The sequence below is a fragment of the Mugil cephalus genome, chromosome 8 (assembly GCF_022458985.1).
Source record: "Mugil cephalus isolate CIBA_MC_2020 chromosome 8, CIBA_Mcephalus_1.1, whole genome shotgun sequence".
Classification (NCBI taxonomy): domain Eukaryota; kingdom Metazoa; phylum Chordata; class Actinopteri; order Mugiliformes; family Mugilidae; genus Mugil; species Mugil cephalus.
Window position 1 is genome coordinate 3,665,005 of NC_061777.1, and position 121,896 is coordinate 3,786,900.

Sequence of the window (121,896 nt, forward strand, 5' to 3'; positions counted from 1 at the left end):
ATGCAAACAAAGCTGAAATCAAAGAGAGGAGCAACTTTGAAAACATTGCCGCACCTTGATCGTCTTCTTCTGTTGAATGAATTCAGTGAATGTCAATAAAGCCGGACGGGAGAATCGATGCTTCACTTTGCACGTGTCAAAAAATAAAAAAACAAGTTATCTGCCAGTCCTGTAAAATCCAACATTTCTTTGCATGTTGGATTACAAAGACATGATGGATTTTACTCACACGGTCCCACAGAACCGCATCGCTGAACAGTTGTCACGGCAACCAACAATTATCATGATGTAATATCCTGTTTCAATAGCGTTGATTAATTATTGGCTTAGTTTGGCTCAAGTCCCTCCCACTAACATGGAGGGGGTGGAGCTTATGGCGTATACTGCAGCCAGTCACCAGGGGGAGCTCTACTTGCTTTGGCTTCGTTTTAAAGGAGCTGTCATAGCTTCCATTTTTTTTATACAGTCTGTGTGTAAACATTCAAGTTGCAATATGGTAAAGTGAATTATTTGAGAGATAAAAGCTAAATTAAATCAGTGAATTCATGAAATGTTGTTTTCCTTTGTCGTATTAAAATAATTCGACAAAAGAATTGAATGCATTCATGCAGATGCTGTACATTGTTTATTCTCTGCATGACATCTTCAAAGACAACGGTATTTATCTTCTATCTATCTTCTCAGGCAAACATGGGAAAACACTGCACACCTACAGCAACTGAGGCAATTTGGAAAAGCATGACATGTTATTTGTATATGATTGCACTCGCATAATGCTGACGGATTCCTGAGGCGTCTTTCATCACTGACCCGCGGGGAAAATGTTCCGCAGCATATCAGAGGATGACACTCCAAGTAGTTGTTTTTTCAAAACTGATAAAAGAGGGAAATTGATCAAAATCAAATATGAGGAGACGGGTAAGAGCTGAGGGACATTGCTTTGAGAGTGGCTGCTTCATTAGTTTGTTTACTCTGTTATTTATTAAGCAGAAAATAAGCTTCCAAGCAGGCGCCAAAGATGAATACTACGTCTAAAATACCAGCGCTTGATAAATTCATCGTCTGTCCCTGCAGGACTGCATGAGTCATCACAAGTTATCTGCACCAGACACTTAATTCTTAATGCTTCGGGGGGGGGTGGAGAAAAAAAATAAAAAATAAAAAATCTTGCTGAAATGTGTCTTGATCCAGTCACGCCTTAGTGGCAGAATCAACTTGTTTATATTTCCGTCTGTGTCTCAGTAAAATCAGCAGACAAATCAAGACCGGAAGGTCATAATTTGGATTACACGGCGTACTATATGCAAAGCGGCGGCCGACTGAATCACCGGGACATCGGCGTAGAACAGTGGCAGGATTAATCACTCGTCCTCCGTTAGCCGTGTTTATTTGTGCGCTCTGTCTCCTCGCTGCTGATGATGATCTTGAGGGGCATTCAAGTCTGAGAAAATTAAGGCCATCAACGCATGTGTCATGCAGGGTGGCTGATTGCAGAATTCCCACATCAGGGAGCAAAGTCCATTATCATTAGTTATCCGCAGATATGTGTCGCTGAGAGTCGAGGATGATAGAATGAGGGGAAGAAAAGGGAACGGGGTGGGGGTGGAGGGGGGGAGACAAGCGAGGCAAGATGTAACAGGAGGGGAAAGCTCAATACAGGAGGAGAGACTGACAAGTAAAAGCACAGGCGTACACAGGGCGGCGGGAAAGACAAGGGTGAAAGGATGGTGAGAGGAGAAAGTGAGAACAAGAAAGAGCTATTGATTGTCGCCTCTGCACCTGCCGTAGTCAGAGAAAAGAGCGCCAGACAAAACGAAATGTCATCATTTGGGGAGAGACTTCCCTGACTCATCTGGCGCGAGGGCCACTCTGGCTGTCACCCACCATTCCCTCAAACATTCATCAACATTCATCACCACGTGCGCAGAGAGAGATTCATCTGAGGCAAACACATGCAAAAGGAATAATAGCGCGGCTGGCATCAATCACCAGAGACGCGATGGAAGACGCCTGTTCGGTTATCTAAGCGATAAACAAAGAGGCTGACGGAAACGTTCTGAGCGAGAATCTGAATTACAAGGCGTGTGAGAGGCGTTTTTCTGAATTCCTGTTTGTCGGTGACACGCGCCGTTTAGACTCCTCTGATGCGCCGCGATGGCCGTTTACTCAACCAGAAGGACCTCCGCGGCGGAGGCGAGCCGTATTGATGTGCAAAGGAGGCGGTTATTTTCAATATCAGAACACCTAAAGGTGAATTATTGCGATGTTTTTAAATCAGCCGTCGGTTTTTCAAACTTTTCTGGAGTCAGTCAATTTCCCCGGGAGGGGGGATAAAAAAAAAGGTAACAGGGCATGGGCACAGGAGCACTGCTGCTATGGTTACCGTCCATTCAATTTTCCTTTATGATGATGATGATGATTAATATGATATAAAACATTTCTGCTGTTTTATGTCTTCATATCACCCCCCATCAAATGATCAACTTCACCTGATGAATATGGAAATATGACATTAGCTGTGTCTAATTAATGCAATGTACATTGCATCAACTGATTCCGTCTTAAACTTTGTGAGCCAACTTCTGTTACTAATTACAATATACAGGACACTTGTTTGCACAATTCATAAAATGATGTGATACATAGGTTGGATTTAATCTGTAGGTCAACAGACCCCTTTATGGCCTACGTCACTGTGACGTCACAACGTTAGCTGGAGGCAAAACAGAGGGAAGCTGGTGGCTTAAACTGTCACTTTCAACCATGCAAATGTCGTCTTGCTGTATTTTTAGAGTCAAAACCGAAAAATCAGCAACACTAACTTGGAGTTTTATCACATATGCACAACACACTGCCAGTCGTAGACACCTTTGGTTGAACACAATTAAAAGTAACGATTGGAGGGACACAATCATCAGTGACACTTCATATCAGATAAGATTAATATGTATCATCAGTTTCGGTCTGGATAATGTTGTGGGTTAGAGTAAATGGTGACTGAAATTACGTTAAGTTAATCATTAGTTCAGGGATTCTTGTTACATGCTAATGCTAATGCTAACCGATAGCTAACGCAAGATTAGTTATGTGTCCAAGCAGAAGTTGCATTTACTACATTACCCTTCACAGTGGTTCCACTTACTTCTTGTAATATCTTTGTTGGAGAGGCTTCACTTGATAAAGACAGACCAGACTTCGTCCCCTCTGTGTCCTCCTGTGGTCAAATCGTCCATCCAGTGAGTGAGAGTGTAGGAGTCGATGAATATAGTCCCATTAGTCAGAGTCAACTTTTTAAAATAACACTCATGGTCTCGAGGAGTGAGTGTATTAGTCTCTAAAATATGCATTTTTCTTGTCCACCCTTGCCGAAACAGTCTTGAAATATGCTAACAGGTGTTTACAGGCTACAGTGTTAGAGATATTTTGCCTCCAGCTAAGCCCCGCCCCCTCAAAAACATCACATGTGTACAAACTGTGAAGGCCTATAGGGAGGTTAAATACTGGATTCATATCTGATCGGCTGAACCCAATCCCTGTGTCACTAGGTCTGTGTAACACCAACACTTTGTGCACTAAATATTTATCCATTCATTCACTTCTAAAGCCCTTTCATTTCTCTCTGCATGAAAAGCTCTTTAGCTTGATGGCAAACTTTTCCACCACCACTTTCAAGGACCTCTGCACAAAGACGCCGCAAAGAAAATGGCCTCTCTTCATTGTGAGGACCACTGTAAATGCCTCCTTCTAATCTGCGCAGGAATGAAACTGCCTTCGCGCTGATTCTTGACCCCTTTCAGCCATCACATATTTAAGCGAGGTGAGTTTTTTTTTTTTTTTTTTTGTCTCCACCAGCCGGAGCTTTTCTCTGACAATGCCACGCTGGGATAGGAAGATAAGGAGAGGGAAGGCAGAGTGCATAAAACGAATAAAACATCCACCCTTGTCTGCTTCACTTGATTTCAATTTGGTATCCACTGGAAACAGGCGTTTGTTCAATGGGCTCCGATAACGCCGCGTGCGCTTTACTGATATCTTTAGCGGAGGTAGGTGCTGTGCTCTTCATCAGCGCCGACTCGTTTTTCTCTGATTTTATTCGAGAGAAACGAGGAATTCCAGGTATTTATCGACACAGCTACGAAAAGCCATGACTGAAACTTTTTAAATGAGCATTAACCCTTTATAGGACACTTGTTGAAATATTTGGGAATTTTAAATTTCAACTCTAGTGTTTTTTTAAATTGTTAAAAGTTCATGGTGAAAATCAAGAGTAATGATTTTACCATATCTGATTCCGTGCCCTTAAGTAGTAAACAAATGAAAACACGTATTTAAAGAATTAGAACCTAAGGGCTAATTCAGGTACTTGTCAACATCACATTAGACCACTTCTTCTTCTTCTTCATGGTACCTAATAAATCAGTTGTGCTCAGCGTTCAGGGAGAGATGGACCTTGAAGGCCACATTTTACCTGAGAATGTTTCCTTGATCTTTTCTGATTGGTTGGATGAAAACCACATGCTTCTGAACCTCACTGAGAGGAACAGGGACGCAATTTAAAATGTGCTGAAGTTACCATATATGGTTCATTGCCCCATGAAGGGTTATTGGTATTTGCAGCATGAATTATTGGCGTGTGAATATTTTTTGTATTGTTTACAGGTGGGATTATTTGGAGGTTTCCTAGGTTTTATGGGTCAAAAGTGACCCAGCTGATTTTTTTTCTCTAATATCTTTGCAGTAAAAGTATTAACTATCAACCTATTTTTAATAATGCTTTATTTAATTCTTTTGTTGTAATTTTCCTAACATCTTGACATCCAGTCAAAGTGGCACGCTGTGGCAATGAAACTGTTCAGGACCAGGAAAAGAAAACAAATAAAAACATACATTGTCGGGGTGGAGCAAACATCTGCACCAGAAACTAGAGAGAAAGCATCTGATCCATAACTTACATGGTTATTAGAAGTTAATATATTAATGTCTATCAGTTTAACAAAGGGTGGCATCACTGGTGTTATCAGGCCAGTACGTCCTTATCCAATCCGTTCCACTCATTCATATTAATTTAATTCAAGTAATTAAGTAAGATTTGTGCAACTTCAAAATATTTGAGAGCAAAAAAAAAAAAAACAGACTGAAGTAATGTCAATGAATTCATTCTAAGTCACATCCTGTGCCTCTCCCGGGGGCTAAGCCTCCCCTGTCTATAAAACCTAGTGACGCCCCTGACTGACGTGATCCCTCTGAATCTGATTCCTTCTGTTCAGGACGCTCTGTTCTGAATAAAGTTGTGACATGAGGCCTTTTTTTTCTGCCTGGGCTCAAGGCAAACACTTAATGGTATTAAGCCTCAGTGACTATTTGACAGAAGTAGGCAAATTAAATGTTTTTATATTTTAAATTAAAAATGACCTTTTATAATCCAGTACCACAGCTGAGGCTTTTCTTGCTGCATCTCCGTGGTTTTTCTATTTTCTTAAATTGCAGGTTGTCTGGCATCAACCTTTTCTCCACATCAAGGCAGTTGTTTTCTGGCTTGCTGCAATGCAGTGGAATAATTTTACAGTGGTACAAGCTGTTAACAAATGTCTTCGGTGGGTATGCGACGTCACATATGGAGACAGAAAAACACAGAGGCCCTTTTTAGTTTCGGTTTTAAATCCGTTTAAATTTGCACTGACCTTACTTTTGAGCGATGGGCGCAGCTGGAGGCGACGGCCGTTGGCAGGAACAGAGAGTAATTCTCTCATTAAAGCCCTCTTGACATCAAGTTGACACGGCGCTCGAACATACGGCTGGTCAACATCCAGTTGATCTTTCAGCAACCCGTGTTCCCAACAAGGGTGTCACGTAAAGGTTATTTCACACAGCCAGGAGACAAGCGGGGAGCAGGAGGCCGACTTCACCCATCTTGTTATGTAACGTCCTTCCAGAGAACGCAGCACAAACTCGGAGACCTTGGCTTCATTGTTTAGCCTTGGTTAAAGTCACGCTGCTTTTCAGAACGATTTTACATCAGTCATCACGGAGCATGGAATATGCTTCAAGTGTTATCATAGCATGTGATTTATGAGCTGCACGTTAACGAGAGAGAAATACATTAAAATTTATACACCTGTCAAGTTTGACTCAAAAAAACAAATTTCTTTTATATCATATTCATCATTTTAGTGTAGATGGTTCACTTTTCCAGCCAATCTGGTGTTTATTACCCATTCAACATTTATGGGATTTATTTTCTTTTGAACTATCTCAAGTAGGTTTTCTTCTAGAGTAGTTCTTGTCATATACTTGTATATATTTCTTTACATATTTATTGGACTCTGGACTCACCATGTGCAATTATGTCCCACTGTACAAAACCCCCATATTCAATTGTCACACATATATTTTCTATATTTTTTTACATTGATATGTGTATTCTTATTTTAATTGCCTACTTATTCTACATGTTGTTATTGCCTTTTCTGCAACACCTGCAGCCATAAATTGTCCTCCGCTATTAACCTGAAAGTAAACTGTTGTTTTTTTTAATGTTTTATGTGGAGAGAACAGCATTAAATATAGATTGCATTCAGAGTAAGATGTTGCTATAAGAAATATTTGTAAACCTTTGTAAAGATGGGGTACTTATATTGCAGATTTAAGTTTTCTCTTAAAGAACTACAGGATCAATGAGGGACACGTAGCTAACGGACTTTGAAGTAATAATAGAGATGAGAGTTGATGTCGGTATATATACATATATACAGTACACACTATATATATATATATATATATACTTTGTATACAGGGCTGTTCTAAGACACTCTGGGGACCCCAGACAAAAGGTACTTTGGGGGTACCAAGGTTTTCTACTATATTTTTGTTTTTTAACGTTTCCTGAAATGTAATTTAGCTTCATGTTGTGACGTTGTAGGTGGGTCCCCATCAGGTCTGCAGTGTCAAAGGAGGTTTCAAGTTGTGTCGCTGAGGCAATTGCCTAGTTTGCGACGGCTCTGTTTGTATATTATGATTCATTTGGTTTGCATATTTCTTTTATACACTTTTGTATATTTTACATACACTTTGCATATTGTTTATATATACTGTACCTTTTATTCATTGCACCTCACTTTAATTTGTTTTTGGACCTTTTTGCTGACTGTACTTCCTCCTGTCTCCGTCTAATGATGCTACAGGACAACGAATTTCCTGCAGAATAGTTAAAGTCTATCAATCTACTGTATATCAGAGGTCTTCATCTATATCATCTGATGCCCTTTGAACTGAACTGGATTTAGTTGCACAAAAAGTCCACATTAAGACACATGTATGTATGTGTGGTGTTATTTTATGCTTTTGAAAAACTCAGTTTATGCCCTGTTTCCTAACGTAGCACGGAAAAAAATACTAAAAGATGGTGATGGGGAGGGGTAATGCAACATTCACCTAAGTATGCACTTTATGCATTTACTTTACAAAAACGCAGCGTTTCTTTTTACCCAAAAGCATATAATGTTCAGAGTAAGAGAAAACAAGAAAAAAGCAAAATAGTAAGACACTTTGCTCACAAAAGTAATGTTTTGTCGTTAGCTTTGAGCTTTTCTGACCACAGATACAGAAGATTTTCACTCCACACGCAGGTAATTTAAACATGAGCTTGTGTGTCTTTGTGCCACTTTCAAACAGCAGAGGATAATGAAAGGAGGGGACAACAATTTTAGACAACAATGTCTTCTCTCACACTGACCGTGTTTGTGTGTGTTTTTTGTATAAAAGTCTATAAATGTGCAGTCATCCGCTGCCCTCGCTCCCGCCGGCCATGGGGGGGACGGGGGGTGTGGCGCTGGTGGTCAGCCATTGATAAGAAAGCCCTGGGACAAGAACCGCATGTCACTTGTAGATAAAATAAAAAGGACAAAGGAAGACGGACACAAAAAAAAAAAGAAGCTAAAAAGCAGTGATTTCATAAGCTCATAACTGTCGCAGCCGAATCAAGGTTTCAGCGCACGAGAGCAGACACACTCGCAGACACGTAACAGGATTAGTTTCACCACGGACTCTAATGCAGCTTCATGTGTGTTACAGTGTGTGTGTGTGTGTGTGTGTGTGTGTGTGTGTATTTGCCTTTGAGGACACAATCATCCCCACATTCTCCTACAAATACACACTTGATGCCGCTCGACTACTCCCTGCACTTCCTCCCTCTACTTTATATTCAGTTTTTATTTTATTGTTAATGTTCTTGTGCTTTTGAGCTGATTTAATGACGTGTGATTCGGAGAAAAAAAAAAAAAAAGAAGAACAATGTGATAAATAAGGGTAAATGCCACATTACCATTTGGTGCCACCATGCTTTGCTCCTGGAGCCCTGCAGGAAAAGACTGTGACCGGTGGTGAGAAGAAGCGAAATATGTCGGCAGCGTCGGTGCAATCTGGAAATTAATCACAGCGTTAACATACAAAGTCACTGGTTTTACACCTGCACTTGTTATGTGTGTTTTCTCATATAGTACAGTTATATAGGTGAAGACATTTAGGCATGTTTTTTTAGAATATGGAACGTATTCACTTAGTACACTAAGCGAAACATATGTTTGGATATGCATACACTAATCAGCCACAACATTATGACCACTGACAAATAAGTAACATCGAAATATTCTGTTGAGAAACTTTTGGACCTGATATTCATTCATGTGGATGTTATTTAGACATGTAGCACCCACCTAGACCAGACCAGACACCCCCCACTCATAAATCACTACAGCAATGACACTCCTTGACAGCAGCAGGATGCAGCCTGACACAGACACACACACACAAAAATAGTTTAGGACCAACTGCTGTGTATTGAGGAAAACAACGAGTCTTCTCTCGCATTTAAAAAAAGGCTTCATAACAAGAAAGAATGGTGTAAAAAAAAAAAACTTGCCAAATCTGAGAGAAACTCTGGTGCCAATTGTAGAATCCCCTCCCATCCAGCTCCAACACTCTCCTTATATATGTTTTCTCATCTCCAGGAACTCCACAGTTATAAACAAATGAAATTAAAAGAGAGACCTTGACCCCTTACATCAGGTGTTTTACAGCCAATCACTGGTATGGACTATATAAAATTAAATAAATGTGAAGGAAGCAAACATTACTTGGTAGTAGAGGCTATGCATTCACATCACTGCAGGGAGCCATGGCAGTGGAGGATATCTGATTATACAGAGCTAATATTGTCAGTGGTAAAGTTGTTATAGTCAGCTAGTAAGTAACCTTTTAACCTTTAACCAATGAACAGATTTAATAAACCCAGAAACAGAGGAGGAAGCATGAAGAGAACCTGGCCTCCAAGTATCTGTGGGATGATCCACAGAGGCCCCTCCCCTCAACCCACAGAACCCAAAGGCCCCCCCACTAACAACACTCTGTTTCCAGACACCACAGGACGCCCTCAGAAGGTCCATGTTCAGTCTCTGAATGTCTCTATAATGTTATGCCTGATCAGTGTATGCTCTGCAGAAATACCACGCTGTTCACGATTCTTCCAGCAAGGTCATTAGCAAATCTCTCTTTAGCCTCCCGTCACAGCCGGGTGCCACTTTTGGAACATCTGTGTTCCTTTTCAGCTGCGTCGCGTCCGTCTCACAGAAGAATTCACTCTACGCTTCCGTGCTGACGCGCTCGCGAAGCAAAGCTGACCGATGGGAATGTCACGCCTGTCTTCGGCCTCTGTCGACAGCACCGCTTTGGACCATTGATCAAGAGTTTTACGATATTTGGCGTTTTAAACATCACCGATGAAGCACAGAGGGACATCAGGGAAAATATATTGAGGCTGCCCAACTGAGGAAACTTCAAACCTCATTGTAATTCAGCAGATTGAAGCAACAGTTCTTTTATTCAGCGAGGAGACAACAGAGGAGGGACTCGACTCGCTGAAATGTATTTTAAAGGTAATACGGAGTGATAGACATCAAATGGAAAACCTTTAAAGTGTGTAGGGAGCCGGGCCAGGCAGTTATTTTCTCTCTCTCCCCAGGTATTTCCAGGCAGGAAGCAGGGCTGATTGAGATTTGACACCGGTGATATGGAGGTCCTGTCGAGACGAACGCAGCAGAAAGCGCAGGAGGCCTTATCTGCCCCAGAAGAACTCTGGGAGATACGACTAACCTGCTCCCACACAAGGGCATTGAGTAGCTTGAAGAGTAAACGTTGATTTTGGAGAGCTTCGTTTTCCTCTGAAAAGTTGCCACTGATATTGTAAGAAAACCTTTTTTTTTTTTCCTCATTGCGTGCAATATTTACTCTAGTATAGTTCACGCTGCTCAGCCCTTGGTGGTTGGTTTCACTTATTTCATGACTTCAGATTGTTTAAAGTTGGCTGTTATGTGATGATGAATGATGATCTGAGGAATAAAAACACAGTAGAAAGTAATAAAGTCTATATTCTTGACCTGAATACATATGCTGAGAACAGACAGCTCATGTGCTACATACTGTGAGCTGCAGATATGTATAGCCTGTATAAAAACAGGCTGCACCTCAGCACCATCAGTAGCATTAAATAGTGTTAGACGGGAAATAGCAGGTATTCCTGAATCCTTCTCCATTTACTGAAGCTAAAAGTCTAATAACTTTATAAAATAGTTGATGTGCAGCCGCCGTAAATAGAATCATCTTCTGACAATTCACTGTTCTGCTGGGAAAGTTTTGGACCTGGTATTCATTTGTGTGGATGGTACTTAGACATGTAGCACCCACCTAGACCAGACCAGGCACCCCCCACCCCATAGCAATGACACTTGATGGCAGCAGGATACAGCCTGACACAGACACACACACAAATATGCTTTAGGAACAACTAAAACAGCACAAGGTGTTGACCTGGCTTCCAAGTTCACTAGATCACAAACTGATCAAATATCTGTCCTATAGGAACCAAAGGCCCCCCACTAACAACACTGTGTTACCAGACACCACAGGACACCCATGTCCATTCTCTGATGAAGCCTGATCAATGCAAAAAAAAAAAGAAAATATGAAAAAGTAATTAAATCTAAAATGTTTATTTCCTGATAAATACAAACATTCTTTAATGTAATATTTTTGAACACACTACTGATGATTTCTGAGCCTTTTCACCATCTGACACAATGTGGTCGGTACAACTGAATACACCAAATACATATATAAAATAAAAATAATTAATAAATATATTTGTAAAATAAGGATTAAATAATCCTACTCACTTCGTAATTGCACTAATCCTGTTTGCAGGAAAGACAGAGTAAAAAGGACGCAAACTCAACTTGAGACATCCGATCTATAACTCCTGTGTGAGCTACGGTGTCTCTCGGGGAGGGAGGGGGCACCGGATCAATAGGTTTCTGCCCCGTGATTGATTTTAATGTTGACCAGCCCTGTCAACTTTGCCCTTCAGAAGAACAAATTGAGCGTGAAGGGAGTCAACACTCGTGTTGCCCTCATGATTCAGCAGAGTGATTAACTTTCAGAGCTTCTGTCACCTGGGCTGAAAAAAATACTGATAGTGACCAACACGCTGGGATTAATGGGAGAGAGAACACAGTCACGACTCGGTCCACAAGCAGGACAGATGGAGGCTGGTCCAGTAAAAAAAAAAAACTAAACAAGCAAAAAAAACACATTTCTTTTACATGAGGTAAGATTTGAGATGTTTAGTGAAATGTCTCAACAGATATTGAGTGGATTGCTAAGGAATGAAAACATATTTCTGTATCTATATCTGTGTTGCCTGGAGGGAGAAACACAAGATGCAATTCAGTCGCAACACGTCATAAACAGATTTTATGGGATTTTACGTGTTATGAGTTCACCTCAGAAAATTAGATACATGTAAGTTTATTTAATTAATATAGCACCTTGAAAGCAAAGAGTATTTGCACCAAAGTGCTTCACATTGAACATGTCATATAAAACATGTAAAATACAAATCAACATCAATGCATCAACAAATGGAAAGCTATTAACAGTGGGCAGCAGCTTTTTGGACTAGTAGAGGGAGTTGCAGTAGTCCAGCCTGGATGATATGTGTCAAGGTTCCATGTCTGTCCATGTCATGTTGTGTTTCCTGTTGTATTTTGTTAAGTTCTGGTGTTTGTGTCTGTGTTCCTTGTTTGTCTCTTGATTGGTTATTGGTCTCACCTGCGTTGATTGCCCTCATGTGTCTCACCTGTGTCTTGTCATCGCTCAGTCCTCATGTGTATATATATAGCCCTGCCTTTCGCTTTGTTCCTTGTCGCGTCGTTAATGTTACTCTAACGGCTCCATGCCATGTTCCATGTTTTGTTACCTTGCCATGCTTGATGATTCTTTTGTATTTTTTGGTTTTCCTGCCGTGCGCAGCGCCTTTTGTTAATTATTAAATACCTTTTTGTTTTGGAGATCCTGCCTCATCAATAGTCCTGCATCTGGGTTCTCACCCCAACACCCCTCCCTTCCTGACAATATGAACGCATGAATAACTGTTTCTAGGTCAGAGGGGTTAAGAAGTGCCTGATTAGCATTGTGCAGGGTGCTACAATAAAGACTTGAGTGTATATAGTGTCTCATCACCAGAGATTTGCCTAGAATGTCTTTTACAGGGTGTAGGGAGGGGCTTATTTCATATATGAGTTAATGTGTTTAAATATTATATATATTTAAATTTTATATAATATTATAATTGTCATTATCATGTCGCATATCACAAATATAAATGAAGTCTATAAAAAATTAATAAAAACAAATTCAATGCAATTTCAGTGTAAGAATAATGCCCAAGCCCAAAGTGTCATATTTGGCACCTCTGCCAGAAACCCCAAAAGTGGTTCGTCCTGGGACATTCTTGGCCTCCCACATTACAGCAGAGGTATGACTTAGAGAAGGACTTATGTCTTGTCCTCATTTAGCTGAAGGAAGTTCTGAGCCAACCAGTCTTTGTTGTCTTCAAAACAGTTTTTTATTTGCGTGATGTCCGATGTAAATGTGCATGTCATCAGCGTAGCAACAGCAGGAGATGTTGTGTCTTTGGATCATTTTTCTCAGCGGGAGCACGTATAGACTGAAGAGAAGTGGTCCTAAACCCCCAACCATGAGGAACCCCACATGTAATATTTGCAGGTGTGGAGGAGGAGGAGGAGGATGTAAGAACGAAACAAATCAATCGAGGGCAGGACCGGAGATGCCAACCCAGTGTGACTGGTGATGGAGGAGAACTCTGTGGTGCGCTGAGGTCTAAAAGAGCTTCTGTCACCTCGGCATCTAGAAATTATTAAGCTTTATTGTTGCTTTTTCCTCGTGCTTGAAATCTCGTCATTCCAGGAGAGTATGAGTTTACACCACTGAGCTGTTTCCTACACGGTGAAGTAGATTTTAATGGTCTGATTTGGCATAATCTGCATAACAATTCCCCTCTCTGTATCAGATAACGCCATCTTATTCATGTGAATGCTCCTCCATCCATACTGTTGCACCCTGTTTGTCCTTCCTGTGAACAGTGTATAGTGTATTTTTACTGAATTATAATGAAATAAATAAAATAGTAAGAGGAAAAATGTACAAGATTTGCATATGTACAAATGCACAAGAAACTGAGACAGAATTAAATATACATAAGAAGTATAAATATGGTCCAATGATATGGACGATTTTATTTTTACTAGTGGTTCTCAAGTTTATCTTTATTTATGTGCAACTGGCCAGGCAACTTTCCTTGTGGATCAATAGTCTAAATCTAAATAACAGAATTATGGTAAAACAAGTAGAATTTATTCCTGTTCGGCCGAAATTTGCTAATTTTCTGCAATTTCAAGCAGGTGCAATTTGTCTACAGGGAGCCAGAAATTTAAACACAGCCCCTTTTATGAGTCCTCTTGACGGTTCGCACCCTCAAGAAACAGGACATGACTTATTTCCCACCCCAGTGCCACAGAACAGAATATAAACAGCAGTAAATGCTTTCCACTGTGTGCATATCAAATTCCAAGCTTGAGGAAAAAACGCATAGACTCAGAAATAGACGAATGGAAAGCAGGAATGGAAAGAGTTTCACTGACGTTTCGTGTTCTGCAGCAGATCGAGTTTATTTTAAAATGTCATAATCAGCGTTTGACTTTCTTCAGTCGTAAGATTGAATTTGAACAACCGCAGCTTCTTCTGTCGCGCATTGAGGTCAAAGCTATTAACTTACAGAGTTAGCACAGTGGCGAGCAAATTCATGAGGGTTAAAACTCACTGGTATTTGAAATTCACCATCCTGTTATTTTAATTAAGGGCAGAGAGAGACACCCTATCTCTGTTTTAATTAACAGGAAAGAACACAGTTTCCGCACCGCGTGAATGAATTGGTGCATGTGTGTGTGAGTGGGATTAAATAATAAAATATTCACCCATTCAGTCTTTTTATTTTCTACATTGACACTGTTTGCCCTTCTATTGCATATTAAAGATCCAAATATGTTATAATAATTATAACTTTTAGAGTAACATACACTAACCCTTATTTTAATTTAACTTATGTTTGGATTTGGATTAATTTTGGATGACGTTTTGCACTGGGCGGTTCAAAATTATGGCATCATGTATTTGCTTTCCATGTGTGTGGGTTTGTTACTTTAATGCATGAATTTACTAGAATGTATGTGTACAGCATGTTTACAAGTCACAACAGAGGAATGACCTTTCCTAGCTGAGTCTATTATCACGTTATCATTTGTAGTTTAGCACGAAACGAAGAGTTGTTATCAAGATTCATGGAGGAGGAAAAGAAATTGTAGATACTATATGTCTTTATTAGACTGATGCATCTCGGCTCGTGACCTTCATCAGGGTCATCGAGAAACATACTGCAAAGATGATTTAAATAAATCATTTAAAAAAAAAAAAAAAAGAAACAACCAATCATGTACATGCATTTACTTATAAAGGGCCAGATTTACTGAAGGTTTGCATGTACAAAGACGTGTGCCAACTCATTATAAAAAAACTGATTTACTAACAGCATGCACTAAGGATTGCGGGGACTTGGCATCCAGTTTCATTTCATATCAGGTCAACACGCAACCGTATGGGTGTTGGCCTTCCTTCATAGAACCACGGTTACCTTCTGTAACCATCCGTTTTAAATGTGGCCTCTCTGTCACCGTCGTGTGGTCCTCTTATTTTTGTCAGTCCATCGCTGAACTGTGTTGCTCTAACTCCATAATGTCTTTATTTTTCTGACTCCTTCGATGTAACGTCACCAAATGTCATTCTGCGCGTTCTGCACTCTCAACATTGAACGCCGTTAGCACACGAAAACCCTCATTTACACATGACTGTTTGCACCCACTGGCAAATTATTAGATCATCTGCAAAACGCACCTCCAGCCCACATGTAAAATTCTAGATTGCACGTGCAAATTAGTACAAATTAAATCCGCCCATAAGCCAATAGGGAACCTGCAAGGTGACCTTAGTCATGTGGCATCAGGCCAAACAACTCACCATTTAATATTTACCCCACATGGGGCAAACGTACTCAGTAAAGGAAACTGTTCAGTCCATCCATAAAGATGATCAATTGATTTGTTTACATGATTGTCAGGAGTTGGTTTGATCTGATTAAGCATTTTTATTCTGATGGATCATATTTTGGAGCAGTAACCAGGCAACATTCCCATGTCCCATGGTTCTGGTGATTTTATGATTATTTTATTTCATTTTATATACGGATGCTTCTTTGTTCATTTTGCATCAAGTGCACAGTTCAAATTAATATTAATTTCATATCACTCTGTGTTGCTGTGTCTGTTGTTTCTTCTGTTGAGAAGATAACTGAGCTTCATGGAAGCTTCACAAGTCATAGATAGTCCTCATTTTAGATGAAACAACCAGTTAATGTTGTGTAACCACCTCAACTAACCACCAAGAATATGTTTGTAAACCCTTAATGAACACACTCAGTAACTGTTAGAACAAGTGTAAATCCTGAGATTTATAAATGTACATTTAAACAGTTTATTCGTCATTCACTTTTTTTTTAATTATCTCATGAACCATTAATAACTCTTTAATAAGTAGTTTTACAGAATAATGTCTATTAGTGTAGGAATGATGCTTATATGAAATAATGCATAAATATATATACACATACAAGTACATTTTAACCTTGTAATAAACCAATGTTATAAAATATATGCTTCTCTGGTTCTCACTGTCCCTACCAGTCGCTCATATTATACCATAAAATTAAGTTTCAGTAATATTTCCCACAGTCCAGTATTAATTTCCACTTCAGTGACGACCATGCAACCTTTCGGGGAGGAAAATAAATCTCCAGCCACATACTGTAACAAGAAATGCAGCCTTCACTCGTCCTCTAACGCTCACAGTAACAGGTGCATGCGGTAAATACTGCACCCACAACACGCACAGCGGATTTCTTGTAGCTCCTCGTATCGGCCAATCTCCTCATTCATTCCACAGAAATTTCTCTTTACGACTGCCAGGAAATTACAGGGGCGGCCCCGGTGTTAATTGCATTTTGAGATTCAGAATTACACAGCAGTTGGAGTCTAAATTAAGTTGTTTCCAAGCAGCTACTGTGAGGATTTCTGGTGAATAGTAAAATGTGAGCTATACATATGTAGGACACGGATGGGATGCACACCAGTTGGTGGAGAAGAGGATTTTTTTTTAAATTTCTATTGTAATTGTATAAACTGCCTGGATGCAGCACAGACATGGTATGCTTTTAATACCAAACGTAAAAGCTTGCTGATCAGAAAATTAGAGGAAAAAAAGTTGGAATGCAAATCTGTAGAGGGGTTTCCTGAACCCGAAAACATTTGCTGCTGGTGGGTAAACAGAAGTTGGACCAGCAACTTTATAAATTGTTCACACCAGAGTCACTTATAGTGCGACCAAGGGGAGGATTGTCAAGATAAATGGGAAACGTCTACTTTGCATGATCTGGGATTTATTCTGTGACGATGCACTTCTGCCAAATAAACGAGCACCGAGCCAAGGGAACGTCGCAATAAGTTCAAGTTACGGCCAAAACAGAGGATTTACAAACAGAAGTTATGAGGAGAGGCTGCACGGTGAAAACCAGTGACATTAATATGATTAACATGACAGAAATATTTAGAGCCAATGCTCAGTGTCATTGTCTTACTGTGATGGTTCCTATTGTTTTATTTAGTGGGTTCAGTGTTCATTGTATCTTATGATTGTTTTTAAACCTTCTCCATCGATTCCTGCTTCTTTCACTCATTTCTTTTCTATCTCTGTGTTTCTGTATCTCTTGGAAACTCACTATGAGACGGAATGAGAGAGTCAGGTACAGAAAGAATAGATGAATTACAAAGAGAGAACATTACATGGTCAGGACAAATATTCTTCTATTATATGATAATATTTCTATTATCAAAGGTTACACACACACACATACACACACATACACATATATATAATATTGAACAAGCTGTAGAAATATTTCGCTCATAACTTTTTTATTTATTTTTTAATTATTTATTCATGAACTCTTTACATTTTTATGAAGGTATTGATTGGACTTTTAATTCCCTTTACTTGTGTTTTAAACTTCTACAAATAAAGAAACCTGAATTGAACCTAATATAGGTACTGTTATTAGTGGATTCAAAGATTAATGATTCAAAGACTTTAGAGTTTAGTTTAGAAACATGTTTCCCTGTACTATGAAAGTCTTCTTTTGCCTAACAATATAAAAACCTTAGAGACAGACTATACAAAGATACATACAATAGAAAGTAGAAAATAACTAGTGCAAATATCCCTGTGTAATGGTTTATACTATGAGCATTTTAGGTGTGGAAATGAAAATCCTTTAACAGGATGAAACTAGTTTTCGTAGCATATCATAGGGCTGGTGGTATGACCAAAAATTAATATCACGTTTTCTTTTTTTATATATACATAATCACATGTTCACTTCATTTTCTACTGATTGGGAGAGGAATTAAAGCAGTAGATTGACTAAGGATGGACTATTTTACTGTGATGATGAGTAAATATTGTAGAATAATCCCACACCAGTAGTAAAACAGGTTAACATGTTAGTACTGACTAATGATGAGGAGATCTGGGGACGTTTACAGCTCAGAGATAAACAAACAACCAAAAAAATAATTAATTAAAATAATCATGAAATTTCATCAAGATGAAATGAAGAAACAGGTACAAATTAGGCTTTCATTTATTTTGACACATTTATTTTGACACATACATTCATATTAAATATATTTAAACTGCTATGTCTGTAATGTGAATACCGTAATAATTGTAGTCTGCGCGCCACATTTTTTTCTCATTCAAACGCTAAAATTAGGAACATTTTCGGGGACATCTTTAACAGGGCACTGTTCCAAGAAATTGGGGACATCTGGGCTTCATTTCATCGGACATTTCCATCTTCACCACACCTCACAGTGACAGGTTGCCAGTCTACATATGTCAACGCTAAGTCACAGAGACAGAATTTGGAATCACTGACTAACCCAACGCACATGTGGTTGGACTGGTGAAGGAAGCCTGATAAGAAGAAAACTGCAGACGTCACTTTGACTCTTAAAACATCAATCAGCTGTGATGTAGCGCAAACTTTTAAATGAACTGTACAGTTGTCAATGTACTGGGGGTGATATTTTGGTCAGGACTAATGTGGTGAGCTAGCCCGTATGAGCACTGTAGTGTTCTTGCAGAGTTTAGTTTTATTTCAGCAAGTCACTGGGATGGAAAATACCAGAAATGGAAAAATGTGGATGCACATCAGAACATCAAGTTCCTAAAAGACCACATACGGTGCTGCTGCTGCCCTTAAAGACAAGACCACCAGGATCCGGGTAAACTGTTCCAGGACCCTGGAGAAGACGGCATATCAATGACCGTCAGGGGACAGAATGTTTTTGTCTTACACATTACTTTTCTCCTCGGTTGTGAGTCACAGAACAATTACCGGGAACAGAACACTTCAAAGGCATTTCGTTTCATCACAGCTGGGGGTTCGCTACGGGGAGGAGGGCCATACACCGCGACCTGTACTCTATAAAATACAGAGACCATTAAGGTTTCCACTAAAGAAGCTTCCCATTCTTTCACATCGTTGGCGCAGCGTAAGGCCAGGTAGGAAAACAAACAACAGCACATCACCGGGAAGCTGCTCTCGTAGCCACCGTCTGTCTCTGGTTTCGTTTCAGTGCAGAAGCCCTGGTCCGCCCTCACACCGACAGGAAATAATCGACCGTTTATTCCAGTCTGTGACTGGCTGCGAGCAAACACTGGAGTCTTTCCATCTTCTTCTGAACCTGCTATTGACTATCAGTTCAGACTTATATAACAATAAACAAAAACAAGAGGTATTGAGTGAATTCATATATTATGCTGAAGCTGACTGACTCTTTATATTAGTGATAATCATCCTGAGTAACAGACGACTGGAGACTGGTTTTCCCTTTCCTTATTTTGATTGCTGAGCAGAACTCTCTCGCTCATAATCATGATGCCAGCCTGTGATCTGGTGTCCAGTGCTGTCAGGGTCTAATCCGCCAGGTCTTCTGTCGTGGCTGGTTTTTTGCCTAATTGGCTGAGGACCGTTGGTGGTGTGAAGTGTCTGGTCTCCGTCCAGACGAGCAGCCGAGCCAGCAGAGACGGGACGGCTTCAAGATAGAGTTGTTCTAGGAAACCGTGCAGCAAATACCTGGCAGTGAGCATTGTTGCACCGATCAGCCAAAACATTAAAACCACTGACAGGAGAAGTAAATAACATTGTGACAATTCAGTGTTCTGCTGGGAAACTTTTGGACCTGGAATTCATTCATGTGGATGTTACTTAGACATGTAGCCCCCACCTAGACCAGACCAGACACCCCCATCCAATAGAAATGACACTTCTTCTTGACTTGACCTGGCCTCTAAATTCACGAGATCCAAAACTGATTAAGTATCTGTGGGATAATCCACAGAGATAATTAACTCATAGAACCTAAATCCACACTCCTGTACTGTTCCACCTACTTCTTCAATGTACTGTTTGTTAAAACCAAGGCTAAATTCACACACATAACACCACAGTTTCCACAATAATCAGTCTTCCCCACACCTAATCTAACAGGGGCGTTACATGCACCGCAACCGCAATGTAAAAGCACATCACACACCCACTAAACACCCACTTTATCCCACTCTCAGGGGGAAGAAATACAGCATAGGTCTTCAACAGGGAGTCTATGGAGATACAACTACAATTTTTAGTTGATTAGACAACTTTTTTTTAAATATTTTTTTCCACACAATTTTCTGGCATGGCCGCCCTACTGTTGCACATGTTTGAAATAAAAATAAATTAATATTTGGACATGTGTATTTTTTTTTAATACATTAATATTGAAAGCAAATTTGGAAAAAAATTGGTACTTGCTTTTCTTAACGAAGGGCCTTGCTACATTGGTCAGAATATGGATTCGGCTAAATGTTTAAAACTGTTGTGTATGTTTTCAGATATGTGTCCCTCATGTGTTTTACCGTGTATCTTGTGCTCAGATGCCTTGTATGACTGTTCACTGTCATTCTTTGATTGGCCCACTTCCTAAAAAACTGACTCCAGACCAGACCTGTGGAAGCACAGGCTGGTTTCCAGGCTAGGAGAAGATACTGGTCTCTATGATTTGGTGGTGAGAAGCGTTTTCGATTGACCAAAGAATTAACCAGCAGTTTCTACCCGAGTGCAGATTCTTCATTTGTTCTGCAGAGTAGCACAATTTAAAACAACAAACATCACAGCCCTTTGTTGCGTGTGCTTTTTTGCTCTCCTCTCTGAATCATGCCATCGGTGCCTGAGACAAGAATATTTATATGCACACTGTTATTATCTATGAGAATAATAGGCACCCTGCGTAGCCTCCTCTATCTGTATTTGGACGTCAAGTTGTGTAATTATCCATGTAGATTACAACAAGCAGAAGATCATTTTTATTTATATATTTATTTTTAAAATAGCAAGGCGCAGAGGGAGATGGAAGTTATTTCTGCACACTGGAATTATTTGACACATATCAGATATTTGCTGGATGAGTTTCTACCCTCGGTTGACAGTAGCGGCCAATCAGTGTCAAGGGCCCAGTTCCAGTAACTACCACCTTCAGGCTCTAATCGATGTGACCTGCGTGCATCGTGTCCATAGCATGTAGACCTCTGTAACCAGTGCAGGGCTTAGTAAATATTCTTGTTTTTGATATTCCAGCACTCTCAGGTCTATGTTGTGTCTCATAAATACAAAATCCAGCTGCTGTTTAATATTAGTACCACCTTTAAATGGATCATTGCTCCTCGATGCAGTCAAATAAACGAATTAACTGGTTTAGTGATCAACATTAACGCATTAAAAACAAAATGAGTTGATTGGTGGGTCATCGAGACTTTTTCAATGGTACTGTAAACTCATTTATTTTGCACGTTGGATGAGAAAACTGAATAATCGGGAAATGAATCAATGATGGAAATGCTAATGTTGTTGTTGTATGCTCTTCACTCTAGACTACATTCTGGGAGAAGAGGTTTTTTTTTTTACTCCCAGAGAACACTTTGATGAAATCACACTGTGATCACACAACAAATAAAGAGACACAAATAGATAATACCCAGTTGCTCGGATTCAAAAGTTACGCAGAGAACACGCTGATCTGTCCTTTAAGTCTTGCACACTCCTTAACATCTAATCTAACGTTAAGTGCAAGTGCTGCAGGTTCCAGACAAATGAGAAGAATCCTGAATATAGGTTTTGATGCGTGCAGTTCTACCTTGTATTTATGTTTTAACAGCATCACAAGCTCAGCTACTGTGCGGAGTAGCGTGTGAGGAGCTCGTAGACTCTGCTTGTTAATATGTATTTTTATTAGTCATTTTGAAAGAAAGTCGCCTCCGCATCAGTCTCCTTTCTGACACACTTGCGACATTAAACCTGGCGTTTATTGCTTGTTTGTCGCGAGACCTTGGCATGCGCCGTATTTAAAGAATTTATATTGTTGCTCTGAATTCAAGCCGCACGGAAAGCAGTTAGCGACGAAGCCATCCATCAGTGGAGAAAGACTCCAGCTCGCTCATGCCCTCAGAGAACAGAGAGGCAATCTAAAGCTAATTATAATGAACAGCGTGCAACAATGGCATTAGAGAGTTTTTTTTTTTCTTTCTGTTTCCCGGGGAGCTACAGCATATCATTAATCCCATGGCAACCGATGCAGTATCAATTCGAGGCTCAGCAGGTCCCCACTAACGTCTCTGAACCAGTCACCACAAAGCAACAGTGCAACCAGGAGAAGTTATCGTGTTCACACACACCGTACAGTATCTTTAATATTAGGATGATTCACACTATAGGTGGAACATGCAAATTCATCCTAGACATGAGGAACCCTTTTGGTTTATGAGGAAATTCTTTTGTATAATTCATATCTGAATCATACACTGATCAGGCATAACATTATGACCACCTTCTATATTGTGTAGGAACATGGACCTTCAGACTGTGTCCTGTGGTGTCTGGAAACAGGATGTTGTTAGTGGGGGACCTTTGAGGGGAGGGGCTTCTGTGGATTATCCCACAATTAAGACTCCAAAGATGCATCAGGCAGGTAAAAGGGATATAAGGGACACGGCGTTATTTTATTTGTTGTTGCCTCCACATACACAGATAGTGAATTGATAAATGTCAGCTGTTGTTACCTGAGCATTACTAAAAAAAACATAAAATAAAAACAAATACAGTTGATCAATGCAATGTGACAATGCAATGTTAGAGCTCCAAACTCAAGGACAGGAGTTGAGGTGCATGACTCAAGTGTTAACGCACAAAAACAGGAGGTTAATATGAATAAAGAGAGTTTTAAAAAGAAACAAAGAGATTTACTTTAGTAAGAAGTAGAAAGCAAGTACATAACAAATAGAAAAGACTTAACTGGCAAGTATATTTGTACACACAATAAATTTGTCTGTTGAATAAAAAATACAAAATCAGATGAAAATAAAACAAATCCTAAACATATACACACTCGTCTATATGACAGATGGGCTGCTGTTTCAATAAACCTCTTTTTATCGAACTCAAAGACACTAAACTACACTGAACGGCAATAAAATACATTTACCATTATCAGCAGTGCTAAAATCAAATGCTGTTGAGCAGGAAAAACAACGTAACAACGACCGCAGCGCTTGCACTTTCCGTCAGTCAGTCGGTCTGCAATAGTGCTTTCTAGTGGGAGAAAGCCATTTGCGTGTAAAGGGACATAACACCTCATTGCCCATGATGCATTTCAGTGAGAAACTACACATAAAAGCAATTTGCCTTCAAATGATTTTCCTTACGGGGCCATCTTCTGTGAGTGTCCTCTCCCATTGAGTTATTCTGGAATAAGAGCTCCATTACAGTGATTTAGCCTGCACAGAATGAGGGCGCACTTCAGTGAGTGTGCACGCAAACACACGCACACGCGCGCACACACGTACATCCGAGGACGTGCACACAAATGCCTCAAGCCAAGGGACCCATCAATTAGAGTGGGTTCAGTCAAGTCATCATCTCTTTTCTTCTCTTTCTTCCTCAGTGCACAGAACTGGCACAGTATGGACTCTGAAGCCCTCAGAGCGCCTCAAATCTGGAGCACTTGCATAAGAGGCCGTTTTATTAGAAAACAAATCCCAGATCCGGTCGGAGTACCGGGACCGGGCCTTGTTTGTGTCGTGCGGGGGAGGAAGGTGTGAAAGTCAGAAGGGTATTTTAGGGAGCGGAGACTGGCAGGTTGGAGGCGAGGCCATCAGATCGCGTTTGTCTGCTGGTTTCAGTTTCGCTTTGCACCTCTGCTGTTTGCTGTCCCGGAGACGAAGGCTGCCGCGCTCGTCAAGGGAGACGCGTTTACCTTGTGCTGTCAGATGTCATCTCAGGAAAGACGCCGGGCGCGGCACACACGGCACACTCCTCTCTCCTGTCGTTGTGTTTTCCCGTTCAATGTTGACGCCACTGTCGTGCACATCTACAGGTTATTATCTTTTTTTTTTCCCTTTAGTTTAATTTGCCAGGTAATATTCGTCGATATTGCAGTCAGATGTGAAGCTGTCAGTTGAACGCTGCAGACTTTTACATTCACTGAAATATGTACTTGGATTTCTGAGTATCTCATTGCCATGCACCCTTTTCATTTTAATGACAGCTCAGGCTCTCGCCGGCATTGGCTACACTGGTTTGTGCAAGAACTAATAACTTGTGTTATCCCTGCGTTATCTGACAATGTCCCAAAGAGCTTCTGGTGATGTCATATATATATATATATACTATAGATGAGAAACAAAGGGATGAATTGCCAAACACAGTAAGGCAGGGATGAACAATAAAGTCAATTTAATGAAATAAACTTGCAAGGCGAACTGCAGGCTTTGCAGAGAATGAGTCAAGAGAGAACCACAGAGTCCGACAGATAATCCAAAGGAACCAGGGAACACTAGCAATCATGTGGGCTAACAGTGACAATGGAATAACAGAACAGACATGTTGACAGGAGACAAGGGGAAAGACGGGGCTATATATGGACACAAGGGATAAGATGGGATGGGATAAGACAAAGACAAAGGACAGGGTAAGGCAGGTGAGACAGAGACATATTTTAAAACCTTTAGTCTGACCTTTGCTCGCCTCGAAATTATGCAGAAAGTTCTTTTGTTTTTAAAGGTAACTAAATCCTAAAATGTCCTGAATATGTCCAGGTTTACATGAAATTAAGGTTGATTGTTATACAGACATTTGGAGATGAGACCTAACGACGTTTGTGATCCTGACCTTTGTCGAACCATTTGCGCGGTGACATTTTTGAGCCAGAGTAAATCTAATTTAAATATCTGTATCTGCACAACAAAATTTGGTGCATATAAAATTATACTTCATAGCCTGGACAAACCTCCACTTCCACAGTGTTTCTGGGTCATCCGAGCACTGTGGAGTTGAATCAGTTCACAGTGAAATGGTTCTGATTAGCTCTACAACTAGCAGCGTGCAGACTTCCTCCAGTTTCCACCGCTTTAAAAACGTCCAAGGTACCTCGCTTGAACTTTGTAACTAACTAACTTTTAGTACTAATTAGCACAAAACCACAGAGAGTATAAAGATAGATGGTAGAACGGCTCCTCAAAAGTGAAGCCAAAGCAGGTAGAACTCCCCCTGGTGGCTGGAGGTTGCAGTATAGGCCATAAGCTCCACCCACTCCATGTTAGTGGATGGGCCAAACTAAAACACCAAAATTCATATCAATTTATTTATTTATTTATTTATAGAATGGTTTCTGTAATTTTAGGTAGTTAGTATAATGCTAATATATGTTCAAGTGTCAGTTGTTTGGATAAGTTTAGACTCTATAGAAACAGGATGTGACATAACAGCAAACAGAGCGTAGTACTAATTAAATGAAAATGTGAATCCGTCAGAAATGTGACTCCAAACTCACAAGATGGCGCCGTCTGTATCCCCGGGAAAAAAGTGTCAATTTGGCCAGTGCAAGAAATTGAGCATGTGCTGTACATATTTATGTACAGTCTATGCGTGACACTCTATATAATAAAGCAGAGTGACATCACCACCATCTAGATACACTTGTCTTCACCCCTAAGTAATCTCAGGTACATACAGTGTAATGAAAGGAACATATTTAAATGCAAACCTCACTTGATTATTCCCATTTTACTTGATATAAAGACTGGTCCAACATTTATTAAAACACATTTCTTTCTGGTTTATTCCAGACTTAAACAAAAAGTCAAAATTTTTGACTTTAGGTGATTTTCTGGGTATATTTCTTCAGAAACTGGATTGATATTCACGTCTCAAAAAAAAAAAGTGAATAACTGTATTCTGCAAAATAATGAACCCGGCTGCATTCACTTTCAGACTGTCTTCATGCAACATTCATGGCTGGCAGTAGAACTGTAGTACTACCATCAGGTTAGAACATCGACTAAATTGCTTCTTGCAGAGCTCTAAACCAAAATGCATCCTCTCTGAAAACTTTTCTCTGTCCTACGCTGAGCGCTGCCCTTTCTGAACATCCTGTTTTGTAAGTGAATCTACTGATGGGCTCCTCTAGCTCCAGGGTCAGAGCAGCAGCCATATTGATTTTACTGTTTATAAAGACAGTGGCAAACAGGGCAGACACTGAATGCCAACACGAGTGAAAAAAAAGGCACAGCCTGGAGGTATTTCTCTTTTTTTGCCGTCTTTGTGTGCCACTATGTTTACCTTGAATATATCCTTGAATATATTTCACTCTCTGTGCCCTTCTCTCAGAGTTTCCTCCATGCCTGTCACTTTTCTGTTTGTGTCTCCCTCTGCCTTTTTTTGTTTTATCTCTCGCGCACATATTTGGTTCTACGTGGATGAGTAATTTTAAAGAGGATAAACAACAATTATGAGGATATGACAGCTGTTAGAAAATTGAGTTCCATCCGAGACGGTGTTTGTTGTGGGGAAACTCTCTGCCGTCCAGCTATGGATTTCTCTGACAAGTTGATAAGTAATGCAATTAAATGGACTGCACGCTGCAGAACAGGGATTATTTATTCAAAGCTCATTAAAATTTTGTTACAAAAGCTCCTTCTGAGTCTTTTTATGGCACGTGCGTTTCATTTTATCTCATTTAGGTGAATTCCTGAGGGTTACAGGAAGTGTATTAATTATTGTACGGTGTCTGAAAGGAACTTATCACAAAGACAGGCTCATGCACATGTGTGTATATATATATAGATCTCCACAAAAAGACAGAATTTTGTAGATAAGGATGTCTAGATACTAGTACTGGGTATGCTGTGCTCATGTGCTTGTATCCGATACCACCTGACAGAAATGTAATCTGCCAAATTGTTAAGGAGAGGAGGCGACTTTTTGCACAAGTCCTCTGTAAAACATCTAAGACCAGCTGGGAGATAATTAATGACAGCATCAAGAAACGGTGACAACCAACTTTGCAGCAAATGCTGGACAAGCGAGAGAAGAAACAAACCACGGCCAGTAACAACCACAGGAGGACACTTTGCTCTTGATGTCCAGCTGTTATCAAAAGCTGATAATGCAGGAGTCTAATGCGTAAGCTCCATGACTCGTGGAAGCGTTTCTTCCTGCACCTTCACCGCTGGTGTTTGACTTCACGCTTTAAAATTCATTCATTCATGACTAGCCTCTGATCACATGACAGCAACAACATGGACGCCTCCTAGAAGGCAGAGAGGAGTCCATTGGGTTAGTTACGTCATCAAAGACTCAAAACATTCGAACTCATCCAACCCCTAGTTTGATCTAGCGCTGTCACCAAATATCTCTCATCAGTTTTCAGTAGACTGAGTAACAGGCTCTTCATAAACTGTATTATACAAAGCAATTACAGGTTTGAAGGTTCTGTTCATGTTGTTCTCTGAGAGACAGCTCTCAACCTCCACATGGCTATTAATGGTCTTTATATGTTCCTCCTTAGACACACTGATCTCATCATCGTTCATGTAGTTTGGACCAACCATGAGAAGGATTTAAATACTTTTGCATTTTATGAAAAATGCCTGGGAAAAAAAAGATATAAAAAAAAAAAGGTTACCCATCGTCTGATTTCAGTCTTTTCTCTCGATGTATCCGAGCCTTCCTCTTACTTCGCTACGGTACATAATAGAAATAGTCAGCCTGCGTCATGGCCTGTCATCTGAAACTGAAAGCCTCGCTCTGCAAATGAACATCAGACATGTGGCATCACCTACCTCCTTCTCTTAATTGCCAACTGTATTTATAGATAAAGGAGTGAGCCATGAGGTGCTGGAGGGCAGCGCTGCAAATCGAGCGGAGCAACAGTTGCATCAGCCAGATCTTTGCCATCTGTCAGCCTGGTTTCAGAGCACTTTTTTTTTTCTTTTTTTTTTTTGCCTAAAATGTGTTTCTCTTTCTTCTTGTTCTTCCTTGTCTTTTGAGATAGATTATTATCCGCTGGCTGCAGCAATCGTGTAACAATAATATGACACGCATTCAGCCAACAACACACAGATAAATCAGAAGTCAGTAAAGGTGATACATTAGGGATTTAACAACTGAAAAAATGTGCTTTTAGAAGTCAACAAGTGAGATTTATAGCCCACATTCAGAGCAATAGCGTTCCAACTTTGTGCCAGACATCTGGGGCAAGCCTCGCCACATGACCGCGGTCCCTCTCAGATGACGGCTTACGAGATGACCCTTTAGCTCATCTTCAGGGGCCCCGTGTAACCTTTCCGTGGCGCGCGCCGACGATCACAGCGGATGAGCATTATTCTGTATCCTCTGGGCGCGGGAAAAGCAGATCTGCTACATCACCCTCCATCCCTGCGGTTTGTTTACCCTGATGGAGGCTCGTGATTTAATTTGGAAAGATGGTGTCCTCTTACCCTTGCCCTGTGCAGCTGAGTCTCTCCTTCACAACGCCCCTCCTTGACCACATTTTCACCTGCCCCATTCACTTGCGCCGGTAACAAAATGAAATAGTCTGCATTTAAAATAGTTCATTTTAATGCAAAAGCAGATGAAATCCGAACGTCCTCAAACGTGTACATTGAGTGAACTTGTTAAATTTGCATGTCATATCAAACTAGAAAGGTTAATAAGCATAAATAAACAAGTGTGCTGACCCTTCGCTACCAGTGCATGGCAGAACAAAAGCATCTCTTTATGAGGACAACAGGTCTCACCTAAAGCCTAATGTCCCTGTATGAGGTCGTCAGGTCTCAGGAGGTTAAGCAAAGTCAGAAAAACAGTCCAGAAAATGGTGCATTTTTCTGGTAAGAATCGAGTCAGGAGATTATCTCTATTTCATCTGCTTCACCTAGAGGGAGGAAGACGAGCTATGATCTGTGGCATGATGGGTAATTACACTGGGAGACCGACTGCTATGCAGATTACGTTTCTCAAAAACTGAGACTTTCCTGCGTCTGTTCTTCTCTCTCTCTGCGACACTGCTGACAGGGTGATGGGAACTCATTTATATTCAGCATGATATGCTAATAGAAAGATTGAGTAAAGTAACACATCTCTGTATGCTTCCAGTCAGCTTGCGCTGATTTCCTCTAAATATCTTGATGCCGGATATTTGTATGTTTGGATGCTGCAGTGCACTGTTCATCTCAACAAATACGCCAACAGCATGAGCTCGCCGAGCTGCTGCGTTCATTGTGCAGCAGTGTCGGAGTCTGATACTCTCCTCTTTGTCATTCCACTTTTATCGGACAGCCTCCTCACAACTAAGTCGCCCGAGTGCCGCGTCAACACAGAGGAGTCAGACCAGGTCTATTTACTCTCAGGTACTTGGGGAGAGGATCAAAATGTCATTTTTTTTTTTTTTTTTTGTGTGAAAGTCATTTGAAATTTGCAATAGCCTGGAAATGAAATATCTTATCAGGGTTGAGCAGCCTGAGCCAAAGACCAAGAATTTGGGGGTTTACATGTTAATGAGTGGATTCTAAACGTAAACCTATCCAGGAGCCTGTGTCTTTGTTGGCAGCCATCCTACAGCACAGTCATTTGCATGCGCTTTCCTTTTTTTTTTTTTTTTTTTTCTTTTTCTGTTGGTCCAACTTTGAAAAGCAATTGCTGGTTTATAAGTGCATAGTAATACCCAAAGTTTTAGCAGAGGACCTGTTAAACATTTTAAAATCCTCCAAGTGTCCATTATGTAAACCAGGGGTCTACCACCATTTATCAAGCCAAGGACTGATAGAGAGATTAAGTGAGGACCGCCTACCTACTATAAGTGTTTTATATTAAACTCAGCCTACTGCTACTTATAAATATACATTATTATCATTTTTGCATTAAATTTTAAGCTATTCAAATAATGCACAGGCTCAAATTTTAAAACATAAACATAACATCCTCTGTCTCCATTTATCCCTTTACTAAAATATATATATATATAAATGTCGAATCAACCAAAGATTTTGCGACCCCCCCTGCAGTACCTCCACAGACCACCTAGGGGGCGCGGACCCCCTGTTGATGTAAACCATGTGCTTAGAGACTTTCAACATCAGCCAGCCATTTCAGCAAGAAGAGATAATTTGGAAGTAAGAAACAAGATTTACTGAAAAGCTTGTGAGCTCAAATATTCTGTACATATATCTCATAGAATTTTATACTGTATATTTTCACAATATTTTCTTGTAACTTACTACCTCATTCTTACACTATTTTTAAGATTTTTATTTTTTATTTTTGTCTTATTCTATTTTTTTCTCCTTGACTCATACTCTTATGTCTATGTCTGGTCACATCCATGTTCTCTGTTATCTCGTTCATATAATTCATATTCCCTGGACAACAAAGACGAGGACAAAGCAGTTTTGTCCAGATTTTTTCTTGAGGGCCTTGAAGCAGCACTGAGAAGCTGATTGGACTGAAGACTCAGATGTGGAGTGGAGTCCTGGTTGACTGGAGTACAGGAAAACAAAAAAAAAAAAAAGAAAGGTTACCGAAAGAACAGAGAACATAAGAAATCAATACATGTTGTATTAGAGCCGGCCATATATGTAGGTGACTGATCGATCAAATGAAAAATGAAATGAAGAGGTGTGGTGTGTATATATATAAATATATATCCTGCAGGTAGATGAACCAGGAGCAGAGCAAACAAGGACGAACAAGAAACATTATGAAGACGTAACGACAGCAGATTCAGATAAATGTTCCGATAAATTCTGATTTATTAGCTTTACATTAGTTTAGGCTTTTTAATATCTACACCGATCAGGCGTAACATTATGACCACCTGTGTAATGTTTTGTAGAATAACAGAATAGTAGAATATTACACAGGATGTTGTTAGTAGGGGCTTTGATATAGTGAATTCAGAGGCCAGGTCAGGTCAAGGAGTGTCATTGTTATGGGGTGGGGGTGTCTGCTCTGGTCTAGGTGGGTGCTACATGTCTAAGTAACATCCACATGAATGAATGAAGTGGTTTTAATGTTGTGGCTCATCGGTGTAAACTTCTACTATATGGTACAAAACAATGTCCCATATTTACACGTATCAGTACTGAAATAGTGTAACACAGGTGTGTTCACGATGTCTTGAAGACGACAGACAGAGAAAAATGGGTCACAGATAAAAACTTTATTGACGTTCACCCCTTTATGAACAACAGCTCTGTCTTTCATGAGCATAAGAATTGGACAAGTGATTGATTGTTGAACATTTTGCAGAGATATTTGAAAAGGGCTCTTTTTAAAAAAAAAAAAAATACAGGAACAAAACTAAATTGCTTTTTCAGATGTTGGAATCAATTGTAATTTTCTTTTTCCTCATAATGCTGCATTCCAAAACTCAGTCAAAACATTTTCAGTATCCACACTAAACTTAACATTTTCATTTGCTATACCTAAGAAATCTTTACGTTGCTCCCCACCTGCTCCACACCAGGATTTTTTAAGGCATAATTCACATATGTTCTAATAAAACAATGCTTTTTCCTTTTTCTCACTACAGCTTTGTTTAACGTCTTCTAATATTCCCCCAGTTTGAAATGTTGCATGTCCTCTCTCCTCAGAAACTAATGAGACAGTGAGTAAAGGTAAAGGTGCATCTTGAGTTTCGGAAGTGAAAAGGCCACAGAGGCGTTCCATTAATCTAGTTATGACAGCTGTGTGGTCAAATGAGGAGAGTTTCTTTCCGGGGCTGAACTACGCCGGCTAAACTTACAATTAAACAATACAGGAGAGAAAAAGTGGAGGCAAAGAAATGTTGCCGTGGTGACAGCCTATCCCCAGATAATGCCAGCGGCTGATTTGTCTTGAAGTCGTGAGGAGGTGTGCGAGAAAAAAAGAAAATCCTACTTGAGTTCTGAAAGCTTTTCCTCTGTGTTATTTATTTTATTATTTTTTTTTAATTCGTCAGTCTCACTTTGGGCAGAAGAAGAAACTCAGTAACTTGAACTCTCATCGGTGAAGAGAAAACAATTTTGCCTTTGCGACTTAAAAATATCCGCAGAGATGAATCCATCTGCTCTAATGGCTGCAATTACTGTCAGCTCCAGATCTGACAGTTCAGCCCCATCGCTGCAATTTTTATGTATTTTCTCTGCTTCTTTCAAAATAAATTAAATAAACACATTTTTTAATCTAATTCATGATTTACTTTGAGTGGATGCACGTAGCTGTGCTGCTGATGATACGGAGCAGTTTGGATGTTATGTTGGCATGATGTCTGGAATCCAGAAGCATTAAGTGCCAATTATAACGAAGAACGCAAAGTGTCTCTGAGTGCGATTTGACGGAACACTTTAAAAACCAGTTACTGTCACTAGCTGCAATTCTCTCCATGAAAACACCAAGGCTGAAACACAAAGCGATTCTTTCCACAGATTAATGACTTCTCTCCACAACAGCTTTGTGTCCTTCAGCTGAGCTTTCCATGTAAAAAAAAATAAAGCACTTCATGAAAACACTCAGCGGGAGGGAGCCCGACCCGCTGCCCTCGACACAACCTCGACTCGGGCCTCGTGGTTTGATATTCCATGAACGAAACCCGCTTCCACGTCACCGGGGCCGGACTCCGCTCCAGCCCCGGGGTTTGATTCGAGGGTTACCTCTGCTCCATCTTTATGCAGAGCACACTGATTAAGGAGCCACTCATCATTAAGTGGCTGCCGTTGTTATACATGGAGGTTCCGTGTTATCAGCTAATATATGCGTTATTAAACCTGACGAGGTACAGCCAGGCGCCCGCGTCTTCATGCATGCCGAATAGGAGGCAGAGATATTAATTCCCGCCCACGCCTCGACACGACTCCTCAGCCACAGGGAAGGAGAAGTGCACATGACGGCGCTGTGAGTAAAGAGTGTGAAAACTTTTGTTTGTGACACCTCATTCACACCCACAGCGACGGAATATTGTGTTATTTATCCGGGATGATACGGTTTGGAAACATAATAGATGCTTTTATGTTTAAAATGTTAGTGTCATCCAGTGGAATCAGTGGGTGTTAATAGATAGATAGATAGATAGATAGATAGATAGATAGATAGATAGATGCTATGGTGCATGAATGAATAAAGATGGTTGACTGAGTCTTTGAAGGCTGGTTTTCATTGAAATCTAGAAATCAGTATAAATTTTTTTTTGCTCTGAAAGAATGTTCCACACAAATGTGACCAGAAAAGCTTTAGAACAGCAGATGTTGAAGGAGTTGCGAAGTGAAAAGATGGAATAACTGACACAGAGACGTCAGGGATAACACACACACGTATGCACTGATCTGGCATAACATTAGGACCACCTGCCTAATATAGTGTAGGTCTCCCTTGTGCCTCCAAAACACCAGTTGTGACTCACCAGAGAGTGGACATGGAGCTTTGTGAGGGGCCTCTGTGGATCAGCTTGGGATCTGGTGAATTTGAAGGCCAGGTCAACACCTTGTGTCGCTTTTCATGTTTTATTTGAGTTGCTCCTAAAGGGTTTTTGTGCACCTGCTGGGGATGTCTGCTGCCATCAAGGAGTGTCACTGCTCTGGGGTGGGGGGGTCTGGTCTGGTCTAGGTAGGTACTAAATATCTAAGTAACATCCGCATGAATGAATGTCAGGTTCAGAAGTTTCCCAGCAGAACACTGAATTTGTCACAAGATGATTTAAATGTTATTTTCTTCTCCCATCAGTGGTTTTAATGTTGTGGCTGATCGGTGTGTATATACATCACTCCTGCTGCAGAGTGGAACCTTTTCCTACATGAGGTCTGTCAGTTTAGCTGCGTTACAGCTTGCAAGCGACTCCAAACGTCTATAAATAGTATTTATCCTGCAAAGTATTACACAGACTTTTCTGTTGTAGCATAAACAAGGCAGCATCCCTGTGGTGGTAAATAATCCCTCCAAAGATTTCCAGCCAGAGTCCTCGGTGCTACAGCAGCAGCAGCAGCAGCAGCAGCTAGCAGCGGATGATATGCAGCATTAGAGACGGAGTGAAGACCAGGAAGAGGAGGGGAGGGAGTCAGGGGGACTGTTGAGCTGTTGCTTCTGTGTTGTGTGTTAGAGGAGCACTCTGGGGAGGGAGGGAGGAGGTATCCTCCCCCCGAGGGGAGGTTTGCGTCGGCCACATGCTCCGGCTGGTCCTCACTGAGCCAGGCCTTTTGTTATGCTGATTACTCGGCCCCTTTTGTCCAAGACGCTGATGGAGCATATGTGGGAAGAAAGAAAGGATTTCACAGTTCGCAACGTGCAGGAACAAAGACTATATTTAAAGTATTTCAATCACATATTACAAAAAAAAGGTATAGGATATAACACAGGTACCATGTATTTATTTATTTTTTTATTCCACAGCACTTCTTCTTCTGTAAATACAAGTGGTTTGTCCTGAGCCTGGTGATTATCTGAGCCTATTTGTCACATAATATGCAGCAAATGTAAGAACTTATTTATACTGAGAAGATGGATTGAATTGAAAGAATGACACGAGACACAAAGGGAATGACACAAAGAATGAAGGGAAGGAGGAAGCTGAGAGTGAAACAATGCCACTGCAATAAAAGAAGCAGCTTAAGAAAAAGTAAAAGGGACTGACACAAGAAAAGAAGTGAATCTATTCACGACTAGAGTTTAGATGCTGATGTGCAGATCGATACTTATAATACCAGGTCTTTATGCTCTTAAAATTGATTCTTGAATAAAAATATCAATACTTTCGATACTTTTCATACTCAGGTTAAACCACAGCACAGAATACGAGTCATTTATGATGAGGAGGAAAAAAGAGGAGAGAACAGAGTCACAATTAAGATGCAAGTTTTCATTTTATAGTAGCTCTTAATATTTAAACAATTTATTTTAATGGTCTTATTATTTCACTTATTTCTTTTGTTTTTAGTGTTTGAAACATATATTCTGTGTGATTGTGTCTCTGTTTGGTTTTTCTGTTGTTGCATTAGCTCGAGTTTACAGTAAATGAGGCCGATACCTCAATATCCTCCAGAGTTTAAGATAAATAAATGAATTACTCTGACGTCTTGTGTTCTTTATGAAGCTATGATTTGAAATAGATTCACCAGACGCATGAGGGTTTAGGTTTATAAAGCTCTTAGTCCAAGCTATTTGTCAGATTTGCTTTTATCGTAGAGCCCTCAGGTTTTCTGGTCGCGGCCTTTTAATAAAACCCAGAGTTAGAACAAAAACACAGACCTGAGGGCTGCAGAGTGTTGATGTTTTTAAAACCAAGCCCAAGACGTTTGCTTTTAGTCTGGCTTTTAATTGAATCTTGACGATTATGTATTTACTCTTTTTTAAAAATCTGTTTTGTCTCAGTGATTAGCATTTTATTAGTGCTTTTTTATAGTTACATTTTTTCTTATTTATTTATTTGTCTCATTTTTTTGCTCTTAGGTCTATATAATATTTTTAGGGTTTTTTTGTGGTGTCATTTTTATTCAGCCTCTGGTGTTTCCTCACCTATCACAGCCTTGACAGTTAGCTCCTGTTCTAATGAATGCTGTGTATACTGGGGTATGGGGGCTTGTCGGGATTGTTGCATACCGTACTTTTTGCTACTTGTTGTATGAAAAGTGCTTTACAAATAAAGTCTGATTGATTGATAGATATTTACACAAAGTATCGGATCAGTATCAGCCTGAATTTTACTCAGTGTCGGACCGGAAAGAAAATCGCTGGTATCGAACATCACTACTAGAGTGAGACAAGTGTATCAAAGAGAAAGAAGGAGAGAGAGAGAGAGAGAGAAAGAGGATGACAGAGGGTGTCCTCCTTCCCGGCTTCCCGCCCACAATTTTGACGTCACGGCCAGAGAGACACAAAACAAGCCGCTCTCAGCTGAGCTCCACACTCGATTTTCACTCACTCACTCCCCAACTCGCATCATCACTCACGCCTGCCCTCAAACAGCCGCCTGGTCGTCCGCCGCCGAGCGTCTTCTCCACACAACAGACGCTCCACTCTTAGACACAAACAGAAAAAAAAAAAGAAAAAGAAACCCTCACTCCTCTCCTCTCCTCTCCTCTCCTCTCCTCTCCTCTCGACTGAACCGGGCTTCATCTGTTGTGAAGGAATGCCTTATTTAGTGTGAAGCTGCCGTCAAGGAAGGGGAGGAGGAGGAGGAGAGGGGGGAAAGGAGACCCCATCCCAAAGAGCAGCAGATGTGACAGAAGGGGGTGAGGCAAAGAGAGAGGAACAGAATCTCTCCCCCCACCACCCACCCCTCCTCATCTGGGAGAACAATACGTCGCCTCCAAATGGAGGGGGTCAGCTTTTGTCCTTCTCCTCCCGCTCAAGAGTGAAGAGCAGACAGACGCGCTGACACACTGACCTGCTGCTGCTGCTGAGAGAGGAGAAGACGGAGAAGCAGAAGAGCCGCTGCTCCCTCCGCCGCTTCGCTTCAGTACTTGGACAGTTCCTGAGCAACAGCCGGCGCGAATCTGTGTTTTCATGAGAGCGTAGAGAGACCGTCTGTCCAGGGACCGAAGCCCATTCGGTTTGGGAGAGTTAAGAGCCACAGATGCAGCCGCCGTGTTCGCTCCAGCTCGGCCCCCGCGGCCCCTCGCCCTCCCCGGGATCGCAGGGCGGCACCGCCTGCCTCCAGCAGCTGGAGGAGAAGCTGCTCTTTGAGAAGTTTTGGAAGGGGACTTTCAAGGCTGTGGCCACCCCGAGACCAGAGAGCGTGATCGTGGCCAGCATCACCGCCCGCAGGAGAGTCCCCGAGTGAGTGCTTTACTTTTAAAGCTTCCTTTCTCATTTAGAAATATATATATGTTTATATATGTGTGTGTGTGCAATCTGGTGAACCTTCCAGTCAAGCTTCTGTTTGTGAGAAAGGAAACTGAGTCAGCAAAGTGGGGTGTGGAGTCTCTGCTGGTGTAGCTGCTCACTTTTCTAGAAATGTTCCCAAGTCTGCTGTCGGTTTTCTCGTCGCAATAAAAGCAAGTTTGTAAAAAATATCCAATAAAAGCCGGTAACATTCGGTTGTGGGTGCGCAGCCCAGATTTGACCTAAATACAGAGACACGGCTTGACCCGGCAAATCTGTGCATCCTGTTGGTTCCGGAAGAGATTCAGAACTCTTACAGGTTTCGGTCTTCATGCGTCTGTTGTGTGTGCAGCCACATGTGACACTCAGCCAAACACAGCTGGCCTGAAGAGTGTGACGTTCAGTTATTTGTCCCCTTTTAAAGGTCATGTGGCAGCAGCTCCGTGCCTCCAATGTCAGTCTTGTCCCTTCTCCCCTCCGTGACATGGCGTTGTGCCAGAGCCTCTGCCGAAGGAGCAACATGTCACGTGTTTGCACACACACTTTCATCCGTCCAACTGAAGGTTAGCTGCAGCTCTTGCAGCCTTGGAGGTGAAGATGAATGTCCCTCTTCCTTAACACTTTCCACATCCCTTCGTCTGCATCATCCACCATCGTGTGCTGGTGGCTTTGACAGGTTTATCCGTATAATCTGCTTTGCCTTTTGTCAAACACTTCACATCCCCTTGCGTGTTTGTGTTTGAAAAATCTCTGCAAATCTAATACAGCCCTCGAACATGGATGAGATATTTGCATGGCCTCGCTCCCAGACACATGCGGTTCTGGCAAACGGTTCAGCTTTTGCTTGGGTGACCTTTGAATGGTTTTGACATCCACTATCAACTTTCTCTTATGTGAAATTAGCTATGTTAATGAGGATTAGAATGGCCCATTTCATCCTACATCGGCGCAGGCAGTGGAAAGACACACTGAACCAAATAATGTGCCTTTAATGGCTTCTATTACGGCGGGACCATAACGCCGCACACGGCCTGCTCATGACGGACTTCATTAGCTTGCAGGATGAGACAAAGTGAGCCCTTTTATTGTGAGAATCTGACCAAGTGTGCTTTTGTTTCGCCTTGGCCCCCGCGCTGCAATCTAACCAAATGACTGCAGCCTCAATTTCTCTGTCACTCCCCCACGGCCTGGTGCAGACGACAGATTCAAGTCTATTTGGGGAAACTCGGGAGGAAAAAAATAAATAAATTGAAACAAAGTAAGTAGACTCACAAAAAAAAAGAAGGAATAGAAATGAAATGTAATGTGGCCGGCTGCCACGAACTGAGCAGTCTTTCTGAAATAGCCAGACACTCTGGAGCGGGGCCCAGCTGTCTCTTCAGCTTTAGTGTCTCTGGAAAGGAATCTCTCCGCAAGTGGTTTTACCCCTCCATGGGCGACAGTGACAATGATGGCAGCGTGGCAGGGGCAGGCGAGAGCGAGCGTCCCCAGTGAGCAGACATAATGTTTCTAATTTGCCCCCACCACCTCCGAACCCCTTGCCCAGCGTTGGCCCCACATCTGTTTTTACCTCCATGAGCAGCAGAGGCATCCAGCGGGAATTTTTTTGGGTGATACAGATTGTAAATAATGAGTAACAACACAACAAATAAGCCAGAGAATGCAGGATGGAAGCAGGAGGAGGAGGAGGAGGATGAGGAGGGTTGGAGCATCCTGCCTCCCTCCTCGCATCCGCACTGTTGATTTTGCCCGAGCGCGGTGCAACTGGGGAGTGCTTAGACCATCAGAATGCATGGCCTTAGGCTCGCTCTTCTTTATCTCCAACGTTATTATTCACCGTGGATATAACTGAGAGGTGATGCACAATTGCAGCGAAAGTGAGAGGGCCTCACGCACGACAAACAGAGATGAAGAGAAAGAGGAGAGGAGACGGAGACGGAGGTGTAGGTCCTTCTTTCTCCATTTACTCGCAAAATAAAAACGCTGGCCCCGGCCTGATAGCCACCGAGGAGTAATTAGAGTTTAGCTGCTGTCCCTCTGCCATCCCTGTCGGGGAGGAGTTCACTGGCTCCGTCCGTGCAGCGGGGTGGGGTGTCTCTCAGAAACCATTATGACCATTATGACCCTGCAAGCTGCTTTGTTCGTGGTTGTAGAGGGGGGTGGCTCCTCATTAAAAATGCGGCCTGGCTAACTTTAGGTTTGCGGAGTAGCGGTGTCGGTGTGCGTGCGCTCATCTGCACTGGAGATGTTTACCAGCGATTGTTTGAAATGTGGGTGTAAGCTCGTTCATGTGTGTGTGGCTGCTGCGTTAGTGGGGTCCTGTCCAACTCTGTGGCAGATGGCAAGCTTGAGAGAGTGCAAAGGAAGGGGGAGGGAGGTGTGTGTCTTTGTGTGTGCATGTGTGCATGTGTGTGTGTAGAATGGGGGGGTAGGAGGGGGGGGGGGTCCAGGCCTCTTACCTCAGCAGATGCTGGTTTAACGAGGAAGAGAGGGAACGGGTTTTGGAGGTTCTTGTACGCTGACAGCACCAGTGGGAATACACAGCGGCAGGCCGGTCGGACACATTTGAAAGGAGGCTGATGAAACCATGAAACCACTGCCGCTGGCTCAGGAGACACGTTTGGACACAGATGAAAACAGTGAATGGTTTAGTTGCGTTGAGACGAGATGATTTTCCTTTTTGGTTGCGAGTGTAGAACGTTGTGAAGTGAATGTTTTTATGCTTTGGACTGTAACTCAGAGCAAACAAAGACATGTAGACATTTAGAGATGTCACAGCGAGAAGATGTGATATCAGCCACAACATTATGACCACTGACAGGAGATGTGAATAACATCTAAACCATCTTGTGACAAATCAGTGTTCTGCCGGGAAACGTTTGGACCTGGTTTTCATGGAGATGTTTCATACAAGCTGCATCTACTTAACAACTGATTAAATTAAGAGTTCTTCTTTTTGTTGCATCCTTCCAATTTGTGGGCTTTGGCCTAAACAGTATTTAGCAATATGTGTGAGACTATTTCCTAGCCTAGAGCAGTGACTAAATAGGAATTGTCAAAGTAATTGCTTTCATATCAGGCATAACATTATGACCACTGACAGGAGAAGTGGATAATATTGAACCATCTTGTGACATCAGTGTTCTGCTGGGAAACTTTTGGACCTGATATTCATTCATGTGGATGTTACTTAGACATGTAGCACCCACCTAGACCAGACCAGATCAGGCCCCCCCTGGACTATACCATGACCTGGATGACTGAGAACTTTTACATTCAAACCAAAGAAAGAATATTACAACTGTCTGATGTCGCTGCAGCGCCGGTGCATTGATTTGCATTAGATTCAAGGATTGTTACACATCATTATATCTTGGTTGTCGTTTCCTTAACTTTGGAAATTCTGTCACTTATCCGGGAATACGGCGATGTCACGACAACAAAGCCTGACAGGGCAGATAAAAAAAAAAAACGTTAGTTCAGAAGATAAGACAGGCTGAAGATAATCAAAGCCGCTCTCTCTCAGAGTAAAAGCGTGCGCACCCGAAATGTCAGTAACAGGGTTGCGTCGCAGGTGGATCTGTTTTGAGCGCTCGTGGTTCCAGATGTAAAACTCATTATTTTATATTTCCACTGACAGTTACGTGACTCACACAGTCGGAGCCTGGATGGACACAAAGAACAGAAACTAATTCATATGTGGCTGCGTTTGGCTACAGCTGGAACTGTGAGCGTTGGGCGCTGATATCACTTTAGCTGCAGTGAGATGATATAAGTTTGACAGATCACCTGGTCTTCACACACAGCTGTGGACCAACAGAGGTCATGCACTGATGTCACTGCCACCTGAGGCCACACCCCCTTTTGTGATACTGCAAGAGGTCGCAAAACCGTTGGTTGATTAGCCATTTTTCATATATACATATATATATATATATATTTTTTTTTTTTTTAATTTTCCTTGCAAATTTAATTTTAATTTCTTGAAATACATATTAACATGAATCCAACATATTTTAGTAAAGGGATAAATGGAGGCAGAAGTTATCTTTCAGTCAGCACTCCACTCATTCAGCGATACAGGAGCTGTCTCACAAAACGAATATTTTAACCAGTGTATTATTTGAATAGTGTAATATGAATGCAAAATTCTCATAATAATGTATATTTATAAATAGCACTAGGCCAAGGTTAACATCCCTACTTAATCATGCTTCAAAACGTTGAAGACTCCTGACTTAAGGTTTGACTTCATCAAAAAATGAATATTTCCTGACACCAAATGTGAACCACAACACCAGGTTTCTTCTCTTTTCAACTGTTCAACTGACTTCGCTCGCTGTGATGTCACGTTCATACCCTCTGCTGTGGCTCTAGTTTGCCTTTTCGCCGGCCCGACTACTGTGAGTTTGTTCAGAACCTGCGTGACTGTCTGTCCACTCCTCAGAGGGGCTGATAAAATGTCTCGGTTTGAATTAATACTGCAGCCACTACTCTGTGAGTGGGAATAAATACATACAGGCTATAGAGTCTCACAAACGTCAAGGAGCTGCGTCAGAGCTCCCCCGTGGGACGAGGCGTCTCTCTGTCTCCACGAGAATGACAAACATGATTTAGTGACGGACGAGGACTTTATACATCTCTCTGTCGGCTCCTCTGCTCTTTTCTTCACTGAGTATCTTTACCCGACTTGTCTCGCTCTCCTCGCATCAGCATCTCCACTCCTCGCTTCTCCCGGTATCTACTACAGTGTGTGTGTGTTAACTCGCCCTCTGTGTGTCGTATTACTCAGAGTGCGCAGGATGCGGCTGCCGAAGCATCGCTGACAAGAGAGTAAGAGATGATGCCAACTCCCGAGGCAGGGATCGGACTTATCACCGAAATGAATTCATGTCTGATATTGATTCCCAAATCTATCTGAATCCTACCGCTGTCTGCGCCTGTTTCACTCTGCTCTATAGCGGGATGCATTTTATCTGTCACAAATAGGGAAGATATAAGAAATGTAAACTGGATTCTGTGTATATCTGATACCTTCATGACTAGTCTATTAGATTTGAATCACTTCACCTCTTGTATTGTCAAAGCATGCAGCTGAACATTAGGAGACAGTTGAAGAAACCATGAAGTAGATGAAGAATGAAGAGTATTTATGGAAAAAACTACTAGAAACTGTAGAAGTTTGATCAGTTCATTCATTCAGACAGTACATTCTGTAAAAAATGATGGACACCATGACAGCTTTGAAGCAAGTAGAGCTCCCCCTGGTGACTGGCTGCAGAATAGGTCATAAGCTCCGCCCCCTCCTTGATAGTGGATGGGATGGTTCCTATCATTTTATTTATCCCATAAAACTCTAAGAGTAAAGACATAAATAAATTAGCACACTGTACAATTTAACATTTCTTTGAAACTGGTGGAGGCAGAGCACAGCGCAGTATTATGCGAATCAAAAAGCAAGTGTGGAGGAAGTGTGGGCGGGTCGTGAATAACGTGGCTCCGCCCTCGAATCACACTGAGCAGACTCTGGCCTCTGGAAGTGGAGACGTCCATATTTTCTACAGTCCATGATACACAACACATTGCTTTTTTGTTTGTTTCTTTTTTTTTGTTAGATATCTTGTACCATTTGAAGTCTGTGATTTTCGGTTTTTAAATTTTGTGCTAAATAGAAAAACACTGCGTTGATTTAAGGATGAAAAAATTAAAGCAATTATAAAGGACTCCTCAAAATCCTGAAAGCAACATTTTAATCTGGGATCATCAGTTAAAATTGAATTCAAAAGGTTGTAAACAAACCACACATCTAGATGTTTGACAGGAGAGTTGCAAAGACATTCTTGATAATAATAAAACAAAAAAACACTTAGAGAGACATGTTTATGACTTCAATTATTTTTGTGTTTGCTGAAATTGTAAGACATGTAGCACTCCCCCCGAAATCTCCCCCTGACAAAAAAAAAAGCATTTCTAAAGCATGATGCAAGACCTCTCATGCTGCTAAATCAAATTGAATATTTCTAATAGCAGAAAACTGTGCTCTATTTAAGAGAGGTCACATATAGAATTTCATGCAGTGATGTATCAAAGTACTGTGGCTCCGTCTGTGAGAGTCAGAAAAATTCTAATTATGCCCCTTTCACAGCCATAAAGTACAAAAAAGAAAAGTTTTAGAAAGTAGCAGCAATGATTAGGGTCTTTTTGGGGTGTAGTGCAGCTCGAGCCTTTGTGAGAAAATAATAGCCTGCAGTGACTGCTGTAGAGTGAGTAATCATTGCTAAATAGTTGCAGGATAGAGGACTTCTTAGGAGCTTTTAGAAATAAAGCCAAACATCACTCCCTTTGGTCTTAAATGACCGGGTTCTACAAATTACTAATTACTTACTTTGTTGGACAGTAGCGGGATTATGAGACAGTTTCATTTAGAAGAAGATTGTGTTTTTCTGGACCAGAGTTAATGAGTAAACAAAAATGTAATTTGCCGACCGTCCCTTTAACTCCAAAGTACTTCTGAGCCTAAAGCCCCGTGCACATATAAAACATATAAAACAAGTTTCTCGTCGACTTTACAAATGGTTAGTGGACATTCAAGACCCTCGTTGCCAAGGTAACATCTTGCAGATTTAACATAAGTCATTTGCTAGTGTATGGATGGAGCTAGTGGGTAACTTATAAACCAACAGGTATAATTCATTCCCTTGTCTTCTAACATATGTACATGGAGTCACTGTTTCAGAGGAATGATCTGTTCTCAGTCAACGCTGCAAGTTCACAGTGAGGATGTGAATAGTTGTTATATTTTGGTATTTATGATCATGTTTAGAGAGGTAACGTGACTGATTGTCCTTATCAAACTCTACAACTCCTCCTGCTCAGTGTTGGTTAGCCTGAGCATTTCAGACTGCATATGTCCAATATTATCCTTGTGCAATATTTTGTTTTACACATCTTCCATTTTTTGTTCTATCTTCTTGAAACAGACACTTTACAGATATATTTATCATCAGTGTACAGTTTATCGGAGCAATGAAACAATTTCCTTGAAGGATTAATAAAGTGCTCTATTCTGAGGGACTGATCTCCATAGTAAGCAAACGCATACAATCAACTTAAGCTGAGATGTGGACGTCATGAGAGCTCCTAAGCAAGTAGAGCTCCCCCTGGTGACTGACTGCAGTATAGGTCATTAGCTCCGCCCCCTCCATGTCAACAGATGGGACTTGGGTCTAAATGAAACACTAAAATACACGTCAAATAAATTTTTTTTTGACAGATCATGTTGACAGACAGTTGCCATGACAATCGCTCTGCGAAGCAGACCCATAAAACCATAAGAAATAAAAATATAAATAAATAAATACAGTGTGTAATTCAACATTTCTTTATATTATCATTATTCTATCTTCTTGACACTTAAATATGTAAATTAATAAACACGTATACTGCGAGAGAATACTGAAGATTTTAGAAAACATGAACTTAAATTCTTTTCTTTAATTTGTCGAGTTGTGACTGCTCTATGGTGGTTGAAGTTCAGCCATTATTTCCAGTCACCACATGTTAATTTACCTACTATCGCTCCAACTCTTTATTAACGTTCTACGGTCTCTTGTTGTCACATTGCTGCTGCTGGTCTCTTCCTGTCTGCGCATCCCTAAGTGATGCTTACGGTGAAAGCGTCCTGCAGGGGCCGGTCAGACAGATGACCTCTAACATTAACAACTAACAACTCTGCTACCATCCATATACCTCCACAGCTGCTCGCTTTGTCTAAGCCCAGAGGACTGCCGCAGGACAGACAGGAGTTCACTGTGCTGCCGTCTTATTTTGTCTTAGTCTTTAACACGTGTGGATGATTTAGTAGGAGATGCAGTCAAAGGATTTGTTCACTCTATCAACAGGCCCAAAGAAACTGATGGGCAGAACAGCTGCACAGAGTAAGAAAGACATTCACTGGCCCACGACACAAAATGACTGTAATATATCACCGTGGGGAATTTGAAGGTGCTATCGATGAACGCAGATGACTCAACAATTACTTCAAAAGGTGATATTCTCGGCTTTTAAGAGCTCACTTTGACATTTTCAAATTTCACTCTCATCGGTGCCGACCAGCTCTGTGAGAAATGAGTTTAGCTCTAACGACACACCTATCGATCCCGACCAGACGATGATGTGCTGCACTTGTGGACTAACTTGTGATGGATGTTTGACAAAGCATGAGCAGGATGGGTAGAACGTCTGAAAGCAGAATGAGAGCTCAAAACAGTCTGAATGAATCTGACATTTTTATTGTTTTGGGTTTATGAATCATGAGAGGGAGACTTCAGTATATATACAGTATATGCTGCAAAGTAATAACCCAATCAGGCATAACATTATGACCACTGTCCTAATGTTGTATAGGTCTCCTTCGTGCCTCCAGAACGGTTGTGGCTCATCAGAGAATGGACATTAGCTGTGGCTACGCTGTCTCCCTCTGTTTCTCCTTCTCTCTTCTGCTCATCTTTTTTAATTACTCCTCTGTCTCCTTTAGTGATAACAGTGCTTGTAATAAACATTTCGAGGCGAGGCTTTTTGAATTGGAAGCATGACTCCACACCATGAAAAAACCAGTAGCTAGCCAGCACCCTGTAGCCTGTGTGTACCAAGCGTAGCTCCTGTTAGCATAGCTCCTGCTAGCCGTCCCTCTGCAGCTCCCATGTTTGTTCATGTTTTATTTAGTTGTGTCAGGCCGCTTCCTGCTGCAGATGGCATTGCCTCGTCTGGTCTAGGTGGGTGCTACATGTCTAAGCAACATCCACGTGAATGAATGTCAGGTTCAAAAGTTTCTCAAACACTCAAGATGGTCAGTGTTATTTCTTCTCCTGTTAGTGGTTCAGTGTAGACGTTGTCACTGTTATTACGTATAGTGTGAGTGCATTCAAACCCTTGAAGGCATCGACATGCTAACAATGAAGAGGAGCATGAGCTCTGTGCAATTGTTGCAGTTTTGTATTGTTCATTCTACTCTCCGTGGCTGGCAGGCAACATGAAGATGATATATAGAGGTAAGATGTTGTGTAAATAGGAAAAAAAAGTCAAAGAATAACTGCTGCAGTGAAATATTGTCAAATGGTAAACGGGAGAGTTTAGTTTCAGCCAGAAATCAGAGACCAATCTACTTGTCGAAATACTCAATATGGATTCTGACCCTTGACCTCCAGCTAATATTCGTCTGTGATTTTGCATCAAGGTTACAGTTGCCTTAACCTTAACCTTAACCTTAACCTTAACCTTAACCTTTAGCTTTACTGCAGCACATTCTAATCGTGACAAACCTTGAAGGAGCAAGGAATTCTCTATTTCTTCTCTGTTTCTCTTTGTAATAATATTTTGTCCTCGTGGGAATAAATGTGGTAGGCGTACATGTGAGTTTGAATGCTTGTTTGTCTCTTTGTGTTGACTGTGTGACGGATCGGCGACCTATCCAGGGTCTACCCAGCCTCTCACACAGGGTGGACGGATGGATGGATGAAGGAAAAGATGCAGCACAACACAACGTGCTTGCATGTGCAGAACGAAGGCAAACACACGGACATATATACAGGTCTACAGTTACAGTCCATATGGAGACTGACACGCATGTAGGGGGGGAAGGAAGGTCCAACATGATAATTCCTTCAGAGCTGAAGAGCAGCAGCAGCAGCATTTTTGAAGATGAAAGTGGGGAGTTGAGCGTTAACCCTTTCCCTCAAACATCAGCTCAGAGCTGCTGTGAAAATGCCCCAAAGCCATCACGGTTACTACAGCTTGGTCCATATTAGTGAGGGAAGTGATGCACACGGCCTTCCTCCTGCAGCAGCTGGCAGAATACTGAATGAATACTGAGCTTGCATGTGCAGAACGAAGGTTCTTATTTTGTGATTGATTGATTGAGCTTTATTTATTTGGAATATATTCAAATGAAACACGAAACACAATATATTTGAAAAGGGGTTGGGAGGGAATAAAACTTATCAAGTCTCACCACTCCATCAGTTATTTAACTTAAATGATTCCATATTTTATAAAAGGGAACAGTTTCTACGCCATACGTCAGTGATTTAACAAAAACAACGACAACAAAAAACAACAACAACCACCAACGAGGTGAGGCAGTTATTTTTAATTTAGTGCGATACTTTGTGTTTCATCCATATATCTTGAGTATTTTATTTTTACACATTTTTTTTTTAAATTCATCAGCTCTGAGCTTTGCTTCAGATCTATCTATAACCCATTCCATAATTGAACACAAAAGTTTTTAATTCTTGTTTTACAAAAAAGTAAAACATTCTCTCAAATTTTAACCCCAATCTCCATTTCTAAAAAATTTTTGGACTGGATTGGTTTTTTGCATTATTTGTGCTGTTTGCAGTTCAACAACGTCCATGAGTTTTACTAGTTTTAACATTATAAATAGTGAATTGGTTCTAGATATCCAGCCTTATAAATAAATCTTATGACTTTGATTTGTCAGAAGATTAGTGGATGTAGTGATTTTTTCTTAGTTGTTACCCCATAATTCAACACAGTAACTTATATACAACTGCACAGTAAAGAATATGTAATGATTTATAGTCAAGTACAGTTTTTCTATATTCAATACGTCTTGAACCCTTTCAATAATAATCCCATCTGCATGGACCTGCACCTCTGAATTGATGGCTTCATGTTTCGTCATAGCAACATCCAAATATACAGTACGACCTGTTATTGTGTTATTGAGTTCCGCGCTAAGTTGCAGATGTGTAATCATGGTCTGGATCAAATATTTATTTGAAGTGGATATTTAAATTTATAGTATAATTTATGCTTGCGTCGCAGCTTCTGGGATACCAACATAATCGTGCCCTGAGGTTTATTTTAATATTATTTCTTAGACTAGACTAATAACGTCTGAGGGAGATTACAGAATTATCATAATGCTCTAGTTTGAGTGAACTAAATTTAAAGTAGATTATAGACCTAAATACATTCAGTAAAACTTATTATTCAGTATCAGTGTTATCTCTAATATCAGCATCATTTTAAATCAGGGATTTTTTAAAAAAATCTTAAACTTGGCACACATGTTAGACATTTTACCGTGCATCATATTTCTGCTGGTAAAACTGTTCATGTAGAATAAACTTTAAAATCAGATGCAACAGAGCACACGCAAAAGGTAAAAAGTCGTGAAGTGATTGTTCACTCTCCCGTTCTGTGACAAAGACAAAGTGACAACAAAACATATTTTATTTAAGCATCGAAGGACGATGTAGACGTTCAATCAGCATCAGTAAAACATAAAGCAAGGATGTAATCTGCCACGCTTTAAAAGGAAATGTTCTGCTCCAGCGGCACAGACGGGGGAACTGATTCTGTTTGAGCCTGAGTTTTTACGCTCGAATGGGTTTAATTCCATAATGATCGCGGGAGAAAGAAAAAAATACCTTTAGCCCTGTTTTTTTTTTTTAGTTAGTATCATGAACATGGTGAATCTCCTCCACATGCTGCACTTCTTCCTCCGTGTTAAAATCAAGTGCACTGACATTTAGAAAAAACGTAAAAAGTCTCGTGGCATTTTAGTTCATTAACATAGTAAATTGTGTTGCTTGTTCACGAGACGCACGTGTGAGTGCGTCCGTGTCATTTTGTCACTTTGCCGAGTGTGCAAGAATAAATGTAGCAGATGGAGACGTAACGGCAGGGAATCATAACCAATGCATGCACATCTCTGAAATGCAAAGACTCTCCTGTAAGAAACATGAATATTATTTGGTTTATAAAGACTCTGAGGGCAAAACAAAACACGTCTAGTGCTGTCAGCATTAATTCAGTTTTATTCTTACAGCGTCAATAACAATACAAACTGTCTAAAGATGCTTGATTGAAACTTTATTTCGAACGTGTTAAAAGAGTAAGTAAACAAACCAAGAAAGGCAAATATATGTATATACATGCATACATGTACACACATACAGAATGCAAACAGAATCCAAACAAAATTGTGCAGTTTACATCCCTGAAAAGGAGTGGGCTGAAGTTAAAAACTTATTTAATCTCACCCCTTCTATTGCTTGCTTAACTTTATTCAAAGAAGATAATGTGTGTTTTTTGTTTTTGCCAGTAACGATACAGACAACAAGGTCAAAGCCGACTCAGGTGAACAGGTGAAAAGAGCCCAGACTTCGCTTCAGGTCGTCACATTTTCAGAATTATATAAGCTGTACATACACACTGTACATAGTCAGGGATGCAACACTCCTATGTATCGGATTTTATTTTATTTGCTATAGGGGAAGAAGACAGAGAAATAAAAAGGAGAAATAGTTATTATTTTTAATATGGAAATCAATGTCAGAGCAGTGCAGCAGCGCGGGAAAAAGGAAGAAAGGAAAATAAGAAGAGGGGCCTTTTGAGACCGTCCGTGTCAGGACACATGAGTAGCTGAGGTTATTATATTTTACTGAATATAATATTCCAGCCCCATGAATAGAAATCATTTCTCCAGGCTTGGCCAAAGGGAATTGAATTATATGTAGGCACATAATGTAGAGCATTGAATAAACCCATAACAGACAACGAGAGGGAAGGTGTCCTCCACTGGCTCTACATGAAACGGACAGTAGTAAATCTCTGAGACAGTAAGAGATGACCTATTCCTTTGAGCGATTCATTACAATGAGCGCGGTAGTGAGAGAGGGCCGGCTCACTCATTATGACCTATTAGATCTTCACAAACCAGAGACGTCCCCGGACATGGGGGGAAAAAAGGTACGAGACCGCTTTCAACTTTACTGCTAATCATTTTCTCCCTGCAGCAAATAAACTCAGACCAAAGCCACAGACGTTATGTTCTCATAAGGAGAATAAAGACTCTTGATTCTTGATCTTGATCTTGAACTGACATGTAGTTGACTTGCATGAAATGTGGAGACGAGGCATTATTCATTTTTCTACTTTAAAGTGAATTCCTCCGTGACTGCGAGGTCTTGGCTCCAGTCCAGCTCACGAACCTCGGTGTGTAAAGCTTAATGTCACACCATCGACCCCCTGTGACGCCGTTTAAATATCTGAAGAGCACTGACTCACTATCAATCAATCAATCAATCAAATTTGATTTATGTAGCACCTTTCAAAACAAATGAATGCTGTTCAAAGTGATTTACATTTTGATTGACAAAAATACAAAAATAAAAGTGAAAAAAAGGACATGGAGACTAATGCACACTGTAAAATGGATAAGTTAAAAATAATAAAAGATTAATATCAGAAAAATCAATAAAATATAAAAAATAGTAAAATATAGAATATATTTAGAAAGACTGATAATAAGGACAACAATAAAATAGATAAAAACTAATAAAATAAGAATATATTACAAAGTAATTATACTGTAGAATAAAATAAAATAACATTATAACATAAAAGCCAGATTGAAGAGATTTTTTTTAGAAATGTGCAGCTAATACAACAACTTAAAAAACAAACAGAGATACAATATGCAAAATATGTGATATATTTTTAGTGTTTCTAACACTAAATAAGTAAAATAATAGAGCATAAAGACCTGGTATCCGCACATCACTAGTTACACTTTCAATGGAAACACGTACAAAGCGTAATTAAACTTAATCGAAATTTCAGAACGCTTTTATTTTGCAAAGAGCTGTAATAGACACGCAGCTAATGTTTCTAACTCCTCTCAGATCCAGCGGCTGTTCTACAGATTTGAAGCCAAATGTTTTACTCTGTGGAACAGTTAAAAGAGAAGAACCAGAGGATCTGAGAGGCCTTTCTGGTTCATACAATAAAAGCATCTCTGAGATATAATCTGGTGCGAGTCCATGGAGCGCTAGCGCTATGACGCCACTAATAAAAACATAGTAGAAAGTAGCAAAATCTAGATTCTTGACCTGAACACATATGCTGAGACACACAGCTCATGTGCTACACACTGTGAGCTGCAGATATGTATAGCCTGTATAAAAACAGGATTCAGCGTCAATAGCACTTGACCCTGTCAAATGTTCTTGCATAGCCCTTACATTTGAAAGATACGTCTACTTCTAGTATTTATACTTGACATGTTCTCGATATTTGAATTGTTCCATTCGACGACGGAAAGTTAAAATTAATATTTATCACCATGTTTCAGTGTTGCTTTAATGTCTCAGGATTCGTTAGAAATCCTGGGAAGAATTTCTGTTATTTATTCAGTTTTTACGGACAAAACCAAAAACCAATTATTTAATAATGAAAATAGTGGTCTGTTGTTGCTCGACTCCAGAGCCTCAATTAGAATGGAAAATACAGAAATAGTCATAATCATGATGTGATCAGAGATGCTTTGGGGGCAGACAGATAGTTATTGCCACATCCAACGAGAATGTGACATTAGGCGGCACAATCACTCATGATGACAGTACGGGCTGAAATCCTCCTCAGTCTGAATCACATTCAGGCAAAGGCCTCATTAAACATGCATGCACGCCCCACAGTTGGCATATTGGAGAATCTGAAAAATCCCACATAATAGGCTGAAGTCCCCCTTTTTTCCCCCTGGCAGTAAATTTAAGCCTCTGATTTGTTTACACCAATCTGGCATAATATTATGACCACCTTCCTAATATTGTGTAGGTCTCCCTTGTGCCTCCAAAACAGCTGTGAATCATCAGTGAATGGACATGGGACTTCTGAGGGCTGATAGAACAAAATAGAATAGAATAGAATAGAATAGAATAGAATAGAATAGAATAGAATAGAATAGAATAGAATAGAATAGAATAGAACAGAATGCCCTTCATTTTCATTATACAGTGTACAACGAGATTGGAGAGCTTCGACACAGACACACACAGTAACATGCACAGACAGACACACGACATAAGGATTCATTATGTAGAACAAATAAAACAGTATTCATTAGAACAGGAGTAGAAACTGTGGAAATGCTATCGAATGTGAGGAAAATGGATAAACGGAGGTCTTAAAAGGTCATAAAAAAAAGCACTATAACATGCAAACTACAGAGACAGTAAAAGAGATTAAACAAATTAAATATTAAATGAGTAAATAGATAGATAGATAGATAGATAGATAGATAGATAGATAGATAGATAGATAGATAGATAGATAGATAGATAGATAGATAGATAGATAGATAGATAGATAGATAGATAGATAGATACGATTCAGTTAAAGCCAGACTTGTATATAAGTTTATACAAAACAGTGCATAAAAGGTATTATTTACAAAGATTTGCAAGCTAAACAGTTAAAGTACTAACACTAAAAAAATATAGAAAATATACAAAAATTATAAAATATATATTGTTTTTTTTATAGTTACTATGGTAAAAGTGTAAACATGCATTGCACAAGGTTAAAAAAACAGAATAGACAGAATCGCAGCATCAATGTAGCTAGAAGTCTGTTGTTGCACATCCTTGACTTCTAGCTACATTGATGCTGATATTGTCTGCTGTTCTTTATGGGGATTTTTTCATTGTTCCTTAAGCATTTTTTTGTGTGTGTCATCCTGCTGGGTCATTGCTATGAGGTGGGGGTCTCTGGTCTGGTCTAGGTGGGTGCTACATGTTTATCCACACAAATGAATGTCAGGCCAAAAAGTTTCCCAGCAGACTGCATAGTCCCAAGATGTCATTCACTTCTCCGTGCTGTGGTTTTAATGTTGTGGCAGACAACCAACCTCAGCTTCGGCGTCTTCTCGTACAGTGACTGACTGTCAGGCCTGTTGGTCTCTCCTTTTTTTTGCCAAGTATGCTATTTTTTTGAGACCGGACCCCTGAAGCGATCCTAGTATTCATTATTAAAATGCAATCTTATCAAAGTCAACTCCTCATCACTTAAATTAAATCATTTCAAGGCTGAGTGACTCCCGCGCCTCAGCCTCCTCCTCCATTTTTCATTCTCGCCTTCTTGCCCATCCTCATTCCAGGAAGACGATCTGCCATTCATCTGAAATTGCCACCATTTGCATAGCTGATGCGGGGGGTAAGGGTGCAAACGGTGGCGGTGTTGATGTCACGAATGCAATCGGAGACGGTGGGGCGGGAATTAATTGGCTCGCCGCATTACTTCCTTCCCTCCGCCACGCTCTCACCTCTGCCATCATTCCTTGACACGAAATGTCACACAATGACAAGTGATTCCGAATGACACCTCAAAGGTTCGCGCCAGGTGCAAGACAGGTTTCACATTTGGTGCTGTGGAGGGAAAGTTTCGGGTGAAGTTGCGTCAGACAGCAGGAGGCTCTGTCAGTCGTCTGCAATGTTTGTTTTCAGCTGCTATCGGGCCTGTTCAATCAATGAAAGGGAGCAAACACCCACAAAATGTCTCCATTAAGAATTCATGCCTCCCATGGCTCCCACGTTTTCAGTTAAGTAGTCCCAACGCTTTTGCCTTGTTACAGTCCTGTTTTCAATACTCCGTTAGACGTAATGAGTCAAATTGCCGCATGGTTCACTGTTCTTATATGAGAATAAAAAGCCAGGGTTCATTTTTTTATTACTTTTTTTAAATTATAGCAGGAAAATGACACACAGTTTAGACTGATCCCAGATCATATCAGAATACACATACAGTACATATACACCGATCAGGCATAACATTATGACCACCTTCCTGATATTGTGCCTCTGAAACAGTTGTGATACATCAGAGAATGGACATGGGGCTTTTGAGCAGTGATACTTCAATCATTTGAGGGGATGTAGGAACACAGTGGAAACTAACTAAACTATTGAGTTGTGGCAACAAAACAAACCTCAGGTTAAACCACAGCACAGAATACGAGGCATTTATGATGAGGAGGACAGAAGAGGAGGGCACAGGGTCACAATTAAGATGCAAGTTTTCATTTTGTAGTAGTTCTTAATAGTTAAACAATCATTTATTTTAATGGTCTCATTATTTTACTTTTTTCAAGGTTTGAAACAGCATTTTCACGTATTTTGTATGATTGTGTCTCTGTTTGGTTTTTCTGTTTGGTTTGGTTTGGTTTCTGTTGGTTTTACCAGACACATTAGGGTGTATTTACACAAAGTATCGATATTGGAACGATACCGCCGATACCAGCCTGAATTTTACTCAGTATCAAAGTATTATTCTCACTCAGTGTGTGTGTGTGTGTGTGTGTGTGTGTGTGTGTGTCTATGTCCGGCTGCATGGCTGCTGCCATGAAGGATTGTCTTTTCTGTCCAATGTCAGGTCCACAAGATGGTCAATGTTGTTCCCTTTTCCTGGTAGTGGTCATAATGTTGTGGCTGATCAGTGTACCAGGTACATATAAACAGTATACACTCTATATCTGCATTTTTTTTTTTTTTCAATCACAGTCAGATTAGATCACATAAATGTAGCACACTAAATAATATCGCTCACACGGTGACAGTGAACATGACAAATAAGATCTTCTTGCTAAAATTCAATAAGGGTGAAATGAGAATGACATCAGGAGAGAGAGCAAAGAGTAAAAAAGACTGTGATGGGCAGAGATGAAATTAATCATAACATAACAGGATGAGAAGATAATTTCTGCTTTGGTGAATTTTGACACGCGCAGTTAACCATCCCGCCTTGACAGGGATGACCTATACCGGTCTAGAGAGCTCCAAAAAGAGGAAGCTATCATAGCTTATTAAGTGTGTTGCCATTTCTCCCCTAACATCCCCTGTCAGAGTACAAAGTGCTCCACGAAGCACACGTCACTTTAGAGTTTGGAGTCCAGCTAATGAGCTTGCTACCTGACAGCAAGCTAACATCAAATTAGCAAATCTGGGGAGCTACCTCCTTTTGTTTCAGACCAAATTAATTACAAATATGCTTTTTTAAGGGTGTGCCTCCATTTGGTTTGCACAGATTTTAAGAATGAACTTTTCTCTTATGTCTAAATGATAATTAAGTGTAAATGTGTAAATTTATGCAGTGAACAATGAGAGGATAAAAAAACTGTAAAGCTCTTAAGACCGATCTACCAAGATCCCAAATTGCGTGTATTAATTTGCATGCCATATGCAAATGATGGTTTCCATGTTCTACTGGTGTTTACCATTGAGACTGCAAGCACAAAATGACACTTGGTGCCGTTACATCGAAGGTGTCGGCTGAAGAGGCAAATAAACACATCACATTTTTTCCTCTGAACACACGCAAAATTTCTTGTAAACACGCCCTATTGCATATTCATTAAGGTAAATGTGCTAACTGGATGCTAACGCGCTATTTTGCACCTTTGAAAGATGCACAGAGTTTATGTTCTGATTCTAAGTGGACGTCCTGTCAGACTGTGTCATCGAAGAAGCTCCAGGGCTGCGAGCAGCACAAAAACGGAGCAAAGTTTTGATCTACTCCCATAAGAGACTGATCTCTGAAGGTCAGAGGTTTTTGTCCATTTTTTCAGTCACATAAATCAAATATGTTAGTACAAGATCGTTAATGGAAGCACATAGGTGAATTAGCCCTACCTCATCCTACCAAATCACAGTTGCTGAATCTTGATGTGAAGTGTACATGTGCGTGTACCTGATTTCCCTTCAGGGATGAATAAAATAATCAATCTATCTATCCATCTATCTATGCTCAGCTGTGTTCATATACAGTTTACAGTGGTACAGCGATATAGCACACTTTTTTATCGATCCTGGCAGTGCACTGGCAAGACCATGAGATCCGCCAGCTGCTCTGCATCCGTGGAGAAGAGGAGATTTGGCGCACTTAAATGTGTAATGATGACGTTGTCGATGTGATTACATGAGGGAGGAAAAAACAGGCACATTAGTGTCATCCTGGTATTTTCAACATGTGTTTACACACATTTTTGTACACGCAAACCTTGAGTAGATCTGGCATTTTGTGTACAGACAAGTAGAAAGTGCTACATAAATACAAGGCCATTAATAATTTATCATATAAAACGTCAAAGATACAGTTTGATTTTGGCACACTACAAGAGTTCTTTTAAAATGGAAGCACAAATTTTGACATTTAGCTCGCTTTGCAGTTCTGACTCCAACAGAGCTTTGAGTGAAATATCAGAGGCCCACACTCACTAATGCCATATTGGAAAAATATGGATCAGGAGTGGCAGAGCAACGAGCTGATTCTGAGCCGAGAAAGACGCGGCCGTGTCAAAGTCAACATCAAGGTGAAAGAGTGACGGTGTAGCTGAGTAGAGGTCAGTCCAAAGGGTAAAGACTCGTCTTCCAGAAACTAATCTTCCCAGTGTGCTACTTCTCGGTGTGAGTGTTATTCCCTCTGACACTGCAGTGGCCAGTACATCGTACTGAGAACTGATTAGAACAAATGAAGCTGACGGGTTTGTCGTTGTTCCCCAAGTAAAGAGAGACATGCAGGGAAGCGAAGGGAGTAGAAATCTCCTGTTCTGTCTGGTCAAATCATGCAGAGAGGAGATGAAAGGAAACGATCCCTTTTCGAAAACTTGGGTGGCCTATGTCAAACCATCGGACAGCCCAGTTTTATCAGAAAAACTTATTTCATTAACAATCAATATCTTATTACAAACCCCAAATGAGAATGCAACAACACACAAGGATCAGCCTAGCGTGCAGTTTTATATTTGCAGAAAATAATATGCAGAAGTTATTATTCTTCTGTGACTTCAGCGCACTGGCCAGACGCCATGAGATTGGTGTTTCTGTTGTTCAGGTTGGTGGAAATGGCTCATTTCGTTCTTTAATTAAGTTTAGTAATAGCGTTGTTAACTGCTCAGTCATTAGACGTCTATATAATATGGTCAGTGTGAGTGATTTGGCCGCTCTGGGTGTCACTGGTGTAGAAATGACTCTGCAGATGGACTGAGTTTGTTGGAGTCATTGAGTTTTTTCTGTTTCATTCAGTGTGCTATGTTACTTAGCCCTAAGCAGCCATGCATTTATACACATTATTTCCTCCGTTTTCCTGTGATAATGAGTTAATTTCCTCTGTTTTCTCGAGATAATGTAGTAAAATACTTAGGTAATGTAATAAGTCTATTGTAAGGTGAGCTGTTTGTTTTGGGCTTTAATGTTTGCTAGATAACGATTACGTTTCTAGAGATAATTAACTCGAGATCTCGAGAAGACAGAAGATAATGTGTATGAATGCATGGCCGCTTAGGGCTTCAGTAGTTACTGTCAGAAAAGTTCCTGAGAATTAAAATAAGTCATGCCTAGATATAAAACAGTCTGATACTGTGGATGGATTACAACTGAAATGTCTGACTGCTGAATAAAATGCTCTGGAAATTCGGACACTTCAGATAATGTAAAAAAACAAAAAAAACACAAAAAAAAGACTTGTTTCCTTGACTTTTCCTTTTTTTCCCCCATGAATGAGTTTAACTTTGTGGGTTTGTTGGAGATTGTTGCTACGGATACCACAGCAGTCACTTTCGTGGTCAAAGCTTATGACCAAAATCCAATTGTATAATTGTATTGTATAAATGATTCGATCCGGCGTCAGCTACGTGCATAAGAGATATAAACCTCACTTAAGGCCCTGAATGCATTGCCGAAATCAGCATGTGGAGATATTAGTGGCACATTTATCCTCTTGGACCACGTCTTTTCATTTGCTGAATCACAAATCGAAGTGAAAACCACAATGAAAGTTTTCCAGTTGTGAGCAGCTTTTGATTTACTTTGCGCCCTTCAAAGACTCCACCTGATCAGGAGGTGATCTGATATAAATTCATTGCCGGTAAGTCATTAGTTATGGAGAATCCTCCTGAGATGAATCACCCGCTCATTCACTTGATGATAAATTTGCTCTGACAAACACAGACCAGATATAAGTCACCTGCACCGTGTGAATATTTGAAAGTGAAGTGACATGCGCATGCAGTGTATACGCACGTAAACCGCAACTGCTCATCCACTTTCGATCAGAAAGGACCAGTCATTACTGTTCTGAGCTGGATACAACTTTATTCCCTGCTGCGGTGGGAGTGTGTTGCCACACTTTGACAGAGAACCTTTAGAAACTGAGACATCTACCGTCCTCAGAAGAAGCCGCCCTATAAAGATATCTGCAGTAGAATTTGTCCACTAATTAAATTTATCTGGCGGGGATCGGGGTGATCCGGGGATAGTCTACCTAATTATAAGAAATATAATTAATGTCTCTGGCACACGAGCTAATTTCAGTGGCTTCCTATCACTTTTGATGGAAGTCGTTTTTCAGTTCTGCATCGATGAAAGAATCAGTTATCACACACGCCCTGATTCATTTGGAAAACATGAAAGCCTTCTCTGATAGCCCCCGTAATTAAACAGTTATTTTTGGGGCGTTCAATTTAAACTCGGGCTCAGCGGTGCCCTCGTAGGAGAAATAGAAATCGCGTCGCCTCGGCTCTCTCTTTGACTTCCGCAGACAGTTTAAAGAAATCTAGTCGCAGTAAAACACCAGATCTGGCTGCAACGAGAGGCTCAGAATTAATGATTCGCCTTTGATCCTACCAGGGCGACGCTCCCACTGCCTTTTGTCCTCATCTAAATGAGTTTCTAGTTCGGCAGAAGACTGTTAAATTATTAAGACTTGCACTAGAAGTTTTGGATTTTTTCTTTTCTTGCGTTGCGGCAAGGGAACATTTTTGGCAAAGAATGAAAGTGGAAATGGAAGAAAATAACTTAATCACGTTTGTCTCAAACACCGGAGTTACAGAGCATCTGCCTAATCCAATCAACCTCCACATTATCCTATAGTCTATATTTGGATGTTGTTACAGAGCTTACTGTGGTGGAATATAGCACGGTACATTATATCATGTGACATGATGGACATCGAGCTGCCAGCTACTGTTTGACTTAAAGATACCCTCATCATGTTTGATGTATTCAGCCAAGGTGGACTGGGAGGGAGGTGGATGGGAGGGGGAGGGGAGGCGGATGGGGTGGGCTGGCCCTATCAAGCAGTGATCTCCATAAACAAATAGATCCTGACTGGTGACATAATCCTCCTCGCGATGGCCGAAGGGCAAATTGAAAGCACTGAGATATCAAAGTCAAAGAGCAGAATGGAGGCTATTTTTAATCCACTTATCCCGGCCCCTTGATTTCTTGCACATTTGCCTCGTTATTCGGCCTCATGAAAACCCCTTTTGAAATGCAGCACTTTTGAGATTCAGGTGGTGCACACGAAAACATTTTCTTACTTAAACTCATTCTGCATAATAAGTGTCCAGGAGTAAATGTGTTCCGGCGCGGGAACAAGTGTGAACACTCTGGTTGGTTTGACGGGTAAGGAGGCAATTGGGTCGTTAACTTTTCTCTCGTCCTCTTCAAGAAAACCCCTCAGAGCTTCAAGTGACTGACATATTTACTCGTCCGCCACCCCCCCACCCCCCCTCCGTCCGTCACTGCCCTTAACGACACCTCATCCTGTTGCGAATGCGCCGAGAGAGGCAGGAGATTAGGGGGTAATACAGTATTGGAAAGGGCGAATAATCTCACAGGCGTCCTATCTTCTCTTATAAACTCTGAGGCGATGGAGAGAGGACAGGCCTGCAGCCTGACTGACTGACAGGCTGGCTTACTGATTGACTGACAGGCGCCAAGGTTAAGGTACGTCAGATTGGAGCAGTCGAGTTTAAATAGCCTTTTTTGAAACATCCCCAGGTCATGATTGTGGATGACCGCCTGTGCTATCAGCTCTAATCCTGGCCTGAAGCCCCCGTTCCCCGTCCCCTTGGGACCGGTGTTGCTCGAGGGACGTGAGAGGGTTTTGCAATCGTTTCGCTTTTTTTCATTTAAGTTTTTTAAACATGCAATTCCATATATTCCACATAATTACAAAACATCCCATATTTGAGACATAAATTAATTTCATTAACGTCCTGCATCTCTTCTGCACCAATACTGTGGTCAGTGTATATCCATGCCTGGTTGCTTGCCCTTGAGTTATTCTGCACCCTTGCTATCATAAGTTCAGAAGTAACTATCTCTGCCCATGCTTGAGCCACTCTATAACCTCTGGTCTTTCAAACTTTTGCAGTCCTGCCTTAAATAAAGGAAATGCTAAAGAACACATGTATTTGGCTAAAAACTATTCAAATCAACTTATTAGGAGTAAAACAGTCTTATTTTTATCATTATATTTATGACTTGTAGCCCTGTTAGAAATAACATCCTTCCACACCTCCACATCCATGTCATACCAATATGTTTCTGCCATATTATTCTTAACTCTTCACACATTTTGGTCAGAATTTTGCAATCATTTCTATGTATTACAATGTGCTAGAGCGTAACTTCCCGTCTTGATTATATTTCACTCAGAAATTGCCTGAGAGGAAATGGAAAAGCAGGCAGAAGTCACTGCAGTTGTTTCTTGTGCGTGCATTTGAATCTGGTAACATATTTAAAGTCCACCTTTAAGTTATAAGTGAGGAAAATTCTGCAATTTCCGAGTATAACTAGCTCACTGGTGTGCATGCAAACCGTGATTATACTGTTGGTAATATAAGGTTTCAATATTTGTCAGAGATGCGGAGGAGGACAGGGTTATTTTATTAATTGCACCGGCAGTTCTCTGTTAAAAATGCTCCCCTGTGAATAAAGGTTAAGTCACTTTCCCTCAGGCCTCCGCTGTTTTTCATATTCTGCTTCTGCTATAAACGCTGCAGGATCACAGTAACCTTCTTTTAAACCTCAGAGTGGACTCTCCTTTCCTGAGAAACTTTTTTACTTCGCCCTTCTCTGGCTGTTATTTCTCCCCTGGAAAACACGCTTATAGGATTTCTCCGACAAAAGGGGGAGAGCTTGGAGTTTGCCTCAATACTCGGGAGCTGTGACTCCTCTGTTCGCTCGGGGAACGGTGCCGACAAAGAGACAAAAACAGGCTGTACAGGCACAGGCGGCAGGCTTTCCGAGAGATGCCTCATGCATGCCTTCAGGGATTAGTATACATCTTATTTCCCAATATGTCCTGCACAGTGGAACATGATATGAAACATGCAATTCAGGTTATTACACTTGTTTACCTGTGATATGAGGCAGTGACGCGTTTCATGCAGCGCTCAAAATAAATGATAACACGGAATGCTCGGTAGGCCAACATAACCCGAAGAGAAGCGAGAACTTCTTCTTCTTAATTCTTTTTAGTGTGTGTATTTTTGCATACGCCGATCTGGCATAACATTATGACCACCTTCCTAATACTGTGTAGGTTTAAAAAACAGTCATCAGAGAATGGACATGAGCCTTCTGAGGGTGTCCTGTGGTTTTCTGGTAACACATTGTTGTTAGTGGGGGGTCTTTAGATCCAGGCTCCAGGCTAAGATATAGTCTCACACATATTGCTAAATATCGTTTAGACCATGGCCCACGAACTAGAGGGATGCAACAAAAGAAGTCCGAAGAGGTTTATTCATCTCATCATGGTTTCTCTTGGACTGAATTTAATAATAAGCACAAACACTTGTTACAATCACATGTGTACAGTACAGTACAGTACAGGCAGCTTGACAAGGCTGCATTGTGAATCCTTTAAACAAAACCTTTGACTTTTAAGGGGATTATCCTTTAATAGGATTTAAGCCAACTGTGAGAAGATTCCTTTAATAAAAGCCAATCATTTCAAGCCATGTGACGCCTTTCTATTAAATGTCATCACAGTTTTTGTGATTGTCACATCAACCTGCAACCGAGAAATAAGAAAAAATATTAGGATGGACATTTACATGGCTGGATAAAAACAGGATTTTGTGTTAGTAAAATAGACTAAAATATCTCGTATTAAATTGTGCATGGGGTGGGATACACTGTGACAGCGTTCAATCCACTTAAGCGTTTTTTGTAGCATTGAAAAAGAGAAATACACTTCAAATCTGCCTCTAATAAACATAATGGAGTGTGTCAGTTCTTATTTACCCTCACTGTCTGTTTCCTCCTGAGGAACAGAGGTTACATAGCTAAATAAATCCCCTCAGGACCTTGACGGCTTTTGGCTTCCTCCACATTAAAGATAATGGAATAATTCACTTGCCCTTGAGCTCCCTTGCAGTGCATCCATACAGAACTTCTTATTGGGTCGCCGGCAAATTGAATGAACCTCCTTTCCATAAAAAGGTAATGGACTCCTTCGCATAGCCCTCTAAATAACACAGAATGTGGGGGAGGTGAGATGAACCAATTTATTATCCAACTTTGAAGAAGGTGTGTACGGAGGGTAAGGTCACTCTCTCATTGATCACTGGTTTCCCCGCAGGGAAATGATAATTATGTGTATCAACATGGACCGAGGTCACCCTCAGCCATCACCAGGAGCAGGTTAGAATGTATATATATAACCTTTTGTTAATTTGCTAACATGAAATGGAACATGCAGAATGTGGCCGATTAAAAATGTAACACTCTATTGATTTACGCTCTTTTATAAAAGATTGAGATTTCTCCCGTGCCGTGCAAGAATAAAATTACAATGAGTGTTTTCCTAATGCGAACAGCTCCATGTTGGGTCGGTTTGAGGTGCAGTGATGACGGTTCTGTTGAGTTTGCGCCCTGCACCGCTGGCTGAGTATTAGCGATTTCAGATGTCATGGAAAGCTGCACTAAACAGGAGTCTGTCTGAGTTTGTTATGCAAATGCAGTCTCACCAACCTAAATCACGATGTTTGGACCGCAACACAAATCTCCCAATTTATTGAGAGGAACAGACAGGTAATAAAGTTTCCATCTGGCATCTGTCTCTGCGGGTACAGCTTTAAGTAGAGGGGGAGAAAACAAAACTGTTATTTCACAATGACTGTGCGTGAGGTGATGAAACTGCGAATAAGAATCATTTACGTTATTGGTCGGTCAACCATCCACATTTCTAAATTAATTATTCTGAATTTGGGTCATAAATAATGCAAATTTTTCATCACTACCACATAGTGCTGTTTGTCCACTGTTAACTAACTGCAAAGTTGAAAACAACATATCGCTGCAGTTGATGAGGAAGTCCTAACTAAAAAACAAAACAAAAAGACAAGTCTGGTTTCTAGTGACGTTGGATCCAAATGTAGGACACAAAGGAGATGCTCAACAGAGATCTCAACATGCAGGAAAAGCAGGGTATCTATAAACACAACTACTGTACAAAAAACATCACATGCTGCATTTGCATTTCCCCTAGAAATGAGCAAAACTTCAATATTGCAATAAAACACTGGTAATGGAAACACCTACATTTTGAAAACCTCTCAAATATCCCTAATACACTCTCATGAGGTGGATTTTCAGACATATTGATATAAAAATTTATTGCAAAAATTGCAATGGAAACACTTTTTTCGCATTTCCCCATCACCTGCGTCACCGTTAGGGGGTCATGTGACCATCTTCCTCAAAGTGAAGTCTTGTGTGAATTTAAAAGAATTATGGGATATCAAGAGACAAGAGTTTACGAGAGTTACAGCTCATTCGCAAAACACCTTTCAAGGGAAACCCGTACTTAATCAAAATTTCAGGAATACCACTTTTATTTTGTAAAAAGCTGTAATGGAAACACAGTTACTAACAAATTGACAGAGAACACAGGGAAAGGCAATGTTATATATACAGGGGAAACTAATGAGGACAGAGCAACACAAGAAGAAAATAATCCAACAGTCAAAGAGGGGAAAACAGAATCAGAAGGAAAACCAAACAGGGTCATAGGAAAGAGCATACCATGACAAAGACATGTCATCCAAGTAGCTTCTGCAGTTCTAAAGGACTAGTGGAGGAGCTGGGATTTAAAAAGGAAGATCAGTGGGTATCACCCACCAGAAATTCACTTGACTAGCATCTGTTAACAACAAGGTATGTGTTGTTGGAGAAAACTGCTTGACCCCGTCCTCTTTCTCCGATGAATGGTGCTCTAACAACCTATTCTCACTCCGAGGCTCAAATCTCGAGGTGTGAATGAAAGTGAAACTTCTTGGGGGCAGATGTCCGAGATTCCACTTCCCTCTTAAGACGGATTTTCCAATTCCTCCCTGACGTCATCTCTGGCTAAAATGTGGACGTTGTTGTTGTCTTCAAAGGAGCGTCCTTTGTCCTTCAGGGTGTAGGTGAACCTTTGACTCCATAGTTAAGGTTTATTCTTGGGATGATATACGGTACTTCCGTAATAACGTAGACGCACATATCACTGGATCCTGGTGCAGTGCAGTGCCATGTCTGCTCTGCTTTATCTTTTACAAGCTAAAGGCATTTCTGTCTCAAAATCAGATCAGGTCTAAACGACAGCTTGCAGTTCCCACACTGATTAGCATCGAGGGGGCGAGGTAGGTGGAGGAAAGGAAAAGTCAGCGGGTGTCTTGATTGCTCTCGGTAGTCATCACATTCTGCACAGCCGGCTCCGTTTGCGAGATGATTATTTTAGATGTGAATGCTAGGTTGCACAGCTAACCTTAAGACTTCTTGAGCCAGAGTTGTAATCGAAGCCTCGGTGATATGATTACATATCTTTCTATATGTAGAGGCGGGGATCAGTTCCTGTGTGTGAGTGGTTGGGCGTTACAAAGTGAAATAATTCAAGGGGGGCACTGTGGGTAGTGTTCCAGTCAGAAAAAAACGAATAATTGCCTTAATCTGACTTTAACTAGACAACTTAAGTGCATGTAAACATGTTACTGTGACTAAAACGGGAGTTCTCCTTATCCGATTAACACACCAAGGTAATGAGATTGGGAAATTGACTTTCTCCAGCATGTATACGCCTTAATCGGACTTTAACTGGACAACCACTGCGCTGGTGTATGACGCCAGTAGAAGAACCACCTAAGGGATGGCGCCATCTTATCTGCACCATAAGTAGCGTGCACATTACGTACAAGATTAAAAAAGCTGAACTATTATCCATCTGCCACATGAACGTCTATTGTTTATTATTTGAGGTCAACCAGAAAAAGGGGCCGTATTAACCTGCTGAAAAGACACATATCGCCATCTAGTGTTAAGGAGGACATGTTCCTTTCAGTTATTAGATTTTCTCCGTTGCACGTAAACTGGGACCAAATTCAGAAAGTTGAATTTCGAGCTGTGTTTGTAAACACACTAAGTGACTAATGCTGCTCCTCTAATGGCAGCAGAGAGAAGCTAAAGTGAGAACACCTGCAATGTGAGGAAGAGAGAGGTGAATTTGGAGAGAAAAATCCTAGGCCGAGATAGAGAGGCACTGAAAAATATGACATCTAGGGTGAAGCAGCGGATGTGGGAGGAGGTCCTGACTCTGATACACTGCACGCAGCAGGTGTTATGGGACTCTGCTCTCAAAACCGACAGTTTCGGGTTTCTTGGACGAGCCTCAAATAGACAAAAAACAGAAGGTTAACGCAGAGCAGAATCAAAGTCGAACAAGCCTGGGGGTCTGATACAAGCATCGAGGAGAGCGGGGGGGAGTCAGTTGGCGGGAGTTTGCGTGTGGTGTCATTCACTCTGGCACATACTGTATATAGCATCAGGAATGGAGGTAGATCTGCATGATGCTGTGCCTCCATCTGCCTGTGCGCTTCACCTGGTAGGCGGCTAAGACGGAACAAGAGGAGGGATCATGTGGATAGCTCACCTGCTCACGTATCCACGCCAGAAGCAGCGTGATAAGACAGAGTGCCTGGCGTGAAAAGTATAATGAGCACAGGTGAGAGGAAAAGACATCTGTCGGGTAATTCAAGATGCATAGTTCACATTAAAACATTTATTTGTGGTGCTGACTATGTTTAATATATTGCAGCTTTATACGGAACTATTGTTGTGTCTTTTTCTCTGCAGAGCATCTTAATTGTAGATACCGTTTTAAATTCCAAGAATACAGCCCTATTCTCTGGCTCAGACGTAAGATGTGAAAACTGACATTGACTGAGTGAAGGCACTTCAAGAATCCAGATGTTTCTTTATTCTCAAACCTCACCTTTCTTTCAACAGACTGCTTCTACAGTCCGATCAATCCACACGGAGGGAAAATGTAAAAAAAAAACACACAAAAAAAAGCAAACATTCTCGCCCACTTTCTATTCCCTTGACATTGATTATCCAATGAGGGGACAGATCTTGTGGAAATGCGCTCATAAGCAGGGTTTCATGAATAATTTACACGTCTATTTTTCCGCAGCGAAGTAGGAAAGTTGAAAGCCTTGTTTGCCCACCCTGAACCCGTTGTCTAATTATTCGCATATATCTAGATGTTTCCTCACACTCTCCTCCTCACCGAGGTGTCGCTTGGCCCATTGAGCTTCATGCTGCCTGTCATGGCCGGCTGCAAACCTGATATGTTTACTGACACAAATTGGGGTGGAACTGCAGCAGCTCATTAAGGCAGAGAAGGGGGGGGGCAGTCTAAAATTGTAGGGTCCCAAATCTGTAAGCCCGTCGAGGTCTGTGCATCCAGACAGGTGTGTTGGTGAAACCATTAAATTAATGTTAAGAATTATTCCCACGGTGCAACTGCAGAAAAAAAAAAAATGTGGTGAAACGTAATTGGAGGCTGGAGTGAGGAAGGTCCTCCGTGCACAGAGCTGACTGCTGGTCTGTCAAGGCAGACTTTAAATTAGCTTCAGTGTCACAGAAGTCGTTATTTATGGTTTTATTTGCAGTGGCTTGTAAATATCCCTTGTTTAATTGGCTGATTAAGTTGCAGCCAGATGGCCGTTTTATTGTTTTTGTGTCTGTTCTCTCAATTAATTGGTGCGCTGCGAGAGCTGATGATGAAAAAACACACCTTCCTTCGCACGGGCTCAGTTTTGCATTTTGAAAACGGATCAATGTCCAACACAGCGCACATCTGTCAGCTGCCTGCTTGAGTAGTGAAACTGCATTTCATTGACTAAATAGGCTCCTTTTCTCGCCAATTCCAAGATTTAGCTCTTCTCTTTTCTTCTTCTGTGGTCAAACGCTGCAGGAACAACCTTCTACCAGTCATCACCGGACTTGTAGCAGCTTCCTCCCGGTGCGTGATTCATCTCTCGTGTCATAGCGGTGCTAATTAAACACAGGGCGCACAATGATTATTGCCCGCTGCACTCCACATACATTAGCATCTGCAGAAGGCTCTTCAGTAATCTCCTCCGCGCAGGAAGAAGTGGAACGGAGGAAGTGCAACTCGCAAGCTGCTAATTAAACCCAACTATGCCTACTTCCCTCCCCTCCGCCTTCACACAAAGACCCCTCTAATCGCTTCTAACTCAATTTGGAAGCAACTAACTGATGCAGGAGTAAGATTTGTGACGCGTGAAAGAGGAGAAACACCACCAGTTTGAATGTTAACGGGCTGCGTGGAGAGGACCGGCGCCATTCATCTTTCAAATGCTTCTGAAATAGCTTCTGACCACAAATGGCATGATGACGATTCTGTGGGAAAGCGTGACGATAACTGCAGCATGGTGTTGGAATTCATTTCATGTTGCAGGCTGAGCAGTTGTTGTCCCCCTTCTTCTGGACGTTGGGATCTTGGCTGCTGCTGATAGCTCACAGGAATGACGTAGACAGTGGTGCCACCTTTTAATCAGACCTTCAAGCTTCAGTCTCTTAGTCACAGGGAAGTGCCGCAGCCATATTCAACACGTCAAAGCTGATGAGATATTTCTGCAATCAAACCGCGCACCACGCTACGTGTCGCATGAAGATGTTATCCGTGTGTTAACTCTACCACAAGTTCCACCCTCAGCCCGTGGTCTGCCTCATAACGTTAGCTGAGTGCTAACGCCGCGTGGTTTGATCTGAGTTTAGCTCCACAGAGAGCAGGAAAATAGTGAGAGCCGCCAAAGAAATCCAGCACGTTTACCCGAGTCAAGTGAAGCCTTTTGGCTATAATTCACTGAATTTATTTTCCAGTGCGTTTCATCTTCGGGTCGATGTCATTTACATAACTCTGGAGAGGAACAGACGGAGATGTTTTAATTTAAACGAGATGTTCTGAGATGTACTGCTTAAACTACAGAGATGGTGGCGGAAGGTAGAGTGGTCAGATTTGACTGACGCTCTGATTTATTTGTGTTAATGATTTCTCTAATATCATGAATTATTATTTCTTCAAATAAGAATTCTCTTTATTGCTACACATGTTCTCACATATGAGGGGATAGGTATCTATCTATCTATCTATCTATCTATCTATCTATCTATCTATCTATCTATCTATCTATCTATCTATCTATCTATCTATCTATCTATCTATCTATATTACACGTGCAGGCTACAGTTATTAAAGTAGCCGGTCGTGCTGCTATTGACATCATAAACATAGCAGTTTAAATATGTTTAAATATGAATAAATATCATACCGCCCAGCCCTAATTCAACCTCTTTACCTGCTACTGTGAACACTCTAAATTTCCCCTTAGGGATCAATAAACTCTTATCTTTTCTCACCTTATCTTAAGACAACATATTTATTCAACGTTCTATTAGCGCTCGTGCTGTGTTTCATGTATTTCTGCATGTCTTTTTTTTCTTCTGTCAGTCTTGGTTTAAGCTGCTGAAAACTTGAAAATGAATCACTTCTGCTAGTTTGCTTCATCAGGACTATATACTGCCTGATAAAAGGCTTATCACTGATTTGACTCCCATTTGGCTTTTAAATGTTGAGCTCGTTTGACTGAGAAGCTGAAGCACGTCATGTGACATTTTATAATTTTTTTTGCATCAGTCCCACTCAATCCTCTGCTGCTGAAGAGCTTCTCCTGATTCCTGCAAACCAATCAGCCGTTTTGCGTGTTATAAAGGTGCAACTGTGTTGGAAACCATCTTAAGAAATTACAATTATCAGTCCTTGTGTGTGGAAAGTGGTCATGGGCGTGATTGGAGGTCGCCAAGCTGCCCTTGTGTATTATACTGCCATTTGATTGCTGCCTCGCGTTCACACAGCGGCTGAGATTGTTGTGTGCCGTAATGATTGGTTTGGGCACACACAAAAAAATAAATAAATAAATAAATCACTCACTCTACTTCACAGCCTCACTCATGCTGGCGGTACAATTGAGAATACAGAATTTCTATTTAGACTTCTGGCATTTCGGTGCTTTCTAATCAACCTGAGTAACCTTTGCTTGGAGTTACAGTTCTTAGGTAAACACTTCCCTGGCCAGAGGCGAAGGTCTGAGCCAATCGACTCATTTGTTCTGTTCCGAAAGTGATTGCTGCCGAGTGGAGACTGCTTTAATTTGATTGATGTGCGGTTCGCCAAGCGGTGGATTTGGTTGTAATTACTCTTTGTGCTCACCGTGATAAGGAAATTAATCAAGCCATTATGTTGCTCCCATTTTATCATCAGGACACAATAATTGAATAAACCAACCTCACTTGTCTTCAAAGTCACTCTGGCTCGCGGGCGTACTCGCCCCACTGGAAGGGTAAAGGGCCCTCTGCTGCTGATTGGCCGATAGCGCGGCGAGGACGTCGAGCGTGTTTCTCATTCGGAGGTGATGAAGCCGTTCTGATTGGAGTAATCAGGGCCAGTTCTTTTAATTTAATCACAAAGACAACACATTTTATCAGCTTTGTTTTGAGCCGAAATCGTTCAGTTTATTGACATCAGCTGGAAAATTCTGGATGTAAAATTCTACTTAAGTAAAAGTAGGATGCTACGTTGCTAACTAGCATGTTAGTATGTATCAGCTCTCTACCTCATATAAACATGATAACGGCTTAGCGAGGTTTATGAAATTGGGAAATAAATGCAAACAGGAGATACTTCCAAAACTAAAACTAGGACATAACTCAACATAGCTGGGGATATTTTATGGTGATGGTTGTTTTTGGCTACGTCCTCTGCTTCCAAACCCTGAAATAAGGATCACACAGTAAAACTGAGCAGCCATGATGTGATTAATAAAGATTTAAATCCAGGATTCAAGATTAAAGAAGTCATATTTATTGTTACTTCCATAATATGTTAATAAAAAAAAAAAAAAACATACAGAGGTGTGAAATTTCCACTGTGCTATATACACCGATCAGCCACAACATTAGAACCACTGCCAGTCAAAGTGAATGACATTTAAACCACCTTGTGACAATTCATTGTTCTGCTATGAAATGTTTGGACCTGGTATTCATTCATGTGGATGTTACATAGTTGCTTTAGGAAAGACTGAAAAGAAAGAAAGAAAGAAAGAAAGAAAGAAAGAAAGAAAGAAAGAAAGAAAGAACAGCACAAGGTGTTGACCAGGCCTCCAAATTCACCAGATCCCAAACTGATCAAGAATAGAGACCTACAAATAGGTAGGAAAGTGGTCATAATGTTGTGGCTGATTGATGTATTTGCTTACATGGTGCAGAAAATAATCTACTTCTATGTCTACTGTAACTGCTACCACACTAAGACCACCACTATAACCACTTCTACTATATATTACAACAGACAACCTATAAGAAAAGACTATACAAGACATGTGTAATTTCTACTTTCTTGTAAATTACTGAAATCTATGATATTTTATGACCTTTAAGCTTCATATTTTAAAGCTTTAGTTGGAAGAAATACAAACAACTTTTAAATGGTTTAAAAGGTTTTTATGCAGACTCTCGTTATGTCCTGTCGTACTGAACACTATTTCCTTTTTAAATGTCTAGACAGTTCTATAAAAATAAAAGCACAACTAACACGAGACTGTACCTGTTCTGATCCTTAAAACACTTAATTTATAGATAAATCAAGAGCCCGACTCAGAAAACAGTAAAACTTTCCGTCACGATTACATGATTAAAGTCCAGCATAGTGTCGAAGTCTTATATTTTGAGCAAACCAGCAAACACGGGAAATCGCCCAGAGCCACTGATACCTCTGAGTCGAGGCTGAAAAGAGCCATTAAATCTTTGATGTTCACTACTTATCATCCTGGCTTCCCATCATGCACTGTAAGGAAGGAGAGGCTGCCAATTTGGAGCTGATCTCAGACGTTTTGCATCCTTCGCTGCAATTTACTGTGGAGAATGTCACCTAAAATCTATTACCATATACTGCACACTTTGGAGGGCAAAATTGCCTCCTCTGGGATGAGGAGATTTTCTTTGCTATAAGAAATGGAACAACACTGTAACATGGATCGGCATGTTCTAGGGAACATGACGACACGCTGCTACTTTACAAAAGCAGCAGTGGAAACTGGATTAATTCTACTTTGCTGAATATGCCAGCTCAATCAGAGACACTTTTTTCCCCCTTGATTACCAAATGTCATTTCAAACCTGTTGACATTTTACCCAACTTCTGAGCCTGGATCTGTTCCTCATAATTGATCAGAACTGTTTAATTACAAGCCCGTGTTTGCGTGTTTCTCCTGCTGAATGACTGCTTCAGAATCTCTTAACATTTAATCAATAACACTTAACCTTAACACAGACACTTACGTGTTGCACTAGGGGCTGCGTGACTTCAGATGTTTAAAGTTGACTGTTTGTGATGAAAGTCAAGTTGACGACGACTGGTCTCTGATAAAAGCACAGTAGAAAGTAAAGCTTTGCAACAATGAAATCTAGAGAACTTGACCTGGATACATATGATAAGAACAGACAGCTCATGTGCTACATACTGTCAGCTGCAAATATGTATAGAGTGTATAAAAACAGGCTGCACCTCAGCACCATCATTAGCATTTAATAGTACTACATAGTGTGTTGTTAGATGGGATAGTGTATCAGGTATTTGTCTAAATCCTTGTTCATTTACTAAAGCTACTAAGCTATTATCTGACTGATGTCCAGAGGATTTGGACCGTTCCTCTGCTAGCATTAGCGGATGTCTTTTCAGATGCATTGCAGTTTGTTGTATTTCAGGACTGACATGTCACAGCAGTCTTCACCTCTAGTGTCCACACACTTGATGAACCGCTGCTAGTTTGCTGCAACAACCCACTGGACTCCTCACCTGTCTTCTAGGAGGCGTCCATGTTGTTACTGTCTCGTGACACGTCGACAAAGTGGTCTAATCTAGTCTGTACAACCTCTCCTCTGCACTGAACAGGTTTCTCCATGAGCTATCCATGTGGGGGACTGTGTTTAATTCCTTGTTTGTGTCCTTTGGGCGGTGACAAAGTCGTTCTTGACTCAAGTCTGAAAGTTGGATAAACACTGTAAATTAAAGCAGAGCGACTGGGGGTGAGGGGCTCGGGGCTCGGGATTTTAATTGTGGTAGTAGATCATCTCCTTCCCTAGTAATTATCTCAACTATCATCACTCCTATGATAATGATAATCAATTGTTCCTGGTTGCTCTGACAGCGATAATGAAAAGTTTATTAGCCTCCCTGAACCTCACTTGAGTGTCTGGGGAACTCTTAAATCATCGATGGTAATGGGGAGGAAAAAAAAAAAAAAAAAATGCGACTTCTTCCTGATTCTTGAAAGGGTGAGGGTCAAGCGAGCCCTCCCTCCGTCTCCATTATCTGCTGCGATAGGCTTGACATGTTTATAAGCCAGTAACTTGGAGGAGAGCTCATTGAGTGTTAATTTAGGCAATTTGGCAGCCGTTCACACCGACTAATAAAGATGTTTAGACTGAGGGCCACTCCACTGTGACACTCAAAAGTTTCTCTCAAAAGTGTCGACAATTTCTGGCATGAAAGCAGATAAACTGTGATCTGTATTTCTGCATGACTATTTAATCAAGCTTGAAATTGATGTTGCACGCTTCAGAATTTTACAAAGACAATACTAGTACTTTCTTCTCCTTTTCTTTCCCACAAAGTGACGCACCATCCATCGAGTGCCAGATGTTGTTTTCCTGTTGCTCCTCGACCATTAGCCGTATTGATTCTTCCGAGTATATCCACTAACTTGTTTGTTATTCACTATTAGAGGTGAAGTCTTCTTGACTCAGCAGGACGGGGGAACCTGTGAGGAAGGCATGGCAACCAAAATGACAAGAGGGTCGACAAAATATGGATTTCTGGGTCCTGCAGAGAATCCCGGTTTCACACCAACAGCGGCTTATTCTGGCCGTCGTGGAAAATCTTTTAAAAGACACGTAAGACAGAAGCGAACCAGAACCAGAGGGGAGAAAAAAATAACAGCTCAGCTTCACTTCACCGTGGTGACAACACTTAACATTAAGCCAGAAGTACAGCCTCGACTTGATCTTTATCTTCAATTTACCATCTTCATCTCGTCTTATTCCCCTCAAAGAAAGCTGACCTATTCCTTTGGAGGCTGAGAAAATCTATTCTGATAGTCGGAGGACACGGTGCGACCTTTAAACGAAGAACACATTTCCACAAATTTGTATTAAGGGTGCGCTGATTCTCCAGTGTACACTTGTGCACCATGCTCGCGAGCATGTATAATTAAAGACTAATTGAACTAAATGGACCTGGAAGCAGAGTTTGTGAGGGCAGACTGATTTACGCTGAGAGAGCATAACACAGCTGAGAGGAGGGGGGTGCATTTGTGTGAGAGCACCGAATAGAAAATGTCTAAATGCCCCTCGAGTGTCTCTCAACTCTATCTTGCGACGTCTCATCCCGTCACAGCGGGGCATCTCGTGCACACTGGGGTTGGAAGGAAAAGGTTGCATTCAAGTGCTGCGTGTTTCCTCATAGGCGCTCTGCACACTCTGCCTCCGAGGACTCGCTCCAGCAAACAGTCAGGCAGTTTTCTTCGCATGCCTCGAGTAAACACTCGATTTGAAATAACAGAGCGGCGGTAAAAACAAGAAAACACCTTCTCAAATGTAATTGGGGCAGCTGAGAATGCAATTTGCATTCATCACCTGTGTGATTTTTGACACGTTTTAAACAGAAACACCGGAGCTGTGTGGCGCTGTGCTGCTGGTGGGTTTTAATGGCTGCCTGCACGCTCCTCGCGCACCTGTACGCTGTCAGCTGATGTTGTGAGGCTGAGCCCTCCGACAGAGAGCCAGTGTTGTGCAAAGCAGCTGGCAGATTACTGAGCAGCCCCTGGCAGATATTGTAGCAGTTTGTCTCAATTTAACATCGTAAATGGGGTGTGGACAATGAAACTGTACACAAACTATGATGATCCCCCTGTGACTCTGGCAACCGATGGTGTTTTATGACTGTCTCAGCTCAGAGCTGGAAGTTTAACAGACAAGCAGATGGCTACAAATAAAACAAAAGGAAAGAAAGAAAGAAAATAAATGGACTAAAAAAGTTGGCTACATATCTAGTCTAGTTCCAGCTAGCAGGTATTTTGGCTATTGATTATTTAGCCAATTATTTTCTGAACTCAGCATCTAGTCTACAAATAAACAAGAGACTAAAACACAAAAATATTCCACAAACAAAAATAATGAAAAATCATCACAAGTGAAAGATTAAAACTAAAGCATGTTTATATTTTAAGTTGCTAAAATGACTTCACCTAATCAATGGCCAAGTCATTCAATATGACGTATTTTTAGTTATATAAGGTGATATTTAAACAGACTATATTTAAAAAACAAAAAAACAAATGTCTAAATCTTGATCTTGATTTTAACGCACTACTAACATTTTTAGGGTCATATTATATTTCAGGAAGAAAAACAACACTTTAAAGTGAGAAGAAAACAGAAAACAGGACCTGTTTTCTACTTTAATATTTATCCAAACTGATCTTTTCCTAATGATGAAGAAAACAGTTGCTACATATATATTTTTAGCTTTTGCCAACAAATGGCACAAAACAATCCAAAAGCAACGTGTTGTTGTTTTTTCTCTTAATGCTTTTGTGACTTCTGCAGCTGCAGCTTCACTGCTTTTTATTTTTTTAAAGACTTACTTACATCCAACCAGCAGGCCACTGTAATTTACAGCAAGCAATGTCTATATATATGTTGTTGGGAAATATTTTCAGCTGCACATTTGGTCCAATGAAAAATACACCAGGAAGATACATTTGGGACTGAGCTCTTGTTCATTGCAAGAATATGATTTCGACAGTTTATGGATAAGAATGGAGTGCCGGACCATGTTTCGGTTGATACTCATATTAAGACCAAGCTCATTTAATTTGATAATTCAAATGCATTCGGTGGACAATTAAAAAAAAAAACAACAATGATCAGACTTTTTCTTCTACAACTAAGTAGTATCCTGAAATTTAAAGCATGATTCATGTGAACGTCGTCACTGTCTCAATTCTTTCTGACCTCCAGCTTGTCTGTAGCGCTCAGCTACAGCCTCACTGCTTTTAATTTTAAAAAATTACTAATATTTTAAACCAGCAGGGCGCTGTAATTTGCAGCAAGCAATATCAGCAAAGCAATCAGGAATAATATTTAGTTGGGGAATATTGTAAGCTGCACATTCGGTCCGGTGCAGAATGTGTAGAGCTCCGGGAAGATACAATTAGGACCACTGAGCTCTTGCTCATTGCAAGAATATTAGTTTGATAGTTTTTGCAATTAAGTAGTGGTCTTAAATTTAAAGCATCACACTTTCACCTTGTTAGAATTCATCGCGCAGACAGAAATAGCACACGCACGCCGCATCCACCACTTTATTCACGTTGAGAATCAAACAGAGGTGAAAATCACGGAAGAAGAAAGACATCCTCCTGTTTGCAGCATGTTTTCTCGCACCATCTGCACCAGCACCAGCGGTATGTGACGGAGCGGAGGAGCCCCGTGACAAAGGCTCGCAGCGTGGCCACTTCTCTCACCTTCCTCCGACAAAATAGCTTATTACCACGAGAGCTCTGCTGAAACGTACAACTGCCGCAGGACACATCAGAAAAAGGCATCAAAAAGTTAAGAGGATACTATCTGTGTTAATGCAGATGCATAACACAGGGCCTATCGTGTACATGAGGCCTAGACTGACAGGTCTGGACTAGTGTTACACTCTGTGTGAAACTGTGAAGTGTTGACTGAAAGAGAACGTCTTCTGCCTTTATTCAACCCTTTACTAAAAATGGTTGGATTCACCTTAATGTGTATTTAAAGAAACATAAATTTGTGGGGGGAAATTAAAAATATATATAAAAATGTCTAATCAACCAAAACCCCCCTTGCAGTACTTCCACAGACCCCTAGGGGTCGCAAACTCCCTGTTGACGACCTGTGACCTGTGATCCCAGCCCATTTCTCCATTTCACCTGTTTTATAGTAAACAAATCCAAGATTTTGCAAGATTGGAGTCGACTTAATTCTCTGTCATCAAGCACTTAATCTTCTTTGTATTTGCATTCATTAAAAGCATTTAACCAGTTTGGTGCTTTTGAGATGTGCCTTTAGATACCTTCATCTGCCGCCTAATTAGGACTCCACAAGGAGCCCACACTTGACAGACAGAGAGCAGATGTACATTATGTGTATGCATGTGGAAGAAGAGGCGGGAGGTGTCGCTTGACAGAAACAAACAGCCTGCGGTAAACCGTTATAGCTTGGGAAGTTTTAGCCGTAAATTGGACGGGAGGGGATCAAGGGAATGTGCATTTGTGGGGGCGAAATCAATTTTTGTTTAAAAGTCATCAACCGTCGCTGTTTGAGAGACGGCAAATAACGGAAGAAGCACAAAGGAAGAGAGCTTTGGACGGCTTTTCACTCCAGCTTCATGCATAGGTGGGCACTCGGCACTGCTTCCATTTTATCACACTGAACACATTCAGCAGCCGGTCCTATGTGTACAATTAAAGTTGGATAAACTACCATTAGGGAAGGGAAAATAATTTGTATACTGTAATAAATCAATACAAAACAGGGAGGAAATGCAAGAGTTTGGCTGTTTTATGAGTCATTGTTTCAGGTGGTCTCCATATGAACAGAGGACACCTTTAGTTTTTATTTACTTCTGCTTAAATCAGAGGTTGGGTTTCATATAAAACATGTAAATGCTAACAGTATATAAGAAGGCCGGGGTGGTGAAGGGAGTTAAAGGCAGACCAGCTCCAGCTGCAGTTGCACTCCTTCCTCCTCCCTGTGAACGCACTTAAACCCAGGCTCCTTTTCAATAGGTCAAATAAGAAGTGTAAGTGATATGATGGGGCGTCCCAGGGCCATACGCCCCTTGGTGGCCAAAAATATCCCTTTTAGTTATACTTTAAATATTAAATGTGCAAACTGAAACTGGGGGAAACGCATAATTTTGGTTGTGTAGCAGGTTAGCATAGCAGGTTAGGCTACTAGGCTATTGGTCAATGCTCATTGGTCGCTAAGTAAACTTGTTACATTTTACTTTCCACTCATAACGTTGAGCTGTAACAGCGGCATCTCCACCATTTGAGCTTGCCATCTCTCAATTTTACCCCACCTCTATGGAGTTAAAATCATACCAAAACTGTCTTTTATTGTGTGTGACTGCATAAACTGTGCATGCATAGCCCAAGTGACATGACACAGAAATTAACAACAACAACAAAAAAAAAAAAGCAAAATTCACAGATAATAATTAATAATAATAAATAACTACATTTCAATAACATTTCTATCTATATAACAAATGGCAGTTGCAATTGTTCTCTCATAATATATGCTAACAGGCTATTATCAAATTTGGACAAAATAACACTAAAGGTAGATTAGATACCCGGCCTTTTAGCTTGAGCTGAAAGCAGGTTGTAGTATTGAACTGTACTCTGTGTTGGTGAATAGTGGGACCAGATTAAAACATAATAAATGTTCTTTCTGCAACAACCAAGTCATAAGTTCCTGTATTTTTATTTTTTTAAAGGTTGGTTCCCACTGCTTGTGTCTGCTGGGTGGTTATTAGTGTTGGAGTATTTGAGTTGTATTGTGAGAAATGGGTTGCAGCCGTAATTGATTGGAAGACACGTAACAAATAATACATTCATTCCTTAATTTTCCGTACCTGCTTATCCTCTAAAGTACTCAGCTGTACAAGTGGTGTACACCCTGGACAAGGTCTCCAGTCTGTCACAGACAACCTTCAGACCAGACAACCATCAACCACCACACGTGCACACCTACGGCCACTTTAGAATCAACAATGAACCAAATGAGCATAATGTCTCTGGACTGGGGCAATGAAAGGCCTCAGTTGGTGGAGGGATTTCCCAAACATTAAAGTATGTTTAATCAAAAATACTTTCACACTGATGCATCTTCACACTCCAGAAACGCTTAAACCCATTAATCCAAATTGTTATAGATCAGTTTCCTGCTGATGAACCGTTCTTATAACCGTTTAACTGAAATTCAAGGTATTCAAGCTAATTTCTCCATCGCTTTAATAACATCAGGTGGTATAAGTGGGCATTTACTGGCTTGTCCATCAGCAGTAGGAGTAGGTTAACCGACTCATCATGGTTATTCAAAGGTTCCCATTTCCCGTCGGCCTCCTCGATCAGACTAATCATTCTTCCGGCGGCTGTCTCCATCTCCCCCGTCACCTCTCACGAGCTCGGCCATGTCGGAGCACCCGGTCCGCCGTTTTCACATTATTAGTCCTCCGTCAGGTGTCCGCCCTCCTAAGCCGAGGAAGATGAAGGTGAGGAAGACATAAAGCGGCGTCTCCTGCCTGCTCGTCGCTGAGGAGGAAAAGACAAGGACTGTGTGTTGACGGCCTAATCTCTGGCTCTGATTATCTTCTCATTACAATCAGACGGGAGCCACTCGATGAAGAGGAGAATGTGTAATTACACTCAAATCTCCCATGACGAAAACAGGGAATAATAAGCAGGGCGAGAATTGTGTGTGCACATCAAATCATCCAGTTTATTTAGTCATTCGTTCTGCTGCCGCGTTCGACTGTGGATGAAGACTTTATGGGAAGCTCAGGTGGGAGCAGATGAATTAGTAAACACCTGATTTATATCGGGATCATTTGGAAGCCGGAAATAATTCAAAACTAGAGAAAATATACATAAACATGAGGCGGAGTACGTGAGAAGATTCTTTTAGGCCTGAAAACAATGAGCACCTTGCTGATGTTGTGTAGGTCTCCCTTATGCCTCCGAGTAAGGGGGCTTTGGGTCCTGTGGGTTGAGGGGAGGGGTCTCCACAGATACTTGATCAGTTTGGGATCTGGTTTTTGTTGTTGTTGTTTTTGTAGTTGTTCCTAAAATGTTTTTGTGTGTGTGTCTGTGTCAGGTTGCATCTTGCTGCCATCAAGGAGTGTCATTGCTATGGGGTGGGGGGTGTTCGGTGTTTCTAGGTGGGTGCTACGTGTCTAAGTAACATCCACACAAATGAATAGCAGGTCCAAACGTTTCCCAGCAGATCTTAGTAAGGGATAAATGTCACGAGATGGTTTAAACGTTATTCACTTCTCCCGTCTGTGGTCATAATGTTGTGGCTGATCGGTTTATGAGAAGACAAAATGAAAAAGTCCTTGAACTGTTGTTGTTGTTGTCGCTGCCTCTCTCCAGATAGAAAACACTATTTCCCAAAATGTCATGGCAACTGGAGCATGTAAATAGCTACGTTTCCATTGACACGTTGATTTGAATGGTAAACGGCTGACCGCCAATTTTTCTGGAGAATAGCTGGAAGGAAGAAATGGAGGGGAATAAAAACACATAGCCAGCAGACCAGGAATAAGGGACTAACCAAGCATGTTAAATCCCCACCTCACCATTGTCTGATGGAAGCGTTTGATGCAAAGCGAGGACGAGAAAGAAAAGCGTCTCAAGAGCGAAATATAACTTTTTTTTTTTTAATTTTCCTTACAGTTCAGAAACAACAACAACAACAACAACAGCAACAACAACAGCAGCCTTCCAACAGATCAAGACTGATGAGAGGAAAGCAGCGGATGCAAGGTTGGACACCGTGGACCGAAACGGCTGCATCAAAGGACACGGGCGTAAGCGCCACAGTCATCGCAGGGCCAGGAGGTGAGTTCAGGCTTTCTGCTTTCACAAACGCCAAGCAGCAGTAGTACAAAGCAACGAGAGCATCTTCCGAGCTCACACAACAGGTGCTTATATAGAGAGACTTTTAAGGATGCACTTGATCATTTCTGATGATGAATGGATGAAGGAGTTCTTATATATTTTTTGGAGGAGCTTTTATAGATTAGAGTGCTGATGATAGAGCCTTTTCTACCGCACACCAGAACTCCTCCAGGGCTTGTGAGCAAACCAGGCTAATCTCTATATTCTGGTGCGAGGAATGTAAACAGCTCTTATCAGCTTTGGACCCCGTGGAGAAATACAAAGATGTTTGTGAGGAATCCCATACTGCGTCGTTCAGATTCCCCCTTTTCACCGACACCTCGGAACCAAAAAGTCTGCTTCACACTTCACGGAATAGTTAGTCTGAGGTGGAAGAAATGAATCCAGGCAGACTTTTTCATTTTTTTTTTTTTATTTTCTTGAAACCTCTTAATTAATCTGACACCTTCAAAGCCTCCGCAGCTACGCAGCAGGGAGGCAGCCAGTGATATGTAAAACACGTCTCAATCCGCATTTGAAGTGTAAGGGATGATCATAAACACGAATCCTTCTCTCTGGATGAACTTTACCCGGCGGCTGCTTTCTGCTTTAAATTTAACAGTTGAACACAGAGAATATTGAAGCATGCAGGCTTCCTGTAATCATTTCACTGGCACCCGCATGCAAGAAACTGGGTTTTGATTGATTTTTTTGTAACTGAGCCTTTTCTGTGAGTTGAATTGACGCCGGAAGATTTCTCTCTCTACAGCAGCTCCCGGCGGCAAATCAGACATAAAAATCATTTGAGGAAAAACATTTAGTTGCACCCAATTTGCATTAAAACTGTAAATATGAATTTGAGGAAGAACACCGACTGCTTAGATGGGGAGCTCATGACCAGTATTTTACTTCAAATGCTGTTGAGCAGATTTAAGCAATGGATATGAGGAGAAATAGGAACATTGTGCAGTAATAAAAAATGTTAATTTCATGTATTTTTATGCTGTTAAATCACACATTCAAACATTAACTGATCCTCCGAAGTGAAGCCACAGCAAGTAGAGCTCCTCCTGGTGGCTGGCTGCAATGTAGGTCATAAGCTCCGCCTCTTCCCTGTTAGTGGGCGGGGCTTGGGCCAAACTAAAATACAGAACAAATATATTTTTTTCAGGAATGGTATCTGTCATTTGGTGGTTTCAGTACAGCGTATAATAATCCAACATTTCTTCATAGCTTGTGGAGGTAGAGCAAAGTGCTTTATTAAACGAAAACATGAGTGAGTCTGGAGGAAGCATGGACGTGTCATTGATAACATGGCTCCACTATCAGACTGTACTGATCACACTCTGGCTCCAAACACCACCCATACCTCTGGGAAAATACCATCAGTTTGACCAATGCAAAGAAGTGGGGATGCATTGTCCATATTTCTATACAGTCTATTGTTATATAGCAGTGTGGGAAAAATTTGCCTTTAGACTATGTGACTCTGTGTAATTTAAACAGATACAGGAAATGTACTAACGCTAACAACAGTAATGGCTGTAGTCATGGCTCATGGCTCAACACATGTTGTGATAGAGTTACTGTAAATTTAGCTGTATTCATATTGAAATCAGTATTGCTAGAAGCTGCTACTGTATAATGTAGCTGAACACCTAAAGAAAGCTGCACGGCGCTACATGTTTCCTTAAATTGCTTGTGCTATTTTGTGAGGTACAGAGATACTTTTGGTTTCACACACAAAGTGACTTTAATTATGTTCTTCGTATCTTTTTCTCTGACAAACTGGTGAATGTGGAGTCCGACTCTGCCGCTGCAGACATCTTCTCCCCAATCAGCTGTTCTCTACTAACAGGAAGTTAACATTTGCTCAGATTTTTTTCTCCTTGACTTTGTATAAAAACACACAATTTAATTAATTTAATTAATTTCAGGACTGGCATTTGTCTCAAGTAATTACTCAAGTAAGCATTACAATTATTTTTTGTAATGCCTTACATTACCGCATTACAGCGTTGTAATGCGTTACTCCCAACACTGGTCAAAGACATGTTTGCAACTTTGCCTTCAGCAAACTGCTGTAGCTGATTCACTGCTGCAAGTGCTGGAGAGCAAAGTGGGTCACATGAGTTCATTAATCATGTTCATACAGCGCGTTAAAGAACTGACCTTAAGTACTAGTGTTGGGTTGTAAAGCAGTGAATAGTTGAGGGACCAAACCACCAGACACCTGTTCAGCAGTTCTACCACAAGGTCAGCAAAAAGGAAGAGTGACAGAAGAGACGTGATACTACATTCAGCCGAGGTGAAAGCTGTGTAAATGCATCCACGTAACTCCAAAACAATGCACAAAAAATGTCATGTTTGTGTTTGTGTTTATTCAGTGCACCTAAAAAGTGACCAGTGAGATCAGGTTTCAGATATTTTGTCTCAGTTACAAGGACAGAGAGAGACATTCGTGCTATGAAATGCTATCTTCTTAATTAGCCAGCAGCAGCCCAGTTGTTAATTATGACATGAAACCATATATCAAGGATGTAGTCACATGTATAGATTAATGGCATTCATGCTTAACTGTGGCCTAGAAAAAAAAAAAGAGAAGCGGTACACTCTTCAGAAAAACAGATCGAATTCCACATTGAGCATGTTCTCATCAGACGTCCCTAAACCCCCTTTTTCATACACCATTGTTTCACGAAAATCACCATTTCTACTGCAGCCGGCAGTCGAGTGCTCTCGCTCTCGTTGCCCCTTTTCATTCTCTCCACCTCATCAAAGGAAACTACTGACGAGAAGAAAATGCAAAGACTCGTGCTCTCTTTCCACGAGGCCAGAGTGGTAGAGGTGTTAATGAGTGACAAAGCGTTCTCATTACCAGGAGAGGGTACTTGGGCCTGGTCTGTCTAATCAGCCCTAATGCATTTCAGCTCCTAATGCTCCCAAACTGCAGACTACTCCACGCAGGGCCATTTATTATCGAAAGGACAGTCCTCTGCATCCGGTGAAGGAGGCGCACGGTCTCCAGAGCGCTGTGGTCGCATATATCGAGGAGGAGTGCCGTTTGTCACTGTCTGGCTCGGTCCTGATCACACTCACCTATGCGCGTGACCTTCTGTTTGTGCAACACGGAGGTACATTTCATTCAATTTGACGTATAAATGGCAAGAATCTCCCTCCACTAAGCATGAAAGTGATTCACACTTGACATTTTGATTCATTCTGCTCCGGCTCCGAGGAAAGTGAAATGCTTTGCTGTGAAGAAAAAAAATATCCGGACACAGAGTTCATGTTATTTTGGACCATTTTTTTTTCTTTTTTTCTTTAATAATTAGCTTCATTCACAAAATCTGTGAATAATAATTTAAAAAAAAGACGCAGTTTACTTAATTTGTTTCTCATGGCTCTAACAAGCCTGAAGCTCGTGGGTGTGATTGCACTGATTCAAGGCCCAGTAGCTGCTTTAAATTAAACCACAGGGAACATTCCCCCTATTTTGCTTGTATTTATTTCAGATTGCATGTTTTTAGTAGAAAAAAAAATGGGCTGCGGATCTTGCACATTGCAGAAAATCTGCATAAACCTGAACCCTTTTCCTAAATTCCACACGTTTCCGTGTCACGGTCGACGATGCCAGATGTTTCCTGGTGTTTAATTCTCAATTAACGCCGTCTCGTCACATCTCTGGTGTTATGAGTTCAAGCATGAATGCTGCAGTCGATGTCTTTATCTCAAACAGAACAACTGTAGTGATTCGCAGGTTTAATGTTGCTCTTGTAAATAGCTGTTTTACCTGATGGGTAAATAAACAGCTGATTGTACCTGCTGATCTTTTTGTTAGTAGTGTGAATTAGAGGTAAAGGTAATTAAAGGTAACTAAAAGTAGTCTATGGCATAGGTCTTCAACAGGGGGGGCCTGACCCCTATGGGGTGTGCGGTGGTACTGCAGGGGCGTTGCAAAATCTTTGGTTGATCAGACATTTTTCATATTTCTTTTTAATTTCCCTCCCAAAATTTTTCATTTGTTTAAATGCACATTAACATGAATCCAACATATTTTATTAAAGGGATAAATGGAGGTGACCTTTTAGTCAGCACTTCATTGCAGTCACTCAGCGATACAGGAGCTGTCTCAACAGCACACTCAGACCGTCACACTAGCCGAGACCTGTTAATCTAAGGCTCCTGTACACAGAAGGCCCCGCCCCTTTCGCTGCTGAGCCAATCACATGGCCACATACTACAGCTGAGTCTGTCAGGTTCCCCGCAATATTAGCAGAAGAGAAGCTAACAGCAAGGCCAAAATGTTTTGATGATTCACTGTCCGTACTACATTTAGTATAAAGGTAAAGGTGTTTATGGCAGTAGCACGGTTAGTCTACTGTTGCTGCTGTTGATTAATATTGAATGAAAAATGGTAATAATAATGTATATTTATAAATATCACTACGCTAAGTTTAATATAGAACACATATAGTAGGGGGTCTCTACTTAATCTCTCCATCATTTTTTGGGGTCGTCGACCCCTGGTCTATCATATATGTTCTTTCATTTTCTATAACTTCTTGCCTTCTGGAGGGTCACGAGAGGAGATGTACACCCTGGACGGCTCAGAACATGCAAATTCCACACACAGAGTCCATTGTGACGTCTTCATCCCATCACCCACTCTATGAGCCTGGGGCCCTTCAAAGGTCTTCATCTCCTTTCCCCCCGACATCCGTCATTTCACAGAGTAAATGAACAGGACCTGTGGACAGTAATCAGGCTGGTCAGCAGACGGAGTCTGACAAGCTTCTCTGCTGTATATTGATGAGTTCTCACACGGAGTCGAGAAAGGATGCACAGTGAGAAATATCTGAGGCTAAAATGAAAGTGTGTGACATCAAAAAAAAAAAAAAAAAAAAAAAGCATGCAGCCATCTAGTGTGAAATAAAGAGAGGGAGATGGAAATGCATTACAAATCTCCTAGATGTACTAGAGGCAACATCACTGAGCACAGGTCCATTTGAGAGATCTAAGGGAGACATTTTTTATTTATTTATTTTATGTAAGTCTGTGGTAGATTTAAGGGTTTAATCTACCACAGACATCTGTAAATTATCCATTATCCCGGTGTCCTCTGCCCAGTGAATGTGGATGGGAATTATCCCTTTGATTTATTGGGTGAAATAAAAGTAAATAATGATTTTTTGCAAAATTTAAATGAAATACTGACAGAAACATTCAGCTGCTCAAGTGAAATTCAATCTGAGATCCCCCCTCTCTGAGTGCAGCCATGTTGACATGGTTTCTTGACTGAAGCTCACTGGTGTGAGATCTGCTTTGTGCTTCGTAGCAGTCTGCAAAGGATTTCATCTTCTCGTTGTGATGGGATCATCTCATATGGGACATTTGGCTCGGGGATAATCTCGTTTGTGATTGTCGTGAGAAGGAATCAGGATGCGTTTATGTGCAGTTATGTGATGCCAGCGATGAGTCATGTGGATTATTTTACCCCTCCCATTCTGTTCGGGTTATTTGTGTTTAGAGGTGAGGTTGGACCCAAATGCAGAAAGCGGAGGGAGGAGGGAGCAGGAAACGAAAGTACTTTAATATAATTAAACGGGAACAAAAAGCACCAAACAAACAAAAAAAAAAAATCCAAAAAGGGGTTTAATCCAAAATCAGGCAGGCAACTAAAACATGTTCATAGGTCCTCGAGGAAGAGAAGAGCAGGTGTGCCACCAGGAAGTCACGCCCATCCACTCTGAAAGACACGCCCCCTGATTAGGGACAGGGAAAACAGGGAGAGAAGCCAGAGACATAAAAATCTGTCTGCAAATATTTGAAGGTCGAGACACCATTAAAGCAAACTCTCAAAGATTATACAGTATTTTGTAGGTTGCTGAACAAGATTGCCAACCTAAATAAGCGCTGTTTTAGACTTCAAGGCGTCTCATTTGCAACAAAATCCACGAATATGGTTGCAGAGTCAGAGGTCAAACAAAAATAAGTTCATACGTATTATTAACCGCTTATTTTTGGTCATAAAGATCAAAAGCTTGGTCGTAATGATAACTAATACTCACAAAATTCACACAGTCTTGACCTGTCGAGATACCGTTTATACAGAAATATTTGGACAGTGACACAATCTTCAAGATTTGGGCTCTGCATGCCGCCACATTGGATTTGCGATTGAGATGCAACTGAAGTGCAGACTTTCAGGTTTAATTCAAGGGGTTGAACAATAATGGACACAGGTGGAACAAGTCTCCTCATTTCCTTAAAAGTCAGTGTAATGCATTCATCAGCCCACCCACCAAATTTCACCACCAGCCCACAGTTGAGCACCAGCCTTGGAGATCGTGGTTTGTTGTTGGGGTTTAAAATTTGACGAAAGAAACAAAACTCAACCTAATATTTTAGATACTCTTAAGTACTATCAACCAAGACTTCTCCCGGAGGAAAGGACTTATTCTCTTTGACGTTTTATTTCTCTGGGTTTTAAACATCTTTTTTAATGCAGTATATGTGCATCGCAGCTATTTTGTGGTTAATGTCGGGGGGAGATTGCGTTATGCCAAAGAAGCTGTTATTGTTTTCGCGGCTTTCGTGGTATCGATTTTGGCTGCAGCAGACAGCTGTTTTTAGCAGATAGGCTCGAAAATACCACTTTACACTGCGTACCTGGCAAAAGTAGATAGATCCAGTCAGAGACTAATGGAGCATTTAGGAGCAAACATGTTAGATTTCCCTCAGGAGGTGTTAAAAAAAAAAAAAAAAAAGCAATAAAAGGACTTTGATTCATCAGCTGGACTGTAAGTGAACATTCATGTTGCTTCCTAACTGCTGGATCAGCTACATGTTAATTGTCAATGCAAAAACAGACCCAAAAGCAGAACGCAGAGGTTTTGTGGTTTTAATGTGTTCGGCTGTGGCAGGTGAAGGCCGGTGGGTAGGAAACAGAAACAGGCTGAAGTGGCTGTGAGTAGATGGAGCGGTGCTGAGCCAGGCTGGAGATCTGGCAGTTCAGTTAATGAGTAACGGTCCTTGAAGACAGAGAGGTGCAGAAAGTCAGAAAGTCAAGCTGGAATACAAGGACAAAAACTGCAATAACTTAGAGAATCGGTTGGTTAACGCACAAGCGGACACAACAGATATATGACAGGGCTTGATAGAGGGATAGACTTCAGGTGTGCAGGCTGATTGAAGAGCAGGAGACGAGAGAAACACCAGGGTAATGACAGCTAATATTGAACATTACAGTACAGGGCAAAAGCTTGGAAGCAACATCAAGTTTCTGTTCACAGTGTGTTTTGTTACTTTTATTGATATGAACCATTTTCTTCAGTTTACCTTTAGGGGAACATTATTGTTACCAGACCAAAAGAACAGAAGGGCTTAGTTTTATGGTCAAGAAGATTTGCGAGATTGGAGAGTCTGCAGACAAATATCCCTTGTTGAAAAAAGGCCTCGTATGTGCTATGATGATGTTAAAGCCAGAGGAGGTAACTATGAAGAGAGAAAAACTCAAATACCTGATAATTATAGTAAAAATATCTGCTGATAAGTTACTTTTTATATAATAATCATGTTCATTTTGATACAAAGTACAAATGAAACTATGATCTTATAGGTATAAATTTGATCTTGCTTCCAAACTTTTGGCCTCTAGTGATAGTATAGTGTATATACATCTTATTTTGAGTTTCTTCAAGTTAATAAATAATAATATAGTTTAAGCTGAGGTGGGTAGAGTGGCTTAAAATTGTCAAGTAAGTAGAGCATAACTTCAAAATAATGTAAAAGTAAAAATAAGCAGTAAAAGTAAAGCAGTAAAAATACTGCTCAAGTACTGAGTAACTGTCTATTGTGAACAAAAAATGTCATGATAACGATATCATCACAATATCACAGTATCGTTTTCTCTCTTTTGGGAGATGAATTACACTCAAAGTAACAGAAGGACGGGCAGATGTAAAACACACACTTCATTCAAGTTGCACTGGACCCAAACTGATCAAATATCTGTGGGATAATCCTCAGAGACCCCTCCTCCCCTCAAAGGCCTCCAACAACATTGTGTTACCAGACACCACAGGACTCCCTCAGAAGGTCCATTCTCTGATGAGACCAACACAATATTAGGACATAATGTTATGGCTGATCGGTGTAAATCTCTTTAAAGCTGACATCTTCCTCGCCGTCACAAGGCTGAACATTTCGCCCTCTGCTCTGTCTCTGCTCGCAGCCCATCCTTCGACGATGAGCCATCCCCTCGGCTGAAGGGGAAGAAGAAAAAGAGAAAGTCTGAGCGGAAGAGGAAAAGGAAAAGGTCAGTCGTCCCAAAATTAGACGACTCACCAGTGAAATATATTGTCGGTCGCCCTTTGTTGCATCTCGTGACGTGAACACAAGGGAAAGATGTACAGGAAAGGTTTCTTTTGTTTCTTCCCGCTTCAGGTCTCCTTCCTACAGCCTGTCGCCGCTGAGGAAGAGAAAGAAGAAGAAGAAGAAGAGCTCCAAGAAAAGCAAGAGGCATAGGTAGCTCCTGTTCATTCCAACAATACCACAAGAACATCATGACATTTAATTTTCTGTGACACAAACTTTATTTCTCCCTCTTCCAGATACACCTCTAAGAAGTCAAAACACAGGTACGTGTGTGACTAATATTGGTATTATTTTTTGCGTAGTTGCCTCCTGCCTTGTGGTGGTGCCTAGCTCTCATTTCTAAAGGTTAAAAGATTCTATTAAAAGAGAAACTTTAAAGGTGAATATTTATCAGCGTGCGATGTGAGTCTAAAAGCGAGTTCCTCCTCTCAGTGAGATGTCAGGATCTCCACCTCTTAAAGGCCAGTCCTCTTTATGAAGGGGCTGCACACTCTGTCGGTGTTAAAACCCCTTCTCATGCGTTTATTCTCTTTCATCCCCGCAGCTCTTCAAGCTTAAAACGTAAGAGGAAGGATGTACGCAAGCACAAGAAAAGGTTAGTCTGCGAACGTCGCATCAGAATCATGTCCTCCATGCTCTGAAAACAGAAACAAGCAGCTTTTATACATCTTTTTTTGTGCCGGGGAAAAAAAAAAAACACGGAAAAGAGAGAAGTGATTCAACGCGAGAGCCACAAAGAGTATAGGAAGGGAAAAGGGAATAAAGGGGTGGAAGAGGCTAAGAGAAACCAATTTCATGCTGTGATCCCGTAACATTTTATAATTCCACTCTGGATGAGCATGTTTGTAAGCACGGAGACGAGTTCTTCAGCAGAAACCGACGCTTTCCAGCTCCTCTCCAGCTCGCTACAGCTCTTTATTCTCCTTTCTTTTCGCTCTTCCATGCCTTTGCCGTTCCATTATACTCTCGCCTTCTCTGAAGAGCTCTCCGCTTTTCAAACTTAGCTCATATACGTCATGGGCCTTCACCTCGGGGAGGTGGAGCTCTGAATTAAACATCCTTTAAGTTATGAAGAATTTATACCTCTGCGTCTTGTGCCTTAGTCATTCATATTCTTGTGTTTTCTGAACGGGACGCCTCAGGAAAGTGTTGAGGAACTTTCTTCATAGTTGGTTCAAACATTCAAAGATAAAGTGAGTAGGGTTTGTGGGTCAAAGGTCAAAGGACTTATCATAATTTAAGAATTCGAATGATAATTAACAATGACTAAATTCCAACAAATGCTCAGTGGGATAAAGTCTTTGACCTTAGTCCATGACTTACTGTACACTACTGCACAGAGGTCCCTCCCCCTCAACTCATATGACCCAAAGAGAGTTAAGGTTAATGCAAACTGCGATTTGTTTTTTGTTTTGTTTTTTTTTTACTTTTACACTGAAGTTGTGACTCTTTCAAATAAAACTAAACCCTTCTTTCCCTTTGCTGACATTTATTCAGCAATGATGTTAACATTAATGTTCACCTAAAGGTAAACTGAGGAAAATGGTTCATATCAATAAAAGCAAAGTCTGATCATGCAGTAAATACATCCCAAAATACACAGACCTCATGGCGGTTTTTAAGAAACACATTGAGCAGAAACTTGATGTTGATGAACAAACAAAAAAAAATAGTTAATTGCACAATTTTCTCTAATTAATTGCCATTAATCACATTTTTAGATTATAATGTTGATAATGATGTACAAGTTTCTCTTGTGAAGTACAAATTTGACAGAGAAAACATAAAAACTTGTTAAAGTGTACATTCAAATCAAAATTAAACATCAGCTTAAAGTTTTCAATAAGGTGCACATATGCACAGTGCAAATATAAAACAGAACAAAGACATATATGGTTGAAAATTCAGAACATTGAGCACTTAGACCACATAGAGACACATAGAGACACATAGAGACAGTTTAGTTTAGTCCTTCTTTCCTCTGAGCCAGTTACTGAGGCAGAACAGTTAGTTGACGTTATCAGGGCACAAACAAGCTTGTTTCTTTATAATAATAAAATATAATACTTATAGACATGAGCCTGGACAGACATGGAGGTAAATTGAAGCTTGACCAGTTTATGGAGGAAAACAACCAAGAGGATCAAAATTAATTTTATTTTTGTTTTTTCTGGCTATGATGTCCCAAGCTGACATCATAGCTAAAAGGAAACTGAGTGGGGCAACAAACCAAAGCTCTCAGACACGTTTTAAACTTTTAATGTCATTCTGTAGCGGACACAAAAGATTCAAGAAGACCCAGATGGAGAATGACATCATGTCATTTGGACACTGCAGTTTACAGCTGGGATTTCAAACCTTCTCCTGGCAGGAGTTAGCCAAACAACTTTTAGCTGTGTTCAGTTGCAGTTTTACCTCTAAATAAAATGCATCAGGGAGCAAAAAGGTGTCTCCTTATGAGGACAACAGGTCTAAATGAAGCAGAATAGGCTGCAACAAACCTAAAGTCCCCATATGAGGACAGTGGGTCTCAGGAGGTTAAACGCAAACAGATGGAACAGAAGGTAACAAGCATTGATGAAGTTTCCAGACTCAGAGGTAGATTTGTTATGTCGACTGTACATTTGAGACGTTGGATTTTGTGTTTGGTAAAAGACTTGAAACGATGTAATAAAAGTTGCTCCTGAGCGTTTTCTCTTAGTCGACTCTTAGCTGCTTATCGACTTGTGTTTCCTCCTCTGCTCTCCTCCAGCTCACGGACTCACTCCCGTCGGAGACGACGTTACCGGAGGTCAGAGTCTGACAGTTCGTCCTGCCAGTCTTCCACAGAGAACAGGTAACACACACACACACACATCCGACTCCCTGGGTTTATCTTATCAGCCTGAGGTGTCTACAGAGTTCTTGGTGGCATCACAGTGATGACTGATAAGGCAGAGGTGACTTCCTGATCTCAGTCACAAGCAGCTCTTATCACAGCCTCGCAGGGGATGGCTCCAAATGTACTCCACAGATCAATGCACTCAATTATAATGACATGGAACTAAATATTGGTTCTATGATAATATGCACAATGTTTTTTGACAGTTTTTTTTTTTTTTTTTTAATATATATAGTTTGTACCAGGTGTGAGGCTGTGTAGTAGCCAGAGGAAGCTGCCTGGAGATGATGATAATTAATCATTGATTGAAGATAAATTCACTCTTAGGACCAGCTCAGTGAACGTGGAGCCATGAGACTTCATGAAATGATTTATAGTTTGATTTGAAGTTGGGGTCTAATTTTAAGAAATAATTTGAATAAAAAATTACTGAACCAAAACATAAAAATGTTCATTTTAATGCAAAACCGTAATTAAGATCAAAACATTTTGAGCTTTTAACGATACATTCTCCTACTTAACCTCCTGAGACCCAAGCATTTGTTTGGAATGCATCTTAATTTACTAAGTATAAAAAATAAACCTCATCAGGAAAAGGTCCTCATCTGTGGACACAGGGATTATTTCACTATATATTACAATTTAATTCACCAATGTGAACCAAAACATAAAAATGTTCATTTTAATGCAAAATCAGAATTGGAAACAATGAAATCCCAATGTCCTCAAACGAGTACTTTTGAATTTGTTAAATAAAATAAATTAACAAGTGTATTGACCCAGTACGTGGCAGACAAAAGTGTCTCCTCATGAGGACAACAGGTCTAAATGAAGCAGAATGAGCTGCAATAAACCTAAAATGTAATGTCCCCATATGAGGACGCCGGGTCTCAGGAGGTTAAATGGTTTCTTTAGTTAATATACACATCAGGCATGACATTATGACCACCTTCCTAATGTTGTGTAGGTCTCTTTTGTTAACACATTTCAATGGCATGTTCCCGTTCTTTAAAATAAACAACAGGCTGTGATGATCTCAAGTGTCTGAGCCACGTAAACTAAATGCAGCCTTTTCTTTCCCGCAGACACCACCTGCAAAAGTCTGTGGTTCATCAAGCGTTAGGAACCCTGGCAGCTGTCAGAGAGAAAACCAGCGCAGCGCTCGACCACAAGGACGTAAAGTGGAGACGTACAACCAAATCAGTGTGTAAATCGGCTCCAAAATATCGCTCCATCCTCTCAGCCGCCACCGTAAGTACGCTTTGGGCCTCTCACGATGCTGCCACTGGTTCAGGTTGATTCCTCAGAGACACTTAGGTTTCGGAAAGTTAATGTCTGTTTCGTTTCAAGGGATAAATATTAACACAACTGAATGAATCTACAGTTTGTAGAAAGGCTTATTGGTGATTTAAAAGCACCGATAAGAGTGAACATGCTCATTTCGCATTTTGTTGAGGGATTATGTTAAAGTCAAACGACTGATTTAAAAGCGCTGTTCCTCAGATCTGTATTTGCATGTACTGTTTGTTCACTGAAACCAAACACAACCTTCATAATTAAGAACTGTGCAAGAAAAGAAACTAAAACTGACTAAAGATAGAAAATGACTGACGTTATCCTTTCAGTTTGTTTCTGTTCACTTTTTTATTTTCAGGTTAATAACAGTTGAATATGAGTGACTGGTTGTTATCTAAGGTCCTCAAAAGTCCTCAAAGCTGCAGTTTGCACGTAACACTTTTATATTAGGGGCAGTTTGACATGATACATCAACCAGTAGCTTCAGCCACACATATAATTTGCGTCCTGTGTTGTGATTGCATGGATATCATGTACTTGGTTAATGAAAGAAACAATGAGGAAACAGGTTGTATTAGGAGAAAAATGTTGGAACTGATGTTTATTAATGAAGAATCATCATGAGAACATAACAATGACTTAACAAAAAAAAGCCGCACACGTATGAACTCCATTAGAAAAAAGGAAAATATGTCGTGCTTTCTCCTGCACCTTTGGACCAAAACAACAGAAAAGATGCCAGAAGCCTTAGAAATTTTAATTAAAGTTGTTTTTGATGATTTTCTTTGATATTAAATGAATCCCTTGAGTTTAAAGAAGTGAATGCAGGTTTTTACCTTTCTGTCTATGACCTTTCAATGCTTGCTCACTAACATTATCCCAGGAGTTTTCACTGACTCAATACTTTATATTTTAGCTTCTGTCCCACTCCCCTACGGCCACTGATTCTGTTTTATACCTCTAGTACACACTTTCACTTGTTTTAGTTTCAGACCTGACTTAATAAACATCCTTTTAGTGTTACTGGCAATTTGACAGATTTAGAAATTTAAAACTGTGTTTTTTATTCCAGTTTGAATCCTTTTTTTTTTTTTATCCTTTTTAATTATTATTATTTCTCGCAGCCTCGTAAATATGTCCTTAAAGTCATTGTTCCGTGCTTATTGGAGCATAAAATACGTTTAATTTCTCTCCAGCAATCATTAAATTATGCTAATTGCACAGACGGATGTTTTTAATTACACACCACAGGGTTTTAATTGAAATTCAATATATTAATCCATATATCAAATCACAAGGACTTCACAGTGGGTTACTGATGGGTGGCCCCGCTGGATCCGCATTACTCCTCGAGTTTGGAGTTTGCATGAGGTTTGATTTGGCGAATGAAGGGACGGAGGTTAGAACTGAAAAATTATCATTGCTTATGAGCGTGAACAATCACTAAGGGGAAAGGTAGGTATGTGCGGACCAAATACAAAAAAAATAATCAAGCAGTGTAGTTAATGATCAAATTTGGCAACCTCTTTAAGTATACACTGATCCGCCATAACATTATGACCACTGTTTCCAGACACCACAGGACACCCTCATGTCCATTCTCTGATGAGTCACAGCTGCTTTGGAGACCTACACAATATTAGGAAGGTGGTCATAATGTTATGCCTGATCCGTGTAAGTGGGGATTCTTTGTGGTGCAACAATACAACAGGAGATGACAAATGATCCCAAAACATAAGATGGTCAAAATGTGTAACGAGACACTGAGGAATGTCTTCATTTAACACTGTGTGTAGATGCGACTGTTACATTGTTTAAATTTCCATCAGGCTCGGTCTGTTATGTTGACTGAATACCAGAAAACTGGAAACCTGTGGTTGGGTCTGTGGTTGTTTTGCAGTAAATTACAGTTAGTTAGCATTAGCTGTATTAGCACACACACGCTTACTTTTAATTTAAATAGCTTCTATCCCCGAAAAGTCCACTGAGTAAAGAACGTGCCAATAAAAGTCTGACTGGCTCTGGGTTTGAAGAGAGGGTTATTGTCATTTTCTTGCAATTTACGACTCTAATGATGCACTTATGTTGCCCGCTCTTCCCTTTTTTTTTTACACCTTACCTACTTAAGGAGGAAATCTTGATTGGTAAGTCGATGCTATCCGCAGATTTAGGGATTTACTTGTAGGTCGGTGCAGGCTGATTATTTACTTCTTACAGGAGAAAGAGCACAGTCATCTGTCCTATTCTGAAGGCTTTCTTAGTTAGACTGATGGAATCTCTCTTTGTCTACAATCCTTTTCATTTCTACATAATGCCCATTTTTGTGATGTTTGTTCAATGTTCTTTAAATGAGGCTTTTTCAATGGGGGCTATTGTTTACTTTCTTTCTCTCCTCTCCAGTTAGAGCCGGTAGATCTATCCACGCAGTTTTCCTTTCTTCTCTGCTCTTTTGTTGTTTCCTTTCATATAATTGTTTTAGTTTAGACTTACTTTACAACTTGTTTTCTCGTTGATTTTCTTGAGTTCAGGCTTTCTTTCGAGGTTAAACGCATGCTTCAAATTTGCATGATGTCTTTATCTTTCAAAGCTTTCTGTTCCAAGAAAAAGAAAAAAAAATCTCTTCACTGTTTTCAAGGGAACATGTGCCTTTGTACTAGAGTATTCACAGTGCATCAAAAGAGGTAGCAGGTTCCATTTGTCCACGCGCGCCGGGGTTTTAAGCTGCAGCCTGTTTGTCTGCTTACAGAGTTTGTCGTCAAAACCTGGAAGCGAGGTTTTGCATGGAAACGGGCATCAGCATGTGCCGGGCCAGACCAAAGGTCCGCATGATTACGATTCTGGGAATGACACGTCTTCGCCGCCGTCGAGCAAAACGGGCGTCTCTCGAACGAGCGTCACTGACGACAAGAGGAACCCCTGCCAGCGCCTGGCCTCCCCGGAGAAGCTGAGGTTCACAGACAGAGATAACGCCTCTGATTCAGGAAACTCTGTGACCAGCTACGCCTCCCTGTGCAAACCTTACGTGGAGAATGGCTTGTCTGCAACTGTTTTTAGTGGCAACGGCAAGAGGTAAAGTTCTGTTGGTAATACATAATCCTTCCCTGGAAAACTGCAAGGTTCTTTTATCTCCTGTTTCCACCCTCTGTTTGCTCTTCAGAATTATTCATCTTGAGAAAATAAAGGAGAGCTTTTAAAAACGGAATATGTTACTTTTTTTTTTTTTTTTGCCTTTATCACTAAAAGCAGCGAAACATCTTAATGTGTTTTTCTTTGCAGAGAGCAGATAACCTTGGGGTGTCGGGTAGAGGTTGCGAGATCCCCAAAGACATCCAGCTGTTCACAGAGAAGGGGCGATTCGCCTCGTGGGCGGCTGAAAACCCGGTCATCTAGCAGCAGGAGCAGGAGCAGGAGCAGATCCTCAGGGAGTTCCAGATACTCGGGACGCTACTCTCGAAGCCCCTCACTCTCATCTTGCAGGTACATTTATACCGTGCATCACTAAAAACTCACCCCAAGTATTTGCACTCTCTTGTGTCTTCATTTATAGGCCTACGTTTTATTGGATTTTGCAGAAATTAGTTTGGTTTTATTTTATGGGACCCTAATTGTCTAATTTTCTCCTTGTAGCTCATACTCTCATTCTCTGAGTAATTCGGCTGATCTAAGGCGAAGAGGCAGCCTGAGCTCCAGAGGAAGCTACTCCAGATACAGTGCTGACAGGTGAACTTTGCTCAGCGTTTCAGCTGCTAATGGCTCCTCATTAGTGGTCTATAAAAACAAACACACGTTGACATTGCTCGGCGATTACATTTTCACATTGTTTCCCAGACTACGGGGCCGAAAGAGAACAGCTAGCTCCAGAGAAGCAGCTGCAAAGCATAAGCATAAGGTTAATGGGAAGAGGAGGAGACGCAAATCCTACTCTCCAATGAAGAAAAGGAGGAGAGACTCGCCGAGCCATCTGGAAGCACGCCGAATCACAAGGTACAGCTCTCCCAGCCTGGTTATTCATAGCCGCAATGTACATTTTTATGCCTAAAGGCAGCAAATATGTACTTCCAGTCCGCACCCTCCTCCCCCTCAGTTGGATAAATCCCCAACCTCAAACCTTTCACTCGCGCTGATGAGCCGAGTACCTTGAATTGGCATTTAGCCAGAGGAGGAGATAACTGTCGGCTCTGAAGCTACCGCAGGGGTAAAGAAACAGATGGAGAATAGAGCGGATATGAAATGTGAAAGAAAATGGAAAGTCTGAGAGATTTGTAATGCAGTTAGCACAATGCTTCTTTCATTTCAGTGCCTATTGATAAAACAAATGACACCATTACAGCAGAAAATACAGTAGTCACAGTACAGTGGCCATTGCTCCAGTAATTCATATACTGTAGTTGTAAGTGCCGTTCTCATTCTGTATACAGGGTCTGACTAGTTGGTGAACATAGTGGAAGATCCAGAGATTTTAACCAGACTGATTTAAATTGGTCAACGTTTGAAGTGTGATTTTTCTTGTGTTACATATTCATCTTTGTCTGGAATCTCAAATCTGTCTTTTGCATAATCCACAATGTGGCACATGATAACAACAACATCAAATCCAGAGTGAAAAAGAGTTTAGCAGAATGCATGAATTATTAGCTGAGTGCTAACAAGGTGAACATACAGTCAGACAAAGGTCTGCATGCATGTTGATGCCTCTATTCGTCGTGCTGTCACTACCACAGGAGCTTATGCACAAATCCCCTAAGACAATGCCTGTTGGGTGGTCAGATAAGATGCTGATTCCTTCTGGTAGTGGCAGTTCTTTGTTAAGTGGTAGTCCTTTGAGTGGTAGCTCTTCTTTGGGTGTTAGTTCTTCGTTGGGTGATAGTTAGTTGTTGGTTGGTAGTTCTATGTTGAGTGGTAGTTCTTCATTGGTGGTAGTTTGTTGTTGGGTACTAGTTCTTTGTTGGTTTGTAGGTCTGCATAGTTCTTCGTTGGGTGGTAGTTCTTTGTTGGGTGGTAGTTCTCTATAGTTCTTTGTTCGACAGTAGTTTTTCTTTGGGTGGTAATTCTTTGTTGGGTGGTAGTTCACGGTTGGGTGCTAGTTCTTTGTTGGGTGGTCATTCTCCAAAGTTCTCTTAGGTGGTAGTTCTTCATTGGATGGTAGTTAATTGTTTGTTGGTAGTTCTTTATCGGGTGGTATTTTTTCATTAGGTGGTAATTACATGTTGGTTGGTAGTTTATCGTTGGGTGGTAGTTAATTGTTTGTTGGTAGTTCTTTATCGGGTGGTAGTTCTTCATAAGGTGGTAGTTAATTGTTGGCTGGTGGTTCATCATTGGGTGGCAGTTCTTTGTTGGGTGGTCGTTCTCCAAAGTTCCCTTAGGTGGTAGTTCTTCATTGGGTGGTACCTACCAGCCACCCCTTTCAGGTTCCACATTTGATGAACTGTTCATATATCAACATTACTTAATAGGTTTATTCTTTGGCTTCTGTTTGTTTTACACTATGCATCCTTTTGGCTGTCTGCAGTGCCAGGAAGCGACCCATCCCTTACTTCCGACCCAGCCCGTCCTCCAGCAGCCGGTGCACCAGCGTGTCATCCTGGAGCAGCCTCTTCACCCGCAGTCGCAGCCCAATCCACAGCATCAGTCGCAGCAGAAGCCGCAGCCACAGCTACTCCTCCTACAGGAGCTACAGCCGCAGCTCGTCGTGGAACTCCATCTTTGGGACCCGCAGTCGCAGCCGGAGTCACAGCTTGTTGAACAAACGGAAAAAGTCCAGGCGTTTGAGAAACTGAAACTACGTCCTGGTCTCCAGATAAGAGCGTGGACAGTGCACTTTGCCTGAGTGGATATATCCCAACGGTGACCCACCCACATCTTTGACTGAGGAAGTCTTGGATCACTCTTCCCACAGAGACCACTGGAGGCTGAATGTCTTTTTGTTTGTTTGCTTTGTTCCTGCATCGCATCCTCTAGCATCAGCACTCACGGCCTGAGACTGTTCATATCTTAGAAATTTACAATAGAAACTTCACAAACAGTTCCTTTATTTACTCAACCAACAACCTGGTTCCTTTAAATTCCTTTAATAATTCCTCTAAATTATTCCTGTTAAGGATTTCAAACAGTTAAACTACATTGCATAAGGGGTTCATTTCCTTTAGTTAGAATATATGTTTTAGCCATGTGCAAGGTTATGTTTAAACTATTGTGTAAGAGAACACTAGGCTTCTACTGTCCCTTGTCAAGTGTGCATGTGACTATGCACTGAGAAGCGAGGCCTTGAGTTCACATCTAAGCTGTTTGATATAAAACCTTTTTACAAATGGCTTCCTGGGGATTGTTATCAGGAATAATGAAAAGTTTTATTGCTCTGATATCTGCACTTGACAAGATGGAGAACAGACGTGTTTGTCTCTGCAGCGGTGGCCTGACAGCAAACAAACTGCCTGTCAGCTCAAATGTCAAATTAATTTATCCTCCGATCAAGTGGAAAACAGTTGAAATGTCAGACTGTGTAATACAACAGAGAGCGATCGGAACGTCGGGCCGTTCTTCTTGCTAAACATTCGAGGCATTTTTCTCGACAACTCATGGTGGATGATATGTTTTGGGAAGAGAGGATGCTTTATGGGGAACAAACACCAATGCTTAAATTAAGACTTTAAGCTGTTTGCAGTTATTGTATGAATCAGTCACAGAGTTCTGTTTAATTCTGATTTTGAAATCAGGCATAGGAAAAGAAAAGCCTGTACCTTATTTGGCTGCAACATGCTGAAAAAAAGTCTGAACAGATTAACGGCACTGATTCTCAGTTCACTTGAATGAAGACCTTCATTCTATGAGACTAGACCCAAACTGTGTCTTTTAGTTACGCCGCGCCAGAAGATCAGGTTTTGAATTGTGCAGCACCATACATATTTATTTCTTATTTAATATTTATTGGTTTGTTGTTGCTCTCAGTAGTGATCGGTCTCTCTATGCAACACTGTCACTTTATAATTTTTATGACACTGCTGTGAATTAATTCTCTGGTTTCTTGTAAATTATTACTTACTCGCACATGAAGCTCAAAGTAGAATCAGACGTTCAGAAACGAGAGGCAAGGAAAAGTCTGACCTTTATTTTAGCACATTTTGGGAAACACACTTATTTGCTTTCTTGTCACGGGTTAGAGGAAAAGATCAATACTACTGTCAAGTTTGTGAGGAACAATACAGAGGTCGTTAATTCCGCTCTGCAGAAAAACTGCAAACTGAAATAATAGTTGTTTCTTTATACTGAGCCGCAGACCACCCAGACACGAGTGTCACACCAATCGTCTCATCTGATTCTGAGGAATTAAGTGCATTCTCCATATGTGAAATTCCTCCCTTCAAAGTTGATTTCAAGAGAGCTTGATTCTGCAGGAAGTCTGAAACTGCCTTTGCATATAATAAAGAGTTGCATTTCTCGATCATTTCATTCCATCTTCCTGTCTGCCGTGCAGCTCCAGGCCTGAAAGACTGCTCTCTATGCACTCAAGACTCTCAGCTTATTTCCCTGAATGTCACCTAAATCGGACAAATGAATGGGGGGGGTGGGGACTTGGCAAAAAAAGTCACTCATAAACTCCAAACTGATGATGTCTCATGTCAACCAGTGTTGACGAGGTGCCAGTGTGGGGGAGATTTGTGTATTCATGTTGACAGACTTTCTAGATGGGCACCCACTGGCAGTGACCCCGCTCTCAACCTCTCACGATGTAAAGTTTACATTCGTCCTTGTGAAAAATGACTTTTGAATTTGTAAGTACTGTGGTGTAAATATGCATCTGCACTGTATAGATGATACAAAAAAAAAATGTGATTATTTAATTTGCAGAATGTCATCGGGGCCTTGTTGTCAAAATGTTATGGCTAACATGCACTGACCGCTGAAAAGGGAAAAGAAGAGTGTATCAGTCAGTGAACTCTAGGTGTCTTTGTGCTTGAAATCCCTCCGTTCATGTGTTTTATTATTTCAAGAACTCCAATAACAAGGTCATATATCAATAGTGATCCGGTGTTTAAGTGTTACATTATGCATATTCTCCTCGTTTCCCCCATATGAGCATATTGCAAAAAGCACATATTTTTCATACTGCCACGTTTTACCTTGTGTGATCTCATCATGTAATAATGTGCCACCTGGAAACTGAATCCTTCCCACCACAACCCCCATGAAATCGACTTCCCCCTCTCAGTGTGTGTAACAAGCTATATAAAACGATGTTAAGAACGAATCGCAGTCTTGTTTTGATGCTCCAGAAAAATAAGAACAGCTGATCAGACGCAGTAAACAGACGCCATCTTCAGTCCTGAGTCGTTCGTTTTATCGGTGCTGTGACCTCAGAGCGTTTGACCTGAAGCTCTGCGTTATCTTCTATTAAAAAGCCGGTGACTCACCGAGTGGTGGAGGAACTCCAGCTCTGTGTGACTGACATGTTCCCGGCTGCTTAGTTTGGTCAAAGGTAGGCTGGTCCATGGTCAGCTGTTGCGTCCGCGCTGCAAAAGATATCCACACCAACAACTTATTTAACTTTAATATAAGCTTGTGCTTGTCAAAGACTAAAAAAACTTGTAAAACAATTGGAATGGTTAATAAGATTAAAAATTAACTGTTATTTTTGTTAAAATTGTCTTTGTCGTAAAGGTTAAAGGATTTCGTTTTAGTTCTTCTTCGGATATTTCTTGCAGTGTGACAGTTCTCCAGATCCTCCCCGCACTTTCTGTGCAGACTCATCGTCTGGGAAATTTCGCTCCAGTATAAAAACCCCGAGCCAGAGGAAGCGTGGTCAGTTAACTTTAAAGTTTTAAAAGCGTTAACTCCGTAGTTTGTGGTCAGAACAACAAGTGACTGGTTGCGTAACGGTGATGCGCGTAACCCATAAGAGATAAAGTTTTACTACACACAGAGATAGGCGCTTCCTTTTCTTATTTACCAAGAAAATACTTTGTTTCTGGGTTACCTTTTGCACAAACAACTTTTTCTGGCTTTGAGCTCAGCTGGACATGGCAGAGGGAGACTTTTACACCATGGGGAGCCGGCAGAGGTTTCCCAGAGATCCGTTTGGAGAGGCGTCACCGTTCAGAGATCAGTCTCCTTTCAGGGATCAGTTAACGTCTCGGTTTATGGATGATGAGTTTGGGATGTCACCTTTCCCCGATGATCTGGCGATGGACTGGCCGGGGTGGGCTCGGCCAGGCCGCCTCAGCTCGCGCCTCGGCACCTCGCCCTTTAGCAGCACTTTACGCACAGGCTTCCCCCCGCGCCAGTCCCCCGGAGGCCCCACGCTGTACACCAGCCGGTACGGGGAGCCTTCGTCCCGGAGCTCCCCCACCACCACCGGAGGAGAGCCCTGGAAAGTCTGCGTGAACGTCCACAGCTTCAAACCAGAGGAGTTAAACGTCAAAACGAGAGAGGGATTTGTAGAGGTGTCAGGTGAGTTAATACCTGTACGACTTTCCCCAGAGTTTAAATGAGTTGATAACAGCGTTCACTGGAGACCGGGATCTTTAATAGGAGGTAAAGTGACTGTGTGATGTCTTATGATCAGTAACTGGAGGTCAACATGATGGGACCTACTACTGTCATCAGATCAGATTCCACATGCATAAAGTAGTATTTTAGCCACTTTTACGTTTAGATTATATTTAAATGCAACACCTGTTTTCCAAAGTAACCTTTAAGGAGGAACTTAACAGGTCAAAGCTATATTTGTGGCACAGAAATATACACATTAAATAGAATATAAACATCAGAAATAGACCAAATAGTATCATACATGTGTGTAAAAATACTGCTGTTATTATATTTCCACCAGAATTATCCTTGACTGTGTGGAAACGATGCTGAAACGGTTAAGCTAAATATTAAAAGAGAAGGAATGAAATCAAAACATTACAGTATATTTAAAATAAAACATATTTTTTTTCAGTAGCTAATCAATCAAATGGTGAGAGGGGGATACATTAAAAACTATGGGTCTGCTTCCCTGTACTTTGTATGTTATCTGTTCTGAATCTTTTACATCTAGTTTTCATGAATCCAACGTCAGATTAAACAAATGAAAAAGATTCAAAACCTAAGGAACAAAACATAACACTTGGGTGTCTCTCAGGATTCTAGTTTACCCTAGAAATATTAGCTCTTCCTCTCTGGTAGCATAACCGAAGCAGTACAGTGGAAAAAAAGTGTCCGTGGTTTAACGTGGTCTCCGCATTAATGAGTCTCGATATGGAAGTGCGCGACAGATTTTGGGGACTGGGAGTTGCAAGTTGGCAGGCAGATCTTCAAGCTTAGACACCTGTTTCAGATTCTTGGAGAATCATTCCCTCAGCCGCCCATGAGCTCGATTTAGATTTAAGGCAAGGCCCGTGACAACAGTCTCTGTTTACAATAAGACATGCCGCACGCTGCTACTAAACACCAGAGAAAATGTTCTAGAAATAGAACTCAGCTTCTACGCAGGGTTTGACTCTGCCGGTGCTGTAACAGGAGTAAGTTGTAAAAGTTGCTTCTTTAAGTTTCAGAAAACGGACAAATTCCAGGGATACCCAGCACTTATGAGGTCACAGAGGACAGCAGCCCCCTACCACCCCAACCCTGGCTCTAAGTTTTTTATAAACACATTGTTGGTATGCCAGTTGGGTCATTCAATCAGTGCCATCTTGGGCCTGTCTGTCTCAGTGAGTCAACCTGTTTCTAAATGTGTGACAGGGAATGTAGTGGAAGTATGTCAGAGGTGTTCAGTACATGAATGAGCAAATCTTTAACACAGAAGCACGTTAAAAGAAAGAGGTCAGAGAGGGAGCAGTGGGGCCCCGATGACTCGGCACAGATCCGTTCAGGAATAAGGGCCGCGAATACTGTGATGTCTTAAAACTCTGCTCAGAAATCTAATTTGATGTAGAAATATCTGGCACATATCTGACAAACAAAGCTATTCTGTGAGCATTGCTTAGAGCATTTCTGAGTTAATTTCCTCAAAAACTATTTCAAAACTGCTATGACTCATCCTGCACTCAAGGGCGTAGACTGAGTATGGCCTTGGAGCAGAACAATCAGAGCAGAGGTAGTTATTCAGGAGTGGGGTTGCAGCCTCCCTAACTCAGTTTTTTTAGGGGAGACACATAAAATACTGTATGTAAGCAAATAGCAATCTACTAACTATGTCTCTATTCTACTTAGTGCTTGATCTTATTGGCAGAAACTATCTGGAACACAGAGCTAAAGCAGATAGTTGTTTGGAGAGCTATTGGTAAAAGCCTAAAACGTTGTCCTGTATGTCTATGTGGTATAGTGTCATGCTGTTATTTCAAAATTTGGGGTGGATGGTGGGGTCAACAAAACTTAGGCTCATGTCGTTTCACTTTTAACATCACAACAAAGTTATATGTTTGTGCTCACGTCTAAATAAAACCATTTAGAAGAATAATGTCGATTATTATATTACTGGTGCTAAGGTCGCTTTACAAAACATTTTTTTTTTTACGTTGACCTTTTAATGTGATGGAAAGTAGTTCGTCACTAAACTCATAAACACATATCAAACCATAAATAGAGTATATCTGCTCCCAGGCTGAAATGAAGACAGAGTTCTGTACACTGATGTGACTGAGTGGCATTTGAACTGTGTTCACATTTACATAAAGAATATTTCTTCATCTGGATTGAAATAATTGTGATTAGATTCAAACTTAACCATTTAGGTGGACACCAAATAAAATTACCCCATACGATATATGTATTCACTCCCCCAAAGCATTAATTTGTGTAAGTTATCTGTCCACATGGTTTCCATCTTAGCTCATCTTGTTGAAACATTAATATAAATTGCTTATTTGTTTTTTTGGCTGGTTGGTTGGTTGATTTGTTGGTGAGGACAGTTCAAATTAATGAATCCTTGGTACAAATGCATGACGTTGTGTAAGTGTGACAGATTTAGCCAGAAGCTAATTTCCATCCACAGTCGTCATTGAGAAACTACCAAAACATAAACACACAGACATAGTAACATATACAACACTACATAAAAGCAACAACTAGCACTTCAGTACAATGAATAAAAGGCTGCTTGAAAGTGAGCTACTGCTTTAGAGTATAAAAGCACCAATCAGACGTCCACATTTCTGTCCTGTTGTTTACCACATGGAAGATTGTCTAAACCATTATCATAGTCATCAGCCACAGGTATTTTTGTATTTGATGGATTGTTAAGTGGTTACGCAACATCTCTCAATTGCTCCGGATCAGGTCAGTCCGTCCTGAGTGAGGTATTCTGGTTGGGTTGTTAGTCTGATTTTTAGGAGGTCGCTGGTGTCCATGGAAACCAAACTGATGACGCAACTGCTTTGAGCCACGCACATTTCACGGTGAACCTCTTGATATTTGTGCAGAAAACATTACCCATAACATCAAGACTTTGCTCCCCTCCCAGAACACGGAGTTCTACACATCTGGAAGCTTCTTTCTCTGACGTAAGAGACTTGAAGTCACAAGGAGGTTTTCATACTGATCTCATTACTTAACCGACGTTTGCAGCTGACTCCTCCTCTCCAGAGCCCCTGCTTCCCCTCCCCTGTTGTAGCATCGATCTCCAGAGGACTCCAGCACATTCGGCAGGCAGGCAGGGACGTCACCGTGGAGGTTTAGGGTAACACATAGTCAAGCCTGAAGTGCACAAAGGGGTTGAAGGGTGGAACAGGCCACAGCGCTGGCGGCAGCTTTGACATTTAGCAGCCCGGGAGCAGCTGTTAGCAAACCCAGCAGACAACGAGGGAGATGGCGGAGGGAGAGGGCGACGACGGGGGGTTTCTAGGACTAGATGTTCTTACTAAATTCAAACCATGTCTTTGAACAATGAGAGACATTCTCGAAAAACAACTAAATAAAAAAGAAAGGGGAATAATTTCAACATTGCAATCCACCCTGTACGCCCCAAAGCGAACACACCGCAGGGACTGAGCAATGGAAAACCTGGTGTGTGCCAAGTGAAATGTGCTTTGAGCTCAGTTACATCAACACCCCTTTCACAGGAGATTTAAAGCTCACAGGTGTTGGGTAAATGCTGATAGCACCAGTGATAAGGACATGGATTTACGATCCACAACTTTGTTTCTTTGTTGTTATACGTGTGTTGAAGGTGACTCGTCTCAGTGACTGATGTGTGTTTTTGTTTTGTTTTTTCCCAACAGGAAAACACGAAGAGAAACAGGACGAAGGAGGCATAGTGACAAAGAATTTCACAAAGAAGATACAGTGAGTATCATCTCAGCGAGCTCTCGTCACGCTCTGCAGTGGCTGATACTTTTGCTTCATTTTTGCACATGATCATCACAGAATCTTTTTCAGTTTTCACCATAATCACGAGCCCATATGTCGGATCTAGTCATGTATGATAATTAAGAATTGATTCGATTGATTGAAGTCAGAATAATGGCGACATTTACTGGAGAACTGTTGCGTAGCCGCTGAGCTAATGTGACTCGAACGGCTTTCTTTTAATGCACTTCTAGAAATATTAGTTAATGCTGATGGTGTTGTTAAATTAGGCCAAACTGTTTGCTGTGTGCAGCTGCATTCAAGTCATATAGTATGTTTACCGTCATACTTATGCTCAAGGGGGTTTAGCAGCAGGAGAGAAATATAAAGCATAAAATTATATGTATTCTTCAAGCATCTCCCTGATTGCACATTGGAATAAGTTTTTAATTGTCTGTCTAAAAAACTGTGTCACATTTTACTTTAAACTCCCCATAAAAAAGCAAATTCACCCAGTGGGTTTATATGATTTTCTTGCACTATACATCACCTATTCACGTGTCCAATGAAATTCTTTCCCCTAATGGTGGCATTAAAAAGGCTACAATTATTAGACATATGCATAAATATCCAAACTTAAGATAAAACTCTAACCTAACATCAAGTTTTTCTCCTTTTATTGTGTCGTCTCTGGCTAATCCCTCTGTATATGTGTAACCTACTTAACCTCCTTTTAAGGAGATGCCCTTGAAGAAAGTGAGGACATTTTTTGGCAACGTGTTGCGTAAAGATAAAATATATAAATCGTGGTATTTATTATCTCTCTGGACAGATAGCGTCTCGCAGAGAGCATTCACACTGTAACTCATTTAAGCCAAACAGAGGACACACGGGTTCCCTTCAGACTGCCCGTCTCTTCGGCGCCTCTGCCCGTTTAATTGGACATCGGGAAGACTTCAAACAGTGACGCTAATCACTGGTGCGAATCCCCGTCTTCTGGCACGTCACTCTAGTTTTCTTTATTTCCTGTTGGCTAATTACTGAGCACTAGATCCACACCGTTCATGTCACAATCATTTGAACTGGAATTACTTCAAATCAGGCCTGAAGTCAGAGACAGACTCAATGTGTATATATACAGTGTGTGTACATGGAGGGAGAGGTTGTTTTGGGAGTGGGTCAAATATAAATAACTGGCCCTGATAACACATAACCACTGACTATATGCAAGCGAGACTACAGTCTAGTAAACAATTCAGAGGTATTGTTACAGCTACTTTATTAAATGCATTGTTGCGACACAAATTAAACTTTTAAGTTACAAACTATATTTGATGCGTTCAGTTGACTCAGTATTTTTGGTGCTATCAGCCAGTCCAGTCTAAACTCATATTTCTGCATCACTTGGCACTGAACTCGTTTCAAGTTCTGGTAACTTAATAAAATTGACCTGATGACTCAGTATTTTAATTCCCCAAGTCTCAGTGCACTCTAAAAAAGAAATGTTTTGGCTCAACAAAGAAAATCAACGCAACACTTTCCACTAGTTCCAACAACTTCTCATTTAATTACTTTTAACTAACGGACAATAGTGAGTTACGGGAATTATCTTTTCTTTCTGAGCTGTAGCTTAGCAGGCAGAGCGGTAGCATTTTTTTTCTTGTTTTGAAAACAAAAAGGTATCCTATGAGTGAGTACTTCAAAATCTCATAACTGCATGTTATAGTGTGTGTAATAATTGGTTGTAAAGTGCAACGTCTCAGCTTTAGGAAACCTGCTGGATTTTCCATTTTTTTCCCTTTAGGTTTTTACTGATTTTATGGTTTACTAATTTTGCTAAAAATGTGCTCTTAACCGAACTAATCGGTTTCTTCAACAATGGGGGGACAGTAATGACGCAGCTGCAGTATTTCTGTCGTAATGGAGCTGGGTTTAAGGCCAACAGCGTAACCTGACGTTCACCTCCCCAGAAATGTAACTAGGTTGCAACAGCTGCGATTAGTCTGAAATGTGTTTCCATGTCTCTGCAACTAGACCAGCACAGAAATTAACTTCAGCTCCAGCCTGAGCTTCTCGATTCCACTCACCATTATGTGAACTAATGCTGACACACCATCACACATGTAGAAATCCTTACAGTACACTGACCCAGCCACCCAAATTACAACATAGAGTCGTTGATGGAGCATAAACCAAGCTTTCACCCCTTTCATCAAGTTTTTACATAGATAGAACAAAATAAAGATAATCTCCATTTAGTGATCATGGATCTTGTTATTAGTATTATTTCAGAGTTATGGATTAACCCGTCACTCATCACTGCTGTATCCTTGTTGCTTCACAACTTTTACAATTTGGTGAACAGCACCTCACATGTTTCTCCCACCTCCTCAAAGATCAGACCATACATCCAACACATGCTTTTAAAAAAGTAAAGTCAATTACAAAAAGTGTTGCGTTTCTTCACAGCACAAACATGTTGCTGGTGTGCAGGACACAATGCAATTAGCTGGATTTTTCCGTTGAGCTGAACAAGTTTGAAATGTGTAAGCCATTAACCAAAAACGCTGCGGTTGAATCAGTTCTGAGGGCATGTTTATAACCCCAGGTCACGTAGCGTAGCTTTCACAACAACCCTCGTCTGTTTTGCATGTGACAGCGTGAGCGCTGTGCTATCCAGAAGTTTCTTGTTCTGCCTGACGATACGACTGGACTGACTCCAAATGTGTACTGTGCCTGAGCGGGTGGGAAGGGGCGTATGGGTTACATGTTGTACATTCACTATTCATGAACACACACACACACACACACTGTGTCCGGTCTCACTGTCTTGTCTCTCGGCTTCAGAATCTCTGCAGGGGAAAAGCGTACTGGACAGTTTTTTGGCAGCTGTACAAAATCAATGCCTGAGATAAACTGTGCGCTTGCCAAAGTTAAATAAACTCCCCATGCTCGACAGATAAGGTTTCTGCTGGAGTCCCACGTAATGGACCAACCAAGTGATTTGACTTTGTCAGAACGGGAAACTTTGCTTCGCGGCAATTGGCTCTTTGCAGGAAGGTGGACGACACCGATACGTGTAACTGTACATTACTACCAGCTGAGCTTATGTTACCTTGAACAATTAAAGTTATTATTAGATGTGCAAGTCACTGCCCTGTGACAACAACTTGATCTTGCCTGGAATATCTCAACAACTATGGGCTATGGTCACAAACTAATGTCGGATCGGATCAGTATCAGGGATCTTTGGTAGTAATTGATTTTAGGGCTGCCACAAACCAAAACCACATCCTTGTATCTCCAAAATGTCTTCTTCTTCAGTTTTAATGATGGTTGGCTAATGTTGGAGGAACCATAATCACATGACTAAAGCTGTGGAAGAAGTTTACTCTGGAACACGAAGTCAGTCAGACAGAAATTTGTAAATTATGCAATGTGGATGTTTGGAGAGGTGGTAGTAGGAGATCGTTAATCAATACGACCGACTTGATCCACTCAGGTAAAGGCTGCACCTAAATGACAACAAACACTGAACGTTTAAAAGGAGACAGCATCAAGGTGAAGAATATTCCAGAGAGGGTTAGGGAGTTTATGGTGTTGGATGACCAGAACATTTCTGGAGAAGAGGTTTTGTGGAGCCTCTCCTGGCTACATTAACTTTGACAGAAATATTTATTGGACTTAATCCAGTCGCATGCTGCACATGTGCTGCACATGAGAATACTGAAACGATACTGAAAATTACAAGGTCTGTATCGGAATTAGGTGCAGAAAGACTTGATCAAGACATCCCTATCACAAACTTTTATCTAAATCCTTCTCCTAACAGAATTATTATACCTGCATCTAGCATCACTGGCTGGTTCCCAGAAAGATCCAGCAGCTTCTTGTACATTGGCAAAATTGTAGAAGCTGTACAATTATTAAACCTGTTCGTGTTAGCCTCATGTCTGTGAGCATTTTAATGTGCTAGCTTTAGCATCTGATGTCAACTGTACTGATCCAGAACATAGAAAGCATTTGCCAGCAGTTTCAAGTTTTATGTCTTTAACCTCTCAGCCTCCCGTTAACCCTCCCACTTGAACCCACATTCCCTTCGCCCTTCAACTTATCTTTGGACTTGTTTTGTTGTTCTAGTGACTTTGATTTCCATTAATCTTGTATTACTTAGCATTTAATTTTTGGTTGAAAATCCTTCAGGTCTCGGACCTCTTAAGTTGTTGAAGTGGACCTTTAAAGCTGTGTGACACCCTGTGTGTGATCTCTGTAAATAGACGTGGCAGCTTATGAGGTTTGTCGTGTTCTTCTTCGCTCCTTTCTGTCTTGTATTTCACAGTGGAGTGGTAGGCCAGTAGAGGTTCGTCTCTAATTAAACGGAGGGTAGAGTCTTCTCCTCTGCAGTCTGGTGTTTATATTAACTCCCAACAACACTTGGCTGCTCACACAGAAAACCTATAATACCCATATTTGGCCACGCTGTCTGACAAAGAACAGAGGTTGCTTGCGTCAGTGCGTGTGTGCTGCAACTTTTAGAGAACTTCCAACCCCAAAGTGAAAAGTATTATACTTAGATTTATAATATGGTGCATTCAGAAAGATTCAGAAATATCCTTATTCCTTGACTCTGTATAACAGAATTAAATCGTTGTATTTTACAGCTCCAGCCAATTTTCTAGCAACATCCTCCTGCAAGGTTTGGAAGCCAATTATCGCACTCCAGTGTGGAAAATATCACATTTTAAGCACGAGAAGAGTCAAAAAATGAAAGCAAACATCCATTAGCTTAAATTAGCAGTTGCCTATATGACAGATGAGAGATGCAGATTAGAAAAATATGCACCGGGGGAAATTTACAGGTGTTAAACTCCTGCAGACACACTCGAGGATGGCAATCTCCTAAATTGGTGTGTGTGTGTGCATGTGTTTTCACTCCCTCCTCATTGTGGCAGAGCTGGTGGATTTTTAATGAAAATCCTTAATGACTTTCGCTTCATCTGGAAGGAGTTCTGGCCAAGGAGGACATGCTGACTGTTTTTAATAACAGTCAAACTCTTGAGCCAAGAAATATTTTGTCCCTGCTAGACACGCAGCACTAAAATAATCTGATGGGAGGTTATTTATGGGTATTGACAAAATGTCAATGAAAAATACCCAGACTTTGACGGCGCTTGCACGGCTGCCGTTTATGGTGAAGAATGTTTTTTTTTCGTGACCTCCAAGCAGGTACTGAACAGTTTCTCCTCACTGCTCTGCTGCTGCTCAACAAACCTCTCTCTCATACTTGGAGCTGATGCAGACGGGTCAGATGCAGCAGTGTCGCCTTTTAAAGGGACACATTTCCCCTGTAGTGACCTGCCTTCACTAGCTCCTACTATGCTTATGCTTAGTGTTTATGCACAAAGCACCAAATGGACTGGCCCCAACTCACCTCTGATCTCTTACTACCAAAAATTCAGATCAGTCAGGTCCACTAGAACAAGGTTGAAGCTCAGGGGAGATGTTGCAGCTGCAGCCTCCAAATTCTGAAACCATAGACTGTTATAAATATGGACCCTTGTCCCGGTCCACCCTTTATTTTCCTGGGGATACAGGAGAGCCAGAGCCGTGATATCATGATTCGACCACACTTCCTCCAGACTCACTCGTGTTTTTGTTTTGTTAATACTACGCTCTGCTCTGCCACCACCAGTTGCAAGGAAATGTCTGATTATAGGCTTTATGGAGCAGTTGGAATAGCAACTGGTAGTCGCCATGTCACATCCTGCCTGTTTATATAGTGTCAAATAACTAGAACGAAACTCAACCAACTAACTAAACTAAAACCATCCTTCAAAAGGATTATTTGACATGTGCTTCAGTGTTTTAATTTGGCCCATCCTCTAACATGGAGGGAGGGGGCGGAGCTTATGACCTATACTGCAGCCAGTCACCAGGGGGAGCTCTACTTGCTTTGGTTTCACATTTAGGGAGCTGCTCTGCCATTCATCCATCTTTACACAGACACCACAAATCATTTTTATTCTTTATGAACTTTATTTCAGTTTGAGAGCTGCATTTCACTGTCTACGTATTAATGTTTCCTTCTGCAACTCAGTTTGTGCAGCACTTTTGTCAACATCTGTGTCCAAATGTGCTCTATTAATAAAAAAAACATTAAAATATTCCTTTAAACTATGCAGATTCTCCGCCAAGTCGACTTCCACTAAATTGCTCCGCTCTCTTCTGTTTCATCAGGATCCCCGTTGATGTGGACCCTCTCACCGTCTTCGCCTCTCTGTCCCCCGAGGGCGTCCTCATCATCGAAGCCCGCCAGACGCCTCCATATTACCTTTTCAGCAGCGAGGGCTCCCAAGGTGGCGAAATGCAGGAGGTGGAGGCCCCTAAGCCCCAGGAGGCCCCTGCAGTTTGAATCTCCTCCTGACTGAAATGACAACGTCTTCCTGCCCAAACAGTTACAAGTTTGATATGAATTGTGTGGCCTTCAGCTTCCTGTTAAATTAAAATGTACAAAATGCATTAAGTCCATATCAGTGCTGCAGTTTCTTACTTTTTTTTTCTTTTTTTCTTTGTTTTTTACAAGCAATGACAAGTCTCTTCATTGCATTGGACAGAGACACTGCGGTTGTTTTCAGCATTTGCCTAAATACAATATTGATTATCATTACCAGTTCACCTGACAGCTGTTATTTAATTTAATAGTTTTGTTCACCAAATGAACTACTGATGTGACAGTTTCTGATATATAGTTTTTTAAAGAATAAAAAATCAAGATATCATAGAAGTTAATAGGAGACTAAGAAAACACGAAAGAGTTCATGAAAAGGGAAATGGAATCTGTTTTTTGTTTGTTTGTTTTCTGTGTTTTGCTGTTAAAATGAATAAAATGATTAATTGACTTTCTAAATTGTTTCAGTTCATTTGTTGCCCTTTCTGTTTCAGTTCCGCGTATCTTTTAATGTATATTTAAATACTTAATGCAAATGTATAAATGAGTCTAATTTTAGAGGTTTCCCTAACGTGTACTTGGTAATAAATAAATAATTTTTACTGCGCTGTTGGAGTCGCTCCAATTTTAATGATAAAGATTTTAAAATCTCAAATGGTAGCAACAATTTAGTTTAAGTTTGCATTTACAAGCAATATGTGATCACTAAACGGATGGTTTACAGCAGCCTGTAGCAAACATGGTTTTAGATTTGGACTTAAATAGACTTTATTGATCCACAAAGGAAATTGCTTTGCCATAGTAGCTCAGCTGCACAAACGCTACTAAAAAGAAAATAGGTGTAAGACAGTAAAAAATAATCAAGTGAAAGATAAAAACACAATAGCATGAGTAAAGCAATATATATACATTTATTCAAATTCACAAGAAACAGAATTAGAAGTAAAATATGCAATATACATAGTATTTATACATAATATTCCTTTATTATTCCTTCCTTACAACTGTAGATTCACTATAATCTGATTGGATGTGTCCATGGTGTGACCTTATTGTATATGTAAAGTTTAATTTTTTAAATCAGGCATTTTGCAGACAGTTTAACACATTTTGTGCATCTTGATGCATAGTAAGTCAGAGCGTCATATTATTTTTTTTAAAACAACCTTTTGTCTTAGTTGCTAAAAGCTATAAAACATAAGTTATATTTTGTATGTTTGTCCTGTGTGCTCATCGTCTTCTGAAGTGTGACTTAATACTGTGCTGTAAATACACCTTAATATGTGCCACATTATTATACACTGACTCTGATTTGCAGTATAACAGACAAACTGTTTTTTTTTTCAGAGACATTTTCTTCCCGCTCTTTTCTGTTGATGTCTTTGTATCGGCTCCTGCAATAAAAACGTCCGACCCGTCTCCCAGTGTGTCTGAACATCTGTGTCTTTCACCAAGAACTGTGCCACTCGCGGGCCTGGTTCCAGGGTTCCAGGGTTCCAGGGTTCCAGGGAGACCTGTGGTGTTATTGTTGGATAACAGAGGGAACTGGGCAGCAGATTAGCGGAGGGCTTAGTGCTGGGTGAGATTGGCACCGCTGCTGTGTGCTGCAGAATGGACCGAACTCATTGAAGCAGCCCTGCCAGAGCTTTTGAATGCAAGTGCAGAGAGAGAGAGAAAAAAAATAAAAAATAAAAAAAAAGAATTGGGACACATCCACAGCATGTTGTGTACTGCAAAAATAATCTTCTCTGTGTGTTGGAATCGGGAGGGGTGATCATTTTAAATTTAAAAAGTTTCCAAACTGAAGCCGACAACAAAAGGCTTCCACACTACTCGGCGTTGCAAAGGCGTGTACGTGTGATGTCTTATCTCGCATAAACTGTTTTATTTAGCGGCGCTGCATATGCTGTTGCCATGGCAACGGCGACATTGAAATCCCGCCAGTTTCTCTTTGGGCAATTTATTCATGTGGAAGTGACAGCTGTGCACACGTATAGAATCTGACTGATGTCTGAAGCTGCCCGATAATGAATCACTGTTTAAATCTTTCAGCAACGGTGGTGATTGCGATTCTCTCAAGTTTATTATTCATCAAAAGAAAGTTGTGAACTCGCACATATGTAGCCCGCGATTTATTTTAAGACTGTGAGGGTATAAAAGCATGTCGATGCAATGAGTAACACAAACACAGGTTTTTTTTTTCACATGCCGGTGTTTTATTGGAGCTCCAAAGACAGCATGACTATGTGGCTGGTAAATCTACTGACTAGAATGCACGTGTGGAACTGGTGCAAAGCAAGCTATGCAGGCTATTTCTGGGTTTTCTCAACATGATCCTGTGTTTTTCTTTACTCGATGTGTTCTTGCTTTATGTCGGTAGACTTCAGCTCTTGGACCTGCTCCTGGACCTGCTCCTGGACCTGCTCCTGGACCTGCTCCTGGACCGGCTCCTGGGCCGGCTCCTGGACTGGCTCCTGGACAGGCTCCTGGTCCGACTTCTGCTCCTGCTCCTGGACCTGCTCCTGGACCGGCTCCTGGACCTGCTCCTGGTCCGGCTTCTGCTCCTGCTCCTGCTCCTCAGGCTGGATCATCTCCTCAGCCACCTCTCCTGAACCTGCCATTCCCTCCATCTCTCCATCCACAGCAGCTTCTTTTTGTTCCAGCAGTTTGGATGGGTCCGCGGTTTCTTGGCTTTCCGTGGTTTCCTGGTGCTCAGAAGTATCTTGAAGACTCTCTGTGCCTTTGTCATCTGCAGGCACTGAAGGCTGGGACTCTGCTTCTGGCTTTTCAAGTGTCTCCTCCTCCTTCTCCTCCTTCGCTTCTTTCTCCTCCTTCTCCTCCTCCTCCTGAATCTCTCCAGTGGCACTGCCAGGTTGAACCTGGCCGTCATGTGTCTCTAATGGCGGCTGTTCTCCGTGATCCTCTGCGGATGGTATCTCGGCCTCCGTGTGGCTGGCTGCTGCTTCTGCTTCCTCCTCCTCGCGTTTTACTTCCTCTTCTCCCGACGTCTCTATCTCCACCTGCATTTTTGCATGAAATACAAAAGATATCTCAGCTTTCTTTCCCCACGTTGCTAATGAATTTGTATTTCAAATGTGGGGACACATTGAAAGAGATAAGATATAACCCATTAGTGAGCTTTAGGAGTAGCGGGTGACAGAGTTTGCTACCAGTCCAATAAGCTAGGTTGCTCTAAAATTATACCAATCAGCCATAACAATATTACTAATAGTGTGTAGGTCTCCCTTGTGCCTCCAAAACAGTTGTGACTCATCAGAGAAAGGACATGGTCCATCTGAGGGTGTCCTGCGGTGTCTGGTAATGTTGTTAATCCTTTGGAGTTGAAGGGATGGGTGGAGGTGCCTGGTCTGTTCTAGGTGGGTGCTACATGTTCAACTAACATCCACATGAATGAATAGAAGGTCCAAAACTTTCCCAGCAGAACACTGAATTGTCACAAGATGGTCAATTGGTTTCCTTTACTTCTCCTGTCAGTGGTTTTAATGTTGTGGCTGATCAGCATGCATTTAAAAAAAAAAAATAAAATAGCTTAAACTTTCCAGTGGTAATCACCTTTATTGGAATGATGAAGGCAGCAGGGACAGAGGTTTCAGGGACGGGAGCTTCCACCGTCAGGATGCCGTCGACAGAAAGTGTGGACGTGAGTTTGGTAACATCCATCTCAGCTGGGAGCCTGAAAATTGTACAACTCGTGTTTACAATGCCTCTACATGCAAAGTGCTAACAGTGGAGCTAATGTACGTAATGTCTCATTTTACAGCTCGCTGAGCACTGCAGAGATCAAATACTGTTGCAAGCGTACCCTGGGTTCTGTGTGCACGGCTGCTGCCTGGTGTTTAAAAGCCTTAAACTGTGAGTATTTTATCATCTACAGGTTAACGTTGATGTTTACTTTGCATACCTGTATTTCCTTGTAAAACATCTGGCAATAAATCCGTGCTCGTCTGGCCTCTCCTCGTGCTTCCCTAGGGGCAGATTACCGTTTATGGGGAGGAATGTGAGGGCACACAAGAAGAAAACCACTCAACACAGAAATTAATTTCTGCCACAGAACTGTGATTTTAATTTCCCGTAGCACATTATTTAAGCAGCTTCTTTTTTTTTCCATTCAGCCACCCCTACATCAGTGTTTTCCTTTAAGACATTTATTCTGTGAACTGTGAGTCTATTTAGATAATAGATAACAATATTAGATAGAGATTTATAATCCTATACTAAGAGTAGAAACTATTCTGTGTGTAAAAGCAATTAGCAATGTTGACAAAGTGAACCTTGTGAGCCGTTTAATTAACAGAGCTGCAAGCCAAAGTTCCGTACCTCCAACTTCCAGGAATCCGTCTCTGACGCTGAGCGAAATCTCCGAGGGGGAGAAGTGAGCCACGTCCATGCTGACCCTCCACTGGCTAATCTTCTGGCCTGGATGATGCGTCGACTCTGAGATGTGGGGCACAAACAGCGGAGCGGGTATGTACCCCGGCCAGGAGCAGGCTGCCAAACTCCTCTGGAGCCAGTCCACATCCTTCCAACGAGCGTCCCCTGGCTCCAGTAGAGGTGGCAGGCCAACATCCTGACCGAAAAGCCGACTGGATTGCCACCATTTTCTCAGGGGGTACCAGAGGAGGGGCCTGCCGTACTCCCCGCATGACAACTCTGTTTTGGTCTGTTCGGCCATGTTTCAAGAAAAAAATAAAAGCCAGTTACTTTTGGGCTCTTGGGGCTGACTCACTGAAATTCCAGTTATTAAAATCTACTTAATGAACAAGGGGATGAAAAAGGAAAGGCTCGCCAAAGCCTGGTGTGTTGAACCGGAGAAATCTCTGAGGGGCTTTATATAGAGCTCCTGTCTGTTTTAGCACTTATTAAGCACTCATGCCGATCCCATGAGTCGGGCGCTCGGACATGGGGTGATGGGTGTGGGGAGGAGGCTGCTACCTCTCGCTGGCCTGAAGAAGGACTAATTAGTTGTATTTTTAACTTTTAAAGGCGTGATGGCAAATAGCGAGCGCCTGGCCACGGCTGGTCTGCGTCTGAACCACTTCATCTGTTGCCTGAGGACTGACTCTTCTCACATCCCAGTGAACTCTATTCTGTCAGCGTTGACCGGGCTCCTCAGTCCCATCGTGAGCCAGTCGCACTGCCTCCCCCCTGTGTTTCACCCCTCAAAGGACACAGCAGTTTGTCCGGGGCATGAAATACCTCTGTTGCAGGCTGAGGATGACACAAAAGGCTCTTTTTGTGTTATCTGGACTGTTTCAGTGGCAGGTCTGTGTGGTGCCGAGTGTACGAAGCTGCTCACATCCCTCACATTTTGCCCGGCAGTTTCAACAGGATTATCATTGTTCCCTCTTTTATCAAGTGTGACAGACTTGTCAGTGCTTCATTTTTTTATTTTTTTTTGTAGCCGTGTGCCCTGAGATCTCGGCATACTGTCCACTGGAGCACGAAACAGATTGAACAGATGTTTCTGACACTTTGTGTGATGCATCGCGCCCAGAATCTGTCTGTAGGCTACGCTGTGAGACATTAAACTGAGATTCTCTGTCGTCGCTGCTGCTGTTGCTGCTGCTGGAGTTGCCTTACAAAAAAAATTGGTGCAGCTATTGTTAAAGAATTCCATCTCTCACGTACTGAGCCTCTGCACATGATGTTACGTTACACTCAAACGAAATATGGACGCCATGACGGATACCGGAAGTAGAGTGGACGTCAAATTTAAAACAAGCATGCACATTACAGTTCAGGACATTTCGTGTGGTAGCAGACGTCTGTAATGTCAATAGTGGACCGACTACTGTAATAACTGCACAGAACTTTCTCATTCATAAAACGCTAATATTGGGGACATTTTAGTGGACAGCTGTAGTTGGGGGACAGGTCCTCCAAAAACGTCACAACATTGTATTTGTTTTTGTTGATGGTTTTAGAATTTCCCTGTCTATTTATCACTTTGTGCCGTCCATCAAGGTGCCGTCTCCCTACTCACGTGATAATTGTGACATGTTTGCAAAGGGTCAATACGGTTAAACTAGTAGATGTGAACAAAGATGAAGGATATCTAAAAACACCACTATAGGACGAGGCAACCTGACATATCTGGATGACTGAGAACCTTAAAAACTTTGAGACAAGCTTATGTGCATTAGTGCAGGAAACTTGCAGAATATTCTACAAGCCCAGTTTGAATATACCATGGCATTAAATATGAATGTTTAAAAGTGACTAATGTTGTGTTTCCTGCTGTAGGTTGTAGTAATATATTTGTGGATGCTTCACTCTGGTGTTTTTCATGGGTTCATTTAGAGTTTCAGGCCTTTCACTATCCTCCAGGGGACTTCTGAGAAGGATCAGGCCCTAGCTTGTATCCAGACAGCTAGCCACTTTGAGTCCAGGGCTCTCCTCTCTTGAGCCACAACCTTCTTAAGGCTCCATCTCCAAACGACTGAAGGCTCTGACCGGAGACTGGACAGCAAATCTCCTGCACTCGACTTCCACTGGGAGACACCAGGCTCTCCATTCGTCCTGCTGACAGTTGCTCACCAGCTTCTCATACTCGGAGGAATTCAAAGGTCAGAGGTCAAAGACATTGTCATTGTCATTTTAACCGTATATAGCATAGCATAGCATGTATAGTACATAGTGAGATGAGTGGACGTTCCTCCAGAACCATGGAGCTACATGAAGACATAAGACTAAGTACAATACTAGGAGCATAAAGTGCTCGACAAGATGGTGCAGACAATATAAAAACAATGCCAACGGTACGAACAGCTGCTGACAGTAAAAGGATGAGAAACAAATACAAACAAAGCAGACAGACGGTGCAAAACACATTGATTCCTTTCAAAGGCGTCTTCCACACTATCTTCCCATGGGACTGATTATGTCCAGTAGCACAATTTGTTGTCTGCAATCTGACACAAGGCTAATATCTGGTAGCACACTGGATTGCGTAATGTAACTTGAGAACTTAAACTGTTATCAGAAATCCACCAACCGTTGCTAATCTCTCGCTGAGGTCAGGACGCCCACAGATGATGTCGCGCTGATGACAGTGATGGTGTTTTTGCATGTGTCTCCAGCAGCATATCAGGACAGCACAGCTACGCTTCCAAGATGTTGAGAAAAGCTGCTGGTCATGTCTAAAGTTAATGTACCAAAACGTCTTCCTAAATCTGATGCATCCTTCTACGTTCCTTCTTTCTTCGTGCTTGAACTTTTATTCATGCGGACAAATGCGTGTGTAGACTTAACAGCTGAAAGTGCCTGCTAGTCATGCACGTGCAATCCCCAGCAGCCAAACACCATCTGCTGATTCGTTGATTACTTCCTCCTCTCATCCTCTCCTGGATGTTAATTAGTGGCGAGGGTTGAGTCAGTCCAGCTCAGCAGGGTAAACTCTGCTATAGGTCTTTCCTGTTTTCCAGCATTTTTTCTTCTTCATTTCCATTAGAATAAATAATTGGTTTTAGTTGAGTTTTCGTGATTAGAACTGGAAAATGATGTGTGTGGTTTTAAAACACTTCGCTGATTTATGACTGGTGGTTTCATTATGTATAAACTCTGAGGAAAACAAGTTCATGTAGCCATCAGTAACATTTACAGTCAAATATTAAGAAAAGGCACATGTAGATATTTAAAATCATTACAGTCGACTTTCAAGCTGTCAAGTACTGTACTGTTTTTGAACTGTATATCATCGATTTTGAAACCGTTTTCAGGTGAAGTTATGAGTCAGGATGGCCGAGCGGTCTAAGGCGCTGCGTTCAGGTCGCAGTCTCCACTGGAGGCGTGGGTTCGAATCCCACTTCTGACAGTCCCTTTTCAGGATTAGTAGTGGTAGTTCTGTCTTGTTATCTCCTAAAGTGCTCTCTGGGCGCCATACAGGTGGCTCAGGGTCTACACCCATAACCTAAATATAATAATAAAGGAGAAAAAAATTACTGTTCACGCAACTTACAGGGCGTTTATTGTGCAGCTTACTCTTCTGCAGGAGGTAAACAGCGTAGTCAACGCCGGTGCAAGACATATATGTAACAGCTCCACTCAAACACTAGTTGGCGTTGTGTCTTTTTTGTCAGTCGAGTTCATATTTTTTGTCTACTTCCTGCTTCACGTTCAACAATAGCAACAGAAACATTTCCTGAAATTTCGCCAAAAGACAAGTCGTACAAAAGTCAGTATCTCCAAATCTCCTCCGTTAACCTTTCCTCAACGTGTTTATTGATCCAAAACAATCAATTTGAAAACTGCGGAGATGTAGAAGAAATTGTGAATACTAAAGTGGAAACATGCTACTACTGAGTGGACCAATCGTAGCTCTGCTCTGCCTCACCGTGACATATAGTTGCATGTCTGGAGAGGTGCACTTCAGGCTACGGCGCTTGAAATTTCATGTACCGTACAACTTTAATCTTCTCTGTAACTGTAGGAGCCAGATTGTTAATTTTTGGTTTCTTGTGGGTGTTGTTCACGTTTGTTCCACTAAGTGACGGTATCTTTAGGGGCTTAACTGGAGGCAAAAGAGCTTTTTTGGCAAGAATGGACGAGGAAAATGCATATTTTAGAGAATATACTAATACACTCACTCTCCAAGACCGTGAGTGTTATTTTAAAAAGTTGACTCTGACTGATGGGGCTACTTTCACTGACTCCCTACACTCACACTCACTGGATGGATGGTTTGACCAAAGGAGGACACAGTGGAGACGAAGTCTGTCTTCATCAAGCGAAGCCTCTCCAGCAAATATATTACAGTAAGTAAGTGGAACCACTGTGGAGAGTAACGTAGTAAAGGCAAATTCTGCTTGGACAACCCTGAAACACACAACTAACGTTGTGTTAGCTAGGGGTTAGCATTAGCATGTATCAAGAATCCTCCAAATAATTAACTTCACATTATTTCAGTCACAATTTAGTGTAACCCACAATGTCATCCAGGCTGAACATGATCCTTTATTAGACATTAATCTTACCTGATATCAAGTGTGTGCTGCTAACAGAGAGTTGTTCATGATTGTCTCAGTCTAATCCTTCCTTTTAATCGCAATCAACTAAAGTTGTCTTCGACTGTAAGTGGCTGATATGTGATAAAACTTAATGTTTTTGCTTTTTTAGTTTTGCCACCAGTCAATCTTTTGCATTCAGAGAAGGATTTTCTAATTTTACATAGATTTGACTCCGTCAGACATCCTCCGTCTGCAACAGATAAATATTAAGTCATAACAGATACTAGTCATGTGAGCTTCTGGTGGATAACATCCGTGGATGTTTCCCAGCTAGGCCTGTAGAAATAAAAAAGCTACTTGGATGAGTGGCATGCCGTGCCAGCTGGTGAAGTAAAAGCTCCAGACAGCCTTTACATTTGGAAAAACAAAAAGTGATAATCTATTAGTCTCTGTGACCAGTCAAACCCGGTACGGTTTGAGAGTTTATTTGCGTATAAATCCGAGTGAAATCCTTCAGAACTTATTCTCTCAGATGACTCTCCCCGCCCTCTGTAAACACATCATCACCAAATCATTTTGATGTCTTGAATCAGGATTAACTTCAAAGATAACTGGCAATTTATTCATCTCACCCCAAAATAATAATAATAAAAAAAAAACATCTCTTTTGAAGGAACCAAACTATCTCTTTCTCTGCAATCTTTTTTTCTGATTTCTGATGCATCCCCATCTGGCAGCTGCTAAATATCAGAAAGCCTTATTTTTTTTCCCCCCTCCCTTGAACCGCTAATACCCTTCTCAAGAGATATTTTTATTTCTGTGTGTGTGTGTGTGATCCTTTCCATTTCATGGCAGGGCTTCTATCTCCCATTCATCTATCTCATCCCCCCACACTCCTCTAAGTCAGACCTGTCACTTCATCTACATTTAAAGGACGCTGAGCTTACTCCTCGCTCATGCACATCAAGCAAGTGTGTCACAAAATCAAATTTGCTTGCTCGGATGAAAACACATTTCGGTTCTTGAAGTTTGATTGGAACGCACCCATTTTCCTTTAAAACGTCCTCAGTGGGATCGGAGCTGGAGAGGATCTCAGAGATAGTTTTC

At 41.1% G+C, this 121,896-nt stretch overlaps 3 protein-coding genes and 1 non-coding gene across 4 annotated transcripts; 3 read left to right on the forward strand and 1 right to left on the reverse strand.

Annotated features, from left to right (window-relative positions):
* The first annotated feature begins 35,820 nt into the window (after window positions 1-35,820).
* srrm4 (serine/arginine repetitive matrix 4) lies at window positions 35,821-100,426 on the forward strand. Its single transcript, XM_047591330.1, has 13 exons — window positions 35,821-36,751; window positions 79,350-79,514; window positions 87,790-87,873; window positions 88,002-88,082; window positions 88,169-88,195; window positions 88,477-88,527; window positions 90,685-90,768; window positions 91,899-92,064; window positions 94,856-95,178; window positions 95,386-95,586; window positions 95,737-95,829; window positions 95,938-96,093; window positions 97,619-100,426. Exons 1-13 carry the CDS (start codon window positions 36,549-36,551, stop codon window positions 97,884-97,886), a joined length of 1,902 nt encoding a protein of 633 aa, XP_047447286.1. The 5' UTR covers window positions 35,821-36,548; the 3' UTR covers window positions 97,887-100,426.
* A 472-nt stretch (window positions 100,427-100,898) lies between these two features.
* On the forward strand, window positions 100,899-112,282 carry hspb8 (heat shock protein b8). Its single transcript, XM_047591332.1, has 3 exons — window positions 100,899-101,553; window positions 105,309-105,372; window positions 111,613-112,282. Exons 1-3 carry the CDS (start codon window positions 101,124-101,126, stop codon window positions 111,785-111,787), a joined length of 669 nt encoding a protein of 222 aa, XP_047447288.1. The 5' UTR covers window positions 100,899-101,123; the 3' UTR covers window positions 111,788-112,282.
* Window positions 112,283-114,015: 1,733 nt separating this feature from the next.
* Window positions 114,016-116,654, reverse strand: si:dkey-1k23.3 (heat shock protein 67B1). The gene is made up of 4 exons (XM_047591331.1): window positions 116,162-116,654; window positions 115,746-115,809; window positions 115,397-115,517; window positions 114,016-114,843 (listed from the first exon to the last, which is right to left on the reverse strand). Exons 1-4 carry the CDS (start codon window positions 116,514-116,516, stop codon window positions 114,172-114,174), a joined length of 1,212 nt encoding a protein of 403 aa, XP_047447287.1. The 5' UTR covers window positions 116,517-116,654; the 3' UTR covers window positions 114,016-114,171.
* Window positions 116,655-119,574: 2,920 nt separating this feature from the next.
* Window positions 119,575-119,657, forward strand: trnal-cag. Its single transcript has one exon. It is a non-coding gene; the product is annotated as a tRNA-Leu (tRNA).
* Window positions 119,658-121,896: the final 2,239 nt, after the last annotated feature.

Bases quoted from the DNA above. Each gene is read 5' to 3' on its own strand.
- si:dkey-1k23.3 (XM_047591331.1), bottom strand. From the start codon at position 116,516: ATGGCCGAACAGACCAAAACAGAGTTGTCATGCGGGGAGTACGGCAGG. The intron at 115,518-115,745 runs GTATGCAAAGTA...TACAATTTTCAG, and splicing joins TGTTTTACAAGGAAATACAG to GCTCCCAGCTGAGATGGATG. The intron at 114,844-115,396 runs GTGATTACCACT...GCAAAAATGCAG, and splicing joins CCTTCATCATTCCAATAAAG to GTGGAGATAGAGACGTCGGG.
- hspb8 (XM_047591332.1), top strand. From the start codon at position 101,124: ATGGCAGAGGGAGACTTTTACACCATGGGGAGCCGGCAGAGGTTTCCC. The intron at 101,554-105,308 runs GTGAGTTAATAC...TTTTCCCAACAG, and splicing joins GGGATTTGTAGAGGTGTCAG to GAAAACACGAAGAGAAACAG. The intron at 105,373-111,612 runs GTGAGTATCATC...CTGTTTCATCAG, and splicing joins AATTTCACAAAGAAGATACA to GATCCCCGTTGATGTGGACC.
- srrm4 (XM_047591330.1), top strand. From the start codon at position 36,549: ATGCAGCCGCCGTGTTCGCTCCAGCTCGGCCCCCGCGGCCCCTCGCCC. The intron at 87,874-88,001 runs GTCAGTCGTCCC...TTCCCGCTTCAG, and splicing joins CGGAAGAGGAAAAGGAAAAG to GTCTCCTTCCTACAGCCTGT. The intron at 88,083-88,168 runs GTAGCTCCTGTT...TCCCTCTTCCAG, and splicing joins AAGAAAAGCAAGAGGCATAG to ATACACCTCTAAGAAGTCAA.